A 120,556-nucleotide genomic window follows, 5' to 3' on the forward strand; every position below is an offset into this window, starting at 1 on the left:
TTCAAGGTCCAAAGCTATTTTATCTGCCAGTCTACATGGTATCATCACAGTAGATGCTGTCTTAGGGCATTTTTCTGTATTAACTCCTTCAGACCCTTACACTATTATACAGTTGTGACCAGTGTAGAAAGTTAGGCCATTGCGAGGGTGAATTCAAACTTAGACATTCAGAGAGATAAAGTGCAAGATCTGATGCAATCAGATTTTAAATAATCATCTCCCAAAGCATGTTATTGAATTATTAATGAAAAATATTCAGAGATTTTCAGAAGTACTAAACAATCTGGTTATATTTTAATTATGTAAAAATAATGTTAGCTTTACAGAAACAGGCTTCAATAAATAGTACATATCTAGAAAACACAAGTACATATCAAAAACACTTCAGACAAGTAGCCAGGTGGCAAATCAAACAGAATTAACAGTGTAAGATGTTATGGAGAAGGATTTTCTCTGTTCATTATTTCTACATAAATTATCAAGTGTATTAGTAGTATATAAAGGTTGATGGTCAACCTATTTGACTAATTACAAGCAGAAAGAGGGAGTTTTTGACTTTGTTCCAAATAGTAAACAGAAGAAATCATTTTTCCTTCACAACCCCCTGTGACCCACCTCTTCCATACCCAGAGTGCATTTATTTCTATGTAGTGAAGCAACTTTCCAGTCACATGGTCCATCACACTTCATTCTGAATCTGAAGAGATATTTTTTTTAAAACTTAAAATTGCAATAACACCAGCACCTTTGAGGCATTTTGGGCCTACATATTTATGAATAGTTCTGTAAATTCTTTCTGAACAAAATTAGTTTTAGGCTACAATTTTATGATGCTCGCAACTATATTCTAAAGATGGCCAACATAGAGCTTCAACTTCTGTTTCAAGACAAAGTTTGCATACCTAACTATGACATTTTGATAGTCAGTGAAACCACATTTTCTTTTCAGTTGAATGGAGACAAAATAAATCACTGCATAAGAGATCTGGGGATTTGTTTTTTGTTAATTTTTAAAGTATATTTCTTAAGAACATACAAAAAGGAGATGTGGATCATATGGCTCCTCAAGCCTACTCCAGTGCTCATTACGACTGATCTAAGCTTGTTCTCAACTCCCTCTTCCTGCCTGATCACCAAAGCTTGACTTCTCTACATTTTAATTGTCTATCTCAGCATTGAAGATATTCAGTGACTCAGTCTGTGGGATTGAGAATTCCAAAGATTCAACTGGTTTAAATAAAATGCATCATAACGAGCAAATACAAACATCAGTCATGGCAAACACTGGGCTAGTCAAGTATTCCCAAATATTTTTTACCCTCTCCACAAAGGCAATTGCATCTCCATTCATCTTTCTGGCCATTATTTTCTCCAGCTTTGTTTACTGAAGCATGAACCTCCATTCGATTGGTCCACATTTATGGACAAAGTATTCTAGTGTTTTGCCATTGCCTGTTTCAAAATGGCTTACCAAGAAGCTCTCCTGCTTTTACAACCTGCCATTAGACAAAAGGGAAGAGGTTACAGGCTGACAATCAACCTGCAAGATACTTGTTAGACCTCAAATGAACTACTGTGTATTGCTCCAGTTGCCATATTATAGGAGAGATGTACACATATTGGACAGTGTGCAAAAGAATTTTACAAGAATGGTTCCAGGCAAGAGAAACTTCAGTTAAGAGGATAGGTTGAAGAAGTTGGGGTTGTACTTGGAAAGAAGGAAACCAAGAGGAGACCTAATAGCCATTTTCAAGATTGCGAGTGGGCTGGAAATAATGGTTAGCGAGAAACTATTCCTGCTTGTAAAAGAAACAATGACAGGCCATAGATTTAAAGTGATTTGCAAAAGAAGCAAGAATGGTATGTCATTTAGCAAGTGATTGAGGTGTGGAATGCACTGACCAGAAATGTGACAGCGGCAGGTTCAATTGAAGCATTCTTGAGGGCAATGGACAATTTGCTAGATAAAAATAATGTGGAAGGATATGTGGGAAAAACAGGAGACTCACAGGAAGTAATGATGCTCATTTGAAGACTGATGTAGGCATGAGGGGCTGAATGAGCTCCTTCTGATACAGTATAATCTGATATAATCTGATATTGCAACTTCATCCATACTGGAAGGCCTCCAATGAAATTCTGCCAACTGTATCTAAACCAGACAACAGTTGCATCTTTGGGCCACTGATCAACCAATTCACATAAAATCATTGTTGGGCAAGTACTCCTAGCACAGTGCAGATTCTGGGAACTCACTTGATCCAATGCTGAGTCCTGCCCATTATGTCAAGAATAACTTCCAGATGGGGAAAAAAAAACTTCACCATCAAAACCCTTCTTTTATGATTTGCTGTAGGTATCTTTCAATCAGTTTCAAGCTCCTCTGACCAGTGCCTCTGGTATTCTGCAGGTTCATTTTCCACCCTTTGGACTTTCAGGTTTGAAGGAAATGTCTCTAATATTGTGTGACTCAATTGTTCTTAAGTAATCCATCAGACAGAAGAGATACTCCTGAACAATTGGACTTGTAATTGTGACTCTGTTCTACAGTTCTAGCAGCTCCAAATCATTGGTTTCTTCAGGCAAGTGACCTGTTGCCCAAGTTGAAACAGGTAGTTCAACTTACAGAATACCTACAAAAGTGTTGATCGGTAACAACAGGGATTTTGGCATGTACTTAGTTAATCCAACATTTTCCATTCCATTGTGACCAAATCTCAGTGACCTCATTTTATGGAAGCTGTATCCAGGTTCCAAACAAGGAGAGACTTCAATGCTGTTTTTTTAAAACAAAAAAAAAATCAATGAACAACATTTTTCAAACTCTTAAATTCAATCAATTGACTAGTTATTTTTTTTTAAAAATGGCAAATTTACGTTCTATAATTAAAAAAAAAACTTTTGTGAGGGTGAAGGTTAAATTCAAAATACAAAACTGAGTCAAGATAAATGGTTTACCTTGGGATTTTATTCTGAACAAGAGAAGAATGAAGAGAGACCAGAATAGGGAGCCCTTAAAGTGTTTATGTGTACAGACAATGTGGACTCATTTTCTTCTAAGCTCAGCTGATTTAAATGTGTTCATTGAACACTGGGCATGATAAGTACCTCAGGTTTACTGCAATTTCACAGTGGAGAAAGGATAAAGTATTTAAAAAGATTGGGTTAAATAGCACCTTTTAAGACTATTGGCCATGCCAAAATGCTTTACTGTCAGTGAAGTCCTTCAGATGTACAGTCACGGATGTAATTTCAGACACAGGGCAGCTAATAGATGCACAGCAAGCTCCCACAAACACCAATATGCATTTGATCTGTTTTTGGTGATGCTGATTGATGAAAAATATTGACTCAGCAATTACCCCATCTCTTCTAATGAAGTAGTGCTATAGGATCTTCTGTGTTCACCAGAGAGAGAGCTGGCAGGGCCTTAGTTCACTATTTCTTATTGTTTCACAGATCAATGTTTCTGGATTATCACTTAAGCTTGCCAATTGTGGTTGACAGCCCCCTAATCCTGGTGAAAAACTGGATATCAGACAGTCATGTAACAAGGCTTGATTGCCAACTTTTGGATATTTAATCTGACCAACTGTAGTAGGCCTTGAATGAATAAAAACGTTCCTTTTGAAGAATTTAATATTTGCTGATGAATCCAAATGGATCCATTGTAATTTTTATAACTGAGGCATTCAAGAGCGAGGACTGAACGCTTATTTTGGACAATAATGAATGAACAGTGATATGGGGAAAAAACAGGAGATTGGCACGAGGGAATAGAATCAGTACAGGGACAATGGGCCAAATGGCGTCCTTCTGTGTTATAATTATTCTGTGATGCATTGATAGTACATAACCATGACTATTGTTATGAAGTTGAAGGCATGTACTGTATCTTTAAGAGAGAGTGAATGCTGTTCTGAACTGAGAGATTATAAGCACCTGTGTGTGTGATTAGATGGCAGACCCAGAGTGTACTGGAAAATTGAAAACGTGTGACATTTAGCTGTGAAATGGATACTGAGTTTTTGTTGCTGTTTTGACAATTCAAATTTAACCAGTTTAAATTATACTCCAGAATACTAAAACTCAATTGAATTTGAATTGATTGTTTTACCAACACAAACCAATGAGGCGATCCGATGTTACGGATATAAAAATGCAGACACTTTGAAAATTAGAGAGAAAACAACTGCCATCAAGACAGATACAAGAAATTAGGAAACATTCTCTACCAAAGGTAGAAACATACTCGCAGTAAAAAGAAAGAAGATGACCCAGGGAATTCGACAGCCAGAAGAGTGAAGGCACAGAAGATGACAGCAGCTGTATGGTTCTGAAATTAAGTTGATGTAATTTTTATCAGTGTCTTATTGGAAAAGCATATTGTTATAGAATTGGAGGCAGGGTAATAAACAGTTAAGACGAAGGAGGGCTAGAGTTGTGAATAGTTGTTTAATGTTGCCTTTTAGAGTTAATAAAAATTCATGTTATTTTCTTTAAATAGTGGAAGTTGGGATAGATTACGAGGCAAGGTGAGCTTTTCTAGGTGTTTGGTTTAATTAACAGAAGGGTTCACCATCGTGTCGTAATACTATACTGAATTTAAACACTACACTGAGTTTAAAACTAGTTTAAACTGGACAATATAATACAGTAGGTGGACACCAACCTGACAACATCTTTGTATATTCTTCTAGAATCCTTGTCCAGACAAACAATCAAAGATTTTCCAAGTGTATCCTGGATTTCAATCTTTATATGGGATGTTTTGATCTTGTTGTTTTCAATCTGTAAGAAATAGTTGCTTATTCACTTAGTTAGTAAGAAACTAAAACCTTCTTGACAAATTGGAAGATTAGAAATTCCGAAAAGAATTATTCATATTAAAAGACTTGAACAAAACTGATTTATTTCACTCTTATTTCACACAACTAATTTCACTCCAACATCACTTGAGTTCAATCATTTTGGTGAATCGAACATGCGGAGATTTATTTCATCCCCTTAAAACATGCCATTTTGGTCGAGTGGGAGGTTAAAAATCTGAATTCTAACTCCAACCAGCAACCTGCCCAATGCAGATTGGACGGGTAATGTAATCAAAGGAGGAGAACTGTTTTCACACAGCAATTGGTTACGCTCAGAAATGCACTGCCTGAAAGGGAGTTGGTTGCAGATTCATTCATAATTTTCTAAAGGGAACTAAATGAGCAACTGAAGGGAAAACATTTCCTCATCCTTAGGCAAAAGGGTGGGACCTGCTGGTTTGCTCATTCAGAGAATCAGCTTGAGCTTGATAAGCTGAATGGCCTGTTTCTTTGCTATAATTATACTATTCATATTGCTGTACTGCTTGCAAACAAAGCTTTTCATTGCGCTTAGGTACATATGACAATAAATCAAATTTAAAAACACTCCAAGGGACAGAGATAATCGACTTGACAATTTGACTGCTATTTGCCAGATCTTCAACTTCAAGAACCAAATATTTTGTGTTTCCAATTAAGCAGTCCCTCTGTCAAGCTGCTAGTGGGATCTTGCCTTACTAGCCGTTGATCTGGTTAAAATATTCTAAAGCAGTTTCACTAATACTGTCTTACATCTTTCATTGTCAGGGCTACATGGAAACACATAGAATCTGTAGCAGAGAAACAGGCCATTGTGGTTCACTGGTCTATCCTACTATTTAAACTTGTATATGTTTCCTCTGTCTCTTACTAAATCTTTCCTATCGGTTTGCTTCTGTCTAGTGTGTGCAAAAGGGCTCCCCTTAAATATGGAAAATGTATCTGCTTCAATCACTCCACAAATTTCACATTCTCATCATTCTGAGAAATAATTCCTCTTTACTCCATTATTTGTTTTTTTAGAAACAGACTAACTGATAAGTTTCTTATGATCTAAATTTAGTGAAAATGTTTCTATGCACCCAAAGTTCATAATTCTAAAGCCCTCCAATAAATCTTGGCTCAGTCTTCTCTATTTTAGAAAAAAAGAATCCTAGGCTGTTCAACTAATAGTTGTATCCTTTTAGTTCTGGTAAATCCCTGCAACTATTTCTCATGTTTTGTCTAGTATTTTAATATCCTTTTTGCAGTCAGCACTGTAAACAGTATTCCATTGTGGTTTAACCTAGTGTCTGTAAAGGTTTAAAATTATCTGCCGACAGATACATTCTCCAGTGCTTTGTGTTGTTCGAATGTGATCAACTTGCATTTCTCAGCAATTTAATGCATCTGCATTTCCAATCAATCCACTGATTGTTGGAATGTGATGTTCTGCAATTTTAGATGTGAGCTTCTACATCTGGGGCCAGCTGTGTGTTTGATAATTTGGCCAGCAAATGTGATGCTGGTCTTCAACAACAAATTCATATTCAGATCAAACAGTGGCACATCGTGTTTTATAATTTTGAGAAGTCACTGAAAGATTGCTTGATGCACAGGGGATGTTTGAACCTGTGTCTGAAACCAGGCCAAACCATCATAATTTTTATTTCAAACAAATGTCAAGTAGCCTCTTTGGGTAGAGAAACCACAGAAAATGTTTGACCTTGTGACTGTCTGTAGAATTTTCTGCTTTTATTTCAGATTTCCAACATTTGCAGTATTTTGTTGCTGGATTATTGTACTTGTTTTTATTCTTTAAGGGAAGTAAGAATCGTTGACTAGGTCCAACACTTTGTTGTCCAGCTCTAACTTTTCTGGATAATGTGGTAATGAATCTTTTTCTTGGAGGGCTACAGTTTACCTGGTGTAACTAACCCACAGAGATAATAGGAAAGGAATTTCACCCAGCAACAGTGACACATTTCCAAGTCACGATAGTGTGTAACTTGAAGAATAGCGTTCCTGTGTATCTGTTGCCCTTGTCCTTCTCAGTGGTAGAAGGCACGGAATTGGTAGGTGCTGTTGAAGGAGTTTTGGTGGGGTGTGCTGTTGTATATTATATTTAGTACACGTTGATACCACTGTGCACTGAAGGTGAAGGGAGTGAATTTTTAAGATGGTGAGTAAGGTGAACAAGCAGGCTGTGTCTGGAGGCAGGACTGTCATCAGTATTCTCAAGTGTGGGCTTTCTCAACCCTAGAGGGAACCTTATAATCAATCAGACTAGCTTTCTTCAGCCATTAACACATAAACCAACAGCAAGGCTATTGGGTTACCAGTTACTTAAGTATTCCTAATGCTATTTCTAACTGACTCTGAAATTTGCTCCAAAACAAAAGCACATTTTGTCTTGCACTTATCAGAAAAAAATTGCATGAAAGGAAATGTAAATGAAAACAATATAAATGATGCATGAGAGGAGAGAGCTGATTGGTTGGCAAGTTAAAAGGTATAGATAGTAAGTTTGCAGATGACATCAAAATTGGAGGTGTAGTGGACAGTGAAGAAGGTTATAACATGATCTTGATCAGATGGTCCAATGGGCTGAGAAGTGGCAGATGGAGTTTAATTTAGATAAATGCAAGGTGCTGCATTTTTGGAAAGCAAATCTAAGCAGGACTTATACACTTAATGGTAAGGTCCTAGGGAGTGTTGCTGAACAAAGAGACCTTGGAGTGCAGGCTCATAGCTCCTTGAAAGTGGAGTTGCAGGTAGATAGGATAGTGAAAAAGGCGTTTGGTATACTTTCCTTTATTGGTCAGAGTATTGAGTACAGGAGCTGGGAGGTCATGTTGCAGCTGTACAGGACATTGGTTAGGCCACGTTTGGAATATTGCATGCAATTCTGGTCTCCTTCCTATCAGAAAGATGTTATGAAACTTGGAAGGGTTCAGAAAAGATCTACAAGGATGCTGCCAGGGTTGGAGGATTTGAGCTATGGGGAGAGATTGACTAGGCTGAGACTGTTTTCCCTGGAGCATTGGAGGCTGAGGGGTGACCTTACAGAGGTTTATAAAATCATGAGGGGCATGGATAGGATAAGTAGACAAAGTCTCTTCCCTGGGGTGGGGGAGTACAGAACTAGAGGGCATAGGTTTAGGGTGAGAGGGGAAAGATATAAAAAGAGACCTAAGGACAACCTTTTCACGCAGAGGGTGGTACGTGTATGGAATGAGCTGCCAGAGGAAGTGGTGGAGGCTCATACAATTACAACATTTACAAGGCATTTGGATGGGTATATGAATAGGAAGGGTTTGGAGGCATATGGGCTAGCTGCTGGCAAGTGGGACTGGATTGGGTTGGGATATCTGGTCGGCGTGGATAGGTTGGACCGAAGGGTCTGTTTCCGTGCTGTACATCTCTATGACTCTATGATGGGTACAAGCAGGACCATTGATAATGTACCAGTTGTTTGATGACTAACAGTTAACTGCAAAGCTTTGTTGGAATTTTAGACCAGGCAAATTGACTCCAATTTGTCAACTCAGTGATGTAAGAAATGAACCAGAGAATGGCTAACATATATTTTGAATTGAAACAGGCAGAGTGTGTGTACATATCATTTTGTTTGTAAAGAACAGCACTCTGTACATTAATATATGTAGCCTAAAATATAAGCAGGCGCACCAAACTCTGAGCCTGACAATGTTTATTTAAATTTTCCTGTTGCCTGTGGCAATGTACAGAGGCATTCCCCAATCACCAGTGAAATATTCCAGTCAAGTCCTCCAGATGTATCAGAATGCCAAGGCAGAAGGTGGAATTTGAATAAAAATCTGGAATTAAGGGTCTAATGATGACCATGAATCCATTGACAATTGTTGAAAAAACCCACCTGGTTCATTAATGTCCGTTAGGGAAGGAAACTGTGATCCTTACCTGCTCTGTATATCTGACTCCAGACCCACATCAATGTGGTTGACTCTTAACTGCCCTCTGGGTAATTAGGGATAAGCAATAAATGCTGGCCTAGCTGGTGACACCCACGTCGCGCGAATGAATAAAAATAAAGTCCTAAATTAGTTATCTGTGAAATTCTTTGCATGCATAGGATTATTTTACAAATGTAATTCCATGAATGGATAACATCTAAATACTGGATAGAGACTTGTGCGTGGCTGCACCATACCCAGCAAGAAACTCTCTGAGCAGGATAGTCATTAACCTATATGATATGCATCATATTTCAGCATCAAGCCTGCATGCTGAACAAATGGCTTGAGCCCAGTTTACATGGTTGTTAAGGCAACCAATTATACAGTGTGTTGCAGTGCAGAAATGCTAACACGTGGATCAATAGGTCAGGGGCGGTTTGCGGTCACAAATTTAGCGGAACCTGAAGTCAAATTCTCAACGGCATATCGAGGAAAGGGTACTTATTTGACTGTTGCATTTTAAAGCACAAGATGGAGCTCATTAAGGGGTGAGGGGAAATCTGTACATGCTAATTCAAATATAGCAAACATATCATCAACACATTGCTAGACACAGCTCTCTCAAATATCTTTGTAGGGTTCCACGAAACATAAGTCATTAATGGAATGATAAGTAACCTCCTACCTCCTTGCATATTTCCAGGAACCCCCACCCCAACCTGAACAACCCACAATGTCTCAGTTAACAAGTAAGTAAGCAGATCAGTAGCTGAGCCAGCGTTTCTGCCTGGCTTGGCTGTTTGTTTCCCTTTGAATAGGCTCTATCCAGTTGCTTCCATCGCTCAACTTTGGACATTTACTGTAGTTTCCTGACCCTAACAGTTTCCTTTTCACTTTCAATGTCCTTTTCACTCCAACCTTCATTTCCCACCAGGATGGCTTGACAGACTTGTATTTTCATCTTTGAATGGAGCCCCAAAAGTCACATTCCCTGAATACGCTGCTCCCCTGTTTGAATGTCAAGCAACATTCCATTTTCACAGAATAGGTGGTGTTAGGCGTTAGTATCTAAATGAATTCTAGCTATTTTGTGGATTAGTCTTTGTCTCAGTTCAACAAAGGTCACCTCCCGCACCTCTTTTTTTTCTGATTTATTGATTGGTTGACCAATTTCCTGCTCTTGTCTCAAACTGGAAAACTTTACTTTCGATTCCACCCTCTCTCACCTTCACATGTTTCACCTCCAAACATCTCTTGCCCTTACTGCTGCTGTGGGATTTGAACCAATGTCTCAGGATTATTAGCTCAGACTGCCAGGAAAGCTAGTCCAGCAAATATAGTTTGTTATTATCACTGCCTTGTTTGCCTACATAGGGGGAGTACATTGAGGTAGAGGCATTGCCAGAGCATGATTCAAAACATGTATAAGGAATGATGATTAAAAGGGATTTGGTAAAGGTCAGGATAGTGGCAACAGAGTTTTGGATGAGCCAAAGTTTAGGAAGGGTGATTGGGAATGGTCAAATCTTCAGATAACAAAGAGATAGATGAGACTTGCAGCAGCAAATGAACTAAGGCAGGGGTGGAAGCAACAGCATCAAATTAATGGATTACTACTTTACTCATCTCATTGTTGTTTGTGGGACATGTCTAGCACAAAACCATTTGTAAACCATTTTAGCAATATTCCAATAAGTCACCATTATGTGACCATTTCATTTTTTTACAGGAATATCCCAAGAAAGTGTGACAGCCTGACACAACTAGGAACAGGTCACCAAACTAGTGCAACTTCATGAACCTTTATTAAATATTTACATGGTTACAGAAAAATGGTTGAGCAGCATTTCATTTGAACCTTCACCCTTTGTTTCCCAGTTCCATGTGATCGAATATCACGGATGATTTAATCTAGCTATGAGCATATTGTTGTCAATCCCATTTACCACAGTTTTTGACAAATAGCCTGTTGCATAACAGTTTTCACTTACCAAAGATATTTTTCCAGATAGGTTTAACTTGTTTGTTACCTCAGAGATGGTTACATTCAGGCAAACAAGATCTGTAAAACACAAATTGCACAACACCCAGAGGCTAAATTAAGTGGCTATACAATCATTTATAATTTTGTAAAAATTAGTTATAACAGAATGTTATGTAATCTTCCAGTCATTCTGCAGTTCTTTGATAATGTTCTATTCACTTCCAGCTTAAGTCACAATACAATGTCAAGTATCGGATCATTTGTACAAAGAATAGTAGCTACTGCCATCCCACTGAACTAAGAGAAAAGAATGCTATTTCCAATGCATATTAAACAATAAGCTTGGAAACATTGATATGTGTCAATAATAACCGCCTCAATTTAGTGATTAGTTTGGTTATTTAATTAATGTCAAAACATCCTTGATTATCAAAAATTATGTCACAATCATTTTTTACAAATGAGAAACTGCTTCTTCCTATGATGTTCTCTGTTTGTTTCTTAGCACATATCAGTTCCCAAACTAGATGAGTGTCATGTAAACAGTATCATAAATGTATCTACCAACTTGGATACACTAATAATTTAATTTGCAAGTATATATATATATATGTATATTGCACTGGCTAAGTTTATTCATAGCCTTTGCTTGTCTAGTGAAGAGACTTGGACCCCTGTCCCTGTGTAATCTATAGAGGAAAATGTTTCCATAACTCAAGTTTTATTTTAATAATTTGGTGGTTAGGTTCTATTCCCTTTACTTTCCTGACATCTTTACATTGCAGAAGCTCTTCTTCCTGAGAATTCCATAAGCAATTTATATCTGCCATCGAACAGACTTTGCAATATACTTGTAAAATCATACGATCATTAAATCTCTTGCACTGCAAAATACGGGTTGGCCTACTGTTATTGCCACCAGCTCTTCCAAAATATTGCAGTTTGTTGGGTTAGAAGACAGTCCTGAAATACTTCAGTTAGAACTGTTATTTGAAATATTATATCTCATTTAATGAGATGGTAGGGACTATCAATCTAGTTTTCACAACATCAAAAATTTGCTTGTACTGAGTGACAGGTTAACACGTGACAGCATTGCGGGAAAAATCTCCAATCCAATATTCTTAGAAATGAACAGTAAATATATTCACTCCTTTTTATCATCTTAAGATTTACATTTTTGTTTCCTTAAAAGAGTTACAGTATACAAATCCTTGCTTCAGCAGAAAAATAATTTGATAAGATTTAAAAAGGCACCTACTGAATTGAGATCTTGAGATTAAAGTCAAATAATAAACTGCAGGAATGGAAAACGGTTTTAAAATTATACAATGCAAACTATTGATTGCCTTTTTAAAAAAAATTCCTGAAGTATTTTAGAGATGCAGTGGCAAAAATAACTAAAAGTTTTAATATTTTGAACGGATAGATTTTGTGATTTTTTAAGTGGGGAAATTAAAATGTTATATATTTTTCTTGACAGTTTTGAACCAGAAGTGTGTCAATAATCAACTCCGAGGCTGTTACATTTGAGAGTTTCTACTTTTCCTTTTTTACATGCTTGGTTCGATTAGAACATTTACAGGGAACTTAAGAAGAGCTTAATTCTGAGCTTGTTGATATCAGCAGCAAGTGGTACCTATGAATGAAGTTTGAAGGGCGACCCTCGTATTTAAATTAACTAAAATTAAAATCAAACAGTAACAAAAAAATGATAGATATCATGGCTTTAAATAATCATACATATAACTAACACAGAAAAATCAAGAAACTGAACTGCAAACTGAGTCAAGGCTGTTGTTCATGGATTTTTATCATACCTTCAGCCTCAGTTGAAGGAATTGTTTTCATGATTAAACCAGTGCATCGACTTTTGAACTGTCTTGTACTTTCCCTGTTGCTCAATGCAATCTACAGTGACAACAAATAGAAAGTGTTAGTTGCAAAGTCTATTTTGAATTTGGATGCAAACAACAAAAGATAAATCCTAGTGCTGATTTTGTCTTTAGGAAAGCGGATAGGTCTTGAATTTGCTAAATTGTACCTCTGTGGGTCTAAAATTGGGCTTTGTGGAATCAAAAATGAATCAATAATCTTTTGGACAGTATTCTGTTTGGAAATTTTTAAAGATAAACCCAGCAATCACAAAGCAGAGGGTTCAACATTGGATAGGTATATGGAGGATAGTGGGTTAGTGTAGGTTAGGTGGGCTTTGATCGGCGCAACATCGAGGGCCGAAGGGCCTGTACTGCGCTGTATTCTTCGATGTTCTATGTTCTATAATTATTTGGAATAAGATTAATAGTTGCCTGGAAAAGAGGGAGATAATTTGGAAAATTAATATGCATTTGTTAAGGGAAAAACACATCAGACTAACTGGCATTTTTTGAAGAGGTAACAAAAAGGGATGAGGGCAAGGCTGTTGATGTGATGTACATAAACTTGCAAAAAGTGTTCAATACAGTGCCACATGCCCCTTGAGAGGAAAGTTGTGGTTCATGGAATAAAACGTGCAGTAGGTAATGTGGATATAAAATTGGCCAATGGATAGGATACAGAGAATAATGGTTAATGGGTATTTTCAGGCTGGAGGAAGGTATGTAATGGAGCTCTCCAGGGATTCACATTGAAGCCTTGCTTTTCTTGATGTAAATATATTATCTAGATCATGTTGTGCAGGAGATCTTCAAAATTTAGACAAACTGTAAACTTTGAAAACAGGACAGAACTTTAAAAAGAACAGTGTCAAGTTGGTGGAATGGGTGAATAGGTGGCAGGTGAAGTTCAATTCAAAGAAGTCAGAGCTGATGCATTTTAGTACAAAGACATGGAGAGGCAGTAGAAATAAGCAACACTATTCTCAAGGGTGTGCCGGAACAGAGTGACCTGAGCGTCGATGTATAACTCATTGAAGGTGGCAGGATAGCTAGTGAGAACTATAAATAAAGCAGACAATATTCTAGGATTTATCAATAGGGGTATCACTGGTTAGACACCAGCTGCACCACACTTTACAAAGGATGCGAATACATTAGAGAGAGTGCAAAAGAGGCTTAGGAGAATGGTTCCAGGATTATGAACCTTCAGCTATGAGGAAACATTGAAGTAGTTGGGACTGTTGTCCTTGGATAGGAGATGCTGAGCACAGATTTGATAGAAGTTTTCAAAATCATGAGCGTCTGGACAAAATAGACAAGTGAGAAACTGTCCCTGTTCATAAAATAACAGAGAACCAGAGGTCACAGCTTTAAAGTTTTTTGTGAAAGAAGCAAACGTGATATGAGAAAAAAGTTTTCTGACACAGTGAGTAATTGGGGCCTGGAATACTCTGCCTGAAAAGATGGTGGAGACAAATTTAAGTAAGGTATTCAAGAGGGCATTGGATGATTATTCAAGTGGAAACAATGACCAGAATTATGGGGAAAAGGCAAGAGTTTGGGCACCAAGTTAAAATGCTCAGAGAGCCAGTGTATACATTGGAGACATACAATGCAGGTATACAACACTCCACACTGCACCCTGCAGCACTCTCCTTTGCCCAAGAAAAGTGAGATTCATCTTCTTTAGTGAAAAATGCAGCAATGTGAAGCTTCTCCTATCTCTTCAGTATGACACCATGCAAATTGGTTGATATGGTAAATCTTGTGAATAAAACATATTGTAAACAAAATAATTCCAATGTGTGTGCAATTAGATAAATGATGGGAAGTCGTAATACATATTAGTGCCCCTTTACTTATGATAAGGACTGTCAAGCAATATCACACATTTCTCATTTCAATACGTTGAAAAGCTACTTTCTTCTTTGTGACCAAAGGCATTCCTTTCTTTAAAGCACGATCAAAGACCCGAATGTATTTAATCACACAAGGATGATTCGGTGCTTCTAGTTGGAAACCACTTCCAGGCAGTGTGAGTCAGAGAGTTAATACATAGTCATGTCAGTTCTCTGACTCTTCCACCCTGTGAGCATATTTGATGTAAACAATTATTAATGCAAATCGTGCCGTTCCATCATATCACCAATTGCACTATCAAGATTCTTTGTGATGTAATCAATTTTACTTTGCAGCTATTTGAACGTTAGCTGTCTTTATGAGCACAATGGAAGGTTTTGATTGCTGAGGATATTTAGCTTCTTACCTTTTTATATGTAACTGCAATTTGTACCCCTACTCCTTCTGATACTGTCCTCTTTCTTGTTAATGTGACTTCTGTAAGAAATATTGTGGAGTTGCACATAGTGTAGTTATCATCTCTGTCGAATAGTCATTGGAAAGGTAATAAACCCAAATGCAAATATCTAAGGATCACCATCTTCATGAAAAGAAACCCTTTGGCAAACTTTTAAATCTACATTTGTTTACAAAGCAGATGGAGTTGAAATAGATCACTTGATGCAGGACATCATTATGAAGTTTAATTTTTCTCCCGAATTAAAAATGATTTCAATCATAGATACACTGTCTTATGGCCCTGGGGTACATAGTGTTTCAAATGGATTTCCTCAGTTACAGTATATAGTATTTCCAAATATCACTTTAGGACCACCCAAAACCTGACTTTGGGATGGTTTTGAATCAACCTGTTCAGAGATGTTATTATACACTACTGGTGCAGGTGGTACTTGTATTTGGGTCTCCTGTTTCAGAGATAGAGACACTAACACTGTCTCACAAGAACCATCTAGGAGTAAGTACACATTTCTACTCTCTACATTGAGCTTAGCATTGAAAACTGTTACTGAATTGAACCATAAATGGTTAGCTTCTACCAGTTCTTTACAGAGATCTAGATCAACCTGTTCAGGGATGTTATGACACATATCTGGAATAGGCTTGGCTCAGAGGGAAGGATTCCACCTCTGCACCACAAGAGCTCCACAGATTTTGTGTGTGGTAAATCTGAACCAGTTGGTTGTTTGTTCACACCATCTGAGGAATGGTGTAGCAAGGTGATCCCAAGAAACAAAATAGGCAAGATGGAGGGTTTGGACAGAGAATGCCAACCACAATTCTGAAAGATCAACAAGTGAAGTGAACTTATTTTTTAAAATAAAAACTCTTTGGCAATATGGAGCTGAACTAATCACAATATCAACAGCAGGAGGAGAGTCTTCATTGTATGGACTTTACTGCATTACTGGATCTACTACATTTTGACACGCTGCAACTAATCAAAGTATCTCAATGTTTCAAAATTTTGACAGACTAAAAAGGGAAGCACTTTAGGATATTTCTGGTAATTAATTTTAAACTGATGTTACGATCCCACTGCACTACCGGACATACCAGCTCTCAGAATGAAACATGGTTTGAAATATCATTAAAAGTTTAAGTTAATGTGGTGATCAGTTACTGAAACGTGGACACACAAGAATGTAGAATTTCTTTATTGGAAAATAAGACAAAAGATGAAACATTTTTAAAAATTGAGCTATGTATAGAACACAGTAAGAAACACACAGCACAACAAAGTTTCAATCTGTTTTCCAACAATGTTTGCTTCAGAGACTCAAATCCAGAGAAACTACTCCCTGTATATCAGATTTTAAAATTCTATTTAAATGATTCACTCAGTTGCCATCCTGTAAACTGTGGAATCTTCTTGCATGATTGTTCACAAAACCAAGTTTAAATATTCTCAGCTTTTATTAATGTGCAGATTTCAAACCAAACTCTCCTGTTTTGGGAGCTGCACAGACTCTATATTTCTGTTGTAGTGACTGTGGTTACTCTAAATAGTCCTACACTCCTGCAAGGTGAATAAACTAAACTTGTTTTTTGACTCCAGTCAGACTTCCTCCAAACTGCCTTCAAAACTGTCAATCATTGGGTTTTCTAAACTAAGCTCAATCTTTGATTATTCTGAATTGAGAAACAAGCTAATGGCCTTCACTGTTGGCACTTCCCATTGTAAACCCAAGCATCTTAATCCATTAAAATGCCAGGGGCTCACAGTCACCTGCTCTCTTACACATACTAGATTAGATCAATGTTCTGCTCGGACTTCTGAAATGGGGGCTTTTTCAAAAGGTTTAACAAAAGAAACCAATACCCCTATACCAATATTTTGGAACCCAATCTCTGAAGCATGATATTAATATAAAAATGCATAATATACACAGAACTTACATCACAACTGACAATAATTTGATAATATTCTCAGGAAATAATTGGTCCTCTGATCAAAATTGATCTATAAAATATCTGGAAAATACAGTGGTTAGCACTGCTGCCTCACAGGGTTCAATTCTGGCCTCAGGCAACTGTCTGTGTGGAGTTTGCACATTCTCCCTGTGTCTGCGTGGGTTTCCTCTGGGTGCTCCGGTTTCCTCACACAGTCTAAAAATGTGCAGGTTAGGTGAATTGGCCATGCTAAATTGCCCGTAGTGTTAGGTGAAGGGGTAAATGTAGGGGAATGGGTCTGGGTGGGTTGCTCTTCGGAAGGTCGGTGTGGACTTGTTGGGCTGAAGGGCCTGTTTCCACACTGTAAGTAATCTAATCTAATCTAATCATATGATTGCCTGTGATTGGTGTTAAGCAGTCAGGCATAATCACCATTGTTTCTTTCTACCAGTAGATGGCACTTGTCAGCAAGCCAAGTACAAAAGTGGAGAATGCAAATTAATTGGTAAGAGTGGAACTTCACCTAAATTTACTGCCAGAAAATTGCCAACCTGGTGACATTTTATGACTACTTACTCCATAGAGTCATAGAGATATACAGCACGGAAACAGACACTTCGGTCAAATTCATCCATGCTGAATACATATCCTACATAAATCTAGTTCCATTTGCCAGCATTTGGCCCATGCATACCTCTCTCTATTTTGTGATCTAGTTTCAATTAATTCACTTCTTTCATTCCTACGCTCAGACTTTGAAATCAAGAATAAGATAAAATAAATTACAAAATTCTTAGCATTAAATTGCAAATGCATAATATCTGAAATGGGAAACTTGCTTTAATAACAGTTTATAGCTAACCCCAGTGCATATCATGACTTAACGACAGTAACATTCCCTCCCTCAAGTTTGGAAGTGGGGATGTTTACCAATGAATGCACAATGTTCAGCACCATTCATGACTCCTCCTGAAGCAGTCCACATTCAAAATTAACAAGATCTGGACAATATGGACAAGTGGAAAATAATGTTCATACCACAAATGCTGGGCAATGGCCATTTCAATCAGAGACAATCTAACTACCACTCTTCAACATTCAACTGTGTTACCATTGCTGAATCAATTGATAACCACTATCAACATCCTTAGGGTTACCATTAACCAGAAAGTCACCTGGACACCATTTACATACAGTGATCACGAGAGCAGGTCAGAAGCTGGGAATACTGCAACAAGTAACACACCTGCTGACTCCCCAAAATGTGCCCACCAACTACAAAGCACTCCCCACTTGGCTGAATGGGTGCAACTCCAACAGCACTGAAGAAGCTTGACACCTTCCAGGACACAGCTGTCCTCTAAATTGGCACCACATCCATAAGCATCCACTCCCTCCACCACTGACTCACAGTAGCAGCAATGTGTACCATTTACAAGATGTGCTGCAGAAATTCATATAAGATCCTTAGCACCTTCCAAAACCACTTGCATTTAGAAGGACAAGGGGACCAGATACATGGGAACACCACCATGAGCAAGTACTCCTCCAAGGCACTCATCACCCTGACTCGGAAACGTATCACCGTTCCTTCACTGTCGCTGGGCCAAAATCCTGGAAGTCTCTCCTTCAGGGCATTTTGGGGCAATCTACATCAATGGAGTACAGCTGTTCAAGAAAGCAGCTCACCACCACCTCCTCAAGGGCAACTATGGATGGACAATAAATGCTGGCCAGCCAGTGATACCCACATCCCAGTGGAAAAATAAAACTGCTGTTTAAAAATATATAAATGCAGAAGGACAACAGTGAAATGTACTGACCATTCTGCAGTATATAAACACATTGAACAGAATCAAAATGATTTGAGCTACAGTGAGGTTTGTGGAAGAATTGACCCCATGCAAAGTCACACTAGTGCACTTCATTTCTCATGAAGAGGTCAGTGCTGTAGACTGGGGAGCTGTGACATAGCCAGGTGCCCTTCACTGCAGGGTGCCATTGATTGTACGCACATGGCCCTGAGAGGGCCGTATCGCAATACTGTAGAATTCATTAACAGGAAGGGCTTTCATTTGCTTCATGTTCGGGTTAACAGTAATCACCGTTACCACTTCCTGGAGATGTGAGCCCACAACCCTGTCAACTGCCATGACCTGTACATTTTGGAGCTCTCTTATGTACCCCAGCTTTAGAGGAATCAGGTATCTTACCTAGTTCCTGCGGGTAGAAGTTGGTTGCCAACGGATACCCGCTGCACCCATAGTTCATGACTGCATTGCTTACCCGGACACAGATCTCGTACCACCAGTGCATCAACCAGGGAGATGTAGCAGACCACAGGGCTGCTAAAGATGTGGTTCCACTACTCGGAGCGATATGGAGGGCCCATCCAGTATAGTCTGGACAGAGGGCATCCCTATCATCCGGGCTCATGCTCTGCACAATTGGCGCAGGCAATGAGGTGAAGGGCGGAATGCTGAGGAACTGGGCTATGGAAGCAGTCATTGTCTATGACAGAGACCAGACAGAACTTCATTGACACCTGTTTCCAATAGATGACAGCTAACTGCAGTAGATCATCATGGACTGTAAAATATTCATTAGTCATGGCGCTGAAGTCTGGTTTGCATTGCCGAGGTGAACATCAGCCTCTTGGTTATATTTGTGTTTGTTTTGGTTGATTATAACTAACACTCGTGTTTGAAAAAGTCTTAATGCTTCCAGGTGTGTGATATTCCCCTAGTGGACAGTGACAAGCTGAGTGTTTAGTGTGCAGTGGAGCCAGAGTAATGGTAACCTACTGAGGATGTTTAAATATGGAGGAATGTAAGTAAGGACAGGTAAACAGTGAAGAATGGTAGTTAAACAGTGACGAGTGTGAGAGAATGGTGTATGTGTGAGGGAGTGCTAGCCATTTGCTGTGGTCAGTATGGCTTTGTTGTTGCTGTGCCATGGCATTGCTGGTGAGGGACAATGCTAGATTACCCATTCTTGTCCGGGTGCACAGCCATCTTTCAAAGATGGTGCAGGCACAAGGGGTGGCAGTCTTTTGGTGGATATCTGCCGAGTAGTGGGCTTTTCAAGGAATGGGGTACAGTGAGATGGGACCGGTATTGGACAGGAGGGAAGCCACAGGTCAGGGAAGGTAGTTAATGAGGAGAGTTTAGCAAGACACAGCAGGAAAACCCGTTAAGGCCTTGAGGCAGAGATCCCGCCAGAAATCACCATGCACCTTAGACTTAGTCAAAAACACGTAACATTCAGCCCAACATTATGATTGGATACTGTATATTTTCTCATACATAACTGACCTTTGCTGTACTTTAATTCCGGAAGCTCTGCATCAAGCTGAATGAGAAAAACATCATCCACGCATTCAGTGGTTTTGTCTATAAAAGTAAACTGTGACACAGAATGAGATTTAAATTCAAGCATAAGCAAAAAAAATTTCACTGAGTTTTTCCAGTTCAGTCCTTGACTAAAACAAAACAAAAAATCAATGAAATTCAGTGGTGCATTCTGAACCACTACTTTATAAATGAAGGAACAGATATGTACAGTTCACGCAGTTAAGTCAACTTCCTTCCTATTCAACACTTAAAGAAAGTTCTACTCAAATTGGCATTCTGTTCAGAAGAGGCTTGTGTCTGCAGCTAGCGGAGTGGAAGGGTGATGTAACCTGACATTGAATCTTTGCTGCCAGCCACAACTGCATTCAACCACTTGTGGGCTCTTCACTATTACAGGGCAAGATGTCTCAAACTCAGACATCAGGCAAATTTAACTAGGGGCAAAACATGGCCTGTACTCAAATCTAGATTACCGCTCTACAAAATGTAACTGTGCGTGAGGAAATACTATTTTAAATATTTTTATAATTGTGTAACCAGACAGAATAAATTTTGGCCAGTGTAACAGAAATATGGTTATCCCAAATGGTATCTAATTTTTTAGTTACAATTGAGATGAAAATACTCACCATTACACTGTAGATTTGAAAGCAAACAGGCTGATATCCCATTCGTACATAGTACGAGGTAACATCCAAAATAAATGGGTCTGCATTGGGCTGTTGTCTGGATGGTGTCGACTGTGAGAAACATTTAAATCTGTTAGTCTATCAAATAGCTGGAAATGGAAAAGATCTTTATTAGGTTATTTTTCAACAGATTAACACTTAAAGTAAATGCTAATATTAGGGTTTTGGGTTGTTTTCGTATTGTTGTTAACCTTCTTCAAACATCATTTGTATTAGATTGTTACTTTCCTCCACGCCAGAGTTTTACACTTACTTGTGAGCTGTTTTCACTGCCACAAAATTAACTATATGAAGACAGATTGTAATTGTTCATTGGCTAACAAGCCAATGGTTTCAATTACCACTTCTTCTGAAAGATGGGCTCTATCTTTTGCTGAAGCTGTACAGAAATTCCTACCACTGTTTTATATACTACAAAAACACATCTAACTAAACCTGACCGAACACACAAAATAAGAGGACCTTGATAACAAAAGGGATTGAAATAATACCACATATTAGGGAGTCAATGTTTATATATTCACGTTAAATTCCTTTGTCTGTCATTTTAACACCTTGTATTAACACATTGTTAAAATGGTCTATACCTTTATTAGAATAATGAACAAAGAAATTCAGTGAGAAAGCATCAATACTGAAGAATAATGTTATACACTGTGATTTCAACCACTGAGAACCTATTCCCTTAAATAGTGAAGTCCAGGAGAATGATTTTTATGTTCAGTATTAGTTTCGTCTATGATGCCTGATTAAAACATAACTCAAATTATACCGAAAATGCACTCACAGGAATTACCTGCAATAGATTGTGTGCAAGAAATGCAAACCTTTCCAAATGAGTACAGTCCCATAAAATGATCCCTCCTTTCCGCTCAATTCCATTCTTAAAGTCTTGACATACATTTTAGATTAGAGATTACATTACAATGGCATTGTAGTGGTCTTTACTTTTAAAGCTACTTATGTATTGCTTCCCTCTATTTGGTTAGGTGTATGTTAATATTCACTTGCTTTGCATTCTTTTCATTTCCACAACTCTTTGCTGAGAGTCAAGGTTCTACTCTTGATTGAAAACAGTAACTGAATACCCAGTTCTCGCCTGCCATTTCCCAACCATGCAGGGGTCAATCAACACACATTCAAAATCCACCATTTTATTTTGAATCACTGAATAACCAGACTAAATAATTTCATATTAATTTAAAATCACAAAACGTACTTTCACCAGATCTGTTCTTCCCTAGTCACTTTGTCAACACAGCATTTTTTATACTGTCATGGCCACATATTGGAGGCCTAAAGTAATGTGGACATTTTTAACTTGTAATTCCAAAACATATTTTCTAAAAAGAGAGCTGATACAGTCAAATATGTGGATGCAAATTAAGTGGCTCTCTCGAGATAGAGATGCACAGAATTTGAAAAGAACTTGAAGCAACAGCCCTTCAAAAAGGGGAAGGGGCCAGTCTAAGCAGATGGGATTGTGATCTCTTTTCATTAAAAAGGTAATAAGGGGGTAATGAGCCCTGTTTAATAGTAAGTGATCTCTTGTAGATTGGGTTCCAAACTGCAGCACATTCGGTGTTTTCCTTTAAATAATACACGAGGTTGGGGGTTGAAAAGTCATTTTCAACTCTACTAGAGAGAGTGCTATTGAGCCTGAATACTCTTATGCGTGCCAGCCTGGATTTGAATATTGCTACAAAGGTTAGAGCCAAACAGCTTTTGCTTCATCACCACTGTGTTACAGGTAAAGACATCCCTCATTCAGGGTTCTGCAAGTTGGTTAAAAAGGGAATCATAACTATAGAATCTTCACCAAATAGCAAAAATCATGATACCAACCGTTCAACTATCAATGTCAACTGCTGCAATATGTTCAAAACTTTTTTTTGCATTTTCACATTTGTATTTCTGCTTTTATTTTAAAAAACTTATCTTTTTGGATCACCTCTTTTTAATGATCTTTGTGTATATGTGTATATTTTGTTAATTCAGGAAAGCTTGGTTACACTGGCCCCTTTTAAACCACAACTTCATCTGGAACTTGGTGAAAGGTGTCCACAAGAGAAGTGAACTTTTGAAAAATAACCTTGTTACAACAGCAAAGGGTGGGGTATCAGGTGACAGATTCATGGTAGCTAAAGTACCAATACTCCCTGGAGACATAAAGATATCCTAAAACAAAATATGCTAATTGCATGACTGCAAATGAATTATTATGTCTAACTATAGGCAATATTTTGCTGTGAACTTGTGGATGGAGCTGCCCTCACATCTTGCTTTTAGATTAAATCGGTGCTTTGCATGCCCAGATCCATAGGCACCCAGTTTTAATAGGCTGTCCCAATACCACAGCAGTTTACTCCAGTACAGGTCCATCTTTGGTAGAGTCTTGTTCCAGAATTTCAGGCAGAAAGAGAAACACAGCATGATTTGATAGTTAGTATAGAACAGAATAGAAATTTGTTGTCACTTGTATTTGACAAAAAAATACAGTGAGGTGCTTAAGTCACCACATTCTAGCACCGTTTTAGCTACAGAAATTAATATTTTTTTTATTAGAATAGTTTAATTCACGGCTCATGGGTTCCCAAGGTCATGGAAAAGACAGGAACCAGGTTCCCCACCACTGCAGAAAAGTCAACATCGAAGCAACTGAATCTCAGACCATTGGAATCCCGGCTGGAACACCATGCCGCTGAAGATACTGCAGAAGCAACCTCAAGGACCCATCACATTGCAGAAGCAGACCATCATACCAGGCTGTTGGAATCCCTGGCTGGAAGACACTGAAAAAGCCACTTCAAGAAATCCTGGGCCAGATCCACCATGTCACAGAAGCAGACCACCACTCTATTGAACGCAGGAGGACATGGCTGCAATGGCCATGAGGAACAGACCATACCACCTTGTCTGCTGCAGCAGCCTCCTGAAACATCCTAACATCCTTCCTCCTCCTCCAGCTGGCCACAACATCACCACCACCACCACCAGGACTCGGACCCAAAATACTGCCACCAAGAGTTTCACTTTGCACCATTGCTCTTCACCAGGCATTCACCAGAAGGTCAGCAGAATCAATCACTTAAAGAATAAAGGAAGGAAGAAATTGAAAAGAAAAGCAAACAGAGCAGAGAAGCCTTGAGCTGAGGAGCCCAGATGCTGTTTAATCCACTACCAACATCTTGATAGCCTGCTGATGTAGAAAATGCAAGCAACACAAACTTTGAACAGTATCTTAAATGCTATAAATGAAAGTAGTTGTAATTAACTGCAGATGAACAGATCTGGTGAAATATATTTTTTTTGGCATGGTAGCTCAATGCAAGCTTACCTTAGTGATAAATTAACGGAAGAGCTATTTCATGATAACAGGCTAAAGTGTTTATCAGTGTAAATTGTAGGATGGTTTAATTCTATAGTAGTTTACATTACATTAGTACATTAGGAACCAGTGATACATGAAAATGATGAACCAGTTTTAAATTACTATGAGCTAGAAATCACTTTCAACAATAATTAGCAAATGAATGGTTTACACAATTGCCTTAATGACTTTCTTTGCTCATTTTGCAGCTTATGTTAATCTGTTGTTTGAAAAGTATTAACAATATTACTTTATATTTTCCTCACTTAATTCACTGCAATCAGTGTATTGTAATATAATTAATTTAGAATACAGTTTGCTGCTTTTAGGATGGAGTACAGGAGCAGACTCCATATTTTGATGATATTTCAGAGGCTCCAGAGTCTATTTCCATAATAGGGGAAAATAATGGCCCAGATATTCCAATAGGCAAAGGGTCATCAGGCAGCATGGAGAAGGTGATTGCCTAGTGGCATTATCACTGGACTATTAATCCAGAGTTCCAGATAGGGTTCTGGGGACCTGGGCTGAAATCCCGCCACAGCAGAGGGTGGAATTTGAATTGAAAAAAAACATTTGAATTAAGAGTCTAATGATAGCCATGAATCCATTGTCGATTCTCAGAAAAAAACCCATCTAGTTCACTAATGTTCTTACCTGATCTGCTGATCTGTGACTCCAGACCCACAACAATGAGGTTGACTCTTAACTGCCCTCTGAGTAATTAGGGATTGGCAATAAATGCTGCCTAGCCAGCAACACCCTCATCCATTGATTAATAAAGGAAAATAAAATCACTGTTCCTATACATGAGCAGAGTTGAATCATTAACAGTGGTTAATGCCTAATTCCTAAACACATTAAATACCCAATAATATAGAATTAACATTTATCCTGTGACATTCTTTTTACTACAATTATTCCTGTTATACAGCACATAAGCAGGCTACCAGATAAGGATGCAATCGGAAATAGCCTTACCGTTTTAGCTAGTTCAGGTATCATATCTCGCAGGCTGTTGATATTGCTGTTATACCACGGGTCTATGCTACCCAAATACCTGGACATTTCACAAGAAAAGTCACTACGCAATAATGGGATGACCTAAAAAACAAAGTATTCAAAAATGTGTTCACTATCATCTAACTGCAGATGCTGATAGAATTTATATTTTTTAAACAGCTGTTAAAAGTAACTCTGGTTCTGGAGTAATTGTTTTCAACACATTTCACATTAGCTACTTCAAGTCTGCAGCTTGAAGTATATCTCTTCAATGATTTTAGAATATTAAGAGGTTTAATTTCACAGTCAAGCAGAGAATATAATCCTTACACTACTAAGCAAAATATTTTAACACCAACATTGCAAGGTTTTGATTGACAAGTCAATTATATAGCATCTGTCAAATATCTCAAAGGGCTTCAATACAACTATTTTGCAACCTATTCTGATTTGTTCAAAAAGTTAATTGTATAAGTTATGTAGTCAGCAGAGACAAGGCAGATCTGCTACTTAAAAAATAAAATTAATATTCCACAGAGTCAACTGCAAAAAAGACTATTTGAAATACAGCTTAGACACACCTTGCTGACAGATACCGGGGTCTGCTCCTCATTTGTAACTGGGATGTAGTAGAACTGCAGGTTTAGTTTTGAAGTCAGAATACATCTTCTTGTTTCTCTTTTCCTAAGTAATAGAATTGAAGTAAAAATACTTTTGTCATTATTTTTAAGCTCACGATTGGCAGTTTAGACTGCAGCTCTACTAATGTTTTTATTTAAAATATATTTCTGTTACTTTGAGAAAACTTTCAAACAATTATTCATCAGCCCCAGATCGTGAAACTGTACAAATTTTGGTTCAGAAACAGAAACTAAAGAGGAAACTGCTGAATTTCTAATACATTTCCACAAAAGAATATGAACACAATCAAAGTTGAAGTTTCATTTGAAAATTTTAAAGTATCAAGATGCCTTTAGGAAAGGAAACTCTTATGATATCATTATAAACTTGGTTTTAACAGTAACAATATTAAATGGGAAAAGTAACAAATCATAGTCACATTTCTAAGTCACAGCATAAACAGGATTGCTTGTAGCAGACCTACCTGTAGTATAATTTAAGATGACAAGCTCTTGCAGCATATTGATAGTGCTCCTACCTCTGGGTTCAAGTCCTACATACATCAAAGGTGTGTCATAACATGTCTGAACAGAGTTAAAAATCACACAACACCAGGTTATAGTCCAACAGGTTTATTTGGAAGCATTAACTTTCGAAGCGCTGCTCCTTCATCAGGTGGTTGTGAAGGAGTAGCGCTTCCAATTAAACCTGTTGGACTATAACCTGGTGTTGTGTGATTTTTATCTTTGTACACCCCAGTCCAACACCGGCATCTCCAAATCATGTCTGAACAGGTTGACTGACAGTATCCAGATCCAAACACTAGTTTATTTCTGGTTCTACTGAACTAGCACTTTGAAATTCTGAAATTTTGAATTTCACACTGGATTAAATTATACCTACAAGTAGGTCTGCTACAGGCAGACACAATGTACTTAAAATAATATGTCTTAGCTGAGGTGATACCCACAGGGGCTTACTTCACTAGGCTTAACTTAACTTTAGTGACCCTACGCTATGAAAGGGTGAAGCTTACAAAAGAAAAAACAAAATCATAATTATTTCCATTTTCAAAGACTTCACATAGACTCAGTGCACATGCATGGACATCAGTAAAATTACAAACAAGCTGACCTGTGATGCTCACTACTGTTAAACAGTCCACTCACATTCGTTGTCAACTGTATCAAGTAAAGGGTATCATCACAAGATTAAAGAACACAAACTAGCTTAATGCAACAGTTGACAGAAAAAATGCAGAGATTAAAACACCTGTCTGTCAAAGAAGGAGAAGCAGTAATCACCAGCTTATAAAGTGACACCCTACTCTTTTGTAAATCATGAAAATTTAACAGGAAAATATAGAGGAGAATCAAACCAGAGGCAGTATTAGATGTCATCAATGAAGGGGAACTTTTCTTATTTTGAAAATTGTTTATCTAAATTCTGAATAAGTATTAAATAAAATACCTGATAGAAAGAACAGCCTTTGCCAATCGTCCCAAAACGCAATCATTCCCAAGTACTACGACACGTGCAGTATGAGGCTTCTGTTGTTTGAAGTTGAACAGCATTGTATTGCAACCAAACTTACGCTGAAGTTGCACAGTACCTCCTGTTGCAGAGGTATCATAAATATCTGAAAGGTTCAGTGTGTTTTCGGAATCATAGCTTTTCTTCTTTATGCAGGCTTTTCTGACAAACTTGGTCTGCTCTTTCTCACTGGGCCCTGCAGCTGGCATGTCATTTGCAAGAGGGAGATCCCCACAATCTTTGACAATACCACTGTCATTTGACAGAACTGATAATCTTGTTTGCTCAATGTTAAGACTGTCTGTTGTCTCGCTCAGTTCAGAATTGTCAGAATCACTATTCAAGTAGTCCTGGCTACTGCCACCTCGACTTTTAACAAATTGCACCAGTTCCTTCCCTGGGGAAAAAATACAACATGAGCCAGAGGCAAAACATGGTGGGCAAAATGCATGATATGCAACATACATGACCAACATATACATTAATATGTATATTAAATGGCAAAATGGATCACAGACAAGATACAAACATTATGAGGACAGATTCTTGTAAGTTCTCACACAAATTAATTTCTTGTTTCCTGGGAACAAGTCAAAACTGGGCCAACTATAATTGGTTTATGAACAAATTTCCCACAGCTTAATCAAATCCATCTTATGAAGTTCAGCTCAATATTTGAATTTCTATAGACAAAAAGGATGCCATGTTTTGTTTTGGCAAGTTGCGAGATATTGTGTTATAGGTTATCTATATTAACTCACTCACCATCTTGCTATATTTATTCATTCATATCCCTTTACTAACCCGTTATTTACTATAACATGGTTTCATTCATTCATAAAATCACAGTTTCATGCTATATTTTACTAACATAAGATAGACCAAATTTAAAACAACTCTTTTTAATCAAAACATCCCTTTCAAACCCATTACTACATTTTCACACCTTATTGGCCCTCGCTACAAGCAGTGTTTTCCTCTGAATAGATGCAGCATACAGAACAATGCCATCCCAATGAAGTCACCACAAAACATAATGTTAATCAGCCCTTACCAACCACCTCTTGGGCCTGAATAGATTTCCAATTAGTAAGTACCTATTAAATACCTTTAAATTGGGCCATTATCCCTTTAAGAAACTAACTGACAAAATGGTGCTTTCGTGAAATTGCACGAATGAATGAAACACATACCGGCAAATAGTAAACAAATCTCACAACCCAGCTGCAGTAGTCAGTTTAATATACTTTATTCTTTTATTAAAAACAAGTACAATTTTTAAACTTATGTAGAGCATATTGGCCTAGTATTTTTACTAAAATTTACTAACTTAAAAAACAAAAGGACTAACACCTCTTAAATATTCAAGCAGACTGGACAGACACTTTTAATCCCATCAGGAGTAGCAGCCAGCATTTGATTTATTTTAACCCATCTCCTGTCTCCCAAGACAGCACCCTTCAAACCTTTGTGTACGAGAGATAAAACCGTGTAACACCATAGTAATGGAATTTTAATATATGTAAGAACTGTGTATAAAGGGGCTCTTGTAAAAGGTGATTTCTGCCACTCACTGATTTCAGTCATCAAGTTATGGGAACGTGTACAAATAATGACCGAAATCAGTGAATGGAGAAAATAGCCTCTCTTATTCAGCAATTATAGCACAAGTTCGAGACGGCAATAGAATCCCGGAATACAGTTCTTACTGGAGCCCCTTTGTACACAGTTCTTACATATATTAAAATCCATTACTGTTGAGTTACATTGTTTTATCTCCAATACTCAAAGGTTTGAAGGGGTTCTTTTCACAAAGTGTTCCATAAAGGGTAGACGGCTTTTGTGAAACATTAGTGCTGCTATTGTATATGAACTGAAAGAAGCTGAATGCTAACATGCTGATGTAGTAACTTTAATGTACATTATGTTCATGCCATAAACATGCAAGGCCGAATTAAACAACACTAGTCCCATAAAAATTATGTTCAGAAGTCTGTAGATTACTTCCAGGTAATACAGATCCCTTTGCTCCTGATGAAGACATACTGAAGTGTGGAGTCTCACATTCTCAAAATCACTCAGTTGGATGGCTCTAGGGCCATATTTGGTACATGGACAAGAGAAAAGTTTTCTATGAACCTACCAAAGTAGAGTACAGTGACCCAAGTTTGAGTCATGTAAACTTGGCAGAGATCCAAAGCTGGCAACAATGACAGAAACTTGCCATGATGTCAGGCCACTAATTTTCAGGTCACTTCCATCAAGCCTATATCCCAAGACAGATTAGCTACACTGTGCTTTTCCAACACTACCTACAAATGACAGTTAACACAGATTAGGTACAACTTTAAGCCAAAGGAACAGGACATCAAGGCATCAAAACCTATAATGCCAAAGATCAAGACATTTACTGGCATCCAATTTGAGAAATATAACCTTTTCTACAGGTCTTGCTGCCTTATTCTCAATTACTTCTGGGGGTCAGGTTTAGACAGTGGATTTGGATCGACTCAGGCTTGGAGGGCCGAAGGGCTGTTCGTGGGCTGTAAATTTCCTTTTTTTCCTCTTTGTTCTGCTATATTACTCAGATTTAAAGCAAAATTTAAAATGCCAAACTAGCAATTGAGAAAATTCAGTTCACTATCTTTTGTATGCATTCAGCAATAATTCCTTAATTAGAATATCAAATCCAAGACTCCAGAATTAGGAGGCAAATTGAACATTGACAAGCTACTTCAGTTAGCCTGAAAATCAGAGTACCTCAGACTCATCAACCTTTTCTCAGCACCTCATCTTCCGCCTAGGAACCCTCCAACCACAAGGGATGAACTCAGATTTCTCCAGTTTCCTCATTTCCCCTCCCCCCACCTTGTCTCAGTCAAGTCCCTCGAACTCAGCACCGCCTTCCTAACCTGCAATCTTCTTCCTGACCTCTCTGCCCCCACCCCACTCCGGCCTATCACCCTCACCCTGACCTCCTTCCACCTATCGCATTCCCAACGCCCCTCCCCCAAGTCCCTCCTCCCTACCTTTTATCTTTCCTCATTCCTGAAGAAGGGCTTATGCCCGAAACGTCGATTCTCCTGTTTCTTGGATGCTGCCTGACCTGCTGAGCTTTTCCAGCAACACATTTTCAGCTCATGCCCAATAGAAGAAAACTAAAAGTGGTCACTTTACTTGTTATGTGAGAGAATGATGACTGGTTTGCAAAGAACAAAATGGGAAAAATATTTATTTTATGATGATGACAATGACTATTTTAATCAAAATGTCTTTACACAAGAATTCATCCAGCCAATCTTTCGGCAATAAAAATAATACTTTATGGGGCTATATTTGGTACAGGAAAAAAAAAGTCTTCTATGAACCTTGCAAAGCAGAATAATAAATAATAATTTACTTCATTGAGCTGCAGAGTGGGCTATTAACCTGCTATTAACCATGTCCCACAAGATCCATTCCCAATGTATTGCTACGAGACTCTGCAATACACTGCAGCAGTTGAGATACAGACCTATCACAGTGATTTAGAGCAGTTCGGATAGATGGTAAAATTTAACAGCAGAATAGCTAAAGCCAAACTGCCTTTGGCAAGCACTGTAAAACAGGTTGGGAGTGAAGAGTCATAGAGTCACAGAGATGTACAGCATGGAAACAGACCCTTCGGTCCAACCCATCCATGCCGACCAAATATCCACACCCAATCTAGTCCCACCTGCCAGCACCTGGTCCATATCCCTCCAAACCCTTCCTATATATATACCCATCCAAATGCCTCGTAAATGTTCCAATTGTACCAGCCTCCATCTCTTCCTCTGGCAACTCATTCCATATACGTACCACCCTCTGCGTGAAAAAGTTGCCTCTTAGGTCTCTTTTATATCTTTCCCCTCTCACCCTAAACCTATGCCCTCTAGTTCTGGACTCCCCGACACCAGGGAAAAGACTTTGCCTATTTATCCTATCCATGCCCCTCATAATTTTGTAAACCTCTATAAGGTCACCCCTCAGCCTCCGATGCTCCAGGGAAAGCAGCCCAGCCTGTTCAGCCTCTCCCTGTAGCTCAAATCCTCCAATCCTGGCAACATCCTTGGAAATCTTTTCTGAACCCTATCAAGTTTCACAACATCTTTCTGATAGGAAGGAGACCAGAATTGCACGCAATATTCCAACAGTGGCCTAACCAATGTCCTGTACAGCCGCAACATGACCTCCCAACTCCTGTACTCAATACTCTGACCAATAAAGGAAAGCATACCAAATGCCTTCTTCACTATCATATCCACCTGCGACCACTTTCAAGGAGCTATGAACCTGCACTCCAAGGTCTCTTTGTTCAGCAACACTCCCTAGGACCTTACAATTAAGTATATACACCCAGCTAAGATTTGCTTTCCCAAAATGCAGCACCTCGCATTTATCTGCCATTTCTCAGCCCATTGGCCCATCTGGTCCAGGTCCTGTTGTAATCTGAGGTAACCCTCTTCGCTGTCCACTACACCTCCAATTTTGCTATCATCTGCAAACTTACTAACGGTACCTCTTATGCTCGCATCCAAATCATTTATGCAAATGACAAAAAGTAGAGGGCCCAACACCGATCCTTGTAGCACTCCACTGGACACAGGCCTCCAGTCGGTAAAAAAAACCCTCCACCACCACCCCCCTCTGTCTTCTACCTTTGAGGTAGTTCTGTATCCAAATGGTTAATTCTCTCTGTATTCCATGAGATCAAACCTTGCTAATCAGTCTCCCATGGGGAACCTTGTCGAATGCCTTACTGAAGTCCATATAGATCACATCTACTGCTCTGCCCTCATCAATCCTCTTTGTTACATCTTCAAAAATCTCAATCAAGTTTGTGAGACATGATTTCCCACACACAAAGCCATGTTGACTATCCCGAATCAGTCTTTGTCTTTCCAAATACATGTACATCCTGTCCCTCAGGATTCCCTCCAACAACTTGCCCACCACTGAGGTCAGGCTCACCGGTCTATAATTCCCTGGTAGGTCTTTACCACCCTTCTTAAACAGTGGCACCACGTTTGCCAACCTGCAGTCTTCTGGCACCGCACCTGTGACTATCAATGATACAAATATCTCAGCAAGAGGCCCAGCAATCACTTCTCTAGCTTCCCACTGAGTTCTCGGGTACAGCTGATTAGGTCCTGGGGATTTATCCACCTTTACCCGTTTCAAGACATCCAGCACTTCCTCCTCTGTAATCTGGACATTTTGCAAGATGTCACCATCTATTTCCCTACAGTCTATATCTTCCATATCCTTTTCCACAGTAAATACTGATGCAAAATATTCATTTAGTATCTCCCCCATTATCTGTGGCTCCACACAAAGGCCGCCTTACTGATCTTTGAGGGGCCCTATTCTCTCCCTAGTTCCCTTTTTGTCCTTAATGAATTTGTAAAAACCCTTCGGATTCTCCTTAATTCTATTTGCCAAAGCTACCTCATGTGAGAAATCAATCTTTCACCAACAGCGAAAATATGTATAGTGGTTTCTCTTCCCAATTTCTTGCATAATTGCAGGCACACAACAAGAGCTAGTCCACTTACACAGACTTGCTGCAAAGGTCACCTTCATTGAAAGAGTGGCCAATTTGCAGCGAGTAGTTAATGGGTGTACAATGGCCCACAACAAAGGCCTGCACATCAATTACAAGAGTTGTGTGTTGACCTCCCAGAAGCCAACTGTTGAGACGTCTAGTCAAGAGAAGGGCTGCAGTATATGAAAATGCCAAAGGATGAACAGGTCACGACCACTCCTGGGTTACTTGATGCACACTGGCATTAACCACTTGCTGATGTCATATACTAGTTATACATTAAAGGAATGTAATCTCTTCTGATTTACAATTAAATCTGGCTATTCTTATTGCACCCATCTGACAACTAAGGTGTTACGTATAATTGCGTGGACCTTTACATATCCCACAAAATAATCAAAGCCAATTGTTCTCTGTGTTTGACAGGCCTCTCAGTCTTCAAGTTGGAGGGTCTTACAATCAAGGTTTGTCAAATTTTAGAAATGTCAGCAGCTGAGCCCTGAAGGAACATGGATATCCAAAAAATATAGATATTCAGATCTGTCATCACTATTGTCGCCACAGACAACAGGGGACTTACCTGCTCCTCTTGGAGAGTTTATTTTTCCACAAGAGACTGCAGTGGACTGCAAGAGCTGGAACTTTGGAAATAAAGCATGTTTTGGGGGGGCAGGGGGCAGGGCTTGCTGTACCCTCTGTGCTGGGGGTGTTGAGATACAATCCCCTCTATTCCATCCTGGTATTTGTGACTGCTGAAGGCAGTGGCTGTAACTGCTGCTGATGTTGCTGCTTCTCCTGGTGTGGCTGCAGAGCTGGAGGAGGCTACATCTCCTCCTCAGAATTCCAAGCAAGTTCAGGGAGTACAGAGCCCATGGCACAGGGAGGTCGCACACGGTGGGACTGCCCTCAGAGGAATCTAAAGCATTGCAATAAGTTACCCAGAGTTTCAGTTCCCAATGAAATGAGTGATTTCAGGTAGAAAGTCTTGGAAGTGTTTGATGGGAAGACAGTGTAGAGGAAGCTTTATTCTGTATCTAGCCCCGTGCTGTCCCTGTCCTGGGATAGAGGGGATGGTGTAGAGAGATCTTGACAGTGTACCTAGCCCTGTGCTATCCCTGTCCTGGGATAGAGGGAGCTTTACTCTGTATCTAGCCCTGTTCTGTCCCTGTCCTGGGATAGAGGGGATGGTGTAGAGGGAGCTTTACTCTGTATCTAGCCCCGTGCTGTCCTTGTCCTGGGAGTGTTTGATGGGGGAGGGGGACAGTGTAGAGGGAACTTTACTCTGTATCTAGCCCCGTGCTGTCCCTGTCTTGGGATGGAGGGGACAATGTAGAGGGAGCTTTACGTTTCTGTTTAAAAGAGTAGACACAGACCCTTCAGCCCTTCCTGTGTTCGGTGACCAAAAAGCACTAAACTGCATTGATCCCATTGACCTGCACGTGGTCCATAGACTACGGTGCCCTGGCATTCCAACTGCTCACTGAGAACCTTCTTAAACATTGCCTCCATACCCCTGTTAGGCAGCACTTTCTATATTTCTACATCCAAAACCTCTTTCCCAGATCTCCTCACTTTAAACTTGCGCCCTCTGGTCTTAGACCTGTCGCCCAATGGAGTTGGAGTGGGGGTGGGGGTGGGGGCAGCGGTAAGGGGGATGTGAAATGATTCTCCCCATCTCCTCCTAACCATGCCTCTCCTCAGCCTCCGCTGCTCCTATTTCCCTTCTGAGCCAAGACTTTCCATCCCAGGCAAACGGCCCCTGACGAATCTCGTCTGCTCCCCCACCCCACCTCCTCTCCAGGTTTTCCGATAGCGAGGAGACAGGAACAGCACATGGTGTTCTCTCTGTGGCCCGAACCCGTCTTTTGCGAAGTTGGAAGTATGGTGGGGGGAGGGTGCTTGCTTTCTTCTACGTCCCCGGTTAATGAAGGCAAGTGTTCCTTCTACCCCAGTCTGTGCTGACAACCTTCAGGGGTCTAGATTAGAGTGGTGCTGGAAAAGCACAGCAGGTCAGGCAGCATCTGAGGAGCAGGAGAATCAATGTTTTGGGCAAAAGCCCTCCTTGGATGCTGCCTGACCTGCTGTGCTTTTCCAGCACCACTCTAATCTCGACTCTGGTTTCCAGCATCTGCAGTCCTTGTTTTTACCTAACCTTCAGGGGTCTGTGGACCTGTACACCCAGCTCCCCTTTGTCCCTCCGTACTCTCCCCCCGGGGACCTATCATTTATTCTGTGTGTCCCTCCCTCAATGTACCTCCTGAAATGCATCAACCTCACAATCCTTGGAATGACAGTATGAGAAACTGTTTGTTTGCAGTTTATATAACTGATTTGGATGAGAATATAGGAGTTATGCTTAGAAAGTTTGTGAATTACACCAAAATCCGTTACCACAGAAAGCTGTGGAGGCCAGGCCACTGAGCGTATTTAAGACAGAGATAGATAGGTTCTTGAGTATCAAGGGGATCAAGGGTGATGGGGAGAAAGTGGGAGAATGGGGTTGAGAAACTTATCAGCCATGACAAATTGGCAGAGCCAAAACGGTGAGCTGAGTAGCCTAATTTCTGCTCCTATGTCTTATGGAAGGAACTGCCCCTGTAAATGCAAGTTTTCAATCTGTGGCTGAGCACAGGCATGCTGCTTCACCTTTATCTTCCTTGACAATTACTTCCTGCTCCATATTCACCTTGGGGGTCTAACCTGGCAGCCTGCAGACACAACACTGGGCACTGTAGCCAAACAGGGATTCCATGCTTAAGAAGGATCTTAATTTGCTTCTACACTGTGCCTTGGGTGGCACGGTGGCACAGTGGTTAGCACTGCTGCCTCACAGCGCCAGAGATCTGGGTTCAATTCCCGCCTCAGGCGACTCTCTGTGTGGAGTTTGCACGTTCTCCCCGTGTCTGCGTGGGTTTCCTCCGGGTGCTCCGGTTTCCTCCCACACTCCAAAGATGTGCAGGTCAGGTGAATTGGCCATGCTAAATTGCCCGTAGTGTTAGGTAAGGGGTAGATGTAGGGGTATGGGTGGGTTGCGCTTCGGCGGGTGCGGTGTGGACTTGTTGGGCCGAAGGGCCTGTTTCCACACTGTAAGTAATCTAATCTAAAAAAAAACAACCTTAATTGGTGTGACATCGGTAATGTGTCTTGAAAATGAACAACACTCACTGATTAATTTGAATTTATGGAGTTTTTAGGGGCAGCATTGCTTTCATTTGGGGAATTGGAGGAGGATGATACGTGAAGCAGATTGATTATCCGATATTGCTGATGTGCTAACATCAGCCGAAGCTAATGGCTGCGTTTAAGCACAATGCTACCATTAGGTGGACAAAGTTAAACATCACACAACACCAGGTTATCGTCCAACAGGTTTATTTGGGAGCACACTAGCTTTCGGAGTGCCGCTCCTTTATCAGGTGATCAATCCCCTGATGAAGGAGCACCGCTCCAAAAGCTAGTGTGGTCCCAAATAAACCTGTCAGATTATAACATGGTGTTGTGTGATGTTTAACTTTGTACACCCCAGTCCAACACCGGCATCTCCAAACCATGACCATTAGGTGGAGCACAGTGTACACTTCCACAGAATAATCTGAACACAAAAGATTTATTCTATTGTAATGTAAGATTAAAGCCCACCCAGCAACCCCATAGCAGTAAGTATCATATCATTATCCTTAGGATGAGTTAACAACTTCACTCTCATACCTTGCCAGTACCAGGATGATAGAAGGATGAATGAAACTTGAATCTTTCCCAGCCAGTAACATCTCTGCTCCTATTTGGAGTATTAGTTTAGTTAGGGTAAAGACAGAAATCGAAAAGCCTCAACCTTCCAATGGGACAAGTCACAAGTCAGTTGTTTGTGACTATGAAGCTTAAATCTACACTTCAACCTGATTTATTTAGCATTCATAGCCCCATGTTTCCTGTTTGATGATTATTAACATAGAATTTCAGCTCTTTCTTCATTAAAAGCATTTGCACATGTGCGGGAGCAGTCTGGCAACTGAGAGACTGATAACTTCTGGGCTCCCCCACATCAGCAAATGGCTCCTGGTAGCCATCTTTCACAGAACTGAGTACTGGGAATGCACACTGTCTACTAATAGTGACTTTTGAACTCTCTGTGATAGACTATTAATTAGGAATGCACAATATACCTACTAATCTGATAAATTCTCTTCTGAGACAAATCCAAATACTTGCCCTACACTTGTAAAACAAAAAGTCACAGATATTCCTCTTTCCTTTCCAACAAGGAAAATTTTAATGACTGTACGGTAAACATTTGAACATTTGGAAATGGAAATAGCCCATATCAATTCGGAATTTTGCAAGAAATCATTTCTTTAAAGAAGTACACACAAGTTAGAGACTTTATGGCATTAGAACAAAATATACTCACAGAGTAGGTCATCCTCTTTCCAGATGAAAAAGCCGATATCTGGATTTGGCAGTAGAATATTCTGCAGCCTGTCTTTTGGAGGAAGCACTAAAATACATCAATGAAACACCACTTCAATACCCTGTGTTCTAAAGAAACAACTAAAGTCATTTGATGAAAGCAGGCTATGTAATAGTAGAAACTTCATTTATGTTGCATCTCAGAAATAATTATAGATATAAGCATATGAATACTTAACATAGTTAAATGATTAACCCTCTGTAGGCACAGTAAAATATCTATAATGCTCCTACTGCAACCAGTTGTGAATGATAGTGGACAATTAAACAAAAAGTGAACAGAAAAAGACAGGGTTAGAATAAAAAAAAACTGCTTCCATTGGTTTGGGATTCTAGAACTAGGGGCTGAGAATTACAACCAGACTGTTGAGGAGCAATGTTAGGAAGCACTTCTACACACAAAGGGTGATAGATGTCTGCAACTCTCCCACAAATGACAGTGGATGCAGGATCAATTGTTAAAGTTAAACCTGAAGTTGATGAAGTTTTATTCAGCGAAGGGATTCAGGGATATGGGCCAAAGGCAGGTCTATGGAGTTAGGCCACAGATCAATCACGATCTCATTGAATGGTGAAACAAGCTCGAGGGGCTGACTGGCCTACACCTGTTCCTGTGTTCTTATGTAAGTGCAAAAGGAACACCCACATCTTGAATGATCAGGGAGCTCAGCACTGGTTGAAGCATTGGTGCTATCTTCAGCCAGACAGTTTCATGTGGATGCCCCATCTCAGGTAGCATTTGACTGACTACAGAGTCGAGGCACCATAATAAAACTGAAGTGAATGGGTGTCAGGGTAAACTATTCACTGACTGGAGTCAATCCTGGCACAAAGAAATATGGCTGTGGTTGTTGGAGGCCAATCACTTCAGACCCAGGACAGCACTACAGGAATTCCTCAGAGCAGTGTCCTACTCAGATACTTCAGCAACAAGTCAGGAGGTCAGAAGTAGAGGTGTTCCCTGATGACTGCACATTGTTTGGCACCATTTGCAACTCTTCTGATAATGAAGCAGTCCACGTTTGCATGCAGCAAGACATGTAACAATAAAGCTTGGGCTGATAAGTGGCAAGTAACATTCATGCCAGGATGATATTTCTGAAACCTCATACCTAACAGCAGCAGGTGGACTACAGAGGCTTTAGAAGGGAGCTCACAACCAGCTTCTCCAAAGGAAAGTAGGAATGGGTAGTAAGGGTTGGAGGGGAAGTCTTGTGGCACAGTGGTAGTTTCTCTGCTTCTCAACCCAGGCTAGGACTTGATCACCACAAAAGGTATCTTCATGATTTGGCCAAACACGTTGGGTATCAATTTGCAAATCCTTCCCAACAGACATCAAAGGCAGGCAGTTAGAGTGAGAGAGATTCCTGGTCAGCGATATGATAGAATGAAATTGGAGCCTTTACAGACAATATCTATAGCACCAGACATATAACCTGCCTGAGGAGGGCGGGCTCAGTTGATTGGATGGCTGTGCTGGATCACATTGGTGCCTGCTGCCAAAGGTTTGATTCCTGTTCCGATTGGGATAGGTTCGGGACTGACTCCTTACCCTATCCATGTGTGGAGGAAGTCATAGCTATGGGTCGGACCTGCTGTTCGACAGTGCTACATTTAAACTAAGTAGCGGGGGGGAGGGGACAAGCTGGATGTTTAAAAAGGAAATTGAAGGGGTAGTTAGAACAAGAGAAGTCAAGAAAGACAACTGTATCAAGGAGGCAGAAAACTGGAAAAGGCATCATGCTGTAAAGTTGAGTGAAATAAGGGTTGAGGGGAAGGGTGAGAGCAGTAACAAATTAAAAATTTGAATGCACGAAGCATTAGACACAAGGTGGATGAGCTTGAGGCTCTTTTGGAAATTGGCAGATACGATATTGTGGGGATAACTGAGACGTGGCTTCATGGGGACAGGGCCTGGGAAATGAATATTCAAGGCTACACGTGCTATCGTAAGGATAGACTGACGGGCAGAGGGGGTGGGGTGGCCTTGTTGGTAAGGGAGGATATTCAGTCCCTCGCGCGGGCGGACCTAGAGTCAGGGGATGTAGAGTCAGTGTGGATAGAGCTTCAAAACACTAAGGGTAAAAAGACCCTCATGGGAGTCATCTACAGGCCCCCAAACAGTAGTCTGGATGTTGGAGGTAAGTTGAATCAGGAGCTGAAATTGGCTTGTCGCAAAGATGTTACTACAGTTGTTATGGGGGATTTTAACATGCAGGTAGACTGGGAGAATCAGGATGGTATCGGGCCTCAAGAAAGAGACTTTGTGGAGTGCCTCAGAGATGGATTTTTAGAGCAGCTGGTGCTGGAGCCGACCAGGGATAAGGCGATTCTGGATCTGGTATTGTGTAACGAACCAGAATTGGTCAGTGACCTCTATGTGAAGGAGCCATTGGGAAGTAGTGACCATAATACAATAAGCTTCAATCTGCAATTTGAGAGGGAGTGGGTACAATCTGAAGTGACAATATTTCAGTTGAATAAAGGGAAATATGGAGCTATGAGGGAGCAACTGGCCAAAGTTCAATGGTTCAATACCTTAACAGGGAAGACCGTGGAGGAACAATGGCGGATATTTCTGCGTATGATGCAGAAGATGCAGGATCAGTTCATTCCTAAAAGGAAGAAAGATCCCAGGAGGAGACATGGGCGGCCGTGGCTGACGAGGGAAGTAAAGAAACATATAAGGTTAAAAGAGAAAAAGTATAACTTAGCAAAGATAAGCGGGAAAACGGAGGACTGGGAAGCTTTTAAAGAACAACAGAGGATTAGTAAGAAGGAAATACGCAGAGAAAAAATGAGGTACGAAGGTAAACTGGCCAAGAATATAAAGGAGGATAGTAAAAGCTTTTTTAGGTATGTCCAAGGCAAAAAAATGGTTAGGACAAAAATTGGGCCCTTGAAGACAGAAGCAGGGGAATATATTACTGGGAATGAAGAAATGGCAGAGGAATTAAATGGGTACTTCAGATCTGTGTTCACTGGGGAAGACACAAGCAATCTCCCTGAGGTAACAGTGGCTGAAGGACCTGAACTTAAGGGAATTTCTATTTGCCAGGATTTGGTGTTGGAGAGACTGTTAGGTCTGAAGGTTGATAAGTCTCCTGAACCTGATGGCCTGCATCCCAGGGTACTGAAGGAGGTGGCTCGGGAAATCGTGGATGCGCTGGTGATTATTTTCCAGAGTTCAATAGAATCGGGGTCGGTTCCTGAGGATTGGAGGGCGGCTAATGTTGTGCCACTTTTTAAGAAGGGTGGGCGGGAGAAAGCAGGAAATTATAGACCAGTTAGTCTGACCTCAGTGGTGGGAAAGATGCTGGAGTCTATTATAAAGGATGAAATTACGGCACATCTGGATAATAGTAACAGGATAGGACAGAGTCAGCATGGATTTATGAAGGGGAAATCATGCTTGACTAATCTTCTTGAATTTTTTGAGGATGTAACTCGGAAGATGGACGAGGGAGATCCAGTGGATGTAGTGTACCTGGACTTTCAGAAAGCTTTTGATAAAGTCCCACACAAGAGGTTAGTGAGTAAAATTAGGGCGCACGGGATTGGGGGCAAAGTACTTGATTGGATAGAGAATTGGTTGGCTAATAGGAAACAAAGGGTAGTGATTAACGGCTCCATTTCGGAATGGCAGGCAGTGACCAGTGGGGTACCGCAGGGATCCGTGCTGGGACCGCAGCTTTTTACGATATATGTAAATGATATAGAAGATGGTATCAGCAATAACATTAGCAAATTTGCTGATGACACAAAGCTAGGTGGTAGGGTGAAATGTGATGAGGATGTTAGGGGATTACAGGGTGACCTGGACAAGTTAGGTGAGTGGGCAGATGCATGGCAGATGCAGTTTAATGTGGATAAATGTCTGGTTATCCACTTTGGTGGCAAGAACAGGAAGGCAGATTACTACCTCAATGGTATCAAATTAGGTAAAGGGGCTGTTCAGAGAGATCTGGGTGTTCTTGTCCACCAGTCAATGAAGGCGAGCATGCAGGTACAGCAGGTCGTGAAGAAGACTAATAGCATGCTGGCCTTCATAACAAGAGGGATTGAGTATAGAAGCAAAGAGGTGCTTCTGCAGCTGTACAGGGCCCTGGTGAGACCACACCTGGAGTACTGTGTACAGTTCTGGTCTCCAAATTTGAGGAAAGACATTCTGGCTATTGAGGGAGTGCAGCGTAGGTTCACGAGGTCAATTCCTGGAATGGCAGGATTGCCTTACACGGAAAGACTGAAGCGACTGGGCTTGTATACCCTTGAATTTAGAAGACTGAGAGGGGATCTGATTGAAACGTATAGGATTATGAAAGGACTGGACACTCTGGCAGGAGGGAACATATTTCCGTTGATGGGGGAATGCCGAACCAGAGGACACAACTTAAAAATACGGGGTAGACCATTTAGGACAGAGATGAGGAGAAACTACTTCACCCAGAGAGTGGTGGCTGTGTGGAATGCTCTGCCCCAGAGGGCAGTGGAGGCCCAGTCTCTGGATTCATTTAAGAAAGAATTGGATAGAGCTCTTAAAGATAGTGGAGTCAAGGGGTATGGAGATAAGGCTGGAACAGGATACTGATTAGGAATGATCAGCCATGATCATATTGAATGGCGGTGCAGGCTCGAAGGGCAGAATGGCCTACTCCTGCATCTATTGTCTATTGTCTATCTCAAGAAGAAGCGGAGGAAATGTTGGCCTTTCCATCAATACCATAATATATGAATGAATAATAGAAAGCCATGGAAGAACGGTAACTGTTTGAACAATGAGCACTACATGAAAAGGATTGGAAAGCCTCATGTTAGAATTTATATATACAGCAAATTCTGGAAGATAAATACTTTCCTTTCATTTCGCTCTTCTGCAGTTAAGTAATACATGGACAGCATGATGGTTTGCACTGCTGCCTCACAGCACCAGGAACCCGGGATCAATTCCACTGTGGGGCAACTGTGCAAACTGCACATGGACATTTTCTCCACATCTGCATGGACATCCTCCCACAGCTCAGAGATGTGCTGTTTAGGTGGATTGGTCATGCTAAGTTGCCCATAGAGTGTCCAGGGATTTGTAAACTAGGTGGAAATGCAGGTTTACAGGGATAGGATGGGGCATGGGGTGGCAGGAGTGGGGGGGGGTTTGCAGGGGTCAGTATCGACTCAGTTGGTAGAATGGCCTGCTTCCACACTGTAGGGATTCTATGGTCCTAGAAATTCATGGGGTTACTCCACAGTGTCATTGATGGGAGCTATCTGCAATGGCTACTACTGTCTTCATCATCCTTAATAAATCAGGCAATTAGGCCATCTTTCTTGGCCCTCTGATGTTTGTCACTGCATTTGGAATTATGGTCTGGAAGCCAAGTGGGTCCCATTTACTGTGAAATCTGGGAAGTTTTTCCAAGTGAGATTGGATACACTTCCAATAACTCCAGAACTTGGAAAATCCTGCTTTTGAGTCACTTTCCAGTTTATTCCTCTGTGACATCAAGGCCGTGTAGCATTACGCATAAGCTGCATCCTGTGCAGGCATTCCAGAATTCTTGACTGATATCTGGAAGTTCACAGTCTGTGTTGGTTAAGTCTGTAGCCATTCCAGCAAATTCTGATCATTTTTAAACTGGTGCATTTTAAGCACCATTATTAACAGATTATAGACTGGGTAGATGACCCGAAATCAAGGCTTCTACTCATACTACTCAATCCAGCTTGGTGCATGAGAGGGACATGGATTTAACACCCTCTCACTCATTAAATGATCAACTTCCTTTAATACTTCCCTGAAAAATCTTGCCAGTGATTGTATACATATTCAAAAGAAATGTGCCGTCATACCAATCCACAATTTACTGCAGTTGGTAAATTCAATGTGCCTCAAATTAAGTAATCAGTGAATTACATGTGTTTTCTTTTGCAACCACCTTATTTTTTCAATGAAGTCCATCAGATGGTCACTGGGTTAACTGTTAGTTCTTGCCTACCTTGGTGTGGAGAGCTCATTATTGTTTGGTAAAATTGCTGCAACTTGCTAATATGTTTCTTCTGGGTTCCAGTCACCTCTTCTGACGAGAAACAAGACTGCTCTGTGATAGCAACCACTTCCTGGAAATAACGCTCAATCACATTGAAAGATTTACTCTGTAAAAGAAAAATGCTATTGGTTGTGGTCCTTATGTGCATATTAATATTTAACTTAAAACTGTTGACTAGCTTTACTACTGTAGCAAAAGATGGCATTTCATAATTCAAAAGAAAGCCATGAGGATAGCAGTCCACAAAATGATAGCCTAGAGATTCTGCAAATCTGAAATAGAAACAGAAAATGCTAGAAATCCTCAACAGGTCTGCACCCTGACAAAGGTCAATGAACTGAACTGTTAACGCTGCTTCTCTCTTCAGAAATGATGTCTGATCTGCTCAGGCTAACAGTCTAGCAGTAGTGGAAAGTTTTAATGAATGGAGTGGATTTTGTGGTGGTCACCCACATACCTTCCTCCTGTTTGACTAGTCAATTACTTGAAATATATAATGGGGGAAAATAACTCAACCTATTCACATATCGAGAGGTGTGAACATGGTCATGGATTAAAGGTGTGACCTTCTCAAAAGATGGTGTTGTTAAACTACAGTTATACTGTGAGGTGGCAATTCAACAGTGATGCAGAATCTGTGTTTCAAAATTAAAACAAGCATTTACAGTAAATTATCTGTGTTAAAATTGTCTTCAACTGAAGGATTCAGTTGGAAATGTGTTGATACTTTATGTGTTGCAAAGTCATAAAATATTCTTATTTTTTGCCTCCATGCATAGCAGTGAAGAAAAGGGAAAAGCATGAACTGGTTGCAATATGATTGTTTAAAAGATCAAAAACAAATAAAAGATCACTCTCTTGTTTCTTTATTTTCTTCAGAGAGCTAGAAAATACAGTAAGTACACCAAGGATTACTATTAAAAGGGGCTTGTAGTTCTTTTGTCCCCACAATGTCGACTGGATATATCATCTATCCTTGCTAACTGGCTTTTAATAATAAATTTGTTTCAAATTTTAGGTGAATGGATTCCTGAGGATATCAACACTGGACCAAGACTCAGGTAGCAACCACCAGCTGTCAAACAAAATCCAAAAGGTAAAAACAAAATACTATGAATGCTGAAAATCTGAAGCAGGAAAAAAGAAACTTCTAGAAATACTCTGCAAGTCAGGCATCATCTGCTGAGAGAGAGAGAGAGAGAGAGAGAGAGAGAGACAAATGCAGCTAACATCTCTGGTTGATGATAGTTTATCAGAATTGGAAAAATTAGAGATCTGAGAGGTTTCGATTAAGTTGACAAGAAGGGAAAGGTCTGGGGAGAGGGGAAGAACAGGGCGATGAAATGCGATGACATTAAATGGCAAAAGAAATTATGCTGTACGGCAAAAAGTGATGAGAATGTTGAAGCTGAAAAGCAAAAGATGGTCTCACTAGTCGAGGTGCTAATGGGAACTGCAGAACTTTCATCACCTAAAGCTGCTGTCCAAAGCAGTGGTTATGATCGGAAATTGTTGAACATTTCGTTGAGTATAAATATTTCTAACTGGCCTTGTCAAGAGATGAGGTACCAATCCTTGATTTTCATTGGAACAGTGATGGAGGATGAGGACAAAGTGGGCAGAAAGTTAAAATGACAGGCAACTGGAAGCTCAGGGTCACACCTCAAAGTGATCACTGAACCTGCATTCGATCTGCCCAATAAATAGGTGTTGGTGTTGTGAGCAGACAATACTTTATACCAAATTACTGTTTCTTCCAGAAGATGTTTTCTCTTGTTCAGGCTCAAGCATAAGAGTAGCAGCTTTGGAAAGTTGAGAAGTGAAGGACGATTTATTTTCATGCTGTTGGAGTTGAGGGCAAGATTAGAAGATGGTCAATAAGCATTGAACTTGCTGGGGTGGAAGATAAAGCAGAGTACTAAGTATTATGGTTCTGGGAAGGAGATACATTAAGAGCAGGTATTTGTTGGATATGGCTGAGCCTGTTATAGAGAAGGGGGGTTCTTGGTTCAGGGAAAAGGTGAACTCATCAGAAACAGAAATTGAAAGGTGCATTGTAAGAACAGATGACATAGTGAGGGGAAACCGAGAGAACAAAGTCCTTATAAGGAAAGAGTGACAGGAATTGCTGTCGTGGGTGGCAGTGACGTCTCATTGTTGAAGGACCAGTCTCTCATTTTTTTTCCATTTCAACCCTGTTACAGATGTTTAATTAAAACTGAGACAGGTTTTCCGCTGTGTTTTAGGTTGAGATCACCTGGAGGGTGATGAAGTCAATTGGCCTGATTTGACTGAAAACCGTTAGTGATCGAGAAATCATTCTGAAATAAAAACAGACCAATGCTGGAGATTCTCAGCAGCTCTGGCAGCATCAGGAGAGATAAAAAGAAAGTTAACATTTTGAGTCCAACATTATGCAACTTTCAAACTTGAAGAAATTCTGAAGAGAGTCACGCCAGACCTGAAATGTTAATAAAACAAGGAATTGCAGATATGGAAATCTGAAACAAAAACAGAAATTGCTTGAGCAACTTAATAGGTCTAGTAGCAGCTATAGGGAGAAAGTAGAGATAACCTGTTATTTTTGAATATTTTATTTAATAAAACCCTTACATTGAAGATTAGAAATGGAGATATTTAGCTGACTGCGAGAATAAAGATTCGGATAACGTTTTTGAAAATAACTATGGGTGAGACTGCTACATTGCTGATTTGAAATGTTGGCATAAAAATTTATGATTAATAAAACTGACACAAAATGCATGATGGAAATTAAGGCAACAAGAGCTCCAGAGACACTGGTGGGGAAGTCTGGGTAGATCTCAGAGTTTTATTAGTTGCAGATAATTAGAGAGAATGAAACAGAGAGAGCAATACACACACAATACCCCGAAAGAAACGAACCCTGAGTTATTAGTCCTGTATGATTATTTCATCACTGATGCATTAAGAGATGAACCACCACCAACTGTGAGATGGCAGCAAAGTGAACTTGGGCCAGTTAATTAAATTTGCCAATGCCTGTAGACTGCTTACAGAACAAAATCCCAAACTGAGCTGGATTATTTGGAGTCCAGTGAACATTTTTCAAAACTAAAATGTTAACTCTGATTGCATTTCTGTAGGTGCTATCAAACCTCATCAGCCGTTAGAACAGAGTGAAAAATCATGGCCAATTTTAAAATACTAAGGCAAATTTTAAAGTACTAAATGCAGAGAATGTACTTCAACAGTATATAAAATTAAAGGCTTCTTTTCCCTATTCTTCTGTGGGATGTGGGCATCGCTGGCAAGCTAGCATTTATCGTCTGTCCCTAGTTGCCTTTGAGAAGGTGGTGGTGAGCTGTCTTCTTGAACCGCTGCAATCCACCTGCTGTGGTTTGACCCACAATGCAATTTGGGAGGTAATTCCAGGATTTTCACCCAATGACAGTGAAGGAACGACGATACATTTTGATGTCAGGATGGTGAGTGGCTTGGAGGGTGAAGGTGGGGGTGTTCCCATGAATCTGTTACTCTTATCCTTCTTGATGGAAGCGGCTATTGGTGCTAGATGAGGATTTTTAGTGAATCTTTGCAGTGCATCTTATAGATAGTACACACTGCTGCTACTCGGTGGTGGAGGGAGTGGATGCGTGTGCATGTGGTGTCAATCAAGTGGGCTGGATCCTTTGTCCTGGATCGTTTCAAGCTTTTTCAGTATTCCATCAGACTCCTGACTTGTGCCTTGTAGATAGTGGACAAGCTTTGGGAATGCAGGCGGTGAGTTACTCGCTGCAGTATTCCTAGTCTCTGACCTGCTCTTGTAGCCACTATGTTTATGTGGTGAGTCCAGTTGAGTTTCTAGTCAATGATAACTGCCACAATGTTGATAGTGGAGGATTCAGTAATGGTAACCACTGAATGTCAAGGGGCGGTAGTTAGATTGTTTATTATTGGTGCTGGACATAGCTTGGCATTGGTGTGGCTTGAATGTTACTTGCCACTTGTCAGCCCAAAATCTTGTTCAGATCTTGTTGCTTTTGAACATGGACTGCTTCAGTATCTGAGGAATCATGAATGGTGCTGAACGTTGCACTATCGTCAGCAAACATCCCCACTTCTCAACTTACGATGCAGGGAATATCATTGATGAAGCAGCTGAAGAAGGTTGGACACTATCCTGAGGAACTCCTGCAGAGATATCTTGGAGTGGAGATGACCAACCTCCAATGACCGTTCGGGCAAAAGCCCTTCATCAGGAATAAAGGCAGTGAGCCTGAAGCGTGGAGAGATAAGCTAGAGGAGGGTGGGGGTGGTGAGAGAGTAGCATAGAGTACAATGGGTGAGTGGGGGAGGAGATGAAGGTGATAGGTCAAGGAGGAGAGGGTGGAGTGGATAGGTGGAAAAGAAGATAGGCAGGTCGGACAAGTCCGGACAAGTCATGGGGACAGTGCTGAGCTGGAAGTTTAGAATTAGAGTGAGGTGGGGGAAGGGGAAATGAGGAAACTGTTGAAGTCCACATTGATGCCCTGGGGTTGAAGTGTTCCGAGGTGGAAGATGAGGCGTTCTTCCTCCAGGCGTCTGGTAGCACCACTAATCCAATCTGGTTTCCAGCATCTGCAGTCATTGTTTTTACCTTTTTACTCCAATGACTATGTCCAGCTTCCTTTCTGGCAGGTGTGACTCCAACCAACAGAGGGCTTGCCCCCTGATACCAGTTTTTCTTGGGCTCCTTGATGCCACACTCAGTCAAATGCAGCCTTGATGTCATTCTCACCTCACCTCTGGAATTTAGCTTTTTTGTCCATGTTTGAGCCAAGGCTGTAATAAGGTCAGGAACTGAGTGGCCCTGGAAGAATCCAAACTGGGTGTCACTGAGCAGGTTATTGCTAAGAAGGTGCTGCTTGATAGTATTATTGATGACACCTTCTGTCATTTTATTGATGATTGAGAATTTAGTATAACATAATTATAAGCCAATGGGTAAATGAAATAGAAAACTATGATTTTGTTGCAAATTAATCCAAATACAAAAATAATTCAGCTCATTTAGGGATTTTGTTCTATAAGCAGTCTATAGGATGTGACAAATGCTTTGAAGATTTAATTAAAACTGTCCAAGTTCACTTTGCTGCCATCTTGCAGTTGCATATGGTTCATCCCGTAATGCACTAGTGATAAAACAGTCACATATCACTGACAACTCAGGGCTCATTTCTTTCTAGGTATTGCTCTCTCTCTCTCTCTCTCTCCCTCTAATTATCTGTAATTAATAAAACTCTTTGATCTACCCACACTTTGCATTAGTGTTTCTGGACCTCCTATAGCCTGATTTTCCACCAAACATTTCCTGTCAGTTTTGTTAATCATAAATTTTTATGCCAACATTTCAAATCAGCAATGTCGCTGTCTCACCCATAGTTCTTTTCAAATGCTTTTTGAATCTTTATTCTAGCAGTCACCTTAATCACTTAAAATTTCTAATCTTCAATGTAAGGGTTTTATGAAATAAAATATTTAAAAATAGCAGGTTTTAATACAACATGATTGTATGTATTCATTAACCTGCCCTTTATGTTATTTAATGTCTACATTATCGTGTTGTGCCTGTTTGTCAGGAATTAATATTTCCAGCCGGAGCTGAGAGATGGATTTGGCCTGTACCAGCTAAACATAGATTGTATCTATTTGCCTGCATCAAAACTGTTCAATCGCCTACACTGGGAAACATTTTGTCTTAACCTTACAAACATTTTGCTGAAAGCTATTTTCAAAATTATTTGTGGAAAAGTGAAAGTAAATTGAAAAACATTATAGGGGTGAAATTCCCATTGAATAGTATATGCATGTGCACACAGATAAGAGAAAAATAAATGTGATCGTGTTACACAAAACAAGGAAGTAGAGTTGTGCCAAAAGATCAGCCATAATGTATTGCATGGTGGAGCAGGCTCGAGAATCTATATGGTCGACTCCTGCTCCTATGTTTAATATTTCTGTGCTCTTAATAGTGGGTAAATTCACATGAAGATACATTCTCATTAGATATCATTTGCTTCTGGGTAGTTCTGATGGTGTATTATCTTAATATTAGTTAGTTAATATAGTACAATACATGAAAAAAATAGATTCTAGTATTTAAAGTCTCAACTATATACATGAACCAGCTTATTAAAATTGCCTGTGATTTTCAACACTCAACATCAAAAAAAAGTTAATTTTGGAGAACCTACTGACCTGCAAGACCTCATCCAGTCTGTTGATATTGCAGGTCTCTCCCAGGGCTGCTTGTATGGTGTGTTTTATAACATGACCCATATTCTTAATGAATATCTCATTAGGATTCATTGAATGGATCTCATTGTAAAGAGCATTACAGACCTCTTCAGAGATAAGATCAGGATCAGCAAGTACAAAAACCCTGAAAAACAAATAATTCCCTTGTCAAATAACTTAAACTTCTTTGGACAGGCATGGCTTATTCTTAAAGGCATGATATCACATAAATTCTGCTCAATTTCTAAAATTGCTCATGAGAAACACCTCACTCCGAATAAAATAATAAATATAATTATCATATTTTAGATCTCATATTTCTCCAAAGTTAAGCTAAAGAGGCTGAGTTCCACATCAGCCCAAGTCCATTGAGGACTTCCTGGTCTCTTCCTGGACTCTGGTACTCATTAAACTTAGCAAAATTCTTGGCTTCTAATAGATAACGAGCAAAAAAAAGGTTCAAAAACATCTGTTGCTTAGGTGTCACGAGAACACATTTTTGATTTGCAGTGCACCACTATCCAATTCAACATAACTTCCCTCTTAATTTGACTTTTCCTTTCTCATATGCTTATGTGTCTTACCCTATTTTACGATTGCTACTGCATTTAGTGCACCTTTAGATCTGATAAGATTCAAGTAAAACAATTTTAAATAATACTCTTCTCTACTATACACATCCATCTCCTTTGGGGAAAAAAAAAGGGTCTGACACTAACTGCTTCTTTCCTAAGAATTCAAAACTTTGGAAGTGCTTATATTGTTTAGATTCTTCCTTGTTCCTAAAATCTTTTAAGCCATCATACTAGTAACACCTAATAATTTCTAATCTATCTCATCTCTTTTACCATTTCAACATCACTGCTATCCTGCATATCTTTACCCTTCAACAAAATAAATTTAGTAATGTCACGAGTCTGAAATAGTTGTAAAGCTACACAAGAACCATTATCAAGATGTTAAAAAACTAGCCATCATGAAAATGCAATGTAGTTAAAACAATTCTTAAAATATAAAAGGTGATCCATGGAAGAGGAAAGCTGAGGTCACAGATAATGATATTGTAAACTGAAGCACCATGGAATTTCGCATCAGACCTGTGAAAATTAGAGCAATTCCTTTATTTATAAAATGATTATATAATATAGGAAGTTTTATTTAGTGGTAATTACAGGCAGCCATTATATCACTGCAGACATTTATTGGGCAGAGGAATGCGCAATCCCTAGAAGTGGAGGTGCTTGTGTTGGATTGGGGTGGGCAAGGTTAAAAATCACACAGCACCAGGTTCTAGTCCAAATCCCTAGAGGTACGACCTTTGAGATTGTCGGAGAAATTCAGCCCACTAAATCAGAGACCACAAAATGTAGCGAATTGCGGTGAAATTGACAAGCCGTTTATTGAACAAAGCGATAACGCGGAGGACAAATTGACCAGGCTGACACAGAACCGATTCTCTGCACAGATGGTCAGAATGCTCTTCCCTGAACAGGAGGTGCTGGTAGGTTTTATAGGGCTACAACACAAAGGTGATAATTGTAACACAGTTACATTATAATGGTGAAAATTGCAAATCGATTAAAACGAGAATAAACTGAATGGAAATTAGGGTGTGCATGCTGGAACGGATAGAGATAGAGGAAGCTGATGTGCTGAAAATTTTGTCAAACATTAAGATTGACAAGTCGCCAGGCCCAGACCAGATTTGTCCTCGGCTGCTTTGGGAAACGAGAAATGTAATTGCTTCGCCACTTGCGAAGATCGTTGCATCCTCACTCTCCACTGAGGACTGGAGAGAGGCAAATGTAATTCCTCTCTTCAAGAAAGGAAATAGGGAAATCCCCGTCAATTACAAACCAGTAAGTCTCACATCTGTCATCTGCAAGGTGTTAGAAAGGATTCTGAGGGATAGGATTTATGACCATCTGGAAGAGCATGGCTTGATTAAATGCAGTCACCACAGCTTTGTGAGGGGCAGGTCATGCCTCACAAACCTTATTGAGTTCTTTGAGGATGTGACTAGAAAGGTTGATGAGGGTGGAGCTGTGGATGTGGTGTATATGGACTTCAGCAAGGCATTTGATAAGGTTCCCCATGGTAGGCTCATTCAGAAGGTCAGGAGGGGAACTTAGCTGTCAGGATACAGAATTGGCTGGCCAACAGAAGACAGCGAGTGGTAGTAGAAGGAAAATATTCTGCCTGGAAGTCTGTGGTGAGTGGTGTTCCACAGGGTTCTGTCCTTGGGCCTCTACTGTTTGTAATTTTTATTAATGACTTGGATGAGGGGATTGAAGGATGGGTAAGCAAGTTTGCAGACGACACAAAGGTTGGAGGTGTTGTTGGCTGTTGTAGGCTACAGCGGGACATTGACAGGATGCAAAGATGGGCTGAGAGGTGGCAGATGGAGTTCAACCTGGATAAATGCGAGGTGATGCATTTTGGAAGGTCGAATTTGAAAGCTGAGTGCAGGATTAAGGATAGAATTCTTGGCAGTGTGGAGGAACAGAGAGATTTTGGTGTGCAGGTACATAGATCCCTTAAAATGGCCACCCAAGCGGACAGGGTTGTTAAGAAAGCATTTGGTGTTTTGGCTTTCATTAACAGGGGGATTGAGTTTAAGAGTCGTGAGATCTTGTTGCAGCTCTGTAAAACTTTGGTTAGACCGCACTTGGAATACTGTGTCCAGTTCTGGTCGCCCTATTATAGGAAAGATGTGGATAATTTGCAGAGGGTTCAGAGGTGGTTTACCAGGATGCTGCCTGGACTGGAGGGCTTATCTTATGAAGAGAGGTTGACTGAGCTCGGACCTTTCTCATTGGAGAAAAGGAGGAGGAGAGGGGATCATAATTGAGGTATACAAGATAATGAGGGGTATAGATAGAGTCGATAGCCAAAGACTATTTCCCAGGGCAGAAATGACTAACACGAGGGGTCATAGTTTTAAGCTGGTTGGAGGAAAGTATAGAGGGGATGTCAGGGGCGGGTTCTTTACACAGAGAGTTGCGAGAGCATGGAATGCGTTGCCAGCAGCAGTTGTGGAAGCAAGGTCATTGGGGACATTGAAGAGACTACTGGACATGCATATGGTCACAGAAGTTTGAGAGTGCATACATGAGAATCAGGGGTCAGCACAACATCGTGGGCTGAAGGGCCTGTTCTGTGCTGTACTGTTCTATGTTCTATGTTCTAATCAAGTGTCCGGCAATAGCCATTCATTTGTAATTGACACAGGAGATTCCAGCCATCTCTATGTGTGGGTGAGAATGTCTTTTCAAGGATTCTTCACTGTATTTCCCATCCGTACGAATATATGTAAATGTTCTTTCTCCTGGCATTGAGGAATGTCCATTGTGTTCCTCCTGCAAGCAAAGTGTTCTGAAGCTCCTCGGTCTGCTGGTTTGTTTATGCGGTATTGGTTTCAATGGGAAGTGAGCCTGCCCTTAGGGTATTGGATTAGTGGTGCTGGAAGAGCACAGCAGTTCAGGCAGCATCCAACGAGCAGCGAAATCGACGTTTCGGGCAAAAGCCCTTCATCAGGAATTGGGACTGCTGTGCGAATTGGGGGCTGGGAACTTTACTATGAAGGCTGTTTGGGAAGTGTATTCTCTGCCTGGAAGTAGATTGGCCACGTCTTGTTTCTTTGCTAGCCTGTTTGGCCAAGACTGGGGCATTGTGGGTGTGTTGTGTGTGTGTTGGCAGGCTCGATCTCGGTGTTTCATGTGCCTGCTTCTGTGTTTCCTATGTGGTCATGCTGTAGGTGCTGTAGACAACCACCTGATGAAGGAGCAGCGCCTCGAAAGCTAGTGCTTCCAATTAAACCTGTTAAACTATAACCTGGTGTTATGTGATTTTTAACTTTGTACACCCCAGTCCAACACCAGCATCTCCAAATCATGCTGTAGGTGGGCAGGGTAGCAGATCTTTCTCCAACAGAGATACCGAAGGGTTAACTTGGAGTAAAGACACTTATGACTGTTAAAGAAACATGCCCAGAGGAGGGGGCAATTTTGCTCTTCTTTGTATCAAGAGGAAGAAAATATTTCATCAGAAAATGTTTGTAGAGATCAAAAATATACAAATTGAACAAACAAACATCACTTTCTGTGAATTGTCAGAAAATTATCAAAAGGGAGGTTTTTTTTGGAATTAGGGAACACAGACAGAAAAGGAAGATAGAAAAGAAGAACATAAACCAAACCAAAATGTCCACTCAGATCCATAAAAACCACTCAGACCAGAATTAACATGCAATTATTCTATGGTAGCCTGACGTATACACCATCTGTGAAGTCCCAACTTTGGGGAACATTAATTTCCTTCCTCTTCTTTCTGAGAATAATGCAATTTCATTCAGTACAGCTCAGTCAAATTTCTCAATTGACATCGATCCTTCCTATTAAGAAATGCCACCCGATTCCAACTCAATGCCACTTGTTTGACATTTAATTCCCTTAGGGGAAAATAATTTGTCCTAATCTTAACTCAAGACAGACCTTTCAGAGGCAGAAGCAATAGGTATTTTTTTTAAAACTGAAGGAAATTAATAAGAGAAACAGATATGAAACCCCTTGGATTTTCAAGTGAATAGGCAAGGAATAGGAATGCCCAGAACATTACCAAGATAACTTCAGCTAGTGTTGTAAAGTTAGATAAACTAAATTGGTACCTGTGTTTCAGTTATACATTGCTCCTGTCTAACATGACAGTACAGTACTTGGAGAAGTGGGTGGTAAACTGTAAAGGAAGTCTATAGAGCAACATAAATAGTAACATTAGCTTGAACTATGTTGTCAGACTGAGGTCACTGTCATTCTACGCCATAGAGGGTTCATGTGGTTTTACGGCTTTTATTTAGGCCACATCTTCAAGTGGAATATCTGACAGAGATAGTCTTAAATTGGAATTGGCTATAAAAAAAGGGGGAGAACTCAATGCAAAGAGCTTGAATGAAACGAATTTGCAAGTCTGGACCATTATGGCAGACAGAAAGTCTGTTTGATGGCCACAGGAGGAAGCGTCAGAAAGGTGTCTTACATGCCACATAGAGGGAGTGACTGGACATCAACTGCAATCTCTCTCCCCCGTACCCCCGATGACTGCATATTATTAACAGTAAAAATTCAATCACCTCACAAAAGCAAAGTTACAAATCACACAACACCAGGTTATAGTCCAAAAGGTTTAATTGGAAGCACATTAGCTTTCGGAGCACTGCTCCTTCATCCCACAACCACCTGATAAAGTAGTGGCGCTCCAAAAGCTAGTGCTTCCAATTAAACCTGTTGGACTATAACCTGGTGTTGTGCGATTTGTAACTTTGTACACCCCAGTCCAACACCGGCATCTCCAAATCATGACTACTATCAACCTCACAAAAGCAGACAAGGTAAATCCAATGGAAGCTCTATCCTCTCAACCCCTTGGTCATCAGCACCAAGTTCACACTTGAATTAGCAGAAGCACAAAACTTTTCACACAGCACTTTGCTTAAAGGCAGGTACCAATTTAGGATTTTAAAATATACATTGCAACTATTCCATTAGTAATTATGCTCATGCAGAACCATAAAACACCAATTTAAGAGCGAGATACCACCAAAACTATCACATCAGCCATTTCCAACTTCAACATCGTCACTGCAGGAGGGCAGAGGACCAGAATTAACACATAGAAAAATGTGAGGAAAAACTGGTTTGTTCAATTGTTATTGATTTTCAGCTTCACAATCCTGCCACGCTGAGTCTACAGTGTTGGTCTGATAATATTGCCAGCATGGGTCACAGAGGCTGCCTCTTAAATGACCAAACACTGGCAATATAGGCTGTCTGTTTCAATTATTGCCATTTATTCTATGGACTGTTTTATCCAGTTATTGTCTACTTACCGTTCCCAGTGTGGAGATGTGTCATTTTTCAGTCCATGTTCAGAAATAATTAATCTTTGGTATAATACACCTGTAAAAATAATAAGCTTTAATCAGATATCATTGTTTAAAATTAACAGCTATTTGTGCATATCTTGAAGTATTATAAAACAATTTTATACAATTGAAATATCGATTGAACATCATATGTACAACTCATTTTAAAGTATTTACATTGAGAAATACCAAAATCAAATTATATTCATTCATGAGAAAAAACATTTAATAAAATAAAATTACTTGTAATCAGGAGCCTTATAAGAAATATTTACAAGATTGGACATGGTGCAGATTGTATTCAATCATGATTCAGTCTCCCTACAGGATTAGAGGTTGCTATAGTCTCTGGGGATGATAGACTGCTCTCTCATTAGACAGAGATTAGGAGAAGAGTAGGTATTGTGAGGACCCTGAGTTAGGCAGTCAGCAACACGAAGAGGAGTAGCACCTTTGTGTGTGGCTGATTCAGGGCTGTGCATAGACTCTTGGAACACAAACACCAAGTGTCACCCTGAACTGAGGTTCTACCTGACCCATGTTGTGAAGGATAGGTCTGGCCAGGTTGCCATGAAACGCTCCACGTTGTTGGACTGTACAATGCCACTTGTCCCTCTTCAAACAATTTGCAAAGGAAAACACCTTTGACCACAAGTCCATCAGGCAATGGTCAGCATGTAATGTCCTGGATGCCCCGTGGTGAAAAGAGAGAGTGGATCCTATTGGTTGGTTTGCTGAACAAAAGGCTGAATGCCTCACTGCCAGAGCTTTTCAACAAGCACTGAGTCATAGCTTAGCTGGTGGGGAGAAGGGCACTACCCGTTAGATCCTTCCTGTACACCCGGGCTCTTGCTGTCATGATATAGCCGCAGTGGTGAAGAGACCACCACGCATCTCTTGCTGGAAAGAAGCCCTGGAGGGATATGCAGAGGTATTTGTTTAGGTTTGTCCCGAGCAGTTCCATGTCACAGGACTCTGTGCTCTACATTCTGTTCCCCATGATGCACACCAAGACAAATATCAACTGCAACTGGAGGACCATTAACTCAGTGAAAGACCCTCTTTGGTAGGCTTGAAACTGGTTAGTCTTCCAGTGCAAAGAGTTGACCTTGACTGAATGTCGCAGACTGGCACATTCCAACGGTCTAGGGCTACATACTGATGGATACATTAAAGCTTGGTTCTGGATTAGTGGTGCTGGAAGAGCACAGCAGTTCAGGCAGCATCCAAGTAGCTTCGAAATCGACGTTTCGGGCAAAAGCCCTTCATCAGGAATAAAGGCAGTGAGCCTGAAGCGTGGAGAGATAAGCTAGAGGAGGGTGGGGGTGGGGAGAAAGTAGCATAGAGTACAATGGGTGAGTGGGGGAGGGGATGAAGGTGATAGGTCAAGGAGGAGAGGGTGGAGTGGATAGGTGGAAAAGAAGATAGGCAGTTGGACAAGTCCGGACAAGTCATGGGGACAGTTACTGAGCTGGAAGTTTAGAACTAGGGTGAGGTGGGGGAAGGGGAAATGGGGAAACTGCTGAAGTGCACATTGATGCCCTGGGGTTGAAGTGTTCCGAGGTGGAAGATGAGGCATTCTTCCTCCAGGCGTCTGGTGGTGAGGGAGCAGCGGTGAAGGAGGCCCAGGACCTCCATGTCCTCGGCAGAGTGGGAGGGGGAGTTGAAATGTTGGGCCACGGGGCAGTGTGGTTGATTGGTGCGGGTGTCCCAGAGATGTTCCCTAAAGCGCTCTGCTAGGAGGTGCCCAGTCTCCCCAATGTAGAGGAGACCACATCGGGAGCAACGGATACAATAAATGATATTAGTGGATGTGCAGGTAAAACTTTGATGGATGTGGAAAGCTCCTTTAGGGCCTTGGATAGAGGTGAGGGAGGAGGTGTGGGCGCAGGTTTTACAGTTCCTGCGGTGGCAGGGGAAAGTGCCAGGATTCCCACCCTCCTCTAGCTTATCTCTCCACACTTCAGGCTCACTGCCTTTATTCCTGATGAAGGGCTTTTGCCCGAAACGTCGATTTCGAAGCTACTTGGATGCTGCCTGAACTGCTGTGCTCTTCCAGCACCACTAATCCAGAATCTGGTTTCCAGTATCTGCAGTCATTGTTTTTACCACATTAAAGGTTGGGGCAGCTGCTGTCAAAGTGCAGTGAAAAAAGACCCCCAAGGTCTTTCTGCCAAAATATAACAAGGGCTTGTTAAGTTTCAAGGTGCCCTCATAGACATAATAGGAATGTAACTCATTTCATTTCATGTTTTGAAAATGGTATTTTTGGTGTAACTGGATTGAAGCTCAAATGAGGAATGTCAAAATTCTGCTATGGTTTCTTGGACATTTTGTATTTACTTTTTATCGATAAATTTACGAATAATGCACATATGTATTTTTTTAAATACAGGTGAGATGACAGAACAGTGACAGTCAGTGAAGAGAGTAAACTGCAGGTGGGTAGCAATAGACTGGTCAGGTGGGCAGAGCAATGACCAATGGAGTTCAATCTGGAAAAGTATAAGGTCATGTATTGTCTCACACCTTCCAACTCCCAGCTATTGGTTTACACCTATATTTGTACACGCAGAGAGAAGGACTATTAAAGGAATTGGTAATAATAATTGTATCCTCCAGTTTTTCAGTATCTCTTCAAGAGTTTAGAACATGTTCACCTACCTGGTGCCTTTCTTTCAGCTTTTAACATAACTGCATATTCATGTGCAATGGTGCAGTAGGGTTTGGCGAAGGATAGCAGCCCTTTGCAAAATTTATATGCTTTTTCGTGAAGATCATCAGGAATATATGCAGCCTGGCAAGAAAGATAGTTAACACCCAGTAGAACATTGCAAAATTTTGCATTAATTAAATAACATTATTTGCTGAGAAGTAACTTGGCAAACTCATGAATCAAAATGTTGGTAGTTAAGCATGGCTGAAGAAAACCCAACCTTGAGATGCAAAAAGAATTCTAAAAAGACAACAAAATAACAAAAAATGGTTTTGATTGAACTATACACATTAAATTTATTTTCTGTCAATGACATGGGCTTAACATAGATCTATACAACACAGAAACAGACCCTGCAGTCCAACTTGTCCGTGCCAACCAGATATCCCAAACTAATCTAGTCCCACTTGTATCTGGCCCATACCCCGCTAAACCCTTCTTATTCCTGCACCCATCCAGGTGCCTTTTAAATTGTCCCCACCTCCACCACTTCCTCGGGTAGCTCATTCCATACACACACCACCCTCAGCGTGAAAAAAAAAAATCCTTAGGTCCCTTGTAAATCTTTCCCCTCTCACCCTTCTAGTTATGACCTCTAGTTCTGGATTCCCCTATGCTGGGGAAAAGACCTTGCCTATTTACCCTATCCAAGACCCACATAATATTATAACCTCTAAGGTCACTCCTCAGCCTCCGATGCTCCAGGGAAAACAACCCCAGCCTAGTCAGTTTCTCCCTACAGCTCAAACCCTCCAACCTTGCCAACATCCCTGTAAATCTTTTCTGAACCCTTTCAAGTTTCACAGCATCTTTCCTGTAGCAGGGAGAACAAATTTGAATGCAGTATTCCAAAAGTGGCCTGACCAATGTCCTGTACATGATACCCACGATATGACCTCCCAACTCCTATATTCAATACACTGACCAATAAAGGCAAGCATATTAAATGCCTTCTTCACTATCCTTTCTACCAGAGACTCCACTTTTAAGGAATTACGAACCTGCACTCCAAGGTCTCTTTGTTCAGCAACATTGCCCAGGGGCCTTACCATTAAGTGTATAAGTTCTATTGTTCTGTCCATGATGTGAGTCTTAAAATAGACTTCACATTCCTGACTGCAGCAGGATTTCTGCACTAAGCAATATAGTATTTCTTTTAAAATTAAAAATTATTCAGTTAAGTCAAAGAATTGGGAAGAAATGTAAAGTCGAGGACACAGTCTTTCAATTAAGATGTCCCTGAGGCTGCCTGCCTGCCTGCCAGTTTAGGAGATGTAAAAGATCCTCCAGCATTATTGAGAAAGGAACACCGGAATTGTCATGGTGTCCCAACTAATGCACGACCCTCTATTAACACATTAATTAGTCAATTATCTCATTCTACATTGCTGTGGGCAAATTGGATGTCATGTTAATCTCGATTAGAATAGTGATGACACTTAAGTAATTTATTGGTTGGAAAGCACGTAGGAAATACAAGGTGAAAAGGTTGCTGTAAGTTTTTTTTAATCTTAATGAAACTGTAACAAATAGTCATTTGGTATTACAGAATTTGAGTATTGCTGAAGTGCATGGCAACTTTTTCATGCAATTTTATCTTATTTCCTTGGCTGATATGTCAAAAGAAAACCACACATTGTGAAAACTCTTTGTATCTCTGCTGATAAAATAAACAAAACTACATCAGCTACCTCGATTGTTCATTTGATGGGTCCCAGCTCTTTAAGTTTTGCAACATAACAATAATGAAAGCCATTGTAGGCATGACACACCATTACTTGACGGTTTAAAAAAAAAGCAAGGCAAATTACTTCCTGCTATCCGATTCAAAAACAAAAAGGGTTACTGGACTCAAACAGTAACTCTGTGTTATCTTCACGGATGCTGCCAAACCTGCTGAGTTTCTCCAGCAATTTCTGTTTTTGTTTCTGATTTCCAGCATCTACGGTTCTTAATTTATTTTTTACTTCCTGCTATGTCACTCAATCTTTTCAAACAAATAACCAAGGAGCAAGTGTATGTCAGTCAGCCCTCTGAGCCTGTTCCACCATTCAATAAGGTTGTAGCTGATCTAATTTTAACCTTCCTGCATTCTCCCAAAAATCTGTCATCCTTTTGCTAATTAATAATTTACCAACTGTTGCCTTAAAAATATTTAAAGATTCTGCATCCACTGCCTTTTGAGGAACTGAATTCCAAAAATACCCAACCCGAAGGGAAAAAAATCCTCATCTTTATCCTTAAATGAGCATCCCCTTATTTTTAAATTATGATTTTTAGTTCTAGATTTTTCTACAAGAGTGAACATCCTCTTTCTAGCCACCTGGTCAAGACCCTGTAGGACTGTTCTAGACTCCAGAGGATACTGGCCTAGCCTGTGTAGCTTTTCCTCATAAGGCAATCTGCTTATTCCTGGTATTAGTTCAAGATTTCAGGAGTCATCTGTTGAATATGGAGAGCAGATGTGGAAATATTCCACGACAGAGGTGAGTCTGGAAGACAGTTTGTTTTATGTCATATAATGATGTCATGATGTTATATGATGTCATCTCCACCATTACTTTACAGACTGGATATTGGATTGCTGGCAGCTAAGATATCTATTTTTCAGCCATTATGAGGAGTCAGACCAGCGTGGTGATGACTTTGCCTCTAACTGTTCTTCTTTCTTAGAGGGCAACCCAACAACAGGACCTCGATACATTGAACATGATATTTTACTGTGCAATCTCAAAAAACAAAGCTTGTATCCTCAAGAAGACAGTTTGTGAAGAATCTCAAAAATAAATCTTTGGATTCATCATGCACAGAAAACAAACTGCTAATAACGACACTTGTAACGATCTATTGATAAACTGAAGCTGTGTTTTCAGCAGTATTTGCTCTTCATTGTTCTTCAGTAGGACGATTTTCAAACAAGACTGCTGGAGTTAAATTTAGCTCATTCCATAACAATGAATATCGAAATTTCACTAATAATTCAAGTGGCTCATTTTAATGTCATATGCTAAATAATAATTTGAAAACTACATTCAGTCAGCTTTATATTGCAGTACAAATCAAATACCAGGATTCAGTCTACACCCACCTGAATAACTGTGTACATTAGGATGTTCAATAAAGGTAGAATGTAGTGCTTATTATCTTTCTTTGCCTATTAAAACAAAATCCAGTTACTGTGTGATTCAAAACATAATACTTTTCAAGATTTAGGCCATTAATAAATTAAATGTCGCTCATATTTTCTCATTGACCAGTTATGAGTTTTCTAAGTTGATGTGGGATCGGGAGCTGCATGTTCAAAAGGAAGGAGGACATTGATGGGGAATGAACGAGTTCTACATTTGTAATACATCAAATCAACATTGTTAGTCTTGGTGGTCAAATAAATGCAAAGGTTTACTGCTCCTAGCTTTACTCTTAAACGTATCTTAATCCCAGACTTGAAGGTTGTGGAGTTGGGGTCACCTCCTCTATTTACTATTGATAGCAACATCATAAATGTATTTATGTATTCATATTTATGAAACAGCATATTGATGATTTAGCTACAATTAGAGGACATTTAGCCTCCAACAGAAGAAAGTTTCTTAATCCCCACGTGGACTGCCATTTCTCACAGCTCATTTCCTATTATTCAGGCCGGCAATTAAAACCTTCTTCTGGTGCTGCATTGAGTCATTGGATTGTCATGATCATTTTACTGAATCAGACCAATGTTCAAATACGAAAGATCACCAATTCAGCAACAATGCTGGGACCCAGACAAATCAGACCTTATGTCGGGCAATGATCTGACTTGAGAGTTTAGGTAAAAGTAAAGCTGTCGTAGTCCTACTGAACCAAATGACTGCTCTCTCATTGAAGAGGCAACTGGTGGTGGTTTAAACTGACGGTCACCATGTATCTGGCAAGAGGAAAGGTCGAGAAGGAGAGTAATAATTTACCATTTCACAGTAACCCCAGCCAGTACAGGAATTGAACCGATACCATTGGCATCACTCTGCATTACAAATCAGCCAGCCAGCCAACTCAGCAAACTGACCCTCAGACTTCAGGTCACTGTACTAGCAAACAGGATTGATGGCTCATCCTACATGCCTAAACCTCTGACAAATATTGCTTTAGTAATGCCATCATTGACCCTTGCACATCTAACTTTGATACACCTGCATTACAGCTGTGCTTTAGTTTGAAACAGTACGCCACTCTCTTTATTCAATGACCAAACAGCAAACTGCATTGATGATGATAATCAGTTGTAAGCAGACAGAATCAGCCATGGAGCACTAAGTGGCTTTCTCCTTCAGTTTTGTTTTACTTGGAAAGGAGAAGGCTAAAAGGATATTTGGTAGAGTTTACAAATTTGTGACGGTTCTGCTCCCACTTGTAAAAGAATTGAGAAAGAGCAGGTGAAGGCTTAAAGTGATTTGCAAAATTTTGCACAGTAAATACTTAGACTTTGGAATGCACTGCCTGCAAGTCTGTGAGAGCCAGATTTAATTGAGCTGTGATTATTAGAATAAGAACTATTTCCAGGGATTTGTTCTGCATCCATGGACACCAGGATTTCTTAGTTTTTCATCATCATGGGAAAATCAGATATTTTCTTTAAAATAATTTCTCACCAGTTCCAGTTCACTTATAAGATTTTTAACTAGAAAAATGCTGTTGTATGGGTCTCGTTCAGACTTCTTATGTAATGTCCATCTAAACATTCCTATAATAAAATATAAACAAAGGCTTTGTTATTAATAATTCAAATAAAAAGATTTATGCCTCAAACTTTTGGCAGAGCCAAATTTCTGTCAGACAATTAGAAAGTAAAATGGATCTAAATAAGCCAAAATAAGTTGAAACAATCAGGAACACTGAAAGAAAATCTGAAATGCAGGATTTTTCAAACATGTAAAGTAAAATTTCAAGTCACTTCAACAACATTCATGCACATTAGGCAAACAGAAATACATGTAGGAACACATGATCATTGAAAATTTTTCTTTGTGACTTACAACAGTATCATTAAAGGTTTTGAAATCTATAGGAAGTACAGGGCATGCCTCAATGAATTAGAAGTAAAAATAACAAAAATTACAGAATCAGAAAAGTAACTTTCTGTTGTGTCTAAAATTCTGGCTTTAATTTTGTACATATTTTGAATCAGGGTCACTGCAAAAAATTACAATAGCTTATTAGCCTCAGGTATAATCACTGTAATGAGTGGGGAAGCAGTTAGGGACAGGACTCGTTCAGTGGACATAAAAGAGAGGAAACACTACACTGTAATTGTGTGTGCAATACATGCTCCCAGGTGTTACCTCAATCTTTTACACTGAGGGTTGCCCAATTACGTATATCTCTGTACACAAATATAAAAGAAATTCCATGCTAAAAATACTTCTGCTTTGAAAATATAGTTATTCGTCTTCTGTGAAAGTTTAAATGGCTTTAACAATAAAGATTCTGAATCAGTTTTGACATCTGTGTAGAGAACGGAATGGTTCCAGCAGTATTCAGCAAGCACATTGTTCAGCAAACACAATCTGTCACTCCAATATCTGACCTATTTGTCTCCTCACTGAAGAGTGTGGTGCTGGAAAAGCGCAGCTGGTCAGGCAGCATCCGAGAAGCAGAAGAATCAATACTTTGTGCACAAGACCTTCATCAGCCCTTCAGCATAAGTCCTGATGAAGGACTTATGCCCAAAACATCAATTCTTCTGCTCCTCAGATGCTGCTTGACCAGTTGTGCTTTTCCAGCACCACACTTTTCGACTCTGATCTCCAGCATCTGCAGTCCTCACTTTCTCCACTTGTCTCCTCACCTACTTACTTGCTATCCCACCTCATCATGCATCTGACACTTTTCCCTGATCCACTTCCTTGCAATCCCAACCCCTCACCCATCCACCTGTCACCCTACGTCTTCACTCACTTACCTGGTAAACTAGCCCCTCACCTACTTACCTGACATCCTAACCGTCATTCCCCCAACTACTTCCCACCTTGCTGTATCACTCATTTACCTTCTCTCCTCGTCAATATCCCCATGGGACCTTGAAACCCCAGAATTTTGCAACTATTGCTGTAAAAAGGGGGCATGGGTTCTCCTGCAGCACTGATCCTGCACTGCCCTGGAAGGCAGCCAAGGAGCAGTGTAGTAATCTGACTGTGATTGCCACTCCTTGGAAGATTCAGCCCATTCTTAAATGAAAAAATCCAATGAAATGACTGTCAATCAAATATCAGTTTTGTTATACTTTGGAATGGCTTATTAACCAGCCATCTGGGAGACTGGATCTAAGCAACTATTATTTAACCAGTGATCTTGAAGGACCTGCCTCGACATCACAGATCTCCTACCTCGACTGCTTGAGCCTCCCGGGGTTCTTTGGTCCAGTTCCCGTACTATGGCCTTTACACTGCGCTGAATGTCAGCCTCAGCATTTGTTGCTGAACTGGGGCTTCCAGCTAAACAAATAAAAGAAGAAGGTACATTTCACCAAGACATATTGTAAACACTGGCTCTCACCGTCTCCAGTCTCCATGGTCTTAAGAAACAGTCTGATAGAATATTTTCTCACAGGTTGGTTTATTCCTACATTTTCTCATTAGGGATTGGAAGCAGCAGTGGGTTAATGATTAAGAAAACAATAATGAGGGACAAGTACTGAGGCAGACAAAATTGGGGATAAAAAGAAGAAAATGAAAAGGGAACAAGGCAAACAGTAAGAGAAAGAGCAGAAGAGAAACACAAAAACCAAAAGTAAAGCCTCAAAGTGAGACAAATTGGTAGCAGAAGAGTGAAGACAGAAACCAAGAAAGACTCTAAATTTAAGAGCAAAAGTATGTATGAGGACAAATACAAATAAAGAAATAGCACTGGATTTTCAAATTTGGAGTCAAGAGTTAGCCAGGCACAGAATGCTGCTGATAATTCGAGAACATACTTCAAGTTTCAAAGTGAGGTGGAGGAGGGAAGCACATTCACCTCTAACTCCACCCTAAATCCTCCGAGGTTTTATTTAATGAGACAGGGAGGTAGGGAGTAGAATTTTCAAAAGTGAATTTGGTATGTTTGAACAGTCCAATGCACATTAATACACAGCCATCTGAGTCAGAGTGGAACAAAAGAAATTCCTTTTATGATTGGAAATGCTGGACAATCTTCCACCAGATGTTATGCACTACATCTGATTTGCCTGCTAGATGTTTTCTAAAGGGTGTATGCTGCCATCCCTGCTAGATATTGCTGCTCTCTGCGATAAGGCGGGGCAAGTCCTTGCGTGTCACAGTGTGCTATTTTCACTTGTGACATGTTGCCAGCTCCTGGTAATACTGTGCACTGTTAACTGGGTGCCCAGCTCATCACCCACCTGAACTGGGCACTTCAGTTAATGTGTGGGGTCAGGACCCTGAAGTTATTCAGGTATCAGATTCCCAAACCTGCTCTGAAAAGCAGTCCCGAGAGTTAGTTTCTAAATTATTCTTGGTACATTCATTACTGCTCTAGTTACATTTGAAGTCGCTTGAGGATGTCATTTGCACTGATTTTTCTTTGCACATCATTAATTATGTAGTTCACCAGCAGTTCTCGTACTGGTTCGAAGTTACGAGCCCCTGTATTCTGGAACATTCTGTGTCAGTGATGATGCCACAGTGAGATAACAAAGGAGGCCCAACTGAAAACTTATCCATTTATGTAATCAAATGGATTTATTCATAAAAGTGTGAAGTAATAATGAGGCTAACATTTTTTCTATTGTGAATAGAGACACAGGTCAAATAAATATGATTCACAGTTGTCTTCCCTGTCAAGGAAAATGTGAAACAGGGTGAGAGATTGCTTCTCCAACCTCCTATGCAGGAACTTGTTAGTTACAACACAGGACTCAGCTTCTCCATAAGAGCAGTTTCAGATGATAGGATTTACAATTTCTTCATGATGGGTCCTTCAATAATCAGCGTGTGAAGTGAAAGGCACCGATAATCTGTATGACTGAGAATTAGGTATGTTTCTACGTTGAATTGCAACATGAAAAACTGACCATTTGAGCCAACAAGTTTATGCCTGTGTTAATCTTCCATACAAACAAAAATATTGATCACACGTTCCTGCTCATCAACCACTTCTTCAATCTATTCTTAAATACGAATACGATCACTGTTTTAATCACTAAATCTGGGTTTTCATTCCATTGAGCAAAATACAAATATCTGCAGTGTTCACATGATGTCTCTTTAGAAGGAATGTCCAATTTTTTTTCTTGAGAATGGTAATTGGATTCTTGTTCATATAGTAACATTCTGGCTGTATTTGTGATTGAGATGAAAGATAAGTAATAATAGTGTCAGGTTTAAATCTGTATACTGGCAATTGGTCTGAGTCAAAACAGATAAGAGCATAGAATTCATGCAAGGGGAGATGAGCAAATACATTCTATTTTCTATTTAGTAATAAGAAAATACAACATAAATTTTCTTGGTGAAGCAATGATTTCAGCAAAAGCTGAAAGGGTCTGAATCCTCAAAGTGTTGTGAACGGTTTAGACATGCTACAGAGTTGAGTGTTTGTACGAGGAGGACCAGACCATGGACCAAATGCATTGGTCGGTCAGTAGAAAAGGAACACTGGAAGGTTATGTCATCAGGACTGTCATGACTTGAGTGACAGAGGGTTCATGGTGATGTGTCTGTTCAATTGACTGTATCTGGAGACCCTGGGTAGAATATGTCTGCTGAGTGAAAGCAATTGAGAATTGCCAAATCTATTAAATGGGTTAAATGAGAGATACATTGTAAAGGATGATGTGTTAGAGAACTTGGGAACTGCACACATGGGAGTGATGAGGGGGATTAGGATCTTGTACAAACTACTTAAAGTGAAATTTCCCTTGTTAATTATTATTTGAATTATGTCCATTTTGGTTTGGTTGTTACAGTAAAAGTTTGAAGAATTGATATTTTGTCTTTATGCTATTTCTGTTGTTTCACAGGGATTCCTTTCTTTCAAAGAGTTATGTCTCTGGAGATGGTGATGCTCTTCCAAATTGTGCCATTAGGTTAATTCAGCTCACTTGTTGTAGACTTGTCAAACAATGGCAATTGTCTGCTTCTGCATATTCTGCTTTATCCTTTCATATTTGTACACTGACTAATATCTGTCCAGTACTCAACTCAGAGGTTATCTGGACTCTGATAGGGACCTCAATTCCTTTCCTTTAGAAGAGATTCTTGTCATTGGGTGGCACAGTGGTTAGCACTGCTGCCTCACAGCACCCGAGACCTGGATTCAATTCCTGCCTCAGGCTGTGTGGAGTTTGCACATTCTCCCTCTGTGTGAGGTTTACGCCGGGTTCCTCCCACAATCTAAAAATGTGCAAGTTAGGTGAATTGGCCATGCTAAATTGCCCGTAGTGTGGGGTGAATGTGTCAGTGTGGACTCATTGGGCCAAAGGGCCTGTTTCCACACTGTTAGTAATCTAATCTAAAAATTTGAATTGCTTCAAAACCTTTGCTATGGGGCCTCCTGTAAAGGCCACAAGTGTGTGTCTGTTGACATGATTAATAATGTGCACATTCATGTCACTTACCCCTGATACTTGTGCAGTTTTCTGACAACAACCCCATGTCTGCAGCATCTTTTCTCACCCACACTGCTGCAATGTTTTTCATTGGGCTCCTCACTGCAACAAGTGTCAATCAGAAATAATTTCATAAATTTAAAAACCCAGAGTAGAAGAATACCATTAACCCCTTGGTCATTCATTGATCTTTCTGGATGAAATTTTGTTGTGACATTATGCCACATATGCCCCATCTTTGGTATCTTTCATCCAAGTAGGAGTCATTAATCAGTGTCTTCTGAGGTATTTTGGATTCTACAACTATGAACATACAAACATATGAACACGAAACAAGAGTAGGTTCCTCAGCCCTTCAATCTTGCTCCACTGTTCAATAAAATCCATGGCTGGTCTGAATTAACTTCAACTTTACATTTCTGTATGCCTCGATCGTCTTTCATTCCTTCAGTAATCAAGAATATATCTACTACTACATTAAAATATTTAAAAATTCTGTATCCAGTGGTATTTGAGGAAGGGAATTACAAAGACTCTCAACCCTCAGAGAGAAAAAAAATCTTTTCCTCATCTGAGTCTTAAATTGGTGTCCTCTTACTTTTATACTACGACCCCTAATTATAGATTCTCTCTCAAGAGGAAATATCCTTTCAAAATCCACTTGGTTAAGTCCCTCAGGACCTTACGTTTCAATTAAGTCACTTCTGATTCTTCTAAACACCAGAGGATACAGGCCTAGCCAGTCTAGCCTTTGCTTATAATGCAATCTTTGCTTATAATTAGCAATCTGCTAATTCCAGATATTGGGATAGTGTATCTTCTCTGAACTGCTTCCAATGCATTAACATCCTTCTGCAAATACAGCAACCAGTACTGTACACAGTAGGAAGGTAGCACAGAACACAACAAAAACAGAGAACTTTATAAATTTTGAATGGATTGACAGTTTGATGAAAATTAACAAATCACATTTCTGACAGTAAGCAACTTAGTTTCTGCAAACAGAAAGAACTAGATGCAGTGTGGGGAATTTCAACACAAAACTTAATTAGAACAAACCTTTTGGCTCCATTGTTGCTTAAGTGTTCAAGTGATGCTTAGTGTCTTGAATGGGATGGAACAGCAACATCCAAGAGATCAGCCAGGACAAAAGCCTGGTTTCCTGATTATTCTATTAATTCTGATGATGGATTTCGATGATATTTACATAATGTTTGTCACCATTTGTAGCCTACAAAATAAACATAAAAACAATTTTATATTGTGCAGTCTAATTAATCGGTGTAAGAAAGTTCATCTGTTAACCACATGCACAGCTTTAGTAGTCAATACCATAATTTTACGTGAATGGCTTCTTAAAAATGCACTTTTTCAAATGATTTGCAATATCATAACAATCACAACCATTCTATGTCAAAAATTGGATACTTTTGCTCTGAAATATCTTATAAAATCTACTCTATGGTCTGAGCTGTACAGTTGATGCAGGAAGTTAGAGGTGGGAAGTGGAAGCAACAAGCACCACATGTGGTTTGTGCAGAGGTGTATGAAAAAAATAAATTCACTGCGTCACTGAAGCAGTTCTTCAATATCTAGAAAAGCATTAAGTATTGCAAAGAAATGATGCAAGACAGTAGCTTTCTTTCATTTAAAATGATTGATAACAGGATGGATTTTTCAATAATTAAATAACAGATTGGTAATTATCAATTAAAAATCTAAAGCATATTTTTAAATGAATCAAAATGGACAGCACTTTGCGACTTTCCTCTCCGAACCTCAATATTTATTTTAGCTTTAGTACTTGCTGACTGTTCTAAATCCTTTATATATACAGACTTCCCTCTTCCTAAAATTTCCCTTTAAATAAATAGAATAGGTGTGACTCTCCTCTTCGAATCCGGAGGAAATTAGAAAAAGGTGACACTTGATGAGGATGGAAAACTGAAGCAATGAGGCCTACTACGTGGTCATGGTCTCACTTGCATTTCCTTGCCCTACCTCCATTGCTACTGCTGCTGACCACTGCTTTTTAAACTTGTGGTGCAGCTTTGCCTTCTACTAAATTATCCATTCAAACAATGTTCGTACACTTCCCAGGGATGACACAGGGATTCACCTACATCAAGGAACATAGCCTTGGAGTGGCCTCCATTCTGACCAACACTTAGTCAACAGTATCCATGGCTTTTGTCACTGGATAGATCTTCTGGAGCTTACCTGGGCAGCTAAAGACACAGCATCAGAAGCAGTTTCACTTCATCCAGATTACTTACCAGATAATATGAACACCTTCTTAGCAGCTGGAAACCTTATACGCATACCTGATGGACCATGACCAGAAAATAGGTTGGACTCTGGTGCTAGCAAAGTGGTTTGCCAGATGTCGCTGGAGAATTCTGGCCAATGGTTTTACTTAGTTGAATATAAGCTTTAAAGATTGATATTCCAGTCAATTATAAGCTTATATGTGAAAGGTGACGGCTGCCTTTTCAACAAATCTTATGTGTGGCAGTCACACATAAATCCATAGAAACATAAACTCAATCAAAATTCAATTTTGACCGGACAGTTCTAAAGCCATCATAAAAGGTATTGATAATGGAGATGGGCACATGGTCAAGAGATTGCAACATCTGCTTTTACACCAACAAGCAGCAATGAGAAATGAAAGCCATTACAGTATAGATAAGCAAAAGGGCTGGCTTAAAGAGACAAATGACCTGCGTACACCCAATTAAGCATGAATAACAGACAGTCCACTACATTTCCTCAATTTCTTAGCACATTCTCCTAGCATTCTTCCCCAGATTCTGAAAATGCAATATCTGAAATAATAAATTTAATTGTGATATTTGCAGATAATTTCACTATGTGAGGCCTAATTGAAATTAAATCATACATTCTGAACCAGTGAACCAAGATGTAGAAGTTGAATTCTCTTTACCACAAATACTGTTTATTAATAGTCTTCAACAACTGTACCTAAATGTTATTAATTTAAACAGGATTAACATTTACTGTTTCTAAAAACGAATATTGCAGAACATATTAGGCCAGTAGATCCATATCGTCAGATTGCAATCGTATCAATGCTAAACAACCTCAAAAAAAGAACAAGAAATGTCTGTTTGAACCAATTCCTCTACTCCTTCTGTATATACAAAGAAAGAAAGAAGACAGAAAAGAAAGGGAAAAGAGAAAGGAAAGAATCCATACCATGGAAACAGATTCTGAGCTATTTTCAAATATACACTTTTGCTTCTTGCAGTCAATAGTGTTGATATATAAATCTTCTGACTAGTCCTCACTCCTCCAAAGTGACAGTTTGTTACTCAGTTATCTGAAGGCCCCTTCTGCTTCCCAGTATTCAATGTTTTCTTCTGTTGGCATTTAGAGTCATAGAGTCATAGAGATGTACAGCCCGGAAACAGACCCTTCAGTCCAACTCATCCATGCCAACCAGATAGCCCAACCCAATCTAGTCCCATTTGGCTCATATCCCTCTAAACCCTTCCTATTCATATACACATCCAGGTGCTTTTTAAATGCTGTAATTGCAATAGCTTCCACTATTTCCATTGGCAGCTCATTCCGTACATGCACCATCCTCTGCTTGAAAACATTGCCCTTAGGTCCCTTTTATATCTTTCCCCTCTCACTCTGAACCTGTTCCCTCTAGTTCTGGACTCCCCCACCCCAGGGAAAAGACCATGTCTATTTATCCTATCCATGCCCCTCATGATTTTATAAACCTTTAAGGTCACCTCTCAGACTTCGACACTCCAGGGAAAAAGGCCTTAGCCTATTCAGCTCAAATCCTCCAACCCTGGCAACATCCTTATGTCTTTTCTGAATCCTTTCAAGTTTCACAACATCGTTCCAGTAGGAAGGAGACCAGAAATGCACACAATATTCTAAAAGTGGCCGAACCAATGTCCTGTTAAGCCCAACATGACCTCCCAACACCTATACTCAATGCTCTGACCAACAAAGGAAAGCATTCCAAACACCTATTTCACTATCCTATCTACCTGAGACTCTACTTTCAAGGAGTTATGATCCTGTACTCCAAGGTCTCTTTGTTCAGCAACACTCCCCAGGACCTCACCATTAAGTCCTGCTCTGATTTGCTTTCCCAAAATGCAGCACCTCACATTTACTTACATTAAACTCCATCTGCCACTCCTCAGCCCATCTGATCAAGAGCCCATTGTACTCTGAGGTAACCTTCTTCACTGTCCACAATTCAGCTTATAGTTTTGTTTCAGTTATTATGATACTCTGCCTCTATCCCCAAGTTAGAACTCTGCTGGTTTTCATGGATCTTAATTTATTCCCAGGCACATTTCAGTCACCCTATCTTGAAGCTTTTTTCAAAACATGAAACCTTTGCTGTGACCTTATTACATGCTTCATGCACATGTTGCCATACACATTAGGAACTATAAGCTGGCTTCACCCATCATGAAAAAGCACTGGAAATTGTGTAGTCCACTAGAATTACAATATCAGAGTATCTTTTAATGCTTAAGGATGCCAGTTGACCTACCATGCCGATGCTAACATCTTTTAAAATGAGTTTAGTTTAGACACAGAATCCTGCTTTCAGTCAACAACCCTGCAAATTCAACATCCTCAAAAAAAAAATCCTCTTCTCACTCTTGCTGTTGATATTAAATTTATGACCATTTGTTATTGGCCCAGTTCCCCAAGGAAATAGCTTTTTCAAATCTACTTCATTAAAACTTCTCATCATCTTGAAAACCTCTGGATGACAACATCTTGACTTTTTCTGTTCCAAGGAGAGGAGCCCTATTGTTTGCAAACTGTTTTCAACCTAGAGTACTGTCATTTTCATTGCATCCTGGTAAACCACCTCTGCACTCTTGTTACAACCTCTGCATTTTTCCTGAAATGCTTAGAATTATCTGCAACAATCCGGCTGTGACCCTAACAGAAATTTATAAAGTTTTAGTGTGATCCCTTTGCTTTCCTAATGTTTGACAATATTTATAAATTCAAATAGCCCATATGCTTTTTATTAACCAACTTAATAACTTGAATTGCCACCTTAAAAGGTTTACATATAGTCAACAAAGTTTTTTTTTCATCTATATTTATCAAACCTGTGCCATTTATAATACACTATTTCTAGATTATTTGGTTCACAATTTTCAACATTCAATTCCATTTGCCATGCTTCTGTCCATACCACCCTGAAGACTTCAAGTACCTTCCTTACTATATGCAAAGTTGTGTTTTGTAGCATTGAGAATGTCAGAGAATGGGAGGTAGGTGTGTGGGTGTTAACACAACACTCATGTGCTACATCCCTTGCCTTCCTTTTCATCTTACTCTACTGTTCATTAAATGTCAGCAAAATACATGCTGAAGCCATATAGGTTTGATTCAAAATGTGTTCAAAGTACCAACATTGTAATCTTTCACTAGATCGATCTCAAGAAGAACGTATCCTGGCATATTTATCCCTATCAACACTCATATCAGGTAGCGTTGCTGACTGTTAGCCTCTTAAGCACCAACTTAGATACATCTATGTAGGAGATTTAAATACTGAGCAGTAGGGAGGTCATTGAAGTACACCATATTAGTCATCATGGAGTTCCAGTGGCTGAGGAGAACAGCATTTGTTGCCCAGAGAACCTATTTGCAATGTGCTTGAATCCAGAAGTCTAGGAAGGTAGATCTCATGGATTCTGCTTTTACAAGAATGCTTTCTAATAACATAGGGTACCTTACTGGAATGTAATAGATGTTCATTTAGCTTCCAAGTAGTTGTTAATGTATCTCTGGATATTTCTTGTTGTATCATATTCCAGATTAGATACTGATTACAATCTTGCATTTTTGATCGGCGAACAAGCTCCAAAACTAATTTCAATCCAAATTATAGGTTAACTGCTTCATTTGACTTTTGTAACACGGACATTAACTTTGTCAAGGTCTAGCAATGGGCTTCCAGATTAACCTTTCAAGGAAGTATTGTTTACTGGTTAAGCAATGTTCTCAAATGTTTTCTCTTATAGTTTTGATGATAATGGATTCTGAAGTGCAAATATTTAGATCAAATCTGCTTTTAACACTGCTTTTCAAACAAGGTTCTCAATTTTTTTATACTCCCTTCTTAAGATGATTTGGAGATGCCGGTGTTGGACTGGGGTGTACAAAGTTAAAAATCACACAACACCAGGTTATAGTCCAACAGGAAGTGTGCTTCCAATTAAACCTGTTGGACTATAACCTGGTGTTGTGTGATTTTTAACTTCTTAAGATGGAATATGTCAACATTCAAGCCTCATGTTCATTTGTTTTGATTTAGGATATAATTTCTTCCACAAGTTCTTTCTTCGAATTTAAATAACAGATAGTGGAATAGTTTCCTTTCTTCTGTTGTTTCTTCACTGCATTATGATTTGAATTGAGGTTTTCAAATAACCAAAATTCACACAATTATGATATTCAAACTTCAAACAAAAACTTAGATGCAAACAAGTGATTGAGCAATGCTGGTTGCCCCAGTAACCGGTAACTCTCTAGCAGTACAGCAGCAGTATATATCTCAAACATTACTTTGGGAGCAGTAGCCGATGTGTATCTGCCTTCTTATCAGCAATTTCCTCTATACTGAGTCTGCCTTCAAACTGTGGGCAAAATAACCAAATGCATCATTGAGAAACCCACCAATGTCAGATCATTTCTTCATTTCTGCTACAAACTGAAACATATTTATTATCAATTTGCATTACCTTGAACAGTTTTGTGAATAGCAAGTGGATTCGTGCTCATATATTCTAAGTCAGCTTGAATTAACTTCTCGTAAAGTTTGTCTTTACAGGTGGGCAGGAGCAATCTGATCCTCATTGTATGCATTTACATACAAAGCTTCACTATTTTCAGCACTGATTGCAAGTTCACTTGCCTCAAGGTAAAAGCCAAGTTTTTTCATGTAGTTACTCCTGCTCAACCTTATTTGATGCTCACTGATTGCACCAACTAATAGCATTGTGATAAAAAAAACATTTTTGTGATGAATAGTGTTGATTAGATGGGGAATAACTAAATAATATGATAAACTTTATCAGCAGTTCTAGGCAGAATCTCAGAATGCATGATTGCAATGATATTGTGTCAGAGAGTCACCAAGGAATATACTTGAATAGGTAAGTCTGTTCAGTTGAGCCATCTTGATCAGGGAAGGGAGAATTACATAAAAATGTAATACATTGTAAAGTGACCATTGAAGGAAAGTTATTCCTTGACCATGTGAAGTTAGTGCTGCAGGCAGCCAGAAATCTCAAGCCTATATAAGTTTCGAAGGCTATGGATCCACCACCACAAGATCATCAAGGCTGATACCTCTGTGAAGTTCTAAGGCAATGTTGCCTTGGAAGGAGCACAATCCCTCAGAGCAGATATTAATCCAGGACCACATCTATACATTCAGATGGAAATTAAAGACTGCACTGTACAAAGGAGAATTAAGGGATTCAGCTTAGTTTATCCCTCAACCATATATAGCAGTTTGAGAGATCATCCGGTGTAAATTGGATAATGATTATCACAGCTTGGAAGTGTATTGTTGTTTGCGAATCACTTTGCAATATTCTTGAGAATGTGAAAAGATTTAACTTATCTATCATGTATTTACATACACTTCATAAATCTTATTATCGATGATCAAAATTATTTCTAAGTGTGTTTAGTTCAAAATATTGTGAACCCAGGAACGACACACTGTTTTCATAGAGGAGTCCAGCTCGAAAGAATGCTTAGTAATCTCTAGCCCAATGGCACCTCATTCACCATCTTAAATATGCACTCATTGGCACACAACGGTGGCAGTATGTTCCACCTACAAGATGCACTGCAGTAACTCACTATGTCTCTTACGATCGCATTTATAAAACCCACAAACTCCACCACCTAAAACAGTGAGGGTAGGAGATGCCGGAGAACACAACCACCCAAAAGTTCCCCTCCAAACCGCACAGCATTCTAACTGGAATCAATTACAACTCTTTCACTGTCAATAGTTCAAAATCAAATTAACATTGAGAGTGTACCTATGCCCCATTTTCCTGACTGATTGATACTTCAGAACTACAAAGTTGAAAAAGTATCTTTCACTTTTATTCAGTTTTAAGCTCACTGCAGAAGCTTTAGATCTATCCATATCCAATGAACTGCTCTGAAAATTTTGACGGCTGCAACAGATTCTACCACATCAGTCGAGATAATCCACAACATTCTACAAGAAACTTCTCCGCCTTTCAGTGTTAAACGATCGATCCCTTATCCTGAAATTGTACCCTGACATTCCTCAGACAGTGGAAACAACATATCTGATCCAACGTATCTGATCCTTCAGAAACCTTTAAAATTCCATTCTTATTCTTCAAATTTCAGGAGGCAATTGTTCACTTTAGACAGCGTAGGATGCAATCCACCAGATCAAGAGAATGTGTTGAGATTAATCCTTTAATGTTTCACCATAACTTTGCTATTAATTTCCCAAATCCGATTAGATTACTGCCTACTTTTGGTAAACAACCTGTGAGGACAGATGCAGGCTACTTGCTCACTGCCTCTGCCACTTCCTCATTCCCTATAATAATTCCCCTGTCTTTGTTTCAAAGGGAGCAATGTTTACTTTAGTATCCTCTTCCACTTTCCATATTTGTAAATGTTCTTAAGATCTGTTTTGTTATTTTTGTCTAGCTTGCTCCCATATTCTATTTTTTTTCCACTTTTAATCAGCTTTTAGATGATCCTTTACTGGTTTCTAAAGTATTTCGGATTCTCAGACATGCTGCTGTTCTTTGCATTCGTATAAAGTTTCTTCTTTTAATCTAATGCACAATTACAGTATTGTTACAGCACAGAGGAAATCGTTCAGCCATGTCTGCGTGGGTTTCCTCCAGGTGGTCCGGTTTCTTCCCACAGTCCAAAATGTGCAGGTTAGGTGAATTGACCATCCTAAATTGCCCGTAGAGTTAGGTGAAGGGGTAAATGTAGGGGGATGGGTTTGGGTGGATTGCACTTCAGCGGGTCAGTGTGGACTTGTTGGGCCGAAGGGCCTGTTTCCACACTGTAAGTAATCTAATCTAATCATTGCCCTGTTGTCCTTGATTATTTCAGTTGTGGGAACAGTTTCCCTCTGTCTGACAGTAAGTAAATGAGGTTCCTCATGCCTACAACCATTCCATGAATCTTCCAAAAGTGAGGTGCCCAGAACTCAACACAATACTTCATGTAAGGCTGAAGCTGTAGATTGGAAAAGTTTAATATACACTTTTGTACACTATTCCCTGATTAACTGACTTCTCCACTTACTCCACCACCTTCAATGCCTCATACACATATTAGATTAGATTAGATTACTTACAGTGTGGAAACAGCCCTTCAGCCCAACAAGTCCACACCGACCCGCCGAAGCGCAACCCACCCAGACCCATTCCCCTACATTTACCCCTTTACCTAACACTACGGGCAATTTAGAATGGCCAATTCACCTAATCTGCATATCTTTGGACTGTGGGAGGAAACCGGAGCATCCAGAGGAAACCCACGCAGACATGGGGAGAATGTGCAAACTCCACATATGCTTCAGATCCCGACGTTCCTGTGTCCCCTTTAGAGTAGACCCCTAAACTTTACATCGATTGTCCACCTATGTCCTACCAAAATGATTCACATCAAATGTCTGAGTTGAACTTCATCTGTCAGTTCACAAAGAATAAACAGGAACAGGCCAGTCAGCCCACCAAGCCTGGGCCAATACATGGTGCCTTTCGAAATTAAATACCTTTTATCTCTATGCATTCTTTATCCCTCTCTTCTCTGGCTCTTCATATGTGTGTCAAAATGCCTCTTAAACATCGCTATTGTATAGGCCTCCACCACTTCCTCTGCTAGTGTCTTCCAGGCACTTACCACCGTCTGTTAAAAAACCTGCCTCTTAAATCTCCTTCAAACTTTCCTCCTTTTACCTTAAGCTTACATCCCCTAATAATTGACATTTCTACCTTGGGGAAAAAAACTCAGGCTTCTCAATTTTGTAAATCTCTATCAGGTTGCTCTCAACCTCTAATGTTCAAGTTGTACAGTCAGGGTTATAGATATACAGCACGGAAACAGACCCTTCAATCCAACTCGTCCATGCCGACCATATATTCTAAACTAATCAAGTCCCATTTGCCAGCACTTGGCCGACGTCCTTCAAAACCCTTCCTATTTATATACCCATCCAGATGTCTTTTAAAATGTTGTAATTGTACCAGCCTCTACCACTTTCACACAGAGGGTGGTGCATGTATGGAATGAGCTGCCAGAGGAAAAGTTGCCCCTTAGGTCCCTTTTAAATATTTTCCTTTCACCCTAAACTTATGTCCTCTAGTTCTGTAAACAAACTGAATTTATCCAATCTCTCCTCACAGCTAATACTTTCCAAAATAGGCAACCTCCTGGTAAATCTTTCCCATATCCTTTCCATAGCCTCTACATGCTTCTGGTCATATGGAGTGACCGGAAGTGTACAAAATATTCCAAATGTGGCCTAACTAAAGTTCTATACAGCTGCAACTGACTTCCCAATTTTTATTTTCTATGTCCCAACTGATGAAGGCAAGCATGCTATATGGCTTCTTGACCACATTACCGACTTGTAATACCAATTTCAGAGATCTGTGGACCTGAACACCTGGATCCCTCCATACGTTAATGCTTCTAAGGGTTTTGCCATTTACTGTGTACTTCCCTCCTGCATTAGACTTCCAAAGTGCAACACCATGGGCTGAGAAGTTGCAGATGGAGTTTAATTCAGATAAATGCAAGATGCTGCATTTTGGGAAAGCAAATCTTAGCAGGCCTCATATACTTAATGGTAAGGTCCCAGGGAATGTTGCTGAACAAAGAGACCTTGGAGTCAGGTTGATAGCTCCTTGAAAGTGGAGTCACAGCTAGATAGGGTAGTGAAGAAGGCGTTTGGTATGCTTTCTTTTATTGGTCAGAGTACTGAGTACAGGGGTTGGGAGGTCATGTTGCGTCTGTACAGGACATTGGTTAGGCCACTGTTGGAATATTGCATGCAATTCTGGTCCCCATTCTATTGGAAGGATATTGTGAAACTTGAAAAGGGTTCAGAAAAGATTTACAAGGATGTTGCCAGGGTTGGAGGATTTGAGTTATGGGGAGAGGCTGAACAGGCTGGGGCTGTTATCCCTGCAGCGTTGGAGACTGAGGGGTGTAGAGGTTTATAAAATCATGAGGAGCATGGATAGGATAAATAGACAAAGTCCTTTCCCTGGGTGGGGGAGTCCAGCACGAGAGGGCATAGGTTTAGGGTGAGAGGAGAAAGATATAAAAGAGACCTAAGGGACAACTTTTTCATGCAGAAGGTGGTACATATATGGAATGAGCTGCCAGAGGAAGTGGTGGAGGCTGGTACAATTGCCACATTTAAAAGCCATTTGGATGGGTATATGAATAGGAAAGGTTTGGAGTGATATGAGCCAGGTGGGACTAGAATGGGTTGGGATATCTGGTCGGCATGGACGGATTGGACCAAAGGGTCTGTTTCCGTGCTGTACATCTCTATGACTCCATGATCTTGCATTTGTTTAGATTAAGTTCTGTATGCCATTTCTCCGTCCAAGTCTCCAGCCAATCAATATCATGCTGTATCTCTAGCAATCCTCATTATCCTCAGCAACTTCAATTTTTGCGTTGAAAATGGTGAGCAAGGCTACAATGGTAAAATGGGAGAGGAAGTTGAGCGTATATGACCAATAAAGTCCCTTAACCAATATCCTGTTACATGTTCCCCAACCAGAACCTCTTCAACCCCCGTTCTTACACCATTTGCTTACTTATTCCCACACCCACCACTTCAGATACCTCATCCCAAAGGGAAGTATTTAATGCTGTCCTGGATGTGGTACTGGTGGCTCACAGTATTGCAGAAGGAATTGAGAGAGAGAGAGAGAGAGAGAGAGAGAGAGAGTACGCAAGAGAGAGTGTGAGAGAGAGCAAGAGCATGAGAGACTTAGAACGCGAGAGAGAGACCGCGCAGGAAAGACAGAGAACGTAAGAGAGAGAGCACGAGAGAGATTGCATTTATAGCCAGAATTTTCCCTTTTGTAGTAATAGAGACATAGGGCTGTATAGCATGGAAACAGACCCTTCGGTCTAACTTGTCCATGCCGACCAGATATCCCAAAATTAATCTAGTCCCATTTGCCAGCATTTGGTCCAAATTCCTCTTAAAATACGGCAGTTATTTTCTCATAAAGTGCTGCTTCTGCCATGGCACGTGTTGAGTTATCTTGTGAGATTATCTATCATCCAGTTCATTTCACATCCAAATTAGTTCTGCGAAGACTTAATTTGCAAAGACCATGTTGTTGGCAGGTGAAAATTGTCAGTTCTATTGGCACCTTCTTTGATCAAAAATTCCAGCGCCAATTGAAAGGCCACCCAGGCACCCCTTCACCCAGTGCAAATCAGGAACAATGGCTCACTGATTCATGGATGCCTCATTGCCCCATACTGTCTGGGCCCTCTCATGGGTAAAAGGAGTCTTCCCATCAAACTCAGGTGGCCTGGGCCAAGTTCAGAGCTTCCAGCAAATCTCACTGCAGCAGGACACAGTACAGGCGGTGCAGGAATGCCAACCTTCCCTGCCACCACCATTTCACAACACCCCCTCACCCCATGATCCATATTGTCTTGCCATTCTGTCCCATCCTCACTGATCTGCCATCAATATTTTCTTATCCTTAATCTTCCCCTCCTTAGCACATTGGCAATCATCATAGTCATGGAGGTCCCCAACCTTCCCCAGATGTCCCACTTACCCTGTGACTCCTCTACCCTCCCCAGTCAAAGCCATCTATATACTGAGGGTTCTCGACTTCCCTCAGGTTCATATGCTCCCTGACGCAGTCTTCTAAATTAGAGACCACAACATCCAATGCCCAATTCCCTGTAACCATTTCTTCCACTTCAGTGGACACCCAAATGAGGCACAGACATAAACTGGCTTCAGTTTGGACAACATCCTGGACAGATCCTTCACCACCCCAGATAGGCTGCAGACCAACAAGACCTAGAGTCAATACCACCACCCTTTTGGCTGACTGGAATACATTCTTCTCTTCACTGTTTCCATAATTCCATGCCTTCAGGCAATGCCGCTCTCTGTTTATTGCCTTATATGCCAGTCAGGACTGGACCACGACTGTCTTGGTCCACTTGGACATGTCTACTATGTTTGGACACGTTTGAGTGAGTGTAAGCAAAGAAATTTGCCTTTGAGTGATAAAGGACAGAGCAGCAAGTACTCACTTCCAAGGTGAATGAAGAAGTGCAGTTCACCAAGGTGCCTGCTTGCTTTTTGTAGTCAGGTTTCTGAAGTGTTGAGTTTCTTGATTGGGTGAAAGTAAAGTGAAGATGCCTTGTGAACTTAGGGACAGCTTCTGGCAAAAGGAGAAGAACAGACCAAACAATGGTTTGTTTGTGAGGCCCGGCCTGGAGGCTAATATAGGGCTGAGCCTTGTTTAAACATATTCTAACAGACCAGTCATCCTGGGGAACAGTAGTGTGTTTAAACAGATAGCAGAAAGTGGCTTGCTGTCTCTCCACTGATGCGGCCTGACCCACTATGATTTCTAACATTTTTTTGTTTTCAGAAGCACAAATTAGCTATTGATGAGTTCAGTACCTGGGAATTGGTTCTGGCGAGTCTCCAGGTGACCCTATGTTCAAGCAGATGCAAGCTCTAAAATACTAATTGAGACCTGGGGGGGGGGGGAAAGATCAATTTATAAAGGCAGAACCAGAAACGAAGATTATTTTAAAGCAATTTTTTTCTGAAGAGACAAGCTGGCCTGCTGACAGGACAGCAGGAAGATTTGAAAGCCTATTCTGCTATACCAGCTTCAGGAAGCTCAAAGGGTAGAAAGCTGACTCAGAAGTTTTGCAGACTTTGGGTAAACTGCAAAGGTGACCCTGATCAATGTTTCAGGAAAACCACCAAGGGGTCCACATTTAAACCTGTGGAGCAATGCATCATGAAAGCTATTTAAATAATCTGGTCAGTTTGTTATTTTTCTTTTTATTTATCTCTTGATTGTGTTCGTCTGTCTGTCCTTTGTGGGAATTGGTCTGAAAATACAGTTCTGAGTTTGAAGCATAGACCTCAGCTTACTTTGTTGTTTAATTGTTCCTCTACTAAAGTTATTTAGTATTTAATAAATAGGTAAGTCTTTTGTCTGAGATACAAAACCAGTGTTTGGAGTTAATTATTCATAATGTCTGGGACTGGATATTCAAAAGTCTGGTTAGGAACCATTGGAGTAATTATTGGGGATCTTCCTGTATTGCAAATACAGAAGTAGAAAAGCTGATTTGCTTCTGCTGTCTGTCTATCTCAGTGATGTAACATTTGAAGTGTGTTACCACGGGTGGAAATCTTACATTTCCTACAAAACTGTTAGACTGGCATTTGAAAACAAAATCAAATTTTAAAATATAAGAATCACATTGCAAAATGTTGGATGCAGGAGAAAGTGAGGACTGCAGATGCTGGAGATCAGAGCTGAAAATGTGTTGCTGGAAAAGCGCAGCAGGTCAGGCAGTATCCAAGGAGCAGGAGAATCGCCGTTTTGGGCATGAGCCCTTCTTCAGGAATGAGGAAAGTGTGTCCAGCAGGCTAAGATAAAAGGTAGGGAGGAGGGACTTGGGGGAGGGGTGTTGGAAATGCGATAGGTGGAAGGAGGTTAAGGTGAGGGTCATAGGGTGAGGGTGATAGGCCGGAGTGGGGGTGGGGGCGGAGAGGTCAGGAAGAAGATTGCAGGTTAGGAAGGTGGTGCTGAGTCCGAGGATTGGGACTGAGACAAGGTGGGGGGAGGGGAAATGAGGAAACTGGAGAAATCTGAGTTCATCCCTTGTGGTTAGAGGGTTCCTAGGCGGAAGATGAGGCGCTCTTCCTCCAGCTGTCGTGTTGCTATGGTCTGGTTATAAGGAATCCAAGGACCTGCATGTCCTTGGTGAAGTGGGAGGGGGAGTTGAAGTGTTGAGCCACGGGGTGCTTGGGTTGGTTGGTCCAGGTGTCCCAGAGGTGTTCTCTGAAATGTTCCGCAAGTAGGCAGCCTGTCTCCCCAATATAGAGGAGGCCACGCCGGGTGCAGTGAATGCAGTAAATTATGTGTGTGGAGGTGCAGGTGAATTTGTGGCGGATATGGAAGGATCCCTTGGGGCTTTGGAGGGAAGTGAGAGGGGAGGTGTGGGCGCAAGTTTTGCATTTCTTGCGGTTGCAGGGGAAGGTGCCGGGAGTGGAGGTTGGGTTGGTGGGTGGTATGGACCTGATGAGGGAGTGATGCATACATGTATTCTTCACAATCGCATGGATCAGGCTTATTCTATCCAGTCTAATTGTACATTGAATACAAGTAATAATTCGGCTGGTGTACAAGATCACATCAAGAATGCAGAAAATAGAACCTAAAACCAACATCCTGTTCAGGAGCGTATCATTCTCAAAGTAGCAGTGATGTTCTTATCCGTCAAATCAGCCTAGAAAGTTGTCAATCAGACATTTATAATTAGAAACTAAACACAAAAAAAAATTCTTTATCACTGAAGTCAAAGGGATATAAATGAAAATAGTTGACGATTTTCTTGATGATACGAATCCCAAGTGACAAGGAGAAATGCTCCATTTAACAAACAATTGCTACTGTAGTAGGGAAGTTCAAATGTCTGGGAATAAAATCACATACTCATGATTATTTAATTAATTCAAACGTTGCTTCTTTTGAGTGTATTCCTACTGCTCAAGGTGTTGGAGAATGAGAGAGAAGGGAGATTTTAGTGTCAGTTATTACTTAGACCTGCAATGCCTGAACAATAATAATACTGGATGTGGAATCCATAGTAGGTATCAAAGAAGTGGGCAAACATTTAAAGAAAAACTTAAAAATAAAGAGGAAATGGCAAGGGAATGGAACTAAGATGATTGTTCTTTCTGGATACCATGAGAAGCACAAGAGGTTCGAACATTATTTACAGGCTCGTCAGAAATGTAGATTTTATATTATGATCTTATTAACAGATGAAAGGATGAATTCTGAATACACGTGGATGTTATATGAGATAATTGAATGTGGAAATCCCCATACAGTATCAATTTTCATGGTTAAAGGAAACCCAAGGGTTTACAGTCAATGTCTTTGAAAGTGTTCACTGAATACAATAAAGTCACATATTTGGCACTAATTCAATGGTAAGTAATTTTCTGAAAACCTATTCTACAATGTAATACTACACTATAAAAATATAGGTTGCCCTATGGCAACCAACAGCAAAAACAAACTTCCCTCAGTATTGGATAAGACTTCAAATAAACGATTTGTTCCTTTTTGGTTTGAGTCTGGGGTGAAACATTAGCTTTTAATTCTAAGGTGTTCACAATTCCAGTACTTGCAAAACCAAATCCACAGCTATTCTTCACCAGTAAAATTTCCTGAAGTGGAACTCAAACCTTTTACACACACTTTCAAATGCAAGTACAATGATTGGCATGGTTTCCATATCTCTGATAACAAACATTAGTATTTTGTTTAAAGGAAATTTTTTTTAAGAACAATTGGGAATGTTTGGGCATGTCATACTTTTGTTGTTGCTTTTCAGTCTGTTCAAATTAATAATTTACTTGGTGTTTGGCATCATGATTGGCTAATTTACGACATCTTCAAAATTGTATTAAGGTAGAGTGCTTTGTTGCCAACATCAACACCAATTAAGCAGAATTTGGATATTTGTACCAGTGACCCATGAAACAAATCAACTTTTGGATCTTGTGAAGAGTGCAACTTTCAAGTCTCTTCTTGATAGAAAAGCTACAATGGGGTGAATGATTGTCCTTAGTCATATCTAGCTTGCAACCTTGTTCATTGTTCAAATGAGAAACAACTTACTGTGCTTTAAAATTAAATGCTGTTACACACTAGAACATTTGTACCTGGTAGTGCATGGCAAGTATCCAAGTACTGACTGACATAAACTAGGTGCATTGTGTATTTATCAGCTCTGTAATGAACAGAGCAAGTAATAGAGCCAACTATTCAGACAGGTAAAATGGCTGAGCAAAGTAGGACATTTTTCTCAAAGCCCACAATTGTCCCAGCATTACATTTATGGCCATATGCGTTTCAAAACAAATAAGATATTCTGTCAAGAATCTCACAGCTGGAAATGCTTCTTAATTGTCACAATTGTTTAACACCGGAGAAAGCTATCATAATTCATAGACAGTACTCATGCAAAATGAGTTACAAACCTGTGTAAAATGAAAATTGTCATAACTCCACATATACATTCTTTTAGAAAATAATATTCATGGGATGCGAACTTTGCTGGCTAAATGTAATATCCATGCGGAATTGCCCAGAGAGCAGTTAAGAATAGACCATACATTGCTGTTGGTCTGCAGTCACATATCGGCAAGATAAAGAGAAGGATAGCAAATTTTCTTTGAACCAGATGCGTTTTCACAATAATGGTTATATGGTTGCCGTTAGGCTTGAATTTTATGGAATTAAAATTTCAACATGGTAGGATTTGAAGCCAAGTCCCCAGAACATTAGCCTATTAAATACATTGAGAGGGGAGGGAATGGCCTAGTGGTATTGTCACCAGACTTAATGTGGTGACCCAGGTAAAGGGTTTTGGGGACTGAGTTCAAATTCTTCAATGGCAGATGATGGAATTCGAATTCAATAAAAATCTGAAATTAAGAGCCTAATGATAACCATGAAGCCATTGTCAATTGATGGAAAAATCCATCTGGTTCACTAACATCCTTTTGGGAAGGAAACTTCTGTCCTTACTTGGTCTGACCTACATGCAACTCCAGACCCACAGCAATGTGGTTGACTCTAACTGCCCCCTGGGAAATTAGGGATGGGCAATAAATGTTGGCCTGGCCAGTGACACCCACATCCCGTGAACAAATTAAGAAAACTTTCTGAGTGACTATTAAAAGTAATCTCACAGCGTTCCCCCAACCATACCTCCCCTAGAGCTTAGAACACCCTCAAAACCCCACCCTGCCACCTATCCAAGCACTGGGCCACCCCCACACACTGATATACAACCTCAGTCTGTCATCAACTGTAATGCATTAAACAACTCACCAAATAATAAATATTCAATGCAATTTATGCATTTAGAAAAACATTACAAGAAAAAAAGGGAAAATTTAAAGGTTGGTACTTCAACTGATGTGTTTAATAGCTGTTATTAGTTATGATCTCTATAATGTTTGGGTCTTTTAAAGACATGAATACAAGTTGTTGTTGTCAGTTTGTTCCTGGCATGATGTTCCTTTTCTGTACAGTGTTGCTCACAAGGTGAGCGACTGAACAGAGCAAGATGCCAGTGATGGTTTAAGGACTACGACAGCATGTCGAGCCTTTGGTGCTAGTTGTTTGAGTGTAAGGTATTTCTTTTCTCACATTTCAACAATGATGCATATCCTTAGCAGTGAACTCACCCTGGTGACAAATTAGACAAAACCTTTGCTAAATAATTCACAAATTCAACAAACAATTGCATTGTATCCACATCCACTGGTAATGTATTTCTGTTAGAGCTCTCAGCTTATTAGCATCGAGAATTGTCTGGAAGTCCAAAACCTCATCCTTCCCATTACATTGGGCTCCCAGCTACATTTGACCGCTCGATATGAGTGAGTATCATTCCATCATATACGCTCAAATTTATCTTTCAGGGTTTCATTTTAGTTGGTCACTGTCTTGAGCCACTTTACAGAGATTTACGAAGCTCATGAGGTTGCACAAGGCAGCAGTGTGTATCAGACACATCACATTCACTTGATGCCCTCCTCTGCTGTCATCAGTCTAACAGTCACAAACCATTTATCACCTTGGGACCTGACAATGCTAACCTGTTGCATGTTGTAAAGTGATTCATCTGAATTATTGGCTGACATCTCCCTAGGAGCCATCATTACCAACCAGTTTTGCCTCTTTTTTGTTGAACAAGTGAAATAGCGATGAGCTATGTTCATGGTAATGTGAAACTCTAGTTGTGGTTTGAATGCCAGCCATTCCTGCTGGCAAGATAGGAATTCCAATTGAAGGATGTCCGCGATAAACCAGAATTTCAGATCGGTATCTCTGGAATGGCTGCATGCCTTCTGGTCCATTGACTGCACCAACCAATCAGATGGAGCTAGGTCATACTAGAACTCAAACTCACAGGTAGGCCAGCAGTGATAGCTGCAAGCATGCTAGTCTGTGAGCTGAATGAGTAAGCATTCATAAATATTTTTAATGTGGATGAACTGGACTGTTTAACTGCCTTTTACCAGGTTGTTGTATCATGTTTAAAGATGAAATATGTAATGGTGAAACACAAAGCAAGGAATGGGGCTTTGCCCTGTTCAATTCCAACATTGAATGGCACCAAAAAAACTGCCACTGCTTGTGTTCAGAAAATCTAAGAAACTATGTTGTTCTGCAAATATGAAAATGTCAGTGATTAATTCAGTAAATGTCTAGCTAAACTAATTGGGTGATCTCCAACTTTGTATTGGACCATACAGTTCCTTAGCCCCATTGTGTCTGCATTGACAAAAATAATCCACTCTAAAATCCCACTGCAGTAGTCCCACTTCTAATATGTCATATTTCAAGTGCTCAAAGTAATTTTTAAAGTTTGTGAGGTTTCCGATTTCAATTATCCTCCCAAACAATGTATTGTAAGGTTTGCACCATCCTCTGGGTAAAAGCATTTTTCCTCAAATTCCCTTTAAACCTCTTGCCTTTCTCTTTGAAAAGTTTGCTCCCTTGTTATTGATCCATTCAAGTAAGGGAGCAGCTGCTTTCTATGCCCCTCAACCTCATACACTTCTATCAGTTCTCCTCTCAGCATTCTCCACTCGAAAAAAAAATGAGCCTAGCTTCTCTTCATAGTTAAACTGCTCCAACCCAGCAACATCCTGGTGAATCTCCTCTTCCAGTGCAATCACACCTTTCCGAGAACATGGAACATTACAGCGTAGTTCAGGCTCTTCGGCCCTTGATGTTGCGCGGACTCGTGAAATCAGTTTGAAACCCATCTAACCTAGACCATTCCATTTTCATCCATATGTTTATCCAATGACCATTTAAATGCCCTTAAAGTTGACTTACAGAACAGTATGGTGACCTGCTGTGGCCTAACCAAATGTCTGTACAGATCCAATATACCTATCTGCTCTTATAACAACACCTCAAATGATAAAGGTAAGTGTCCTGAATGCCTTCATTAACTTGGTAACCTGTCTTGCCAGCTTCAGGAATCTGTGGACAAGCAGCCCAAGATCCCTCTGTTCCTGAGCTTCCTAATGTCCTGCCATACATTGAGTACTCCCTTCAGTTGTTACTTAAATCTTTTCTACTGCTGATCCGTCCATCTGACTAATCCATCTGTACCCTCCTGTAAACTAAGACTTTCTTCTTTACTGTCAACCATCTGGCCAAACTTCATGTTATTCATAAACTTACTTATCATCTCTTCCTCCCACCCCCACATTTTCTTCTATGGCTTTTATATATACTTTGAGATGTTATTCAGGACTTTGGACAAAATGCATCAATTGACGAAAGGGAAGATTATTACCCTGATGACCATGAAGAGCTTGGCAAATACCCATCTGCATGCCCACCTGAACTTGAGGTGAAGCCTCAAATGCCTTTGAGATTTTCTAGGATTTTGCACTGCAGCATGGAAACCTGTTTGATTGCAATCATGTCTGATAGTGGAGTCAGCCACAGACATTATTCCAAGCGGAAAAGATTGCTTTTACGCTGCACAGTCAAGTCATTGTAACATGCAAATAAATTGAAAAAATAAGATATTTTTCACATATTTACTGCTGATTTTTAAAAATAAAACATACAGCATATTTAAAAGCTAATCAATTTATATTGGGATTTCCTCAGCTATCCTAAAGCTCTGCTGGTTATAAATTTATTGTGGCCCCTCTACAATTTAATTTACCACAATTTTACTATATTTGCACTTATGATTCAGCTTCTTGCAGTTAGGCCAGTGCTCTCCCTAGACTGGACATCCTTTCATGTCTTATATGGTGTCCTTTGCATTATTCACATTCTGTATTTTGGCCTTGCAATTTCTGTTGACCCTGCTAGAAATATTTTCTCCTTTTACCAGTGTGTGTCAGCCTGAAATGTTTCTTAGCATAACTCAATACATTGTCTGTTCAGTGTTTAATAATCTCGAGCTGATGATTGACTATCTCAGAGCTTCTGCACATGTCAATAGCTTCCTTGAGAGTATGCTTCTCCCCTCTCAAAATGTTGTGCACTCATGGCACAATCTCTAATGCCTATACTATCCCATTTCTAATTAGATCATCTCTTAATTGCCCAAATTTACAGTATTCGGTTGGATGTGTCAGTGCCATCACATAGTTGCCCTCTCCCTTTCTGTCCTGAAATTAAACTCATATCATTTAGAAGTAGAATTAATACAGGCCCAGTGTATGACTTCAAATCTCTCCTGTTTGGTTCTCTGCTCCTCAGTGAGATCTAGGGTGTAACACAGTTTATAATACTCCCTCCCCAGGTCTGATAACAGGATTGCAACTCCAAGTTGTTCAATTTTTTAAAAATTCTATAGTTTGCCACTGAGACAAGAACAACATTCAATTCTGTTGGTTGTCTCCTTTTATCTCAGTAGTAGACAGACTGACTAATTCATATGAAGCCATTATGTTTGCCCAACACTTCAAACTTTGTAGTGCTAATTCTTTGTTGCCTGTATTTGTATCTGTGTGTTTCTCTCTTACTACACCCAACAAAGGGGCTACATTCTGACAGATTGGGATTTCAAATAAACCTGCTGGACTGTAACCTGGTGTCATGTGATTCTGACTACAGCCAAATGAAAGCAGCAAGGCCGCTGAATTCAACCTGCTGCCGCTGAGTGGCCAAACAACTGACTGTACATATTCTTACTTTATATTATGGATTCTTATTTGACCAATCTAACTTGCCCCACCCTAATCTGTATTGATGTCTGTGAACTTGGTGTGTGTGTCTAAGTCTGTGCAACAATGCATTTAATTTGTTATACTTCGAACCATAGTCATGTACAGCACAGAAATAACCCTTCAGTCCAACTCGTCTACACTGACCAGATATTCTAAATTAATCTAGTCCCATTTGCCAGCAACTGGGCAAAATTTCTGTAAATCATTCCTATTTGTATTCCCATCTGGATTCCTTTTGAAATGTTGTCATTGTACCAGCCTACACCACTTCCTCTGGCAGCTCATTCCATACACACACCACCCTCTGCATGAAAACGTTGCCCCTTAGGTCCCTTTTAAATCTTTCCCATCTCACCTTAAGCCTATGCCCCCTAGTTTCCCTCCCCTGGGGAAAAGACCTCAATTTCACTCTATCCATGCCTTTCATGATTTTATAAACTTCTAGGGTCAACCCTCAGTCTTTGGCGCTCAAAGGACAATCGCCAGCCTATTCAGTCACAGTGCCAGAGACCCGGGTTCAATTCCCGCCTCAGGCGACTGACTGTGTGGAGTTTGCGCTTTCTCCCCGTGTCTACGTGTGTTTCCTCCGGGTGCTCCGGTTTCCTCCCCAATCCAAAAATGTGCAGGTCAGGTGAATTGACCATGCTAAATTGCCCGTAGTGTTAGGTCCAGGGGTAAACATAGGGGAATGGGTCTGGGTGGGTGCACTTCGGCGGGTCGGTGTGGACTTGTTGGGCCGAAGGGCCTGTTTCCACACTGTAAGTAATCTAAAAAAATCTAATCTATAGCTCATACTTAATCAGTTTAAATGTAACAAAGCAAAGATCTCTGTTTTTTAAACTCAAAGCTTGCTTGATTAATTATTTTATAATCACAGCACGCAAACTGTTATGCTATAACTGAATTAGCAATTCTATCCTTCTCAAACAAAAGCAAATTTATTGCAGTCAAATGAGCAGAGGCCAAACAGCAGTCTACACCAATTCAATTGTTAAATTTAAATCCAAGTCACGCGAGGCTTCTTTTTCAGCAAAGGGTATCGGGGTTATGGGCTCAAGGCAGGCAAATGGGGTGAGGCCACAGATCAGTCACGATCTTATTGAGGGGTGGAACTGATTCGAGGGGCTGAATGGTCTCCTCTTGATCCTGTGAGATTTGTTTACAAAGTTACCAGAATCTTCAGCAAAATCTAATGGTGATGAATTAATAAGGCTGAATAATCTACATCAAGGCAGAGCTTACTGTGTATTCTCAACTTACAGTTACACAGATTGAGTCTGGTATATGGCACTGTATTCACATGTTGAGAAACCCATGGTAGCAGCTCCCTGCCTGACCCAATCTGTGTTATTTTTATAAATTTGGTTCATGAGTTGTTGGCACCACTCGTTGAGCCTTTGTTTATTGCCCATCCCTAATTGCCATTGAACTGTTTCACTTGTTAGACCATTTCAATGGGTAGCTAAGTAATAACTGCATTACTGTGGGTCTGGAGTCACAGAGGGGCGACATGGTTGTTCAATGGTTAGCACTGGTGTTTCACAGTGCCAGGCACCCAAGTTCAATTCCAACATTCTCCCCATGTCTGTGTGGGTTTCCACCAGGGGCTCTGGTTTCCTCGCCCAATCCAAAGATGTGCAATTAGGTGGACTGGCCATGCTAAATTACCTATAGTGTTCAGGGATGTGGAGTTCAGATGTGTCAGCCATGGGAGATGCAGGTTTACAGGGATAGGGTAGGGGGATGGGTCTGGATGGGACGCTCTTTGGCAGGTCGGTGTGGACTTGTTAGGCTGAATGGCCTGTTTCCATGCTGCATGCATTCTATGATTCTATTTTATCCTGTCATTGTGAAATTCCTCTGTGTCCCTTCTTGAGATTGCTCTTGTTAACCTTGCGATTTAATTATTCATAATCACTCCACAAATGTTCGAACATAAAAGGCTTTCCATCTCATCGACCTGAACTTATTAGTTTAAATACACACAACGTCCAACAGCTTTTGGAAAAAAAAAGTCATACCAGACTCAAACAATTATCTTTGTTTCTCTCCCTACAAATGCTGCCAGACCTGAGTTTCTCAAATAGCCTATGGTTGTTTCAGATTTATAGCATCCTCAGTGCTCAGCTTTTATTCAATATTTAGTGTTATATTTACACAAGGTGCAGTATCTCATAATTTTAACTTCAGTGGGCTGTTAAGCCACCAGCCCCATCTCCTATAATGACTGCTCTTCTTCCTTGGCACCTTTTGCATCCTCACTTTCTTGTCCAAGATGTACTCTAGTTACACAACATCTGGTCACAAACATCTTTCACAATCTGTTACTCTCCGATCCCCATTTACCATGTTAACTTGTCTTTCTGTCTCTGTACATCTGTGGGTTTTTTTCTAATTGCTACTTCGGATCATGTTCTAACGTTTTCTTATGTTTCTGTATGACTACTCACAGAGTCAACCAGCACCCACTGTTGTGGTATTTTCAGTCTTCACCATGTATTCCCACCTTGATGTGGTGGAAAGGTTTAATATGCTCTAAAAATCTCATGAGATTGTCAGGACCTTCTTGCTTCCACATTGGTAAGCTCATAGGGTGATGCGAGGCTAAAAGGTGGTTAAATGGCAGAATATTGTATAAAGCAAGTCAGAGACTAGGAATACTGCAGTGAATAACTCAGTTCCTGACTCCCCAAAGCCTGTCCACTTTCTACATGGTGCAAGTCAGGAATGCAATGATATATTTCCTACTTGCCTAGGTGGCTGCAGTTCCAACAACACTCAAGAAGCTTGACACCATCAAGGACAAAACAGCCTGCTTGATTGGCACCACATTCACAAACATCCACTCCCTCCACCAATGACACTCAACAACAATGTGCACTACCTACAAAATATACTGCAGAAATTCACCAATGATCTTCATACAGCATCTTCCAAACCTACGAGCACTTCCATCTAAAAGGACAATGGCACTAGATATATGAGAACACCACCACACCACCACCTGCAAGTTCCTTTCCAGGCCACTCACCATTCTGACTTGGAAATGTATCGATGTTCCTTCATTGTCACAAGGTCAAAATCTTGGAATTGCCTCCTTAAGGGCATTGTGGGTCTAACTACAGCGCACAGACTTCAGAGGCCCAAGAAGACAGCTCAGCACACCCTCTCAAGGGCAATTGCTCAGCCAGCAATGCTCACAGTGCATGAGGGAATAAAGAAAAGATATCATTCTTTGACCAGTCACCAAAATCTAATGAGCAACCTATCAACATCACATGGACAGTGACAGCTCCCCAAGGTCCACACATTATACAAAGCTGCATGCAGGCTCAACACCTATGGCTGTGGAGAGTTAGCTATGGAACACAGCTGTGAACCTGAGTCGATCCATGGTCAAGAACCTGCATACAAATGATTGGTGCACAAAGGTTACCAATGCTACGTTGGGACAGAGTTGTCTTTGCATAGTATCATCTGTGCCTGGACAGTCCTATTTGGAGTACACTCTACCTACCCCAGATAAGAAGGGGACTTAAAAAGGTGCTCTTGAAATAGATTGTCCTGGTGTCTTGTTTGTGAAATCATATCCTCTGGGATTACTATCTTTGTGATTAAACAAAAAAAAAAATTGAAATTTTGCAACTTGGAATGTATGAACCCTATAGATAACCTGAAGAATGACAGTCCAAGAAAGAAGAATAGCAATTGTATCACAAAAGTTATCCGGACTTCAGATGCCCATCACTGTTGACAGTGAGGGCTGATTTCCTGGAAAACAATAGCTCTAAAAAAAAAACCAAAAGAGATATACACATTCTTGACTACATATCCAAGGATGAACAGGCTGAAAGTGATCCATGTGCCCATCCAGTTGGTTTTACCATCCATAAAGGATGATGGATGTGCTGTTAGAGCTCTTTAATTATAGTTATATAAATGAAAAAGTTTTGACACTTCACCTGCAGACTGACCATGACCAATATGCCACTGCCATCACTGCTTATTTCCTGACTCTGGACTCAGACAACTCACCTTCCTCTGTATACACTCAGATTTGTCTGTACGGTCCTCATACATAATTCTTTACTGATGTTGGTTCTCTCTCATTTTAAAGATATGGCGGTGTTGGTTTTGGACTGGGGTGGACAAGGTTAAAATTCACAACACCAGATTATAGTCCAACGGGTTTATTTGGAGATACATGCTTTCAGAGTGCTTAAGATGGATAGCTAGTGGGGCAGGATCATAGAACATAGAATTTATAGTAAAAGATCAAGGTGTCATACAACTGATGCGATTCATTGAACAAATCTAGGTTTAATTCTTATATCAGTACAGAGACTTGGGAGCAGGGAGAGATACAGCATAAGGGTCTGATAGGGCAGTGCAAGAATTATTGAAGAGTATGAGTAACAACTAACTTTGATGCTATAGATCATATGGGGAGAAGGCTCCAATGCCTGGAGGAAGAACGCCTCATCTTTTGCCTTGGGGCTCTCCAATCACAAGATTTGAATGGATCTGAATATATTTCTGTGATGTTGTATAAAGTCTACAAGTATGTAATAAACTAGAATCTGTTAACATATAGTAGACTCTGTCATCTCTACTAGTTAGAGCCTTAAGATGGATAGCCTCCATTTGGAGAAAGTGAGGACTGCAGATGCTGGAGATCAGAGTCAAAGAGTGTGATGCTGGTAAAGTACAGCCGGTCAGGCAGCATCCGAGGAGCAGGAGAGTCAACGTTTCAGGCTTAAGCCCTTCATCAGGAATGAGGTTTGTGGGCCAAGGAAGCTGAGAGACAAATGGGATGGGGCTGGGGGAAGGTAGCTGGGAGTGTGAAAGGTAGATGAAGGTGGGTTGAAAGTGATATGTCAGAGAGGAAAGTGGAGTGGATAGGTTGGAAGGATGATGGACAGGTAGGACTGGTCAAGAGTGTGGGGTGGGGTGGCTGAACACCTTAACTCCCCCTCCCACTCCGGCAAGGACATGCAGGTCCTGGGCCTCCACCATCGTCAAAACCTAACCACCCAATGCCTGGAGGAAGAACGCCTCATCTTTTGCCTTGGGACTCTCCAATCACAAGGGATCAGCGTGGATTTCACCAGTTTCCCCATTTCCTCTCCCCCCCCCCACCCTTATCCCAGTCCCAACCTTCCAACTCAGCACTGCCCTCTTGAATGGTCCTGCCTGCCCGTCTTCCTTCCCAGCTATCTGCTCCACCCTCCTCTCCGACCTATCACTTTCACCCCCACCTTAATCTACCTATCGCATTCCCAACTCCCTTCCCCCCCTCTCCCATCTCCCTCCCATTTGTCTCTCAGCCCCATTGGCTCACAAGCCTCATTCCTGGTGAAGAGCTTATGCCCGAAACATTGATTCTCCTGCTCCTCGGATGCTGCCTGACCTGCTGTACTTTTCCAGCACTGTACTCTTCGATAGCTTCCATTCCAACTCTTACAACAGTCTGCTATCTGTCATAACAATATGGAGTGAATATGTTACTGAGGTTAAGGTCAGGCAGGGTTATAGAGTCTGGTGCCTGGGCTATGTGTGGGATATGTGAGAGCTTAATACTGGGGAGGTGAATAGGGAGAAACAGGGCTAGTGGTACTGGGGCAGAGGTGGTTATGATCTGTGGCTGGAGAGTACTAGAAAATAAGGAGGAAATTAGGATGTTGGAAATTTTTTTAAAAATGCAACAGAGTTTTATGTAAAAACCACGAACACGCGAATGAGAAGTAGGACTTAATGCAAGACTAAACAATGGCAAGAGACTAACTCTTCATTTACCCACCAAGTTTGCAAAGTTTACAGCATTCAAATATGGTATTAAAAAGCCAACAATGAAATGTAAGTATCATTATCACTGAGAACGTATACATATCTAATCGCCAGAGTTTTAAAAACTTAACACTCTTCCCGGTACAAGGTTGACTCAGGGCATGGAGAAAAAGGAAACATTGTAGTTAACTGGTGAACAAGCTGGTGAAAAGCATTTCAAGTGGTGTCCCCAACTTGTTTGGGACCACATACCGAGTGTGGGACAGAAATGCAAGTTAAGAAATGTGAGCAAAGTCAGGTGAGTGACAAATTAAATGATTTTAAACGCTGTTCCCAACCAGAAATCTGCAAGCAGAACATCTGACTGTTGAAATCAAATGAAAGTATGGTTTTCACTCTGTGGATGTGTAGAACATTCCCTCAGTCCTATGTGCGCTAGATGCGCATGTGTAAGTAAAGTATAACACAGATTTAAGTTTACACGTAATCCATTTTCGAAGATGGAAGTACAGAGATTGAATCAAGAGACAACACAGGAAGCTACAACCAGGAGTATGTATGGGGCTCTTGTGGCAGTGGTAGTGCTCCTATCTCTAAGCCAAGAGTCCAGAGTTCAAGGCCCATCTACTCCAGCGGTGTGTCCTAACATACATGAACAGTGATTTTAAAAATCTATAAACTCTAGTCAGGAGGCATAATCATGATGTGGGGACTCAAGTGTGAACAACAGGCAAAACTTGCAATAAATTAGAAGTCATAGAGTCAGAGATGTACAGCACAAAAACAGACGCTTCAGTTCAACCCGACCATGCTGATCAGGTATCCTAAATTAATCTAGTCTTATTTGCCAGCACTTTGCCTATATCCCTTCCTATTCATGCCTTTTAAATGTTGTAATTGCATGAACCTCCATTCCCCCTCAGCCTAAACCTATGCCCTCTCATTCTGAACTCGCCCAACCCAGTGAAAAGACCTTGTTTATTTACCCTATCCGTGCCCCTCATGATTTTATAAACCTCTATAAAGGTCACCCCTCAGCCTCCAATGATCCATGGAAAACAGCCCCAGCCTATTCAGCCCTCTCCATCTGCTAATCCTTGGCCCATTGGCCCACCTGATCAAGGTTACTCTGAGGTAACCTTCTTCGCTATCGACTTCACCTCCAATTTTGGTGTCATCTGCAAACTTACTAACTATGTTCACATCCAAATAATTTAGATAAATGATGAAAAGCAGTGGACCCAGCACTGATCCTTGTAGCACACCACTGTCACAGGCCTCCAATCTGAAAAACAACCCTCCACCACCACCATCCTCTGTCTTCTACTTTCGAACCAGTTCTGTATCCAAATGGCTAGGTCTTCATGTTTTCCATGAGATCTAACCTTGCTAACCAGTATCCCATGGGGAATCTTGTCAAACGCCTTACTGAAATCCATATAGACTGCTCTGCTCTCATTAATCCTCTTTGTTACTTCTTCAAAAAGCTCAATCAAGTTTGTGAGACATGATTTCCCATGCACAAAGCCATGTTGACTATCCCTAACCAGTCCTTGCCTTTCCAAATACATGTACATCCTTTCCCTCAGTATTCCCTCCAACAACTTGCCCATCACTGATGTCAGGCTCACTGGTCTATCGTTCCCTGGTTTTTCCTTACCACCTTTCTTAAATAGTGGCACCATGTTGGCTAACCTCTGGTCTTCCAGCACTTTACCTGTGACTACCGCATCATCTAACTTTCTCACCAAGTGCCCAGCAATCACTTCCATAGCTTCCCACAGAGTTCTGGGGTACACCTGATCATGTCCTAGGGATTTACCCACATTGATGGGTTTTAAGACATCCAGCACCTCCTCCTCTGTATTATGGACATTTTTCAAGATGTCACTATCTGTTTCCCCACAATCTGTATCTTCCATGTCTTTCTTCAAAGTAAACACTAATGCAAAATACTTGTTTAGTATCTCTCCCATCTCCAAATCAACAGCCCATAATGTTGCTCACGGGACATGACGGCACAGTTTAGAATTCAGAAGAAGCAGAACTAGAGCCTGGAAGATGTCATATGGTTATAATCATTGCTCCCTCTTTTAAAGTCATATACAAATTACAGCATAACAACTCTCAGTTTCCATCAAAAAACGATGGAATTGGAAATGTTGACAGGAGGTGTGCACTGATATTTTAAAAATTGACAAATTCTGGCTCATTTTGTATATCATGGAGGTAAAAACTGAAGTGTGACTAATATTAGCGGAAATATCCTGATCCCTGCAGGATACATTGATTCCGTACCGAAAACAGAAAATGTTTGGACCAATAAATACGGACAGTATTTAAATTATGAATTTGTTCACTATTTTATGATAGCATTAACGTGTGTATTTAACAATAGTGAGAGAGATGGGGAACTGTCACGGGAGTGGAATGAGTCTTCTTGAGGCGCTACAGTGGAGACCCACTGTGCTATCTCTAGCTCATTAGGTGGCTCGGAACAGGAGGTAAACCTCCGAGCTGTTGGAGTCACAGGGAATGCAGCAGCGATTTGAGGGAGTGAACTTGATCTCAGGTTAAACGGGTAAGGTGACCAGCATTCTCTCCGAGCTCGCCATACACTCTGGATCCCTCAGGATTGGCATCTGGCTGTCCATTCATCCCAGTATTGACACCGAAGCAAGTGAGGACTGGAGATGCTGGAGATCAGAGTCGGGACAATGGTGCTGGAAAAGCGCAGCAGATCAGGCAGCATCCGAGGAGCAGGAGAATCGACGTTTCGGTCAAAAGCCCTTCATCTTAAGCCGGAAACGTCGATTCTCCTGCTCCTCTGCTGCTGCCTGACTTGCTGTGCTTTTCCAGCACCACTCTCTCGACCCTCACAAATAGAACAAAACATATGACTTCTCCGAAGAAAGGTAAAACTTTAAAATAAAACTAAACACCGGCAAAGTCGAACACATCTGTCTGGATTATACGCACCAACATTGTTTCAGGTGGAGTTTAATTTGAACCAAATGCAGATATGTTGAGCTGCCCCTTGCTTTCCCGCTGCGACATAATAAACGGGTCAAAGTTTCACACTCAAACTGCGCATTTACAGTTCCGAGGGTTTCTTTATCATCGCACGATTTAAGCTATACTTCTGATACCATTTTCAACAAGAGACATCAGCGATGTCCCACAACATTCCTATCACTTCCTCGTTTAATTTTTCTCTGTTTCAGCAACTTTGCAACCACCCCCCCCCCCCGGTGCCCATTTTACACCTCAGGGGTAAAACTAATGCAAAGTCAAAAGCATAACCCACCGCCAGACAATCAAAACAACAGGTTCACACTAAAGCAGTGTTTTTTTTTTGTTACAAACAAAACGCAGATAGAAAACATAAACGGCTCTGGGCTCACCCGTTCAATCTGTCATCTTAAATTTGCATTCGTTTATAACTTCCAGTCCCAACTGTGGATGTAGTGAGTAACAGCAATTTCCAAACTACCTCGGCTTGAAATCTTAAAAGTCATAGAGTCACTTGAGCTCGGTCAGAGAAAATCCCGCCTACACCGCCGGGCGCATCGGCCATTGGAGTAAACTCCCAATGTCGATTTCTCATTGGTTTAACCTGGCCTCAATCAATCCCATTTCGGGAAGTAAGTTTAGAAAATAAAATGACCGGAGTGAGCCGCAGTTGTATCGCTGTGCTGGGAAAATCCAGAAAAGAAGTCATTGAAATAGATTATTAATTCAGAGTATTCGAGGTTATCAATCATTTCTGGAATTAGCGAGCAGGTTCAGGCAGCACCTCTTGCAGAGAAAAGCAGAGGTTAACGTTGTGAGCGGAACCCTTTTGATCAGAACTGGGAAAAGTTGGAGATGTAATCATTTGTGCGCATTGGTGAGAGGGACAAGGACAAAGAAACATCAGTGATAGGGTGGGAGTCCGGAGAGATTGCTTCGCAGAACAGAGCCCAAGCAGAATACTGGGGCAGTGCCAGAAACTGAATCCAAATCGGGGGTAGGTCAGCGTCTGGGACTCAGTATTGTTGCAATCATTTATCCAGAAACCTGGAAAATGCCTATAATTAGAAAACGAGACACTGTTCCCAGAGCTAAGGTTGAATGTCACTGCAGCAGCGCTAGCCGCAGGCCGAGGACAGAGATGTTAGTGTGAGTGCAAACGGGAGAATTGAAATGACAAGTAACTTGGGGTCATGCCTGCTGGTTGCACAGAGATGTTATCAAAGTCATCTAATCGAGGTTGGACTTCTGAATGCAGAGGAAACCCCATTATGGGGAGCAAGTACAGTAAAATCAATTGAAAGAAGTGCACATAAGTTACTGCTTCACAGAAGGGGCGAGGTAGTATGTGAGGCCTTGTATTTAGAATCCCTACTGTGTGGAAACAGGCTGTTCTGCCCAACAAGTCCACACAGACCCTCCGAAGAGTATCCCACCAAGCCCATTCTCCATGACTCTACATTTACCCCTAACTAATCCATCTAACCGAGACATCCCTGAACACTATGGGCAATCTAGCATTGCCAATTCACCAAACCTGCACATAGAGTTGTAGAGATGTACAGCACACAAACAGACCCTTTGGTCCAATTTATCCATGCCAACCAGATATCCTAAATTAATCTAATCTGACTTGCTAGCACCCAGCCCATATCCCCCCAAACCCTTCCTGTTCATATACCCATCCAGTGTTGTAATTGTACCAGCTTCCACCACTTCCTCTGGCAGCTCATTCCATAAATGTACCACCCTTTGTGTGAAAAAGTTGCCCTTAGGTCTCTTTTATATCTTTCCCCTCTCACCATAAAACTATGCCCTCTAGTTCTGGACTCTCCCATTCCAGGGAAAAGACTTTGTCTATTTACCCTATCCATGCCCCATGTAACTTTATAAACCTCTATAAGGTCACCCCTCAGCTTCCAACGCGTCAGGGAAAATATCCCCTGCGTATTCAGGCACTCCCTATAGCTCAAACCCTCCAACCCTGGCAACATCCTTGTCAATGTTTTCTGAATCCTTCAAATTTCACAGCATCCTTCTGAAAGGAAGGAGACCAGAATTGCATGCATCATCTTTTGGATTTTGGGAGGAAACCCTTGCAGACACAGAGAGAATGTGCAAGTTCCACACAGACAGTCATCTGAGGCTGGAATCAAACCCAGGTCCCTGGTACTGTGAAGTAGCAGTGCTAACCACTGAGCCACTGTGCTATATTTTGAGAACAGAGTCTGGAAAAGGACAGGTATTACATCTTCTGCATATGTAGGGAGAATGTTGAGGGCAAGGAAAGAAGTGATTGAGGAGTGGACCACAATGTAAGAAGGAAATGGTACCTTCATGGAGCTGAGAGGTAGGGAGAGTTGGAGATGTCTTTGGTGGTGACATCATACTGGACCTGCCAGTAATGATCAATATGGAAGCTGCTGAGGTAAAAGATGAGGACAAGGAGTACCCTTATGTGGCTCTGGGAAGAAGCAGAAGGGATGAAGAGAAGATGTGTCACGAATGTGAAACTTGGACCAGGGAAATGGTGAGGAATTTTCAATTGAGGAATTGCTGATATGGAAAGTTACATCATCAGCACAAATAGGAAAGAGGCAGAGACACTGGGAGAATGGAATGGAATCCTTACAGGGCATGTGGCAGGTGAGTCAAGCAAACTGTGACTGTCAGTAAGCCTATAATGAATATTATTAGTTCAAATGCTTTCCTTTATTGGTCAGAGTATTGAGTATAAGAGTCGGGAGGTCATGTTGCAGCTATCCTGGACATTGGTTAGGCCAGTTTTGGAATACTGCATGCAATTCTAGTTTCCTTCCTATTCGAAGGGTGTTGTGAAATTTGAAAGGGTTCAGAAAAGATTTACAAGGATGTTGCTGGGGTTGGAGGATTTGAGCTATAGGGAGAGGCGGCACAGGCTGGGACTGTTTTCCCTGGAGCATCGGAGGCTGAGGGGTGACCTTATCAAGGTTTACAAAATCATGAGGAGCATGGATAGGATGGGATGGGGAGTCCAGAACTAGAGGGCATGGGTTTAGGGTGAGAGGGGAAAAATATAAAAGAGACCTAAGGTGCAACTTTTTCATGCAGAGAGTGTACATGTATGGAGTGAGCTGCCAGAGGAAGTGGTGGAAGCTGGTACAATTTCAACATTTAAAAGGCATCTGGATGGGTATATGAATAGGAAGTGTTTGGAGGGATATGGGCCAGGTGCTGGCAAGTGGGACTGGATTAGATTATAGGTTAGGATATCAGGTTGGCATTGAAGGGTCTGTTTCCATGCCGTACATCTCTATGTCTCTATGCTCTGTCACTAGAAATGGAAGAAATGAAGGCAAGGAGGGAGAAGGACAGTTGGAGAAGGAACGTGTGAAAAGTGGAAATTGGGAGCAAAGTTGATGAGCTTTTTCAGTTCAGGTTAAGAGCAGAGCGTGATATTGATACACATCATAATAGAGGCAAAAGATTTGAGGGAATGGGCCTGAGTAGGACCAAAGTGAGGAATGTTTCATGCAAGCTGTACAAAAGGTAGTTGCTAAGACCCAAATGGATGTTTCTTATTTCCAGCATCTACAGATATCTGTTTTGGATGTAGGTTTGCTCGCTGAGCTGAAAGGTTCATTTCCAGATGTTTCGTTACCTAACTAGGTAACATCTTCAGTGGACCTCATGAAAATTCCTGCTTTCTGTTTATATGTTTGGGTTTCTTTGGGTTGGTGATATCATTTCATGTGGTGATGTTATTTCCTGTGGTGAAGTCACTTCCTGTTCCTTTTCCCGGGGGGTGGTAGATGGAGTCTAACTCGATGTGTTTGTTGATAGAGTTCCGGTTGGAATACCATGCTTCTAGGAATTCTCGTGCGTGTCTTTGTTTGGCTTGTCCAAGGATGGATATGTTGTCCCAGTCGAAGTGGTGACCTTCCTTATCCGTATGTGAGGATACTAGTGAGAGAGAGTCGTGTCTTTTTGTGGCTAGTTGGTGTTCATGTATCCTGGTGGCTAGTTTTCTGCCTATTTGTCACTGTCCTTGCACAGTATTTTGTAAATGACATTAGTTTTGCTGTTGTCTGTACAGGGTCTTTCAAGTTCATTAGCTGCTGTTTTAGTGTGTTGGTGGGTTTGTGGGCTACCATGATGCCAAGGGGTCTGAGTAGTCTGGCAGCCATTTCTGAGTTGTAGGGGAGGGTGGCTAGGGTTTCTGGACATGTTTTGTCTGCTTGTTTGGGTTTGTTGCTGAGAAATCGGCGAACTGTGTTCATTCAAGTATTCAAAAAGAATGGGTACCCAATTACACTAGAGCTTAGTCAAACAGCAACAGGAAAAGGCACCTCGGTGCTTGCAAAACTGTAATATGAACACCTCTGACACTGTATCTATGATGCAGTATCATGTCAATTTGGACTGAAGTCAATCTGCACATTAACTTTCTAAGTAAATGACAGCTTGTTTCAAACACTTACAATTGATTTCAAACTAGTCAGTGAATCACTAATATCAGGATGAATCTAAGATCACCAGCAAAAGACTAAAGGCGGTTATTTTATTATAAGTAATTCGTTAGGTTGCTTCAGGGACAGTGGCAGAATCTGAATCCATAATAACTTTTAAAAGGAAAGTGGATCAATCTGTGTGAAAAGGCAATCAGATAGCGAGAATATTCCTTTCTAAAAACTAGGCCATATATAATGATCATTTCTGTACAATTGATCATTATGTTACCAGCATGATATGGAAACCATGTCATATTTCTGTAAAGCTTCTTTGTCAGGTCATAAGCTATTCACATTCTTCCTTTCTCAGAAATGAGAAATTCATAAAGTGATTTTTAAACAGACAAATGAATTTTACAAGTTTTGCAAGTACAGGGTTACTTCATTATATAGTCTTTTGAATTTCTTTTTATATTCTTAGTTCAAGTTGCGCAATGTTTCACAGTCTCTAGATTATGTAAGATAAGCATAGTAGTGAATTCAGTTTTAAAATAATTCTGTGAAATCCTGTTGGTGTGCTTAAACTGTTGAACCTGAGGCAATTTTCAACACAAACACAACTAGACCTCCTTGAGTTCTGTTTAGAGCTTTAAAAAATTCTTCTTTCATGTTTTAAGTCAACATCAAAGTACCCACAATTGAGTTTTTCAATTACCAATTGTAACTCACAACGGATCCAACCAGCAGAGTTGCACGCAATATTCCAAAAATGGCCTAACCAATGTCCTGTACAACCACAACATGACCTCACGACTCCTATACTCAATGCTCTGATCAATAAAGGAAAGCATGCCAAATGCCTTTTTCACTATCCTACCTAGCTGCAACTCTACTTTCAAGGAAGTATGAACCTGCACTCCAAGGTCTCTTTGTTCAGCAACATGCCCCAGGACGTTACCATGAAGTGTATAAGTCCTGCCCTGATTTGCCTTTCCAAAATGCAGCATCTCACATTTATCAAAATTAAACTCCATCTACCACTCCTCAACCAATTGGCCCATCTGATCAAGATCCAATAAATCGTGAGCATCACTGTTCAATGTCAACAACAACTTGGATTTATATACCACTTTGAACACAACAAAAAATCTGAAGTTGCTTCACAGGTATACCAAAGCAAATTTGGTCTAAGAAGGTTTTAGGAAAGTGACCAAAAAACTGATCAAACAGATTCCTTTTAATGAATAAAACAAGAAACTGCGAATGTTCGGGATCTGAAACAAAAACAGAAATTGCTGGTGAAACTCACCACATCAGGCAGTATCTGTGGGAAGAAAGCAGAGTTAAGGTTTTGAGACCTGTTGAAGACTCACTGGACTCAAAAACTGGACAGATGCTGTCTGACCTGATGAGTTTCTCCAGCAATTTCTGTTTTGATCCTTTCATGGAATGTCTTGGAGTCATAGAGATGTACAGCATGGAAACAGACACTTCAGTCCAACTTGTCCATGCTGACCAGATATCCTAAATTAATCTATTCCCTTTTGCCAGCACTTGGCTCATATTCCTCATAATCCTTCTTATTCATATACATATCCAGATGTCTTTTAAATGTTGTAATTGTACTAGCCTTCAGTACTTCCCTTGGCAGCCGATTCCATACACGCACCACCCTCTGCATGAAAAAGTTACCCCTTAGGTCCCTTGTAAATCTTTCCACCCTAAACTTATGCCCCATTTCTGGACTCCCCAACCCAGGGAAAGGGCCTTGTCTATTTATCCTAACCATGCCCCTCATGATTTTATAAACATCTATAAGATCACCCCTCAGCTTCCGATGCTCCAGAGTCAACAGCATATTCAGTCTCTCCCCTATAGCTCAAAATCTTCAACTCTGGCAGCATTGTTGTAAACCTTTTCTGAACCCTTTCAAGTTTCACAACGCCCTTCTTATAGGAGGGAGAGCAGAGTTGCACATAATATTCCAAAAGCCTTCTTCACTATCCTATCTACCTGTGACTCCACTTTCAAGGAACTATGAATCTGCACTCTAAGGTCTATTTGTTCAGCAATGAAATGTATAAGTCCTGTCCTGATTTGCCTTTCCAAAATGCAACATCTCACATTTGCCAAAATTAAACTCCATCTTCCACTCCTCAGCCCATTGGCCCATCTGATCAAGATCCTGTTGTACTCTGAGTTAACCTTCTTTGCTGTTCACTGCACCTCCAATTTTGGTATCATCTGCAAACTTACTGACTATACCTCCTATGTTAGCATCTAAATAATTTAGATAAATGATGAAAAGCAGTGGACCCAGCACCAGTCCTTGTGGCACACCACTGGCCACAGACCTCCAGTCTGAAAAGCAACCCTCTTCCATTACCCTCTGTTTTCTACCTTCGAGCCAGTTTGGTATCCAAGTGGCTAGTTCTCCCTGTTTTCCATGAGATCTAATCTTACTAACCAGTCTACTATGAGCAACCTTGTCGAATGCCTTACTGAAGTCCATATAGATAATTTCCACTGCATTGACCTCATCAATCCTCTTTGTTACTTCTTCAAAAATCTCAATCAAGTTTGTGAGACATGATTTCCCACACACAAAGCCATGTTGACTACCTCTAATCAGCCCTTGCCTTTCCAAATACATGTATACCTTGTCCCTCAGTATTCCCTCCAACAACTTGCCCACAACCTATGTCAGGCTCACTGGTCTGTAGTTCCCTGGCCTTTCCTTACCACCTTTCTTAAATAGTGATACCGTGTTGGCCAACCGCCAGTTTTCCAGCTCCCTACCTGTGACAATCACATCATCCAAATATCTCACCAAGGGACCTAGCCATCGCTTCCCCAGCTTCCCACAGAGTTCTAGGGTAGACCTGATCAGGTCTTGGGAAATTTATCCACCTTTATGCATCTTAAGACATCCAGCACCTCATCCTCTGTAATATGGACATTTTTCAAAATAAGTATATGTTAGTGCTCTGAGGTTTGTTTTCGGACATTTTGTCACCATGTTTAGGTAACTCCGTGAGAGTCGGTGAAATGCTGGTGGCATGTTCTGCCTCTCTATTTATAAGTCCTGGTTTCTTAACGTGGGTTTCTTAACATGGATGATTTCATTTCAGGTTCTTTTTTTCAAAGGAAGGTAGATGGGATCTAAGTCAATGTGTTTATTGAAGGAGTTCTGGTTAGAATACCATGTCTCTAAGAATTCTCCTGTGTGTCTTTGTATCGCCTGTCCTAGGATGTGTACGTTGTCCCAGTCAAAGTGGTGTTCTTCTTTGTCTTGACATTTTTAAAAATGTCACCATCTATGTCCCCACATTCTATACCTTCCAGGTCCTTCTCCACAGATAACATTGATGCAAGATACTTGTTTAGTATCGCCCCCATCTCACACAGTTCCACACATAGGCTGCCTTGCTGATCTTTGAAAGGTCCTATTCTCTCCCTAGTTAACCTTTTGTTCTTAATGTATTTATAAAATTCCTTTGGATTCTCCTTAACCCTATTTGCCAAAGCTATCACATGTCCCCTTTTTGCCCTCTTGATTTCCCTCAACTATATTCCTACTGCCTTTATACTCTTCTAAGGTTTCACTCGACCTCTGTTGTCTCTACCTGACATATGCTTCCTTCTTTTTCTTGACCAAAATCTCAATTTCTCTCATTATACAGCATTCCCTACATCTACCAGCTTTTCTTTACACCTAAACAGAAACATACTGTCTCTGGACTCTCATTATCTCATTAGAGTCATAGAGTAATAGAGATGTACAGCATGGAAACAGACCCTTCAGTCCAACCAGTCTACACCGACCAGATATCCCAACCCAATCTAGTCCCACCTGCTAGCACCCGGCCCATATCCTTCCAAACCCTTCCTATTCATATACCCATCCAAATGCCTCTTAAATGTTGCAATTGTACCAGCCTCCACCACATCCCCGGCAGCTCATTCCATACATGTACCACACTCTACGTGAAAAGGTTGCACTGTTTGTTATTTTTCCCAGATGCACCCCAATGTCCAGCAATACACGAAATCAAACAGCAAAGGCGGTAACTGTGCAGGTTTTCTCTCTCTCTCCTGCACTGTCCTCACCATGTGCTTCCTTTGTCTGCTCTTCTCCCTGTTAAAACTGCTGTTGTTTTGACTTTTTTTTTCCAAAGTTCCAAAACAATGCAACAGCATATAAAACAGTAATTGCTGCTCCTGGAATTTGAGGAAATCACCTCCAGGACCTAAAATACCTCAAAAAAAGGAGCAAGTCTTACAGCCAGAAGTTTTTCCCGTCCTCCGTCTTGGATTACACAGAAGTCTGTATTTTTGAAGGCTTCCCATTTTCCAGCCACTCCTTTAACTGCGAACATCTGCACCCAATCCATTTTTGAAAGTTCTTGACTAATACTGTCATCATTGGCCTTCCTCCAATTTAGAATTTGAACTTTAGACCTTGTCTATCCTTTTCCATCACTATTTTAAAACTAATAGAATTATGGTCACTGGCCCCAAAGTACTCCCCCACTAACACCTCAAACGCTTGCCCTGCCTTATTTCCCAAGAATAGGTCTTCTCTAGCACCTTTTCTAGTAGGTACATCCACATACTGAATCAGAAATTTTTCTTGTACACCCTTAACGAATTCCTGTCCATCTAAACCCTTAACACTAAGGCAGTTCCAGTCTATGTTTGGCGTGTTAAAATCCCCTACCATAATCACCCTGTTATTTTTACAGAGAACTGAAATCTCTTTGCAAATTTGTTTCTCAATTTCCCGCTAACTATTAGGGGGTCTATTGTACAATCCCAATAAGGTGATCATCCCTTTCTTAATTCTCAGTTCCACCCAAATAACTTCCCTGGACATATTCCCAGGAATATTCTCCCTAAGTACAACCCTAATGTTATCCCTTAACAAAAACACCACTCCTCCTCCTCTCTTGCCCCCCCCTTTCTATCCTTCCTGTAGCATTTGTGTCCTGGAATGTTAGGCTGGCAGTCCTGTCCATCCCTGAGCCATGTTTCTGTAATTGCTATGAGATTCCAATCCCACGTTTCCATCTGCCTTCCCTGTTAGGCCTCTTGCATTGAAGTAAATGCAGTTTAATTTACCTTGTTCTCTGCTTTGTTCCTGCTTGCCCTGACTGTTTGACTCACTCCTTTTCCCAATGCTACCAGTCTCAGACTGATCTCTTTCCCCACTATCTCCCTGGGTCTCACCCCTCCATTTTACTAGTTTATATCCGCTCAAGCAGCTCTAACAAATCTCCCTGCCAGTATATTAGTCCCCTTCAGATTCAGGTACAAGATGTCCTTCTTGTACAGGTCACTTATACCCCAGAAGAGATTCCAATGATCCCAAAATGTGAACTATTCTCCCTGCACTAGCTTCTCAGTCATGCATCCATCTGCTTATCCTCCTATTTCTATCCACACTCGTTCGTAGCACCAGGAGTAATCTAGATATTACTATCTTTGAGGAACTCGTTTTTAAATTCCTACCTAACTTCCTATATTCTCCCTTCAGAATCTCACCCTTTTCTGTTCCTATGTTGTTAGTTTAATGTGTATAACAGCCTCCAGCTAGTCCCTCTCCCCTTTGAGAATATTCTGCACTGTCTCCGAGATATCCTTTATCCTGGCACCAGGGAGGCAACACACCATTCTGATTTCTTGCTGTTGAGAATAGTGAAATGCAAGAAGGAAATTCCAGAGATTGGGGTCTTAGTAGCTGATGGCACAGTTAGCAATGGTGGAGAATTTAAAATTGGGATCCTCAAATGGCCAAGGAACATAGATATCCTGGTGGGTTTTGGGGTCGGTGGTGATTTCAGATCTGGGGAGAGTCCATGCAAGGATTTGAAAACAAGAGTGGGAATTTTAAAAAGAGTGAAGTGGTAGAGGTAGCTGATTAGATTATCATAGTACTGTTGCAAATGAAATCCATAGGATTTGACCACGTCTATAAGATTCCTTAGGAGTATATTGCACAGAATCGTACCATTTCGCCTAAACACTCCATGTCAATGTGTATGATCAACTGGCGAAGCATCCACCCATCTTTCCTTGTGTAAATCATCAGCTTTACTCTCTATTCCTTCTGTTTCACATACTTGTCTAGCTTCCCCTTATATACATCTGCCCTTTCCGCCTAAACTTTCTGTGGTCATGAGTTCCACATTTTTATCATATTTGGCTAAAAGTGTGTCTTTGAATTTCCGACTGAATTTCTTGGTGCTCTTATTATGTTGATGACCTCGAGTTATGCATTTCCCCAAAAGAGGAAACATGCTTGCTGTACTCACTCTAACAAAACCTTTCATAATTCAAAGACCTCTGTTGAGTCATTCCTCAGATTCTAAATTTGAGAAGGAATAGGATACAGCCTATTCTCTCTCCCTGATGTATAAACCTGTGCATATCTTGTAGAGGAGACAGGGGATTGAGAGAGTGGTGGGAATGTGGAATGCACTGAATGGAAACCTCACAACCTTTAGAAAGCACTTGAATGAGTACTTGAAATGTCATAACATTCTATGATTTTAAGACAATTTTTAGTTAAGTAAGGGATTATGGATGATACTGGACTGTTGGACAGTGTTGACAGGCAAGAACATTTCATGTGATCCATCCAAATCTGGCAAATAAATGGCTACCCCAGTTATTGTTTTAATCACTCGAGTTTGCATTCCTTGTATTTATGGGTCAAGAGATGAAGGTTATATCAGGGAGAATAGCCAGGGTGCATGGAAAGAATATATACACTCTCTTATTGCCCACAGTAGGAAGTTTTCTATGGAAAGAGATGTGTCTTGAAATGTCTCAATTAACCAAATCAGCAGCAAGCTTTTGCAAATTTAAAACGAAGATTATTATTTATTCTTACATACCTAACTGAAATTAATGCAATATCTCTCAGTCTCACACATGTGCACACATGGACATAAAACAAAGATTAGCCAAGGATAATGCACCTTTGCAGAATACACATAATTCAGTCTTTGAATTATGATTTCCAGCATCCCGTCAGATAGACCTATTGTTTCTTAAATATATTCAATGCTTTAAAGTTGAAGTGAGGTTCTCATGCACTGAAGCATTCATTGTAAGGCTTCTTGTAGTTGAATATCTAGGAGATTGACTCTCGGGTGAACTCTTCGGCCCGCTCTGTCTGTGCCAACCATGTTGTAATTCTAAACTAATCCCATCTGCCTGCACCTGGTCTGTATCCCTAAGGTGATGACTTCCAGCTAGTTTCAGTGTCTGATTCTCAGGTCGACTGACAACTGATGGATCTGCTGGATCCTGAAGTAATAAGAGTATAATCCATGGAACCAGTTAATCACGTGTTTGCTAGGTTGGATCTCAGAGGACCAGTCAATCTCCTTTTGATGGGGAAGATCATTGTGATACAATGGAATTTGATCATAGTCAATGAGTTTTGGTTTCCCCTTTTATCCAGCATAAAGCATGGAGCCAGGCACTCTGGAAGCTCCACGGTTTTTCCATGCCAGCACATCCTTAACCAATGAGATGTGTGAGTTTCACAGAAAGCTGTGAGGTACTCTCACCTATTTCCATAGTTAATTAAGCAATCACTGGTGACTTGATACTGTCTGCTGTCAAAATACCAAAAGTCACATTATTTGTGACAGCCATCCAAACAGCTCGTTTGTCGAAATTTTTTAAAAGTATTGACTGAAAGTTCACAGTATGTTATGGATATACTGGGCACAGAAGAGGCTAAGCAAGCGGACCGGTTTCAGTAGATGCTATGAAGGTAAGGGTGTTGATCAGCAAATCAGTAGCTGCATTCTGTGCAATCTTGATGCCCTCTTTGACTTAATATGTTTTTCCTTTATACTTTCAGTAATGTTTTCAAAGTTTGTGAATAATACATTTCATTCTTTAAGTACAATCAGTAAATTAGGACCTTACAAACTAATGGATATTTAAAAGAAGATTTGCTCGCATGGGGTAGCCAAATCTCAGGAAGCAAAGACTGACAAAATTAATTTGAGCTGAGTATTAAGTTGAAGATAGAGTTAACTGCAAATGAGTGTGAAATCATGCCATTATGAGAAAGTTGAGTTCTATACGTATTCTGGATACATTATCTAAAGCGGCATGTGATTAAGAAATATTAGCTGATTTGATTAAAGAAAGTTAAAAATCACACAGCACCAGGTTATAATTTATAGCAAAAGATCATTGTCATGCAACTAGATAGTTAACAAATCTAGAAGCAATCTTTTGCTATAAATTCTGTGTCCTATGACCCTGCTCCACAGCTACCTGATGAAGGAGCAGTGCTCTGAAAGTTAGTATTTCCAAATAAACCTGTTGGACAATTAACCTGGTGTTGTGTGATTTTTAACTTTGTACACCCCAGCCCAACATCGGCAACTACACATCATAGTTAAAGAAAGAAAGACTTGCATCGATGTAACACTTTTCACAACCATCAGATAAAGAACTTTATAGCCATTTTACCAAACTCTTACTGTTAAAGGTAAGATAATGACCAGATAATCTGCTTCTTTCGTGTGATGTTGACTGAGAGATGAGGGTTGACCGGGACATTGAGGATAACTCCACTATTGTTTTTCAAAATAATGCCATGGGAGCTCCTGCATCATTAAGTAGTCAGGGCTTTTTAAATATCTCATCCAAAAGACAGGACCTTCTACACTGCAGTGCTCCCTCAGTACAGCATTAGGGTTTTGGGTCCAGTGACTCCACTTCAGAACACAGAATGTCAATTCTGAAGAATGGTCACTGGACCTGAAAACTTAACTCTGATTACTCTCTGTGGATGCTGGCAGACCTGCAAAGTTTTTCCAGCAATTTCTGTTTCTGTTTTTGTTTTTGACATTTTGCTAGTGTTGAGAAAATCCAACTTCTGCAAAGTTAAAATTGTGTTTACATTATAACTGTGTAAAAAAAACGGAAGATGGCCTCAAAAGCAGAAAATAGATTTTTTTAAAAATCCCAACAATGTGGAAACTGGTCCTTCGGCCCAACAGGTCCACCCCAACCCTCCAAAGAGTATCCCATTCAGATCCATTCCCCTGCCCTGTTATCCTACATTTACCCCTCACTAATGCCCCTAACTTACACATCCCTGAATACTATGGGCAATTTAGCATGGCCCATCTAACCTGCACATCTTTGGATTGTGGAAGGAAACCCACGCAGATACAGGGGGAATGTGCATATATCACACAAACAGTCACCCGAGGCTGGAATTGAACCCAGGTCCCTGGTGCTTGTGGAGGAAACTAGAAAGAGGGGACACATTTTAAGCATATGAAATCTCACTGCCAAGATGGAGCTAAGGGGTTTTTATGAGAGTCATGGAATTTTCTTCTCCAGAAAGGAATGGAGGATGCATCACTGAGTTAGAAAGATTTTTGACAAGGGCAAGGGCAAGGGCAGGCAGGAAAGTGGAGTTGGGATCCTGTAAAATCAGACAAGTCCTATGTTTCAATGAGCACAGTTTGACAGTAACTTGAAGATAATTGATGAATATAGTGTACCTTGTGTACCAAAAGCAAGAAACGCTGGAGATCACAGCAGGTCAGACAGCACCCATGGAGATGTGCCATTATGCCATGTAGGAAGAATGTCAGGAAGGTATTTGTACAATGACAATCAAAACATGGATTGATTTTAGAGGAGAGCAGCTAAGACAAAAATCATTAAAGAAATATGGGAATGTCATGGGTGGGGGCAGCACAGTGGCTCAGTGTTTAGAACCGCTGCCTCACAGCTCCAGGGACCTGAGTTCAATCCCAGCCTTGGCTGACAATCTGTGGGAGTTTGCATGTTCTCCCCGTGTCTGCGTGGGTTTCCTCTGAGTGCTCTGGTTTCCTCCCACAGTCCAAAGATGTGTAGGTTAGGTAGATTGGCCATGTAAATTGCCCAAAGTATCCAGGGACGTGCAGGTTAGATGGATTAGTCATGGGAAGTGCAGGGTTACAAGGATAGGGAAGGGGGTGGATCTGTGTGGGATGCTCTTCGGAGGGTCAGAGTAGACTCAATGGGCCAAATGGCCTGCTTCCACAATGTACGGATTCTATAATTCTGTGCTGAGGGGGATGTCTTGACAATAGATGTATTGAAATAGGCTGAGTGATCTTCTCCATTCATTTCTAGCGAGTGACTTTATTCATTGTTGAAATAATTCTTCATTCAGAAACTCTGATTGCACTCCAAGTTTAAATTTAAGCTCACCTCCAAATTAAACAATACATATGGTGTGATGAAGTATTGACAATGTACGCTAGGTACTCAATGTAGGAGCAAATTAGTGCAGATGCTGGAACCTGTACTGAGAAGCAACAAACGCTGGAGATCACAGCGGGTCAGACAGCATCCATGGAGAGAGAGCAAGCTAACATTTCATCTAGACTCAAAATGTTAGCTTGCTTTCTCTCCATGGATGCCGTCTGACCTGCTGTGATCTCCAGCGTCTCTTGCTTTCGGTACACGAGGTACACTATATTCATCAATTATCTTCAAGTTACTGTCAAACTGTGCTCATTTAAACATAGGACTTGTCTGATTTTACAGGATCCCAACTCCACTTTCCTGTCTGCCCTTGCCCTTGCCCTTATCAAAAATCTTTCTAACTCAGTGATGCATCCTCCATTCCTTTCTGGAGAAGAAATTTCCATGACTCTCATAAAAACCCCTTATCTCTATCTTGGCAGTGAGATTTCATATGCTTAAAATGTGTCCCATCTTTCTAGTTTCCTCCACAAGGGGAAATATCCCACCTGTACCAACACTGTCAAGCCATCTTAGGATCTTACATGTTTCAATAAAATCACCTATCATTCTTCGAAACTCCAATTAATGTGGCTGCAATCTGTTTAATTTAAAATAATCTCTTCATCCCAGACTGAGTTGAATGAACCTTGTTTGAACTGCTTCCAATGTAATCATATCCCTCCTTAAGTAAAGAGAGTTAAACAGTACATAATATTTCAGATGTGGTCTCTCTGAAGCCCTATACAGCTGAAGTAGAATTCTCCTATTTTTATATTGCACACCTTTTGATAACATTCATCTGCCTTCCCAATCAATTGCTGCATTCTAAGTTTTTGTGACTTGTGTACCAGGACACCCAGATCCCTCTGTACCTCCAAGTTTTGTCATGTCTTTCCATTTAAATAGTATGTTGCTGTTCTATTCTTTCTGCTAAACTGAACAAATTTACATTTCCCCACATTATGGGCAGTGTGGCACAGTGGTTAGCACTGCTGCCTCACAGCGCCAGAGACCCGGGTTCAATTCCCGCCTCAGGCGACTGACTGTGTGGAGTTTGCACGTTCTCCCTGTGTCTGCGTGGGTTTCCTCCGGGTGCTCCGGTTTCCTCCCACAGTCCAAAGATGTGCAGGTCAGGTGAATTGGCCATGCTAAATTGCCCGTAGTGTTAGGTAAGGGGTAGATGTAGGGGTATGGGTGGGTTGCGCTTCGGCGGGGCGGTGTGGACTTGTTGGGCCGAAGGGCCTGTTTCCATACTGTAAGTAATCTAATCTAATTATAGACTGCCAAATCTTTGCCATTCGTTTAAACTGTTTATATCCCTTTATCAAATGAAGGTTAGGAGTCTGAAAATTATTTTCCTAGCAAATTTAGATACCACACATTTCGTCCCTTCATGCAAATCATTCATATGGACTATAGGTAGTTGAGATCTCAGATCCCTGTGGCACTCACTCACTATACTCTGTCAACCCAAACTTTTGTTCCTACTCTGTTTTCTGTTAGTTAATCAATCCTTTAACCATTGAAATGTTACTCTCGACACAATGAGCTCTTATTTTGTTTAGAATTGTTTAATGTGCTACCTTACTAAATGCCTTGTGGAAAGTGAGTCAACCACATGTACTGCCTCCTCTTTATCTACTTGTTGCCTCTTCAAAGAATATAAGTAAGTTATTTAAATATGGTTTCTCTTTAATAAAGTCATGTTCACACTGACTGATCGCATTGTAATTTTTAAAATATCCTACGATAACAAGAATGGATTCTAGCAATTTCCTTATGATGGTTGGAGGCTAACAGCTTTCCTGTGAGTTTCCTATTTTCTGTCTGTCTGTCTCTCTCCGCTGAATAAAGATATTACATTTTGCCATTTGCAATCCTTCCAGAACCTAATGGATTTTGGCAGGTTATGGCCAATGCCTCTACAATCTCTTTAAAATCAAAGGATGCAGGTCCTGGTGACTTGTCATTTTTTCCCAGATCTTTCTCCAGGTGACAGTGATTGTTACATTCTTCTCTCCCTTCCATGTCTTGATTTTCAAGTATCATTAGGAAGTTTTCTAAATCTTCTACAATGAAGACAGACACCAAAAACCTATTCAAAGTTTTTGTTCTCCATTATACTTCCTATCACTCTCTAGAGGACCACTTTTTGTAGATTATGGCTACCCCAGTTATTGTTTTAATCACTCGAGTTTCCTGGTTGGGGCTAGTAGATACTGCTGTAAGAAAGTACTCTGAATAGACACTATAAACTAATTTTCTAGGCTATCTTTTTCAATGTGTTTAAACAATAAACATGCAGATCAAAGTCATCCTAATTGTCATGGTACCTTTCATACATGACTTATTCATTTCTTCTTGTGTACAATGTAACTAATGCTAGGAGCTGTAAAACTTATTTCTACAAATAAGTAATGGATCCGATTTCTTACCTCTAATCAAACTGATGCTACATTAGATTAGATTAGATTTCCTACAGTGTGGAAACAGGCCCTTCAGCCCAACCAGTCCACACCGACCCTCCGAAGAGTAACCCACCCAAACCCATTTCCATCTGACTAATGCACCTAACACTATGGGCGATTTAGCATAGCCAATTCACCTGGCCTGCACATCTTTGGACTGTGGGAGGAAACCAGAGTACCCAGAGGAAACCCACGCAGACACGAGGAGAATGTGCAAACTCCACACAGACAGTCACCCGAGGCTGGAATTGAACCTGGGACCCTGGTGCTGTGAGGCAGCAGGGCTAACCACTGTGCCATTATGCCGCCCCCATCTTGCTCTTTCAAGCTATGGTCATCTTTCAGTGCTGTACTAATACCTTTCTGTATTCAGGTATTAGCATTGGCCATCTTGCCAACAAGTTTCTGTAATTTATATCTGGGCAGACATATTGCTCAGAATGGGCTCACCTGTGTGAGCAATTCATCCATTCTGTTAGAATGCTGGACACATTCAAATACAGTCTTTCACTCTATCTTCTTACTCTTGCTGTATTCTCTCACCTTGACTATTGGTGCACTTTTAAATTTGAATTCTCTTTTCCTTCTTGCTACACTCTGTTTTCCAAATACCCAAATAATCATGCTGTCTTACCACATTGTTTTCCCTTTGATTTATCACATTTCCTCTCACATGATCCCTCCCTCTATTATTTAGTTTAAAGTTCGGTCTACCAGTTTATTTAAATAGCTGGTCAGTACACTCATCTGAGAATGGTTCAGGTGAAGACAGCATCAATATTACAATTCCTACTTTCCGTAATACTCATGCACGTACTCCATGAAAGAAACACATTTCCCCCAGCACGACTTCATCTCACCAGTCATTTTGGCTCAGTGTTATGGAAGATTTCTTTCCACAAAGCATACTGAGGATTCTCAAGATCCTGTCCCAAACTCTCTTTGTTAACCATCTACTGTACACCCTTCTCATCCAATATTTGCCTTTATTCTACCACTCGCTGCAGCCTGGAGAACTTGCCACAGCTGGGATACTCCAAAATAGACCAGTATCTCTGGTTCTGCCAATGGCTGTTGTGCAGTGTACAGAGCATGCCATTTGGAGGTTGTGACATTTTCCCTGTACATGGTAGTGAAGGGGAAATTGTTGCCTTGCTGTATGGACAGGGAGTTTCATGTGGAATGGTTGGTGCAGTAATGGGATTCCTCTCAGGACTAACAGCCTCTGCCAGCCTGGTCAGAGATTGGTGCCCAAGTCACCCTGAACTCAGCTATCTGGAAGATCATTCAACAGAGGTCAGTTACCTCCACCACTGTAAGTGCCATCATCATCTCTCGATATCTCACATCCAATCTCTACCACGGAACCATTGTCCCACCAAGGCTCACATTTCTACCATTCTCATCATTGCGTGCAACATCTTACTTCACTCGCTGTCACTTGCCCAATACTCCCCCACCATTAACCCTGCATGGTCTTTGTGCTGCCTGCATTCTCAGTCAGGACACCTCACCACCTATATCAACACTAACAACAGTACCACCCACTTTAATCTGACCCTTTCTTTCTTCATAGCAGAATGACCTGTATGCTCCAAAGTGCACTATTGAAATGCAGAAGCATATTCTAAGTGGATTAGCAAAGTGTCATGATCAATGAAACTAAGCTGCCTTTTCTTCCAAATGGCATACAAGAACCATCTGATTTTGGCTATAAGTTGCTAATTTAAAGTACGTTAATTTTTCTGCCTTGCGAAATGCTCTCCAGTTGGAGATGGAGAGACAGGGAACTTGCAGAGAACTGGTGAGAGAATTGCCAATTTCTCTGACAAATATATGTTGGGTTCATTTCATCAATGATAGGAATATGTGAAGACTGAGTGTGATGATAGAACATAGAACAATACAGCACAGAACAGGCCCTTCGGCCCACGATGTTGTGTCGAACTTCTATCCTAGATTAAGCACCCATCCATGTACCTATCCAAATGCCGCTTAAAGGTCGCCAATGAATCTGACTCTACCACTCCCACGGGCAGCGCATTCCATGCCCCCACCACTCTCTGGGTAAAGAACCCACCCCTGACATCTCCCCTATACCTTCCACCCTTCACCTTAAATTTATGTCCCCTTGTAACACTCTGTTGTACCCGGGGATATATCATGATTTTGACTTTGCCTTCTCTGTGTCTCTCAGGACTTACAACCATACAAAAACTATCGCAGGATATCCATGAAGGTGATTCTTGAGCAGGCCTCATTTCTCACAGGACTTTAGTCCAACACTAGCACAAGATCTTGTCCCAGGATGAGTTCACTTTGTCTGTTGGTTGGGTTTTCTCTCAGTCATTCTCATCTAAGAATGATCTTGAGTAGACATTTGTGAGAAAAACAGTCATGAAGCACCTGCATTAGGGGTGCATTCTCTCCTCAATCTCTTCTCAAGCTCCTTTGAGCTATGGTGTGGAGGGGCCACTGTTGGACTGGGGTGAACAAAGTCAGAAGTCACACAGAACCAGGTTATAGTCCAGTAGGTTTATTTGAAATCATAAGCTTTTGGTATGCTGATCCTTTGTTAGGTAAAGTATCAGGATTTCACTTAATGAAGAAGGAGCGCTGCAAAAGCTTGTAATTTCAAATATACCTGTTGGACTATAACCTGATGTCATGAGACTTTTGCCTTTGTCAATTGGACTAGACATACATGTTCAACATTGGGGCTATTTCTGAGAAGGAAAATGCAAAAGGTGCACAAGCACATTGTTAGGTACTGCCCACATTCCATTTAATGGCAAAGTGGAGAGAGGAGCCCAACTCCATAATGGATTTGTGGGATATTGTATTGGAGGAAGGTCCATCCTGGAGGCAGAATCTGATCCATGGAACTTCACTCAAGGCTAGATTAGAGTGGTGCTGGGAAAGCACAGCAGGTCAGGCAGCATCCGAGGAGCAGGAAAATCGGCGTTTCGGGCAAAAGCCCTTCATCAGGAATGAAGGCAGAGAGCCGCCGGGTGCTGCCTGACCTGCTGTGCTTTCCCAGCACCACTCTAATCTAGACTCTGATCTCCAGCATCTGTAATCCTCATTTATGCCTAGTTGATTTTACTCAAGGTTGTCAATTCAGTAATTCAGGCTGTCACCACACCCATTCAAACTTTCGTTGGTAACTTATCTGTTACCATGCATCTGTTCTGTGTGGCACAGCATGGTTAGCACTACTGCCTCACAACACCCAGGGCCTGGGTTCGATTCTATCTTTAGGTGACTTTCTGTGTGGTGTTTGCACAATTTCCCCATGTCTGCATGGGTTTCCTCCGTGTGCTCCAGTTTCCTCCCACAAAGATGTTCAGGTTAAGTGGATTGGCCATGGGAAATGCAGGATTACAAGGGTTGGTAGGAGGGGTGGGTCAGGATTGGATGCTCTTCGGAGGGTCAGTGTGGACCCGATGAGCCAACTGGCCTGTTTCCACACTGTAGAGATTCTATGTAGATGTGATGAAGACATCTTATACATGGCCTTGAATGTTAGTGACCTCCAACAATCTAGTTTACAGCAGGGTGCTTGGAATAATGTGTTTCTGGCCTAGGACAGGGACAATATCTAAAGGAAATATGGAGATGGGAACTATATTCACTTGTTACATTTGGAGTGTTCTATTAAGTTAAGGGTGCAATATTAAATATAAGTTATGTGGTTTCCTAGTTGATGGAACTATGCAATATTTCTCGCATCTTGATTGTCAAAAGGTTTATATATTTAGATCATAAATAACAATAAATGCCTTTGCAGCCATTTGGGGCTGTTTTTCATGCTGTAAAGACATCATTAACAACCTGATTTATTGTCCTCACATACAACTTAATGTCAAAGTTTCAAAAAAAGGAACAATTGAAACTGTGGAGTCAAGCGAGTATGTAAGGTCCCTTTTGATTTTTAGTTTTTAATTTTTGCAGCTGCATCACATTTGACTTTGCCTCATTTTTTCCTCTGCCTTCAAATTAAGGAGAAAACAAACTCAGGCTAATTCAGGAAGTAAGTTCGAGAAATTATCTTCTGATTCCTAACAGAAACCATGAAAGGATCCATTCAGAGACCACCAAAACCAGTGACTCATTCACTTTGTATTGTTAGGTCTCTGAATACTTGCTTTTGGCAAATGGGTAGTCGCTCTACCTCTGAGCCAAAATGTCAGGATGCAAGTTCTACCTGTCCCAGAGATGTGTTGTAACATGTCTGATTTTTTTTAAACATTTGCGGTTTCATTCAGAATCAGTACAGTGAATCAGCAATTTATTTGTTTACAACTTGTTTATCTAGAAAGAGAAACACCTCCAAGTTCCATAGCTTGAATTTCTATCTACTTCAACCATTAGTAATTCTTCCATGATTTTAATGAACATACTTTCTGAACATTTATATTTTTTCAAAATTTAAAAAGGGCCAGGCTTCATGGCCGTTGTAACCACTAAAC

At 40.6% G+C, this 120,556-nt stretch overlaps 1 protein-coding gene across 1 annotated transcript; it reads right to left on the minus strand.

The window, feature by feature from the left end:
• Positions 1–289: 289 nt before the first annotated feature.
• LOC140463939 (phosphoinositide 3-kinase regulatory subunit 6-like) lies at positions 290–99,422 on the minus strand. The gene is made up of 21 exons (XM_072558422.1): positions 99,295–99,422; positions 69,058–69,229; positions 68,008–68,100; positions 64,778–64,885; positions 63,044–63,135; positions 61,504–61,569; positions 58,364–58,496; positions 55,664–55,733; positions 49,741–49,924; positions 43,471–43,627; positions 37,422–37,508; positions 27,385–27,844; positions 25,875–25,977; positions 25,273–25,395; positions 20,862–20,972; positions 20,194–20,284; positions 14,895–14,965; positions 12,572–12,662; positions 10,759–10,829; positions 4,673–4,791; positions 290–2,776 (listed from the first exon to the last, which is right to left on the minus strand). Exons 2-21 carry the CDS (start codon positions 69,068–69,070, stop codon positions 2,623–2,625), a joined length of 2,397 nt encoding a protein of 798 aa, XP_072414523.1. The 5' UTR covers positions 69,071–69,229; positions 99,295–99,422; the 3' UTR covers positions 290–2,622.
• Between the last annotated feature and the right edge of the window lie 21,134 nt (positions 99,423–120,556).

This window comes from Chiloscyllium punctatum, chromosome 39, assembly GCF_047496795.1.
Source record: "Chiloscyllium punctatum isolate Juve2018m chromosome 39, sChiPun1.3, whole genome shotgun sequence".
NCBI classification, from domain to species: Eukaryota; Metazoa; Chordata; class Chondrichthyes; order Orectolobiformes; family Hemiscylliidae; genus Chiloscyllium; species Chiloscyllium punctatum.

Bases quoted from the DNA above. Each gene is read 5' to 3' on its own strand.
- LOC140463939 (XM_072558422.1), bottom strand. The intron at 64,886-68,007 runs GTAAGTGACATG...TTATTTGTTTAG, and splicing joins AAACTGCACAAGTATCAGGG to CTGGAAGCCCCAGTTCAGCA. The intron at 61,570-63,043 runs GTGAGAAATTAT...TTGTTTTAATAG, and splicing joins TTATAAGTGAACTGGAACTG to GCAAAGAAAGATAATAAGCA.